At 33.2% G+C, this 137,570-nt stretch overlaps 1 protein-coding gene and 1 long non-coding RNA gene across 2 annotated transcripts; both read left to right on the plus strand.

Annotated features, from left to right (window-relative positions):
• Positions 1–15,701: 15,701 nt before the first annotated feature.
• Positions 15,702–109,054, plus strand: LOC114332571 (uncharacterized). Its single transcript, XM_028282392.2, has 18 exons — positions 15,702–15,793; positions 23,508–23,708; positions 27,367–27,537; positions 31,008–31,361; positions 31,545–31,716; positions 34,894–35,120; positions 40,218–40,496; positions 40,622–40,876; positions 42,519–42,739; positions 55,069–55,307; positions 56,606–57,004; positions 79,438–79,639; positions 79,754–79,981; positions 82,390–82,551; positions 93,609–93,914; positions 101,699–101,936; positions 103,683–103,865; positions 108,749–109,054. The coding sequence occupies exons 1-18, from the start codon at positions 15,772–15,774 to the stop codon at positions 108,841–108,843; spliced, it is 3,954 nt and encodes a 1,317-aa protein (XP_028138193.1). The 5' UTR covers positions 15,702–15,771; the 3' UTR covers positions 108,844–109,054.
• Positions 109,055–117,063: 8,009 nt separating this feature from the next.
• Positions 117,064–121,022, plus strand: LOC126882261 (uncharacterized). The gene is made up of 2 exons (XR_007697247.1): positions 117,064–119,084; positions 120,410–121,022. It is a non-coding gene; the product is annotated as an uncharacterized LOC126882261 (long non-coding RNA).
• The last annotated feature ends 16,548 nt before the right edge of the window (positions 121,023–137,570 follow it).

Genomic DNA, 137,570 nt, shown 5'->3' on the forward strand with positions numbered 1-137,570 from the left:
TGAAAAACATAATAAGAGAAGCCAAAAAATAAATGAAGAAAAGACAAAGTATATGATAATGGCACAGATCCAAAAAGAAAAAGGAAATTACATCATAGTACAAATTAATAGATGGAGAAAAAACATACTCACTCAAAAGAGTCTCAAAGAAATTAATTACATGGGAGCCAAACTAGATGAAAGTTGTCATGAGGACGGGGAGATAAAGGCAAGAATAGCTAAAGGAAATAAAAAGTATGAAGCATTACATTAATGAAATCCAAATACCTATCAAGAAAAACGAAAATCAGAATTTATAAGACTGTTATTAGACCTATAGTGATATACGCATGCAAAACATGGGTGCTGAAAAAGTCAGAAACATACCTTTTAGAAAGATGGGAGAGAAAATTGAAAAGAGCAATATATGGAGGTGTGGATATAGAAGGTCAGTGGAGCTTTCCTATACCATGAATTAACTACTAAAAGTATGTAAAATCAATATAAATGCACTTATTATACATTTGTTTCATATCTTCCGGTCGCGCAACGTAATACAAAATGAGTAAAATTAGTAGTTTTTGCAAATTTTCAAAGTTTGACTGATTAGTACAATTTAATCTACGACTTTTAGAGATGCTATAGTTTAATTCAATTACAATAATACATTTAAAATCCAAGCATCTAAGATACATTTTGATATCTAAGTGGAATTAGGTCGCGCAGCTTCGTCAAAAACAGCAGACTACCGAGAGGCGAGGCGAAAGTGACGAATGTCAGCGAAGCTCGCGCAGCCCCAAATAGAGATACATGTGGGAAGACCTTTACAATGGAGTAATTGTCTTCTCCATTACAACGCACTGCCATTACGCCACCTTTTCCAACACTTAGATGGAAATACAACAGGCACTATATAGGATATCCGGACCGATTGGAAAGTCCCTATCTGATTGTGAAAGACTACCAGTTGTTGTTGATTTTAATCGTTGGCATCGCTGAGCGGTGCAATAATGTGGTTCTAATATAGCCCTCTCTTGAACTGTGTCCACACACTTTACTTGAAGCTACGGTCACTAGCTTAACGCATCTTTCAACTGCCTGTGTATGGCATGGCAAAGTATCTATACTCATAACAGGCTTGAAGTCATTGCTCACATACTGTTTTATCTCTTCATTAGTCACTGTTCTTAGCAGTAGAGGGGAGTCAGTGTACTGGTGTTCCATTTGATAATTTCGTAATACTATTTAGCTTCAAAGTTTAAGTTGGGTGGTTTAAAGATTCTGATAGAGTCACTTTCAGATATTGCTTGCTTTTCCTTCATGATACGCCTAAAGCCCAGCTCTCGGATATGGTTTCTGTCATCAGTTATCATAGCCAAATGTAAATTTTCAGAATGGGTAAAGTAAGCATTCCGTTGTAAAACGGGATCAACAACTTAAAGAAGCTCTTCTGGTAAATACCTTGAATATTCAATGATTTTGTAATCATGTCTAGGCCCATCTGTGAATTTGTGGTTTATTTCTGTGGCAAACCACATAGGCATATTATAACATTTGAGAATGAATGTGGCAATCTCTCTCAGATTTTAAGAAGGGTTGGACACACTGATGTAGAAACGCAAAACTCATTTTGTTTGCAGTAGTAAGCCATCTTGAATGTGACGTTGGGATAGGATCACGTACCCACTACAAAGTCTTCTGAACAATGTCCTGACTTGATGACTTAAAAGTTGACAAGCTAAAGAATACGCTTGTCAACTTTTGGAATCTCACAATCAATAGGATTAAAATCAATAAGTGGTAGTCTTTCACAATCAGGTAGGGCCTTTCCAATTGGTCCGGAATATCCTATTGGGCCTGTTGTATTTTCATCTAAGTGTTGAAAAAGGTGGTGGAATGGCAGTTAGTTGTAATGGAGAGGACAAATACTCCATTGTAGAGGTATTCCCACATGTATCTTTAGTTGTGGCAGCGCGCGCTTCGCTGGCATTCGTCACTTTCGCCTTGTCTCTCGGTAGTCTGCTGTCTTTGACGAAGCTACGCGATCGAATTCCACTTGAATATCAAAATTTATCTTATATGCTTGGATTTTAAATATATTATTGTAATTAAATTAAACTATACCATCTCTAAAAGTCGTATGATTAAATTGTACCAAACAGTCAAACTTTGAAATTTTGCAAAAACTACTAATTTTACTCATTTTGTATTATGTTGCGCGACCGGAAGATATGAAACAAATGTATAATAAGTGCATTTATATTGATTTTACATCCTTTTAGTAGTTAATTCATGGTATAGGAACGCAATTAAAACCATCTGGCCTGTTAAAAAAATATATGAAAAATTCAGGTTTTTCAAAAATTTTTGCTAACCTCGATGGCATTGCGCGACCGGAAGACAAATTAATAAAACAATAATAATTAGTGCTTTTTTCAAGTCTATACCAATGGCAACGTTTGCGCACTATAGCGATCTGAAATAAAAAAAAAGTTTTTTTCGAACCTCCCTAGCCTACAAGGCCTTTTGAGGTTAATAAATATTATAATAATAAATATAATACAGATAAAATGAGTTCAAAATCTTTTTAATAAAAAAGTTCATTATAACCCTGTATATAATCGAAAGACATTAACATACATGATATGAATTCTTGAACTCGCCAAGGTAACGGAATTTCTTCTAGTCGGTCAGCAAATTAAACAAACACGCCATAAAAGTGAATTCCACTTTCTGTTTGCGGTGTCCGACTGAGACGATGCACGTTTGATTATTAACGGTAAGGCTACACTTTCAGAAACTTCCGTATACAAGGTGTCTCAAATACAACCTAGAAGAAGGTGACATACTGCCCATGATTTTATCTATATCGAGAATTAATATTTGACGAAGTAGTATTAAATTTTTTATGTCTCATTCCATCCATATATTATTTGTTTCTTCTGTCTTTTTGGGTCCCGTACTGACTAGAGCATTTTCTTCCGAACGAACCAAACGAATCGAACGAAATAGCAGTGTTCGCGTTGTACAACCCGAATGTATTCAGAGTAAGTTCGGGATTAGTTTCCAATGCGCAGGCGTCAACGTAAACTTATCCTGGACATGTTCAGGATTTTTCGCTCCGCGAACAATTTTCCGATTCGTAATGTAATGACGGGTTGCATACATTAAGGTTAGAGAAGGAAGTCTTTTCTTGTCCCTTTCTTATTTCGAAATCAATGTCAACAAAAAATGCAAATGCAACAAATTTGTATTTCAACAAAGAGAAAGAGAATAACAGCAACAGGCAAAGGATTAACTTTCTATTCAATGCCTTTCTTAGAAGTTAGAAATTTGATTAGCGCCTTTATTATTTCGACAATATAATTTGGTATTTCCACGCCGAAATCCGGCTTAAATTTTTGTAGAGAGTAAAAGATTGTTGAGTTACTTGGAAATTGCATCTTGATATTTAAATATAAAAATTACCTTTAACTTCCTTGGGGTTTTGCAGGAATCATTTTCAATTTTGATATATTGAATTTGATAGGTTGTGGCATTATGTTGTGGTTTATTACACCACAAAAATAATGAAATATAACAAGACACAAGAAATAGTTTCAGAATAAGTTTGATGTATTTTTTATGATTCATTATTCAATAAGAAACTAATTTAACTCATGAATTAAACTGAAAAATAAACCACAAGAATATGTAGGTACTTATAAGCTCATCTAGATAGAAGAAATTAAGTAAAAACAGAGTACAATTTCTTGTAATACTACCGTAATAGATAATTATCGAATATCGAATGAAAAGTAATAAGATAATAATACTAGAAAAGGTACCTTCTTCGTTATAAACATACTAAATGGAAAACATTGACAAAAACAACTAAAAAAACTTTTATATAAAAAATATTAAAATTTGTTTCAAGAATATTGAAATGATACAACACTTTACATAACTTAAAAACTTTAAAAACCAGAATCTACATCTACAAGTTGTTTAACAAAACAATATTTTAGGTTAAGAATTTAAGAATTGGACGGAGTAAAAACAGAGTAATTGTCAGAATGTCAAGAAATTCCTCCCAAATGTTTTGTGTGCCTGTGCGAACTTAAAATCCGAAACAAAATCCTCGAACGTCGAGAGCGTATCCCGGACACGTTCAGGATCTTTTTTCTGTACTGCGCGAACACCGAATTAAAAATCCGGAGGGTGTTCAGAGGGAAAAATTCGAACTCCGCGAACGCTCAATTTTGTAATGCGCAGGCCCTCTCCCTCTGAGTACATTCAGGATGTCCAGAGCGAACAAAGCTAATGATCAGGTTATTAGAAGTGCTCGTTCTATAGGGCTTTTCATTCACAGTCATTTGTTTCGAGCTTCTGTCATGTGTCACATAATATTAATATATCTACGTCCTATGTATTTGGCATATACGGCATATACCAATGATACAAACCAAAGACGTATGACGTAGATATACACATGACAGAAGCTTGAAACAAATGACAATCGATGAAAAGCCCTATTTAGTCGCCGCGTTTCCATGTTCTGATCATTTTATTTCAGTGTTCGTCGTTCGTCCGACCATGGAAGCAGAGAATCTAGTTGTAGATGCTGGAGCTTCTTTTCTTATTAAATTTATTACAAATAAATAGAAAGAAATTAAAAAAAAAAACAACAAAAAGACATTGGATAAGGAGATTGTTTCTAAGTCGTAACAAAACAACTCTGTTGGGACGTATGGACTGTTTTTATTTTAAAAATTTCACTCGAATGTCTGCAGAAGATTTTGAAAAATAATATGTCTAGTAGGTCCTACAATTATTGCAAAAACAGATACAACGTTTTAAAATGCTAGGTCTCTTCAAGATCGCTTACTTTGCGGTGTTTAGCGACAGAAGACTCATATTATGTCATATACGAGTTAACAATATTTTATTTAAAATTTCTAAACAACGTATTGGTGTCATTGTTACAGGAAACATGTTAAAAGCTGGAATTCAATAACTGAGGGATGAAATAAAGATAAAGTTATTGTTCTGTGCCCGTCGATTTGGTACTTTTTTACATTTTCTTTTCGGAAACTGGCAAGCAAACTATCAATCTTTTCCTCTGCTTTTTCAAAAGTGTACATCCTACTTCTTCAGATATCAATATCCATGTATCATTTTTTTTATTTTATTATTCATGTAAATCAATCAGATCTAAAAATTTTCTTTGTTCCATTCCATTTTTTTAATTGCGGAACGGATCAGTCCTTTTTTGATAAAATATTTGCGCGAACAGGACGAATACACTAAACGCGCGTACCCTGGGAACATAAACGAACAAATGCTCGCTTTTGATCTTCTCACGGTTACCTTCTCCCAAAATTATTAGCTCGTTCGGTTCGGCAGAATTTTGCTCGCAAACACGTACTGACTAGATGTAATTTGTTACAGTGCGTTCTGCTGGTTCGGTTCGTCCTGAAAAAAAAAATGCTCAAGTCAGTACGTACCTTTACAGATCTTATTTTTCTTTAGGTGCCGTCTCTAGAGATGTTGACGATGATTTCTGCAAATTCGTGTCAATTCTGTGCTTTTCTTATTAGGGTTTGCAGGTCTAGTCCTGTCCAATCATTGATGATACGCAGCCATGTTATTTTTGTCGTCTGTCAGAACCACGCTTTCTCTCTATTTTTCCTTCTTTTATTAGTTGAAGGAAGTTATATCTCTCGTGTCTGAAGTCTGAATATATGTCCAAGATAAGATGTTTTCAGTTTTTTAAGTTATACTTCTTTAGGCACGAGGGTGAATTTTTACATTCCCTGGCGCATGCGCACACCGACAGTATAGTATTAGTCGCTACATTCTTTAAGTTATGTAGCGCAAATAAGGTGTGCATGAAAAGAATATATTATTATTATTAGTGTTTTTAGTAAATATATTTATTATAATTTTTATGTCTGTGGATTTGTCTTCCTCCTAATAAGTATTATTGAAAATGTTTATTTTCAATTAATGTATCTGTCACCTTGATTGTAATTATGTCCGAGAAATGATCGACTGAATACAAAAACGCTGGTAGCTGATCGGTAGAGCATTCGCCTAGGGATCGAAAGGTTCAAATCCGGACAAAGTCATATCCTTTTTTTAAATGTTTGGTATTATTTTTGTTCTTTCTAAAATTAGTTTAATATTTAAATACAATGATAAAAAAAAACTGTTTAAAGTAGATAGGTATATTGATTTCGTTGAAATCATAATATAAAGTTAGATTATATTATAATAGAAGTGTAACTTCTTACGTGCGTACAAAGTACACACACATTATTTTTTTAATAAGTTCTACAAGTTCACGATCTCTAAAACATGCGTTTTTTCTTAATCTAAGATATCTTTCAAACAGTTACGGCCTTGTCATTACTAGTATACTAAGTATACCCAATTAAGCATTTAACCAAGCGGTAGCAGGTAGAATGTGTTTTACTCGAGTAAAGCCCAAAATTTGAACTATTTAAATTATATTTCGGACTTATATACGCTCTGAGCTTCGCTGGTGTCGCTCCTAGCGGTTACTAATTCAACTTTCACCGGTAATTTTTAAATTTATTATTTAATTGTTATCGCTTAATATTTACAACGCAACAAAGTAATTACATTGTAATCGATTTTTTTAAGATTTTGCTAATCATTTTGACGTTCTATTGATAAAATATGAATTTCTTACTTCGGATACTTTCACAATTATCGTGTACATGGCGCTAAGATTGATAGATTAATTTATAATTACATATTACGGAACATTAAAAAAACTTAAATTCAGTATTTAAAACGTAAGTATATTTAAGTTAAAAATATATACCACAGCTTTGACCAACTAATATTTTTTATAATTAATGTTTTTAATTTTAATTTTAAATTAATCATTTTGACATTTATGTCAAATTTCCGGTAAAGGTTTACAGACTTGTCACTACTAGCGCTCGCGAATTTGTAAATATCCCCTCTACGTACGAGCTCACAGCGTATAGGATTTTACCGATCCCTCGCAAGTACTTCGAACTTTATCCGGCTAATCCTAGAATTACCCGTTTACCTAACTTTACCCGTAACATATAAATATATCATTTTATCATGCGGTATCGTTGAGTTATTGCTTGGTGAAAAATTGTTTCATTTTTAGAAATAAACAGATTTCTACACTCACCGGCACAAAATTCCGCCACCTAAAATTTTTGATTAAGTTTGACAATATATAACTTTATTATTTGTACTCCGATTTTCAAGATTCTTGCATCAGTTTGTAGGTACATGAATATTGATGTCGTCTGTTATTATTTCGGTAACAATTTTTTTTTTGCTTAGATGGCATTATACGAGGGTGAATGGAAGCGTTGTAATTTCTCCTAACTTTAAGAAATTCTGTAGAAAAATTGGAGAACTGATTTTGTTTCATACTCCTTTTGTATTATCCTGGAGGTATCACTAACATTTTGTTTTTTAAATTATCCGAATATCCCTTTTCTTGCAAGAGCTGTAAATAAAACCACTGCTTTGGAGGTTTATTGTATTAAAAATATCAAACGCACTAAAATTAACAAAACAAAACAAAAGTAACAGCAAAACAAAACAATTCAATAGCGGGTATGTCCACCTCTTGCAGCAACGACTGATCACAATCTGTTTGGCATCGAATAAAGATGTATTATACTTGCCTGGGGAATGAACCGATATTCCTCTACCAGAGCCATAACTGTACCAAATTTTCTGGAGGCCTAGGATGACGGCGAATAGCTTTTTTTTTTAATTCATCCCATAAATGCTCAATAGGATTGAGATCTGGGCTGCATGCTGGCCATTCTAATCTTATCAATCCAACCTCTATTTTATGAGTCAATCAGTGTTTTTATTTACAAAAAATGGTACAGCTCTTACAAGAAAAGAGATATTCGGATTATTCAAAAAACAAAATTTTAGTGATGCCTCCAGGATAATATGACAGGACGATGAAACAAAATCAGCTCTTCCATTTTTCCACAGGATTTTTAAAGTTAACAGAAAATACCACCCTTCCATTCACCCCTGTATAATGCAATGCAAGCAAAACTTTTTTGTTACCGGAATAATACCAAACGATATCAATACATGTACCTACAAATTGGTGCAAGAATCTTGAAAATCGGAGCTCAAATAATTAAGTTATAAATTGTCAAACTTAATCAAAAATTTTGGGTGGCGGAATTTTGTGCCGGTGAGTGTATATAAGTATGTAGTTTCTTAATATGGTCACTTAATCTCATGTGAGGTCCTCCCTTTCTCTTGTATTAATATGACCGATATCTTATTAGAAAATGTTTAAACCCAGCAAAAATAATAAGATTAGTAAAAATGACACTTAGAAAAACCATTTCTGCTGTGAAATACAATGGTATAATCTCAGAATGGTAAATCCAAGTACATGGAAATTGCGAGGAAAAAAGAAATGAACAGCATGGGACAATTTAAGTTAGAGGTGGAGGATGAATCTAAGGTAGAAATTGAGAGGGTGGACGAATATATGTATTTGGGTAAACTTATCGATCAAACATGTAAGGAAGAAACAGAAATTCAGTTAAGACTCACCAAGACTAATAGATGCGCTGTATCTATGAACAAAATAATTAGGGCTAAAGAAATATCGCGTAATACAAAAATAAGAGTACATATACAAAACGATTATTAGACCCACAATGCTATACGGATCCGAGACGTGGTGTATATTAAAACCATACAGAATAGATTGGAAGCCTGGGAAAGAAAGATACTTTGCAGAATATTTGGCAGAAAAGTAGTTGAAGACAAACGAACGAAGAAGTGTATCAACTGTGTGCTAACCCGCCGATTTCAAAAATAGTGAGAAAACGCAGACTAGAACGGCTCGGTTATCTAGAAAGAGTGCAGGAGGACAGACAAGTCAAGAATATTGATAAAAAAGATCAAGGCAGGTTTTGTTTATATTTGATTCAGAGTTGGACCACCATTTCCATATAGCTATTTCAGCATCCTTATGCCTCATCAGTGAAGCTCAGAAGTCTCAACTCTGAAGGAAATACAAACAATTCTGCCAATTTAAGGCAAACCATCGCAATGCAATGAACCCACCTCTGAGACGCAATTTAGCGACATCTCTCGTATTACGAGGAAAACAACGAAAAGCCCCAGATACAAAGTTTACTACCTTTTAAACAATTAGAATAATTGAAATAAAAATATAATAAACAATATTTTAAATCTAAGACTTTTCGTTAATAAACTGCTTTCTGGCTACATCCCGTATCTCCGGATTTTACAATATATAATCACAAGAGACGACGAATTTCGTCGTCTCTTGTGATTTGTAAAATCCGGAGATACGGATGCAGCCAGAAAGCAGTTTATTAACGAAAAGTCTTAGATTTAAAATATTGTTTATTATATTTTTATTTCAATTATTCTAATTGTTTAAAAGGTAGTAAACTTTGTATCTGGGGCTTTTCGTTGTTTTCAAGAATATTGGTTGGAGAGCACCTGAGGGCAAAAAAAGAGGGAAGACCAAGAAAGAAATCGAGAGATTCAGTAATGGAAGACGTCAGTGAGTTGGGAATCAGATATTGGAATCTAACAGCAAAGAACAGAAAACGATGGAAATTATCCATCCAGCAATGGCCCTAAAAGGTCCGTTAACGCTACACATACATACATACATGCATTTTTTAATAAAAGAATCATTTTTTCCTGCAAAGTGCCTATAGAACTGCGAACTTATCGTACTGCCCGCGTATATTCTCCATAACATCAAAAGACAAAGAAGTAATAAATTCTTTCTTTCCTTCTCCCCTTCCTTATACCCTTTCAGGTGTCGGATTTGAGTTTAGTTTAGCTACATATTCACCCTTCTCTTCCATTCTCTTCTGTCTTGTGTTATTAGTTTCATTTCTTGTAGCGTTTTCTGTTTAATTTTTCCTGCTTTTACTATTTGCTGTATCCATTTTTTCCTCGGTCTGCCATTTTTCTTTTTTGTAATATTCCTTGTTTCGTGAATTTTCCTTGTTCGTCAACTAGGTTTCATTCCCATTAGATGTTAATACCAGTTTAATTGTCTCTTTATTATTTTATTCATTGTCGGTTCCTGTTTAGTTATCCCTCTTATTGCCTAATTTCTTATTTTATCCCATTTGGTCTTTCCGGCTACAGCTCGTAGATGTCTCATCTCAATTGCATTTATCCTACTATTATGCTTTTTCTGTAAAGTCCAATTTTCGCTCGTATACAGTATCGTCGGTATCACAATCGTATTATATATTTTAATTTTTATTTCGTGGGATAATTCTTTTTTCCTCAGAACTGGCGCTAGTGCGTAGTACAGTTTGTTTGATTTTTTAGTTCTGTTTGTTATTTCGAGTTCTATTTTCCCATCATTGGTAATTATACTTCTAAGATATATGCGGTAACTATTTCCAGTTGAGCATTTTTGCCTTTTATATTTACTTAATTTTTTTTCCTTTTCGCCGATGACCATTATTTTACTTTTCTCCATGTTTATTTCCATTTTCAATTTCTCTATTTCTTCTGTACATAATATGTTTATAAGTTTTTGCATTTTTGTCACGGAATCTGCTATAAGGACTATGTCATCCGCATACAATAAAGCTATTTTTATTGGCTGTAATCTTTGGTATCCTATTATTGTCTGTATTTGGTTCGTTCTTTCTCCAGTATTTCTAGTCAATTTATGCATGACTATTATGAATAGTTGCGGACTAAGACTGTCTCCTTGTTTGATACCTCTTTCCCAATTGAATTCTTCAGATCTTTCTCCCGCTATCTGTACACATTCTTTTACTACTCTGTATATACTTTCAATTATTTTTATCAGTGTAATTGGTACTTTCATGTTCTGCAAGCATTTCCATATAATTTTTCTTTCTATAGAGTCGAATGCTACCCTTAGATCTATGAATGCTAGAATGAGCTTTCCCCCCGAGTCAATACTTCTTTCGATTATATTTCTAATGATGTAAATGTTATCGTTTTCTGTCTTTCTGGTCTTACGAAGTAATAAATTCAATTGTTAATATTATCAATCTTCTGACAGATCCTAATAATTATTCAAATTCTTTGCATGATGATATAGTTCTCAAAATCTTTTCGTTTTATTTGCTTCGCCGTGTATAATCTTCACCCATTTCACTACAACAGTAAACCGCGACTCATACGAGAGTGAACAATTTCTTCGTTATCTCTTCTCCTAGTTAAAGAAGTCTGTCAAGTTCAAGACCGAGAGAAGACGGCATTACTATCAACGTCACAAACTTTTTAATTATCACTTTTTTTCATTTCATCTTCAGTTACATCAAATCTCCCCGAAGAAGTGGATTCGATATTTTTTGTTAAAATATGTGTTTTAGCATGACGAAGTTGACGTTCTACATAATGTTGAAACTGTGTGGTTCTGTTTAGTGATTTGTTTCTGTGATATTTGTGATTATTAAACATTAAATTTTATAAAGTTTTGTGATATAAAATAAGGTAAGATATATTTTTTACTTTGCGTCCCTGTATGCAAATTATTTTGTTGTTATTAAAATGTTTACTTTAAACATTTTGGAGTAAAAAAATTTGGACATTTAGTCACCTAGTTATTCAGTTGGCAGGGTAACCAGCTATCATTGCACGTTTTTGTTGAGCCACAAATTCTGTATATCGTAGCTTGGATGGAAGTCCTTCCAATAGCCCAATAAATGACCGTTTTGGAGTGTAAATTTCAGGGGCAACTCCGAATTGCATGAAAATTTGGATTTAGGTTCTACTTCCCCTCCACTTCAAAGTTGAATTTGTGCCGTTGGTTGCTTTTACCTGGGTTGTGACAGGCACCCCTTCTCGCGTGAAGGGGGTGAAAAACGCGTGTCTAAAATAAGCCCGGAAATGGATAAACTGACAAATTATAAGCAACTTTCGTTCTATACAGTTTTTTACGTAAGTCAATACTTTTCGAGTTATTCGCGATTGAAAATGTTGATTTTTCGACAAAAAAACTACGTTTTTATACGGTTTTTCGCAAATAACTCAAAAAGCAAATATTTTAACGAAAAAAATATTCCTATCAAAACTGTAGCTTATAAAAAAACGAAAAAAATGTTGTATCAGTAAAGTCTTTAAATTGAGTAAAAGCAAAGTTGTAGCTCATGGTAAATACGTTCTTATTCGTCTAATTCCAAATCAAATAATTCAACGCGAAATCACCGAAAAATTAAGCACTTTTCGGGAAAAGCTTACTTTACATTTGTTTTTTACAAAAGTTTCTCGCATAAAAAAATAACCGAGTTACACTGAAAAAAAAAGTTGGCCCCTCTTTTTGGTAAAAAAATCGTGAAAACCTCCCTCCCCGAAAATCACCCTAAATAAAATTAATCGTTACCGCTTTACCATTTATTTTAACTGTATGTGTATTGTTTATATGATCTATAAGTTTGATTGGTTTAAAGTGCATATTTTTAAAAAAATTTGGTTTTATAGTAAAAAAAATTTTTCTAAAAATGTTTGAAAAATTTACTTTTTTCAAAATAACTTGGAAAGTATTAGTGATAAGAAAAATCTTAAAGAGTAAAGAAATGTAGGTTTTGCTATTATAAATTTGATAGTTTTATTTTGTTTTTCCGTGAGACAAGAGTTGGTTAAGATATGGCTGTTCAAAATTTTCATACACTCGTGATTATAGTGACCCGTTCAAGCTTTTTCAACTATAACCCTTTCAAAAATAAGCACTTTAAACCGGCGAGACTGACAGATCATATTAAAAATAGATAAGTAAGTAAATTAATTGTAAAGCGGTAGCGATTAATTTCATTTGGGGAGCTAAACACGGGGAGATTTTCATGATTTGTTTACCAAAAAAAGAGGGCCAATGCTAGAAACTTTTGTAAACAATTAAAATAAAGCATGCCATAAACACTTTAAAAAAGTTCGACAGGGTTTTTCCCGAAAAGTGCTTAATTTTTCGGTGATTTCACCTTGAAATATTCGATTTGAAATTAGACGATTAAGAACGTAATTTCATGAGCTACAACTTTGTTTTTACTTGATTGATAGACTTTACTGATACACCATTTTTTTCGGTTTTTTATAAGCTACACTTTTGCTTGGGGTATCTTTTTCGATTAAATATTTACTTTTTGAGTTATTTGCGAAAAACCGTCTGAAAACATAGTTTTTTTTGTCGAAAAATACACATTTTTAATCGCAAATAACTCGAAAAGTATTGACTTACGTAAAAAACATTATAGATCAGAAAATGGTTAAAATCAGTCAATTTATCCATTTCCGGTCTTATCTTGAACTTCCGGTCTTATCTTGTTTTTTTCACCACCTAGAAGGGGTGACTGTCACCCCCCCAAGTAAAAGCAACCAACGGCACAATTTCAACTTTGAAGTGGAGGGTAAGTAGAACCTAAATCCAAATTTTCATGCAATTCGGAGTTGCCCCTGAAAATTACACGGTATCGCCGTATTACCCGTTCATTTACTGGGCTACAAGTAATCTGAGTAGATCACCAAAGAATTTTGCATTCGAATGACTGCTCTTGACTTACAAAAATAGCCCTTTAGTTATGATTTATGTTCTATACAGAAGACAAGGAATCATCTATTTTTCTGTTATTTTGTCGATTGTATAACATGCCATAATATGACAGTAGATGACAAAGAGAGAATAGTTTTTGTTGTTTCCCAATCTCCCTACCTAATCATAGCTGCTATTTCTCAAGATGATCAGAGCCTTCAATATAGCCACTTTGGCCAATAGCCATTTTGGCAACAACAATCGCCATTATTAAAGTATTAACGAAACAAAAAACCTGAAAGCTTTGAGAAAACTTTCCGATAGAAACCCTTCCTTCTTCCATTCCCATAATGAACAAACAAATGACAACAACGCAGCATTGGTCTATTTCTTATGTATACTCAGAGCTGCGTCTATTTGTATTTTTGAAAATAACACCAATTTGATCTTGGATGTATTACCGGGGACACTAAAGTATATAAAGTAAAGAATACAGAACTTTTGCCTACTATGTACTAAGTTTTTGGAATGTTCAGCTACATTAGCTATTCAGCTGAATTAAATCACTTTAATCAAAGAGGCAAATTATTGTCAGCCTTGTTCTGTATTGTGAATGTGTTGTCCAAAAAGCTAAAACCCTTTCACTCGCGATTTTTCTGCTCTGCGTTTAATTTTTGCAGACCGGTGGGGACACCGGTCCTTCCAGCATATTTCATCACTGTATCTAAACATCTCAGCTTTGGTCTCCTCATTTTCTGATACCCACCGGTTGTGCGTTTGTGATTCTTTTTATCATATTTGATTCTAGTTCACCGAATTGATAATATCACCGAATAAAACAAAAAGTATGGTAATCTCTAAAGATCCAATAAGATGCAAGCTGAAAGTGGACAGCAAAATAATCCAGCAGAAAAGAAGTATCAGCTACCTGGGAGTGCTAATGCACAGTTATGGAGGCACAGAAACGGAAGTTGCCCAACAAGTAAACAAAGCCAACAGCACAGCAGGATGTCTTAAACACACTATCTGGCGCAACACACATCTACGGACAGAAACAAAGGCCAAGATCTATAGGACAGTAGCTAGGAACGTAACTCATAAATATTGGCAATGCCATTTTTAAGTCTTCTACTTTAAAATGTATAATATTTATATGTCTGAATTGCCGATATAAATGAGTCAGGATTAAATAAATTATTAGAAGAATTTTTTACTACACAACAACATTTTTGTTTAATTCATAAATATTTTTTGCATTTTGACAACGGCATCCGATTTGGACGTCGAAACGTTAATAAAATCATTTTTGTTTTAGTAAAATTGTGGCTTATTTCCCATCAAAACTAGTTAACACATTCGCGGACACGCTGTCATTTTATACACGTATTCTTATGGAGTAAATGACTTCATATGCAGTCATGACCGCGAATGTGTTAATTGATTTTCAAGGTAAAGGTTCAGTAGATAGGTATTTTGATAGGCCATAGCAGAACATGTTTGAGAGTATGATATTATATCTTTTATTACACCTGATATGTTTTTGCAGTCGAGCCCTGTAAGTTACATGATGTTTCTAATAGTTTTGAAGTTTTGGCCATTGTTAATGAGATCTACATCAAGGTTTCTGCTTTCACGACTCCAAGTGGTCTCGACGCGCGACGTATTAAATTTTTTAATTGCAATTTTTGCAAGCCTCTCATCGTCCATTCTACTGATATGGTCTCACCACTCTCTGCGTCTCTGTTTAGCCCATCTTACGATATCCTGAACAGTAAATTGTTCCCCTTATAAATTCATTCCTTTTTCGGTCGCTAAGTGTGTAACTAGCAACTGATCTAAGCGTTTATGCGTCAATTGATATGGAAAGGATTCAATCTTGTCTCACTCCTCACACTACTCTTCGCTCTAGATTGCACATCGTTAAACGACGTCTTTCTCAAGAAATCATTACTTTACAGAAATTAACTCCCCAAAAGGATATATGCAAATGAAGAATACTACTCAGTCTTTTGCACGTATACACTGAGTAACAATCGGTACCTATGAGGTAATAAGATAAAAAATTTCACTCTTTGCAGTAGACACTTAGCAATTCTTAATATATCAATGGGTCACGTATCAATTTTTGACTGGAGGGGTTGAACGAAAGTGCCTATCATGCGATATACATACCAAATGTATTTGGGATGTTACAATTTTAAATTCATAATACTAGCATTATTGATTGTGGTGAGTGTCCAGAAACGATGGGTGTGATACAAGGAATTGGTATGTTTGAATGAGTTTTTACTAGAAATGTAGTTACTATATCAAGAAGTTATATAAATCTGTGAGGGGTGCTACGGTATTTACTATTATTAAATGGATTTACAGATAGTAAGTTCCTACTTACAGTAGTCATATGAGGATCTGCCCTCTGGACAAGCAACCCACGTGTTCTGTGGGGAGTCCTGTGTTGCCTGATGTTAAATCTAGGATTATTTTAAACAGGGCCGCGTTTAGGTCAATTGACGCCCTAGGCAATTCTCTAGTAGCCGCCCTTCAAACATGTACCATTTTTGCGAAAAAAAAAATGGCAGAAATTTTTATTAAATAAGAATACACTAAAAATGGATTTAAACTACGATGTTTATATACCTATAACAGAAAAAATTGTCATTCCAGTTCGATCACATCAGAGGCTTCTTAAAAAAAAAGAATTTTCAAAAAAAAATTTTTTTCTTGACGAAATCGACAAATTATTAACACTTTCTTGCGTCATAATTGATAGGAAATTATTTTTAATTCTTGACATTTTCGAAAATTACATTTCAGCGGACACGTTGGCAACTGGGATGCACAAATAAAAAAATAACGTGCAAAGAATGTCAAAATTAGGGAAAATATCTTTCAATCCACTTAGTGCAGTCACTGAAGGTTTTCACCTCCGATTTCGTTGAACCTCCATTGATTTTCATAAAAATTGGTGAGTAGTTAGAGAATACCTCAAGGAACAAATGTGACATGATGCCAACTTGCGCTTTTACCGTGGTGGTGGATGCCACCCGTTCTCGTGGGTGATTTTTTTTTAAATAATACCATAAATCGATAGAGAGACAAATTCTAAGCAAAATTTGTTAAATTTTTTATAATAAATTAAAAATTTTTTGAGTTATTAAAGATCAAACATTTTATTTTTTCGTAAAAAAATGCATGTTTTAAAGCTGTGTTTCACGTATAACTAAAAAACTATAGGCTTTTACAAAAAAGTTATGTATTAAAGTTATGTTATGTATTATGTATTAACAAAATTAAAGATAATAAAAAGCTGAATACACTCCTCACTTAAAGAACTAAACTAATGTTAATTCAAAGTGAGTTATGGGTAATTGAATGTATATTTTTTTCGACGAGTACTCAAATCTAAGCATTCAAACTTAAATAACGGGAAAACGATGCATTTTATAAAATATACTTTTAAAAAGTACTTTGGAGTGCCTATCAAATGAGCTCCAGTAGAAGTTAATAGCATGACAATTAAGCAAGTTATGATGAAAATAGGAGAATCCTTTAGAACATTTTAGGAAAAAGTGAAAAATATAACATACGGCATTTCTACAAAAATTAAAATCTATAATAGAATCTCCTTAGATTTTCTTTATATTAGCATAAGTAATGATTTCAACAATTTTGACCGGTTTAGAATGCCTATTTTTGAAAAAAGGATATAATTTAAAAAAATAAGAATTTTTAAAATTATCTTAATTTTCAGTTTTTTTTTATAATAACTCCAAAAATACTCAATATACTTAAAAAGTGATATATGTATAACCAAATTTTAGTTTATTCTGTATTAAATATTTTACCGTTTTACTATTTCTGTAGGGTAAAAAATAACCGAGATAGAAACGTTTAAAGCTTAAATTTTGCTGCGAGAACCATGTAACCGGGGCCATTTACTCTTTTATTTTTTTTAAGCAAGGGGTTTAAAAGTTTAAATTCAACGTTGTTTGATATCCATTAAAATTTACTTTCAAATGGTTTGTAGGCAAACCTGATATCTTAAAAATTAACGGAGGTATTAAAGTTATTTTTTTGGAAAACTTTTTAAAAGATAAATTTTGAAAAATATTTGGTGCATAAATTTTAATGCTATCAACTTGTTCGGTGGCTCATTTGATAGATATTTCTAAGTACTTTGACAAATGTTTAATAAGGTTATGTTATAAAATGCATCATTTTCCCGTTATTTAAGCTTGAATACATAGATTTGGGTACTCACCGAAAAAAATATACATTCAATTACCTATAACTCACTTTTAGTTAACATTAAAAAAGGTTTTTCCAGTAAGGAGTTTATTTCGTTTTTTATTAGCTTCAATTTTGGTAATAATAACTTTTTTGTAAAATCTTTTAGTTTTTGAGTTATTTATGAAAAATCTGTTAAAAACGCATTTTTCTCACAAAAAATAAAATCTTTGATCTTTAATAACTCAAAAAGTTTTGATTTAATCGGTTAAAACATGCATTTTTCTCGCACCATGTTACCTTTGTTCCTTGAGATATCCTCTAACCACTCGCCAATTTTCATGCAAATCGATGGAGGTTCAACGAAATCGGAGGTAATACCTCATATCCACCTTCAGTGACTGCACTAATTCTTCTTTAAATATTAAGATATGTCAATTGGTGATTTTATTGTGGTATCCAAATGACCCTTTAAGTGAATGCATTTATGTAAGAATGATGTATCTTGGTCGTGTTTATTTTGTATCAGATTTTCAGCTTCTTTAATAATTTCTTCATCGCGTAATTTTGACAAATCTGTTAATAACACGAAAACGTTGATAAATAAGTCGATAAGATTTCAGACGTCTATTCAGTACGATTATAATATATAGAATGTGTGGATTTTCATCTCATCACTAGCTGAAAAGTTTTGTTCATCATCGGCCCCCTCGCCAAATTGAATTTTTCTTTTTCTCTTTCTTATTTCTTTATATGTTTTATTTGGACACAATTTTTTGGCTTCCTTGCGGTAAAGTAATTTGAAAATACTCTTTAATGACAGAACCCAGATCCATAATTTTTATATACATATATACAAATATTTTTGTACAGTATTTTTGCCGCCCTCTCATAATGTGCCGCCCTAGGCAACTGCCTATATTGCCTAATGGATAAAGCAGCCCTGAACATCACAGTCAATTTAATATAAACATGTTAACTTTATAATTGTACAAACAACATTTAAAGGGTTTTCACCCCTATATTTTGGTGTCTCAAGAATGGACATAACTGTTGACAGCACTGATGATGAACTTTTTAGTTCGAAAGTGTTCTGCGATACAGCCCTTTAAGTAATATTTAAATAAAATATACCTTTAATAAAGGATAAACAATTTTTTGTAACTAATGGTATACAGTCGACTACAGCATTTTGTTTCCTTGTGAAATATTAAATTGCGTTTCTGTACAACTTTACAGGTAGTTTATTACAAACTTTTCTTCATTAGGACTCGATCCAATTATCCTGTTCATACAAATGTCTTCTGGCTTCTCCGATTTCAAGATTCGAGGGTCGTCTTGATCTTCATTTTTTCTTCGTTATTTGGTTATTCAGGTATACATTTTCTGTGGAAGCTGATTTTCATCTAGCCTTCTGATATACCCATCCACCCCTTTTTCTGAATATACAGGGTGTTTGGTAAAGAATGGGCCATAGCTTAACCTCAGGTTCCTGAGGTTAAAATAGACCGATTTAAGCTAACTTACCTTGGTACAAAGTTTATAATAACCGAGATAAAGGGTGTCAAAGTTAAACTTTTTTTTATTTATTATTGAATATTTCCAGACAGGTATAAGATAACAACATGAAATTTGGTATGTGGGGTTTTTTTGGGTCGAGAAAACTAAATTCCCTACCAAAAATTATGTATTGCCCAGAGGGCACCACATACGCCTTTCAGCAATCATTTATTACGTTCATTTTTTTTTTATCCCTCACTCTGTATAATTTTGATATTAAAATTTTTATTCTCCTATTAGTTTTACTTAAGACCTACTTAAGGCTATGGGTACATAATTCGCAAATATTTTACGGCTATCCCTACCTTTTCTGTCTTTACATGGCAAATTACGTGTAGTAAAATTCACACTGGTATGGATATGTACATATTACTAGAATGTCATTCTACTTGACAATGTCATAACTAGCTTAAAGAGATGGCTTTTGAATGTTCTTGGATAACTGATATTTTTTGTATAATTGCAAATTATTAATTCAGTTAATAAATGTGATAATTTTTTCACTAGCTATGTATTCAGGGATTGTAATAATTTATATGTACCTCCATCAAAAACTAATACTCCATCGAGAAAAGAGGAAAAGTGTTAAAGTGATTTTTTAATAATATATTGTTACTATGGAACGCTTACAATTTTGAACATCTTTACCAACAAAATACTTGGATCACAGAATATATCTTGATGTATTCTCTGCTTCTATCTTCCATAAATAATACACAATAAATAACTTTTTATAAAGTTCACCTCTTAAATCAATTATTTATCAAATACACATGGGCCGGTTGTTCGAACGTTAATCAAAAATGATCATTATCAAATATTTAATTACTGTCACAACTGTCAATGTCAACTTTGATTTTGTTGCTGAAAACATAATTATTGAGTACAATTATGAAATTAGTTAATCAATTATGTTAATAATTGTAATGTTAATTAATTAACTAATCGCATAATTATAATCAATAATTATGTTTTCAGCAACAAAATCAAAGTTATTATTAAATCAACAACTAAAAATATTCCTGATTCATGTCAAATAAATATTTAAAATTGTCACTGATTGTCAGTGTCTGACTGACAATATTCTATTCGACTACATAAGTGCGTTGTATGACAAAGATAGATTTGGAAAAATTACCACGGACATTGTGTTCATTTTTTTCGAATCCTGAAAAAACCAATAAATATTTTTGAAAAATCTAAACGCAGAATGAAAGACTAAATTATTACCGAGGGCCGAAAGTCCCTTAGAATAAATAAAAAGTTTATTTTGAATGAGATATTTGAAATTAAAAATAACACTACATTTTCTCTTAGTTTTTCACCCCTGTAACTTATTAAAATAAACATTATAGAAGTTCTCAGGGACTTTCAGCCCTCGCTAATAACGTAATCTTTCATTCTGCGTTTAAATTTTTTAAAAATACTTATTAGTTTTCTCAGGATTCGAAAAAAATGAATCCCCATTTGAATAGCATGGCAGCCGAAAAAACGTACCGATCCTCTTAAAATAGGTATACTTTTTTCATCTCCGTAAACTCAACCGTTTTCGAGATAAACGCATTTTAAATCTGCGATACACCATCATTTTTAGCATAATATCATTGTAGTTACACCCGAAAAATAACCCGAAAAAAAACCATAATAATTGAGCCAGTTCTCAAATTTATGTCATTGCATCGCAAATTCCATTTGAAGAAATTTGCGAAACATTTTTGGATAATTTTATGGTTTTAATTTATTTTTCGGGTGTAACTACAATGATATTATGCTAAAAATGATGGTGTATCGCAGATTTAAAATGCGTTGATCTCGAAAACGGTTGAGTTTAGTGAGATGAAAGAAGTTACCTTTTTTAAGTAAAACTAATAGGAGAATAAAAATTTTAATGTCAAAATTATACAGAGTGAGGGATAAAAAAAATTGAACGTAATAAATGAGTGCTGAAAGGCGTATGTGGCGCCCTCTGGGCAATGTATAATTTTTGGTAGGAAATTTAGTTTTCTCGACCCAAAAAATCCCCACATACCAAATTTCATGTTGTTATCTCATACATATCAGGAAATATTCAATAATAAATAAAAAAAAAGTTTAACTTTGACACCCTGTATCTCGGTTATTATAAACTTTGTACTAAGGTAAGTTAGCTTAAGTCGGCCTATTTTAACCTCAGGAACCTGAGGTTAAGTTATGGCCCATTCTTTACCAAACACCCTGTATATTACAGTTCACATCTTTCGATATTATAACTTGATCATCAAATTAATAAAGATACTAATCTTTCGATATTATAACTTGATCATCAAATTAATAAAGATACTACACCTTCGGCAATCTCGATGCTCCATAGAGTTTTATATTTCTGTTTTTAAGGCTTCCCAAATTCAACTACACTAAACTCAAATAAGACATGCAGTGCATGTAAACAAAGATTACAGTTGTTAAAGGTATTCAAAACGTATCTACTCGTTCCATAGTGACAGTATATTATTAACATCACGTTATCACTTTGTCTCTTTTCTCGATTACTAGATTTTATTGTATAGTATATAAATTACTGTAGTCACCGAATACATAGTTAGTGAAAAAATAATCCTATTAATTAAATAATTGAATAATTTACGCGATTATACAAGTAACTGTTATTCAAAAATATTCAAAACCTGAACGGAAGTAGCCATCTCTTCATCTCATCATGTTGCAGATGACGACGTCGCTGTCAACTAATGTTTACATCCAGTGCATGTCTCAAGCAAATAAACTGTAATGTTGAAGAAATTTAGCAGTTTGCTGAAGATTCTTATTAACAACTGTAAACTTTGTTGATATTATATTGTTCATAACTGTGATATGTGTTTTAGTTAGTATCTTTTGTCATTTTTAAACCTTTGGTCGTTTCATGATTGCAACACTGACTTTCTTTCGAAGGTAGGTGGGGTCTAACTAACAGGATTCCATTCTTTTGATTACTCAAATTATTCTTCTATTTATTCTTTTAGTCTCGAGACGAGGTCTCGAGGTTTTTCGTGTGGAGAAAACGTCCACAAAATTAACCCAACAAGGCATGTTAACGATTCACGGATATAATAATCATTTTTGTTTCCACTCTTAAATATCCATATTTTTGAATATATAGGTCATTACTGGTTTTATATATTATCACTTTACTTCTCATGCTTATATCCTTTTTCCTCCAAATGTCCCGTAGATCTCATTGCTGCTCTATTAATCTGTACTTTGATACCCTCCTTGAAGTTGCTGCTACTGGTAATGTTCACTCCTAGATATTTACAGTTCATAACTTACAATACGTTGGTTGTTTGCCAGTAGTTTACATGGTTCTCTCTCTCTCTCTCTCTCTCTCTCTCTCTCTCTCTCCCTCTCCCTCTCCCTCTCTCTCCCTCTCTCTCTCTCTCCGTCTCTCTCTCTCTATCTCTCTCTCTCTCTCTTACTCTCTCTTAGGTTCTCTGCTAATCGTGAGTGACAGCGTCTTCTCGATAGATATAACCGTTTCAAATTTTTGTACCTGTATAGTAATCGTTGGTTTTGATACCTGTATATAAATACGTCATCAGTATAGCAGCATATTAATTTCTTTTTTTCATATTCTGTAACTACTTCCTTGTGATTTCATCAAGAGATTGACATTCTCAAACTCACAGGGCTCGAATAAGTAGAGGAGACCACATAGAAGAGGGATTGATGATATGGAAGAAGACCTTCAGATTCTAAGTGTCAGAAGATGAACGGAAGTTGCTCGGGAATCGACGGGAACAGCGACTTCTCTGCGAATAGGCCAAGATCCACAAAGGATTGTCGAGTCAATTAAGATGATGGTTAATTGTCGAATAGTTTCCAGTGTATCATATTCAACTTATGTATTAACACATTTTAACGTTGATGCCCTGATAAATAAAATAAGTTTCTGCTGATAAATAAGATCCATCGGAAATCAGGAATTTTATGATGGAAGATATCCAAGAATCTGAGGATTTGGCTGGAATACCCTGGTGTTTGATCGGCCTATGGGGAAGCAGTAAGTACGGCAAGTAATAGTGGCTTGCGGCTCGGTGATATTCCTTCATAGATCCCTACCGAAAGGGCGTTGACACCTAATATACTGGTGAATATACGTTTAACACTTATATTTAATTTTCGTAGTGGCACTTATATTCTAATACCTAATATTTTTTAGTCATGAGTGCGATAGCAGCTCCACTGTATGGACTAGGAGCTGAAGCCGTTTCCAGCTTAGCAGTTTTTCTACCTACCCTAGTAGCAGCTTTAGCTTACTTTCAGTACGAACAGCTCGATCCTGAAAGCAGACCCATCGATGTACCGACAGAGGAATTGCTAGATACGTATGATTTCATAGTGGTTGGAGCAGGATCTGCAGGTAAACATTTAGCTACTATAATCATGACCACACTTGCAATTTACCACCAGAATATTTTTTTATTAATTTATAACACAGATTGCCATCGATTGTTGGTACTCTTTTATACCATAACAATACTTATAGTATAAAAAATAATACATGACATGAGATTATGTATTCATATTACTTTTAGCCCGATCAAAGAACAATCTGACCTCCAAAAAAATAAAAGAAGGATGAAAATTTGGCAATAGGTAGTTGAAATTGTCTATTATTACATAAGGAGAAGTTTACAATTCTACTTCCCCTCTTACAAAAATGGGGGGTGAACCCAATTCTCGGTGGTGAAAAAATATACATTCAAAATAAGTCCGGAATTGGATAAAATGACTAATTCTAAGCAACTTTTGTTCTATATAGAGTTTTTGAACTAAATCAATAATTTTTGAGTTATTTGCGAGTAAATATTTTCATTTTCAACAAAAAAAAAACGTGTTTTTGGACGGTTTTTCGCAGATAACTCAAAAAGTAAGTATTTTACCGAAACAAATATTCCTAGCAAAAGTATAGCTTATAAAAAAGTAAAAGAAAATGATGCCTGCACGAAGTCTGTAAACCCACTAGAAGCAAAGTTGTAGCTAATGAAAAGTAGGTTCTTATTCGTCAAATTCCAAATCAAATATTTCAAAGTGGAAAAACGGAACCATTTTCGAGAAAAACTTATTACAACTTTTTTAAAGTGTTTAAAAAAAGGTTTATTTTTGTTTTTCAAAAAAAACTTCTAACATTAAAAATAAGTGAGTTACGCTCAAAATATTGTTGGTTTCTTTTATTTTTTTGGTAAAAATAATTAAGAAAATCACCTCTTAATTAGCATTCCAAATAAAATTAATCATTACCGCTTCATAAGTTAGTTTGCTTATGTATTTTTTATATTATCTGTAAGTTTTATCGGTTCAAAGTGCTTATTTTTTAAAAGGCTGTAGTTAAAATGGCTTGAACGAGTCACTAATCACGAATGTATGCAAATTTTGAACAGCCATAGCATACCCAATTTTCGTCTAACAGGAAAACAAAAAAAAACCAAAATATTCAGAAAAGCAAAACGTACATTTTATTACTGTTTGAGATGTTTGGTATTACTAATGATTTTTAAGTTATTTTGAAAAACAAATGGAATTTTTTCAAAAATAAAAAAACATTTTATTTTAAAACCAAATTTTTTCAAAACTCAGCACTTTGAACCAATGAAACTTATAGATAATATAAACAATACATAAGTAAAATGACTTGTGAAGCGGTAACGATTAATTTTATTTGAGATGCTAATTAGGGGGTGATTTTCGCGATTCTTTTTACCAAAAAATGAAAGGGACCAACAATATTTTAAATTTTTTTATTTATTATTTTATTTATTATATTACAACTTTAAAAAAAGTTGTAATTAATTTTCTCCGAAAAGTGCTCCGTTTTTTGGTTATTTCACGTTGAAATATTCAATTTGGAATTTGACGAATAATAACCTACTTTTCATTAGCTACAACTCTACTTCTACTGAGTCTACAGACTTCATGCATACACCATTTTTTTACCTCTTTGTAAGCTATATTTTTGTTAAGAATATTTTTTTCGATAAAATACTTACTTTTTGAATTATTTCCGAAAACCGATTCCAAAACATGTTTTTTTTTTTTGTTAAATATGAACATATTCATTCTCAAACAACTCGAAAAGTATTGACTTTCTGAAAAAACTCTATAGAACAAATATTGAATAGAATTAGTCATTTCATCCAATTGCAGACTTATTTTGAATGTATATTTTTTAACTCCAGAGAAGGGGGTTTACCCCCAATTTTTGTAATATGGAGGGGATGTAGAATTGTAAACTTTTTCTTATATAATAAAAGACAATTTCATCTACCTATTGCCAAATTTTCATCCTTTCTTTATTTGTTTTTGAGGTTTTCGTAAAGTTTTATGTTCTTTGATCGGGCTATTTGTATTGCCCTGTATTCTATTCGCATTCATGTCACTATTCGCAAACTCAACGAGAAAGACCTTCACTGGTGTTTTATATAGATGGATGAGTACTACAACAGAACCTTCAACAGAAGTCTTCTTCTTAAGGTTCCATCTTCTATTGAAGATTGGATATCAACATGGCAATTTGCCTTCTATTATCAAACGTAGCAGACTTGAACGAAGACCTCTTACCATATGACCGAAATATTCAAGCTTCCGCCTCTTTATTGTCTGTATAATTTCTTCCCTCTTATTAACTTCAATATTGCTAATTTTGTCTACCCATGATATCCGTAGCATTCTTCGATAACACCGACGCTCAAAAGCTTCCAATTTCTTAATATGTAATTGCTTCAATGTCCAGATCTCAGATCCGTAGAGCAAAGTTGTAAAAACGTAGCAGCGCAACAACCTTATCATTAGATCCATTCTTAGGTCTCTATTTATGTACGGCTTTTAATCAGGAGTACGAAGGGTAAGGAGGGAACGATATTTGAAGATAAACTCGTTTACACAAGTGACAAAATATTGATACCAACACTTACACAGCTAAAAAAACATTGTTTAAACATTGTTAACTGCAAATAAAAAAGTTCATAAATAGAAAATAATCTTGGAAGAATTTAAGGAAAAAGCAAAAATATATTGATTTCCAATAGAAGAACAGACTCCCAGATTATTCCTAAAAAAACACACACAAGATATTCTTCGTTAAGAAAGAAGCATCTGAAATTCTCTAAAATAATCAAGAAGCCGGAATGGGACGTTTCATCGCCGCCGTTTCGATGCCGCCGGTTCATCGCCAGTCCATTTCATCGCCGTCATATCTCGCATTTCCTAGAATTCCTAATTAATACTAAAAATAAATAATAATTGTAACTGTCGAAAATTCGGAAATATATCAGATGGCGATTAATTGACTGGCGATGAATCGGCCGGCATCGGCATCGAACTGGCGGCATCGAAACGGCGGCGATGAAACGTCCTAGACCCTCAAGAAGCATAGAGATATTGTAAAAAATCAAGAAACCCCAGTACATGATTCAAGCTGCCATATTTGGGAAATTCTGAAGCAGACAATTATTGACAACTAGCAAAATGCTGAAAACAGCCGAGATGAAAAATCGATGGTAAGACACTATGGGATAGTGCTAGAAGTGCAGATATACGACGGATATGCAAATGCAAGGTAGATAACATTAATAACTGGGTAAAAAACAGAAGAGTAGAATGAAACGACCACATAAGCCGAATGACAACAAATAGAGTAGTAAGGACGGCGATAGACGGACGGTTTCCCAATAGGAAGAAGATCAGTGGGAAGAACAAGAAAACGATGGAATGACAACTTACTGGAGGCACATTGAAAAACAGACAGTCATGTCTACACAAAAATAAGAAGACGAAGAGGACAATTGAGAACTCACCAATTAAATGCAGATACAATTTTCAATATGAGCCTACCAACATTCAAAAGTTGCTGAAAGATATATGACTAGAGTAGTACTCTACTATCATTACTGAAAATTTATGGGAAAAGGGTTAAAAAAGATATAACACTATACTTTATTTCTAACACAAACTTATATTTATATTTTTATATTATTTTTTAAAGTACTATCTCTGTTTTATTCATTATCAAAATATTTTAGGTGCAGTGGTAGCCAACAGACTGAGCGAGATAGACAGATGGAAAGTTCTACTATTGGAAGCTGGTGGAGATGAAACCGAGATATCAGACGTACCACTAATGGCTGGATACTTGCAGTTGTCTGCATTGGACTGGAAGTACAAAAGTGAACCTCAAGGACAAGCTTGTTTAGGTATAGATTTTGGTTATTAAAGGATTTGGTCGTTTGAAGAAGACGGTGGTTGGTATAATTACTTTTTTGTTAAATGTGATTTTATTTTTTATGTAAATAATGCTTTATCCATTCATCTAATGTCACTACAGCACAAGTCGGCCCTTGGCCTCTTTCATTCGGCTTCTCCAAAAATCTCAATCTATTGCTGTTCATTTTCACGAACGTGTTTTTAGGAGGTTTTTGGCACCCTCATCTACTTTATCCTCTCATCCCTTTTTTGATGGTTCAGGTCTTTTTCCTTGAATTCTCGCATTAAGTAATTTTCTGGTGATTCTGTTTCCATGCATAGGGACCCCGTGTCCTGACCACCCGTAATCGCTTCAGCCTAGTGCATTGCCCTAGTGTTGGTGCTCTATATTGTTATTCTTCATGTATTGGTATTATTCTTCAATGTGTCTAATTCGCCAGTTATTATTTTCACTGATTGGGTCCAGTACCCTACGTAATATTTTTCTTTCAAACATGTCATTGGTAGATTTCTGTGTTACGACCCCTGTTTCTACTATTCGCTCCGTGCGTCTCCCCTCTATTTACAGTCACGTGACACGCTGTCAGATTTGTAAGGACGTTTTAGCATTAAGTCTTATGGGATTATTTTGTTAAACTTGAATATTTTATTGTGTAGTGATAATAACCGAATACAAATTGTTATAATTCATTAGTTATTATTTTATAGTGTCATTTATAGTTCAACAAAAATATTTTTTGTCGTTTAAAGATTTATTGACATAATCTACGAGAGTGAGGTTATATTACATACCGTATCCGTATTTTTTGGGAGTCAATTAGGATTTATCAGAGCTAAAAAGTGTATGTAATATGTATAAAACTTATAAAAACGTAAATAATATTATTATATCATATGTGTATATTGCCATATCCTTTGTATATATGAAAAAAATTTAACCTCACTTTATTCTTCTAACAGCATTAATTAATTTTATTCTTTAATCTAATTTTTTTTTGGGACGAGGAAAACAAAGGTATTTCACATCACCATATATTTTTACAGTGAACAACACAACAAATAGCGTGATGTGGCATTTTTTTTTAAATATCCCATTTAAACATACAGTAAATCGTCCTTACTAGCTTTTCAAGCAACCGCCACCATGAGCAGGTCGGTCGATTTTGCTTTGACAGTTTTAACGCTCGGAGCGAATACCCTCTACTGTACTAAGCCACCGTATGCCACCATATTTATGCAGAACGAATAATATGAAAATACCAGACTGGGACAAATACCAGGTTGCAAAGACAAAATGACGATGATGATGACGACTGCTGTTTCACATACATTTATTACTATGGGCCTGGCTATTTTGTTATAGACATGAAGTTTTCTTTTCCTACAATAATAATACCAACTTGGGTTAATATAAGGCCTTCTAAATCAGAAGCCAAACAATAAATAAACTAATAAAGTTGTGCAACCTAACAATGCAATATTTGTGATGTTGGGTCATGTAAAAAAATAGCGCACAGTGGTCCCAAATGCAGAAATTGTGGTCATGAGGTAAAAAAGTGTCTATCTAGGGATTTTCATGTTTACAGTTGTTTTCTGATATTATCGTAGAGTCGTAATACGTGGATATAAGGATAAGTCCAGATGCATTCTTATTCATAGCTCAGGGACAAGTGAGCCATGTGTTATGGGACATTATTTTGGACGGCAGTGAAAGTGAAGCAGAACGCGTATACTTACTGAAAACGCTGTAAAACGTTCTGTAGTTTATCAATTTTATAGCTGTGAAGCAGATTCTTCTTTTTCAAATATGTATTAATGTAAGATATAAGTTGACTTAAAATTTGATAACAACAAATGCATACAATTTGTTATTAAACAAACAGTAAAAATATACTTGAAATAATCAAAATTTTGTAAAGATTCATTCAAAAGTACAGAGTTCTGCAACAAACGTTTAGTATGTCCAAAATGTACAGTAAGAAGATACAGAATTACATTGGTTTAAAACCCTTTCCACTCAGATGATCTCATTTGGGATCATGGCAATATGGCATTGATTTATTTGACACTTGCATTGAGATTTATTTGACACTACATTGATTTATTTGGCGCTGTATTGATTTATTTGACAGTTCTATCAGTAAGTGTTTGTCAGAAATGAATGTGATATGTACTTCGAAACCCAAAAATAATTTGGGCTGGAAAGGGTTAGCTGCCTTTAACTGCCTTTGCATTGCTGGTAGTTGTTTGAATACAAAAGTGTGAAATGACGCATACTAGACGATTATGGCGGTTGTTGAGTATGTCTTGGGCGTTGTACATGTTGTATTCTTCAAAAAGAAGTTGTATGTGTAAAATTAGCAAAAGTCCCTTATATGTAAAATAAAATTTCAAAAATATTCGTTTAAAATAAAATTTTAGAATTTCTTTCCGCCATTTTGGTTTTCAAAAAAATAATAAGATTTGCAATCATTTGCTTCAGATTTGCGATTTTAAATAACCAAATTTGGGGACAAATATTGCGTTTTGATTGATATTTTCAATTGCTTTGGATCAATTAAAGTGCACGAACAATATATAGGTCTGGATCCCGCGTATGAAAAAAAAGTTGATTAATAGCAAGCTGAAAATTTGTTAATAGCTTAAGGGTGTCTAGTCGGACAAACTTTGATATATGGGTACACTGGAACAGGGGCAGTTTTAATTGTGGAACAGGTTAAAAATTTGGAACGGTCACACTATGAAAATGGCACATTTATTTTGTCCGACAGAACAGACTTAAACTCTCCGAACAGAGATTAAACTCTCATGCAAAAATCAGACTGCTATTTATCACCTGTCATCATTCCTGGCATTTGACATATTCTACATGTTCCACTCATTAAAACGCCCATTTGGTGATAAATAGCAGTCTGATTTTTGCATGAGAGTTTAATCTCTGTTCGAAGAGTTTAAGTCTGTTCTGTCGGAAAAAATACATGTGCCGTTTTCGTGGTCTGACCGTTCCAAATTTATAACCTGTTCCACAACTAAAACTTCCCCTGTTCCAGTGTTCCCATATATCAAAGTTTGTCTGACTAGACACCCTTAAGCTATTAACAAATTTTCAGCTTGCTATTAATCAACTTTTTTTTCATACGAGGGATCCACACCTAATAGATACGCATTTAATGGTTCATGACCACGTTTTATCCATTTGTTACCACAGTGCAGTGTAACAATTTCAACCCTACGAATGAAACTTCATTATTTAGGTAATTTGACTCGTTTTTCTTTTATTTTGATCTAAGTCAACAAATAATAATGCTTGTTAACGTTAGCTTCGACTACTCTACTCGTATATAAGTACGTCTAACGATTTCATAAAAAGTACTCTCTATTTTAACGACTACGGTATTTATTTTTAATTTTGAGACTAGAGATTCAATAATACATTTTAATATTGATTCTTGATTTTTAGCTATGAATAATGGACGGTGTAACTGGCCTCGAGGAAAAGTAATTGGTGGTTCTTCAGTACTAAACTACATGTTGTATCTACGGGGAAACAAAAAAGACTACGACATCTGGGAATCTATGGGTAATCCCGGTTGGAGCCACTCCGACGCTTTGTACTATTTTAAGAAATCCGAAGACAATCAAAATCCCTATTTGGCTAAAACTCCCTATCACGCCACTGGAGGGTACCTTACAGTTTCAGAGCCCCCGTATCGTACTCCTTTAGTAGCGGCTTTTGTTGAAGGTGGAAAACAGCTGGGGTATGAAAATAGGGATATCAATGGGGAGTTTCAGACAGGATTTATGATGGCACAAGGTAAAGTAGACAAATATTCTTCTTCTTTTTAATGTGCCTATCGGTGACAAGTGTTGGCGATAATCATGGCAATCTATATCTTATCTGCAGCAGCCCGGAAAAACTGCACAGATGTTGTGTTGAACCAGGTTCTGAAATCCTTTAACCACGATGCATGATGAATTTAGTTAACTTTACTTTAAGGTACTGTAAGAAGAGGTTCGAGATGTTCCACGGGAAAAGCCTTCTTGAGACCTGTAAGACTAAGACCTAACTTACACGTAGCTATGGGATCCCATGTCACGCGAGTTCTGATAGATCCAAAAACAAAAATCAGTTACGGAGTGGAGTTTTATAGGGATAATAAACTGTACAGGTACTAATAAACGATTAGGTACAAGTCGACAGAAATATATAAAACCGCCAAGGTCAGGCCGATCAAAAAATTTAGTTAAACGACGTTGTCAGATCAATATTTTTTTAAAGTTTTCGGTTTTTTATTTGTTACCTGTTTTACAAAAAAAATTCCTTCTGCTTCCTCCTGTGTAAATTTTAAAACATTGTGTACAATTTCACGTGTCCTGTTTTGCATGGCACTTCTACTCTGGCATGTATTAATTCTTAAATGAATAACTATTCTACGATTTTATCTGGCAATGTCGAAAAACCACTGATTTCGTGAACAGTGCATTTTAAGTGTATGTTTTGTCGGCTGTATGCAATAGTAGCTTAACTCAAAAATTGACAAAATTGAGTTAACATCACCAGAGGGCTAGAAAAGCCTTATTTATGACCTGCAAAACTGGCACAATATTAATAGCAAAAATGTCCGCCAGACGTCACTAGTGCCACTATGACATGTTGTCGGTTGAGATAGATTGTTTCTTGCAGTACTGACCCTTTTTAGTTGTGCAGTGAAAGTCGAACACTAGGGATATCAAGTTTCTGTGTAATACCGGCACTTTTGAGTGTTGCGCCACTATAGCAGACAATTTTAGATATTTTCAAACTGTATCAGTGAGAATTTTAAAGTTGTATCACATTAAATAAAAGGATTAATTCGAGTAGTTAAGAAAAAATAGCCCTGGAAGATGCTTATAATAACCATCATAAGGAGAAAAATTTAAGCCGGGAGCTAAAAACACTTGACAAAGATAATGTAACCAACTTACAAAAACTTGCTTGTTTTGACCTACAAGCTACTCCACCGACACCAAAAGGAGACGTTTCCGCTTTCTATTATAAATCTAAGCTGTCAACATATCATTTCTCCATTATGTGAACTTCAGAAAAAGGGACTGGGAAATGTACACAGCTATGTTTGGCACGAAGGAGAAGGTATTAAAGGTGCCATAGAAATTGGTTCGTGCCTGCTGATGTATTTGGAACAAAAATCTCTAAAAATTGCTTCTGACGATTTGAAATTCATATTTTACTCAGGCAATTATAGTGGTGGTCAAGGAAAATACAAATACCTAATTTGAGTATATCAGTACGCTGTAACTCATTTCAAAATTTCTTCTATAACTCATCGCTATTTAGTTGTCGGCCATATTCAAAGGAGGTTGACAGCTGCCACTCTTTGATAGAAAGAAATATCACGAAAGCTTTAAAAGGAGAGCCTATTTATCTACCGACTCACTACGCTATGCTAATCCGAACTGCTCGTTGCAAGCCAGGGTTGTTAACAACGCAACTGAATATTTCCGTAGAGGGCGCTTCAAAAATCCGTAGAAATCCGTAGTGCAGAAATCTGACAGAAAATGACACTTGGCAGACCAAAAAAAGAAGAAGAATGACAATCGACAGACAAAAAGAAGAAGAATAGTGCTTGATAGACCAAAAAAAGAAGAAGAATGATACTTGACAGACCAAAAAAAAGAATAATGACACTTTATAGACCAAAGAAGAAGAAGAATTGCACTTGACAGACCAAAAAAGAAGAAGAATGGTACTTGTTAGACCAAAAAAGAAGAAGAATGACACCTTAAGAGTAAAAAAATCCTCATTTTAGCTTCTTGATGGCTGCAGCTGAAAAATCCGTAGAAATGTGGTCGATATCTGAAAATCCGAAATAATTTCGAAAATCCGTAGATCTACGGAAAAATCCGTAGAGTTAACAACCCTGTTGCAAGCAACCATTCGAAGTACACGAACTAAGTCATAATGATTTTTGTGACCTGAAAAAGTTAAATATTAAAACAGCGACAATTTTCAATGAAGATGTACAAGGAAATACTTTTCATTTCAACGTTATTTGTGAAATTCAGGTAAAAAAAAGCTCTGGTACTCACTTCTATTTTAAAACTTAATTTAATTGATACCACTAAGAAAAAAACAAGAAACAAAGAAATGGTTTAGAAAGCATGGATATTATAGCACTAGAAAAGGCTTACACTGGCAGCCTGCCAATAACTGAAAAGAAGAAAACAGGCATTATTAGCCTTTGTGAAGACAGGAGTGTTCCACCAATTCACGCTGATTTCTACCGGCAGTTAAAGCATTGTTAATCATGACTTTTCCTATTACATATGAATATATCCTTTTTTATTTCGTTCTTCTTATAGTTGTTAATAAACAGATTTTTTCATTCAAGTAACTTGTAGTATTCTTTATTGAACCTTTATTTCAATTGATATGAATAACAAAAACAATGCCAGTTTTGTATTTGCCTTAATTAGTCTTGAAGGGCAAAATATTGATGTGCAATAGTGGCACAACTCAAAATAAGGGTTGAATTTAAGAGGTCTGTGTTACAATTCATTAAAGGCTATCCTACCTAACCCTCTCCCAAATACACCAAAATTTATTTTTTTCAAAAATCCCAATCCATGTAGGATTGGGATCCTACGAACAAGACAAAATCCAACAAACAAGACGAAATTATTGACATTCAAACTTTAAACGCCTGTTTTGGCAAATTACCAGTTTTTGTGTTGTGCCACTATTGCATACAGCCGACGGTTTACTCTTTGCACCAACGCGTTCAACTGAAATCCGCTCTCCTTGATTTGCCACTTCGCTGTTTCAGATATTTCTGTACAATTATGAACTCTTTTATATTTTGCATTGAAATTAAATTCTTAGGTAATAATGAATTTAGAAAACTCATGAACCACGAAGTAAGAGAACTTCTGAAAAGAGAAGATATCGTCAGATTTATCAAGGCACGGAGACTTAGATGGATGGGACATATAGAAAGGCCCAAAACTAAATGGGAGAACCAGATAGTCGAGGATCTTAAGAAGAAGGGAGTCAGAGAATGAGTAACCATCAACAAAAACAGGAACGAATGGAGACAAATTGTAGAAGATACCAAGTCACACAACCAATTGTAAAACCAAAATGTTAATGCGGATTGATTCACCACGACAAACCAATCGGAAGCCCAAAGAGGGCGGCAATCACTCCGCTAGGAGTGTAGATGCCATGATGATGATTAAATTGGTATAATTACAGTTTTCTTCGTTTGGCTATTATTTCCAATATTTGCTTTTTTGCGCTTTGTATATAGTTTTTTACACCAATTGTTGTACCATTATGTATTTTTTAGAATACGAGTGAATAAAGAGGTTATACTGTCTGCCGGAGCAGTCAATTCTCCACATTTATTGATGTTGTCTGGAGTAGGACCGAAAAGCGAATTGGACAAATTCAAAATTCCTGTTATACAAGATCTAAAGGTGGGCCACAATTTGCAAGACCACATTGGTCTTGGAGGATTAACGTTTTTGATTAATAAACCGGAGTCTATTACGTTGGATCGCGTTTATGCTGTAGGTAAGAATATGAAAAAAATATATCATCATCATCCCTCAACCTGTTGGATATAGGTCTCCTCCATATTCTTCCTTTGTTCCCTATCTTGTGCCTTCTGTATCAAATTTCCCACTGTGTTTCACAAGTCATCCATCCATCTGTTTGGTTGTCTACCTCGGTTTCTTTTATCTTCTCTAGGGCTCCACTGTATGATTCTTTTGGTCCACCTATTATCACTTAAACTTTCTACATGTCCAGCCCATATCAATTTGGCTTGAGCAATTTTTTTATGACATCTGTCACTTTATTCCTCTCTCTCACTATTTTATTTAGTACCATATCTCTTCTTGTTATTCCAAAAATTGCTCTTTCCGTTTTTCTTTGGGTAATTCTTAATTTATTTGCAGAATGTTTAGGTTTAAGTTATGGTTTCGAAACCATATTCCATATGTTATTACGGCAGTATGCATTGGTTGTAAACTTTTTTCTTCAAGAAAATCGGTAGCGCTCCTTTTAGAATATCGCATCTTGCCAAATGCTGCCCATCCCAAGCCTATGCGACGCGGGATCTCACACGTTCGATTGTTTTTTCCTATTCTAATTTCATGCTCTATGATATAGCTAAAAACCTGATGTACTTCGTGCCCATCTACTCTCATAACATCACTTTGAACTAAATTGGTCATGTATTTTGTTTTTTGAAAGGACTACTGGTTCTATTGCCTTAGTTCTTCCATCATTTTGTGAGCTTCATTTAAACTCTCGGCTATAATGACAACGTCATCTGCAAAGCACAAGTAGCTCAAATATTTACCATCAATATTTATTCCCCTTTTAGCCCAATCTAGTATGCATATGCCAGAGCTGCAGTAAATGTAGGGGGGACGGTGTCGCTCCGTCTAAATTCTTCAATTCTATATTTATCGGTAAAGTCATGGAGTAGCAGATCCTGTTGCGTTGTTGTATAATAATGATATGTTTTATCAACTTTGTATGTATAGTTACCTAGATACAAAGCCGAATAGACTAGATAGTGTAGTCTATTCGGCTTTGTTCCAATGCTCTTCATACCACCGGTAATTCATCGGCATCAAAAGCTTTTTTGAAGTCGATGAAAATCAACGTGAGTGGTTTATTATATTCAACACATTTTTCAAAACTTAATCTTTTAAGTGCTTGTAGGTGGTCATTTCTTCCATAACCTATCCTAAACCTCAGCTTGCTTCTTAGGCTGACAGAAATCTAATTTTCGTTCTAAGCTTTTGTGATGATTTTGGTAAACCATTTGCACAGATGTGACAACAGACTTATTGGTCTATAATTGTCTAGGTCTGATATATCTCCTTATTTTGTGTAGTAGGATAGTAAAATTGCATTGTTCCATTTTGTAGGGACTATACCTTGGTTTAGACATAGGTTAAATAGTTCAGTTACTGCTTCCAGCCGTTTCTTTCCTCCCACTTTAACAGCTTCTATTACTATTTGTTTGTCTTCCGGAGCCTTGTTGTTTTTTATTTCCCTTAGGGTTCGTTTCACTACTTCTATTGTTATGTTAGAAAGAAATTCGGAACCTTAATTCATTACTCTGCGATCGCTAATTTGTGTTTTGTCTTCTTCTGTTAACTGGTTTTTGTTATATAATTCTTCATAGAAACTTTTTGTTATGTCTAGTGTTCTCTCTCTGTTTCTTGTTATGTTACCTTCCTTGCCTTTGAATTTAACAATTTCCCTTTTACCACCACAATGCTTTCTTCTGAGTATTTTCATATCTCTATTTTCCTCAATAACCTTTTGTTTTCTCTCAAAGTGGTCTTTCTGATCTGATCTCTTGGTTTTTCTTTCTCTAATGAGCTTTCTGGTGTTTTCGCGCAGTTTCTCTTCTTTTCCGGCTGGTCTAGCACAGTACTGTTTTTGTGCAGTCATTAACATTTCTCTGATTGCAGTATTTACGGTTTCAACATATATCGAAAGAGGATAGTTTAGGGCCCGATTTATAGCTTTCACATATTTTTTTGTGTTTTCTTGTGTTCTCCATTTGATCATTTCTCTTCTCTTTATGAATCTTATTAATTCATTTTTTAAGTTTAGCTGTATTGTAGCTCTCAAAAAAATATGTAACTAAAAAAAATTTCCTTAAAGGCATTTTAATTTTATTTTCTGGCGTGTTTTTAAGATGTTGTTGTGTTGTGTACTAAAGGCTGTATTATGTCTAATAGGAGGAACTTTGATAGTCGGCTGCAAGAAGAACCCATGCTGCTGCAAATTGGTCTGAGGCTTACATTTTCTTTGTGGATTTTTGGGACTGCGTATACGTGTTGTGTCCTGCTGTAGTATAACGTTAGTGTTCTTCTTTGACAGTATGTCACGTGTACCTTAAATTTGAGAAGTGTTTTATTTTATAGAGCTTGCTAACCAGGCTCTATAATATGTCTGTTTCCTTGATTACAACAAGCTATTTGACAAAGTTCGATATAACAGCCTTTTACAACTCTAATATGTGCTCAGAAAATATAGTTTAATATGCCTTCAAAGAAACATCAATTGAAATTAAGGTCAACGGAGGACCTATAAAGAATGTCAGATATGCAGAGGATAATCTAATAATCGCATGGTCGGTTGAAGAATCACCGGTTCTAATGAATAAGATTGTAGATACCCCACATCTTCTTCGTCTTCCCACATTTCGCTTTCCTCGGATTTTGCCTTGCATAATAAGTTGTAATAATGAGTATTTTTGCCCTCTCATCACATGTCCCAAGTACTCAAGTTTTCGTCTTTTGATAGTTAGTATTATTTCCGGTTGATTTCCTATCCTTCTAGTTACTTCCACGTTCGACATTCTTTGAATCCATGATATTCGTAGGATTCTTCTGTAACACCAAAATTCAAAGGCGGCCAACTTATTCAAATGGACTTATTTCAACGTCCACGCTTCCAAGCCATAAAGAAGAGTAGAGAACACGTAACATCGAAGCATCCTTAGGCGTAGTTCTAACCTTATATCCCGACAACAAAGAAACTTTTTAAGTTTAATGAATGATGCACGTGCTATTTCAATACGTGTCTTAATTTCTTTGGTTTGGTCTATATTTGATGTTATCCATGTTCCTAAGTATTTGTAGTTATCCACACTCTCAATCACAGTATCTTCAATAGTTAATTGGATGTTTACGTGTGCTGATTTAGTTATGATCATGCATTTATTTTTCTTTAAATTCATCTTCAGTCCGTACTCATGACACAGTTCATTAAGGCGTTGCATTACGTTCTGTAAATCATTGTTGTTATCTGTTATTATTACTGTATCGTCTGCAAAACGTAAGTTGTTCAAAACTTCTCCATTGATAGATATACCTTCTATTGAATCTGAGAGCGCTTCTTGAAATACCGCTTCACTGTAGACATTAAAAAGTAGTGGAGACAGCACGCAACCCTGACGGACTCCTCTCTGTATTTTGATATCTTGGGTGTCCTGGTTGTCAACTTTAACCTTGGCAGTTTGATTCCAATATATATTAGATATAATGTTCATGTCACGACTGTCAATATTTTTGCTCTTTAATATATCTACAAACTTTTTATGTTGAACTTTATCAAATGCCTTTTCAAAGTCTACAAAACATAAGTACATATCCTGATTTATGTCCATGCATCTCTGGGCCAGCACATTCAAGCCGAACAAAGCATCTCGTGTGCTCATACCATTTCTAAAGCCAAATTGTGTGTCACTGATTTCATATTCGAGAGTTTTAACAATTCTACTGTGTATTATTTTCAAAAATGTTTTAAGTGTGTGACTCATTAAAGATATTGTTCTGTGATCCGAGCAGGTTGTTGCACTTGACTTTTTGGGAATTGCTACAAAGGTCGATTTCAGCCATTGTCTGGGGATTGTGGCAGTCTGATATATTAGATTAAAGAGTTCAACCATTACATCAATACCATCTTCATCAATAAGTTTTAATAATTCGATGGGCACATCATCTGGTCCAGTAGCTTTACCCTCTTTCGTGTTTTTAATGGCATAGATGACTTCATCTCTTAATATTGGTGGTCCGGTATCCTCTGTGATTTCCAATGACAGTTCTCCTCTTTCCTCATTAAAGAGTTGTTGGATGTAATTGGTCCATTGACACAATCTCTCCTTCACGTCAGTAATAATATCCCCTTTATCATTATTCGGGTATTCGTTCTTGTGCTTTTTCTAGAATCTGTCATTTCTTTGATTTTTTTGTGTAAACACAAACACAACACTGTCATACTTTTTATCCAGGTCTTCTATTTCTTTGCATTGTTTAAATAGCAAAATTTAAATAGCAAAAGAACGAAATGCATGACCATGCAAAGACGATTATATGCAAGAAATAAAATCAAGAATAGGAAAAGCTTAATCAATGTTTAATAATATGAAAAAAGTACTTTGCAGCAATGCTCTTAGCCTGCAACTCAAAGTAGAAATACTGAGGTGTTATTGTAGGGAATGGAAACACGAACGCTAAAAATGGACATTAGCAACAGAATACTTAGAGGACAATCTTAACAAAAATAAGCTGCGTAGATAAGGATACGAACAACGACGTTTTGAAAGAAAAAAAGGTGAAGGAGGTTTTGAGTATAATTAAAATAAAACAATTGTAATATCTTAACCATATTATTAGATAAGAGAGAAATAGAGAGATATGTGTTGCTTCAGATAATTTATAGAGAAAGATACTGAACGGAAGAAGCATAGGAAAACAACGTATATCCTGGTTAAATAATATGAAAGAATGATAAAACTGTAACTTCACTGAACTGTTTAGAGCAACGGTATTAAAAGTGAAGACAGCCATAATGACAGTGTTGGTTGATAATTCAAACCTTTGAAATTTTCGTTACTGATATCTCTTTGTTTTATGTCTCAAGATTATTAAAGTCCATAACATGCGAGTCTTTTCTTTCTATATGAATCCTCAGAATATAGAATCCTTTCTATATCAAAATTCCTCAGGCTTCTCTCCAGAAGCATTGATTTTTTGCAATTGACCAGACTATTTTGTTTTACCAGACTATTTTTTGTATTTATTTCCCACACTTTTTAGACATCTTCCTATATTAATATTTTGTCCTCGTTTTTAGGTCCGGTCATGCAGTATGCCATCTTTGGAGGAGGACCTTTAACTATCATGGGCGGAGTAGAAGGTCTGGCATTCGTGAATACCAAATACGCCAACGCTTCAGAGGATTTTCCAGACATCGAATTCCATTTTTGTTCCGGAGGTAGCCACTCTGATAAAGGAGCTCAAATAAAAAAGGCTCATGGTTTGTCAGACGCTTTTTATGATCGAGTATTCAAGCCTATTCATGACAAAGATTCTTGGTCCGTTATACCTATGTTGTTGCGGCCAAAAAGTAAAGGTAAACAATTTTGTTGAAACAAGTGTTAAAACAATTTCGGTCACGTCAATTGTTGAAACAATTGACGTGAGCGAAAACATCTCATCTTCCTCAAAGCTAAACAAATATTTTAAATGTTTTTTTAGGTTTTATTAAGATTCGCAGCCAAAATCCATTCGACGCACCTTTGATATACCCGAACTATTTTATGGAAGACGATGATATGAAGACTTTAGTAGAAGGGGTGAAAATAGCTGTAGCTCTTAGTCGGACTCCTGCGTTTCAGTCATACGAAAGTCGATTAGTTGAGTTCCCAGACTGCGCTCATATTGCCAAATATTCTGATAAATATTGGGAGTGTATGATAAGATTGTATTCCGTTACGATATATCATCCTGTTGGTAAGTGAATATAAAAAAAAATCACCGAATAAAGCCGGACTTACGTTAGGACGGGGCGTGTACGACACGGACCGTGGAACAATAGACGACGCACGTCCCCGTTGTCATCCCGTCACGTTGTACTATAAACTAGCTAATGTCTTTCATATCACACGATTCTTCAACATGACCCGTAAGACAGTCGTGCTGTCCACGTCCCGTTCTGAGATACATCAGCCTAAAGCCTTGGTTTCCTCGAAAGCGGCACCGACAAACTGCGACCGTAACACTGCGATGAATGACGTCATAAAAAACTGTACCACGCAAAATAATAGGAGTGGTTTCCAAGGATGCGTTGGAAGCCACCGCTTGCTGAGTTGACACATTTCATTGCCGCAGTGAAAAACCTTGAATTTTTCGCCGTAATCTGACGTCATTCATCGCAGTGTTATGGTCGCAGTTTGACGGTGCCGCTTTCGAGGAAACCCAGGCTTAACTGACAGAGAAATATTCAACAATTATATTTCTCTGAAAATAATAAAATAAGCATAATTTGCCTTAACCATTATGTTTATAAATATGCGAGATGTTTATATGATTGGAATAAAAAATTACATTTTATAACTGATGTTTGACGTTTCCACTTCGGAAATCATTTTCACAAAAATATTTTAAAATAACCTTTTAACCTGTTATTAATTATAACCAAGTTGTTTTGCGGTTATTGTTTTTCAAATTGAGGGATGAATTGCTTTGCCTCGATTTTGCGGCTTTATCGAAATGCCTCCCACTTTTTCAGGTAAATATTTTCATACATGAAATGCCTCCCAGGTACAATCGAAATCTCTCCGTTTCGTTAATTATTTAGAATTTAGGCTGATATTTTGTCTATTTAATCTCTGTATCATGACACAATGTTGCCAAATCATAATTTAAATAGATCACTATCTATCTATTTTGATTTTTTTAGTTTTTAATGCAGTGTACATAAAATATATTAACATTAATATTTCACAGTAAGACATATTTCTTTTTAGAAAAGAAAGTTGTTACCCGACATTGGGCTGAGCACTCTTCATCCTTACAAAGAACCACAAACCCATGCGAAAGTTTTCATTCCAAGTATAATAATTCTTCTTTCTACTGCCCTCATCCTAACATTAATAATTTTATTGATATAATTTAACAATTTCAAATAAATACCAACATTAAAATGTCTGTTTCGACACCAAAAAAAAAAATTGTTACGGAAAGTACAGCAAAAATAAATTTTCTTACAAATGAAAAAAAATTAGAATTATGAGAAAGTAAAATAAATAGATTAGAATTTGTCAAAGTAGTATCATATAAATTTAGGAAAAATATTTTGTAATTTTATATTTCTATAACACATTTTGTAATATTTTCCAAATAAGTTTTTAAACGCTTTTATTTAGTTCAATAGTTTGTTTAAACTCTAAGCAACATTAATAAAATTCTTTAATCGATTTAGAATTAAAGAATTCTAAATAAATTATTTAATCTTCTTTGGACTCAAAATAAAACACTTGTTACAACTCATTATGGTCTGTTCCCATTGTATAAATATTCAGTAATTTCTAGAGGTGCATCCTACTCAAGTTTTCTTCGAATTATCTATTTTTAATGTTGTTTTTGTTTACAGGAACTTGTAAAATGGGTCCATACTGGGACCAAGAAGCAGTAGTCGATCCCCAACTTAGAGTATATGGAGTTAAAGGTCTTAGAGTCATCGACGCTTCCATTATGCCGACTATGGTTAGCGGTAACACGAATGCTCCAGTTATTATGATCGGAGAGAAAGGATCTGATCTGATTAAAGAGTTCTGGATGAAGATGGCGAAATACGGAAGGAATTTATATGGGGCTTAGGCTTTTTGCTACTGGGTGGTATAGTCAGTTACCTCACCAGCGTATATGTGTTTATGTACATATTTATTTATATTAATTTATTCCAAAGAATTTATTTATTATTAGTTTTATTGAACAAGTAAAAATAGCGTTCAAATTAAATAGTGTAGTTTTTTTTCTTTCTAGATCAGAATAGTAAATAAGTTATAAATTATATTTGCAATTTTTTCCTTCCATAAACAGAGACCAGAAAGTTACGAGTATATAAAACAATTACTAAAAAGGTAAAGTGCAAAAGGTAGGTGATTACATAATAATTCTTGTTGTTCTTCTTCTTCTTTTTATTAGATCTTAGATCTGATATTGTCCAATATTAAGGCTGTAGTAGTAATTTGTAACATATTTGGAATATAATCAAAAACATACTTAATCACTGGTACCCAGTACATTAAAAGACAAAAACAATGGGCTACTAGAAAAAGTAGATGACAGATCATATAATAACTTTTATAAAAGATATAAAATGTCTCTTTAAAATAAAAATTGCTTCTTTTTACGCAAGGAATCCTAATCTGCAATAAAAAATGGGGGTTCCTATTTAATATTTCAAAGTTACCCCCAACCCCACCTCAAGGGATGGAGTGTGGGGTCGTATTTAGTGTCACTCGATAGATTTTTGAAAAATATTGAACACGTATTTTTCAGTTTTTTGATCCGATGTTCATTTCGCTAAATATTCGACCGTCCCGCTACTTTTGGGATTTCTTGTATATTTATATGCCCTACTCATTTCAATAGATAAATGAAATCAAAGTGTTGTCACGGCAATGTAAAGGTAAGACATACGTATCCATACGTTGGTGCTCCGAGCTCCGTGTAGCTGCTCAAATAGACACGTTGTTGGTGCTCGCCGCTCACCCTCTTCGATTCAACCGGTTTGCGGTTTAATATGTAGTGGGGGGCACCTTTGAGTTCACTCACATCTTGAGCAGGTGGTTATTTTATTAGTCGAGTTCACTCCCGACACTATTCGAATTCACTCCCGAGCGATTTTACAATAAAAGGATGATTAAAGGATATTATTTTTCTGAAATTTAAACATTGTTGCCAAATAGTACTTTTATTCATAAAAATAACTACTATATAGAAATAAATTATAAAAATAACTACTATATATTTTAATAACCTTCAACCTACATCTTTCTATTTATTCTTAAATAACAACAGAACACTAAAAAACGCAATTTCATATATAATATGTTAGCTTTCGAATACTTAAAAGAAGTATTTGAATCTATAAGCAGTCAACAGTTTTTCTCAAAAGTTATAACAGTAGATTTTGAGGCTTTATACATAAAGCAATTCGAAAAGTTTTTTCAGACACTGAACTTAAGGTATGCCTGTTTCACCTGGGTCAAAGTTGGTACAGAAAAATTCAAAAGTTGGGACTGTCCAACGAATATCAGTTAAAAAACAGTGCAGAAACAGATATAACTAAATAAGTTACTTATATATTTGGTTTACCATTTCTCAAAGCAGAGGACGTTGGGGATTGCTTTGCCATAGATCTTGTTACAATTCAATCACAAGATGAAAGAGTGGTTAAGTTTAGTGACTATTGCATGTGAGTATTTTCACTCTCGCAATAATGCTTCATTTTACAATACACATCCAAATTTTAACCAGTTTATTCATGTTCTTTGAGATTTTCAATTAGATACTTATATCAAACTTTAAAGTATATATACCGTTGTGAAAGTATACGATAGAAAAGTGATATTGAAAAAAAAACTTTATGTGGATAAAGAAAGAACTACAAAATAATATCAAATATGTTGTAAAAAAAGTAAGCGGGGCAATTATAGCAAATTAATCTTTACGTTAACACCCTTAATGACATTATAATACAAGCCATAGAAGAAAGCCAGAAGATACACTGCCAAAAGACATCACATAACAAAAGAGTAAGCCCCCAAACACAAGCATTAATGGAAGAGTGGAGAAAAATGCAAAGTAATAGAAATAAAGAACACCACGAACTTAGAGAGATAAGTAAAAGAATACAAAAATCTATTAGGACGGACAACTGAAAATATAAAAACGAACAAATTCAACAAACAGTTGAAGATAACAAGAGCCTCAAAGTTCTAAGAAGAAAATTAACAAATGGCAAAAAAGAAATAACCAAATTAAAGGATAGAGATGGAAATAGCATCATCAACAGAGATGAATTATTAAGGGTAGTAGAAGATTTCTATACAGAACTGTACAACAGCCAACAAAACCATGATGAGTCACTAGAAGATTCAGGAAAAAGGTTAGTCAACCAAGGATCGGAAATGATGCCTGATATATCAACAGACGAAATCAGGAACGCATTGGGAAAAATGAAAAGAAATAAAGCTCCGGGAGAAGACAATATCGTTATAGAAGCCGTAAAGATTGGAGGAGACAGACTTTTAAACAACATAAAGGAATTGTTCAACTTATTCCTGCACCAAAGTGAAACACCTACAAGATGGCACAGTGCACTTACCATCTTATTACACAAAAAGGGCGATCAAACAGACCTCGAAAATTACCGGCCCATAAGCCTATTAGACCACCTCTACAAGTTATTCACAAGAATAATAACAAATAGACTGGAAACAAAATTGGATTTTTACCAACCTAGAGAACAGGCGGGTTTTAGGAAAAACTTTGGCACTAACGACCACCTACACTGCATAAACGGAATTATAGAAAAATCTATCGAATACAACCGACCATTGGTCCTGGCTTTCGTAGACTTTCGCAAAGCATTTGATACGATTGAGATTAACAGCATAATGAGACCATTGGAGGAAAGTCGTATAGATTATCGGTACTCCAAACTGATAGCGACCATATACAATAATGCAACCATGGCCGTCCGACTACATAAAGATACCAAATCTATAAAAATCAAAAGAGGAATTAGACAGGGAGATACGTTATCTCCCAAACTCTTTACGGCAGTCCTTGAACATGCTTTCAAACAAATGGAGTGGGACGCCAAAGGAATAAATGTCGACGGTGAAAGGCTCTCCCACCTACGATTCGCAGACGACATAGTTCTTATAACAGACAACTTAAAAGAGATTAGAACTATGCTTACTGAGTTAGATGCCGCCTGTAAAAAAGTTGGTTTAAACGTAAATTTTGGAAAGACACAATACATGACAAACCTGGTACCAAGCGAAAATCCAAAAGTCGACGTCAACGAAATAGCATTGGTCAATAAATATAAATACTTAGGGCATGAAATCCAAATTGACAGGGACAATCAAACTGCTGAATTACAGAGAAGGATTACCTTAGCATGGGCCGCATATGGAGCTCTATCAGACATCTTCAAGAGCAACTTGCCAAATTATTTGAAAAGGAAGACGTTCAACCAATGTGTGCTTCCAGTCATGACTTACGGCGCTGAAACATTATCGTTAACCCAGGCCACAGCAACGAAACTTAGAGTGGCCCAAAGAAGAATGGAACGGTCACTACTTGGACTGACTCTCAGAGACAGGGTCAGAAACGAAGAAATCAGAAGAAGGACAGGCGTCACAGATGTTATAGAGCGAGTAGCATGACTGAAGTGGAATTGGGCGGGCCATGTAGCCAGAATGAAGGACGGGAGGTGGACCCAAAAAATTACAGTGTGGAGACCAAGAGAAGACAGAAGAAGTAGAGGTAGACCACCTACACGATGGACAGACGACGTCAAAAGGATTGCTGGGAATTGGTTGCAGAAAGCCAAAGACCGACAAAATTGGAAGAAATTAGGGGAGGCCTATGTTCAACTTTGGATGCAGAAGGATGGATGATGATGAATCTTTACTCTAATGTATGTATTCAATGAAACTTAGCGACCAAATATTAACAAAAGCATAACAATGAAACTTTCCTTGTTTCCTTGAATTATCACAAAGTTGCATTTTAAAAAATCATCCCAATTAGATGTATGTAGATCTACAAGAACGCTCAATAAGAAATATACTTTTAAACGAATTATTTGTCAACAGTATCCAGATTTTAAGGTATAAAAAGCGGCGTCCTCATTGAGTCGACGTTGCCGATCGACTGTGTTGATCGACACTCTCGACTGAGTGTGTACGCGGCAATCGACTTTGTCGATCGACAAAAGATGTCGATCGACGTGTCGACTGGTTTTCCATGCTCTGTCGGTAAAATCAAAGGGTAGTCGAGTCGAATCCGAAGTGTGGTCGTGCATTCGACCTTCGACATTTAAAAAGACAGTAAAAATAATTCAGCGTGCGGCGTAGTCTGCCTCATCTAAAGTCTCGTGTTTTGTACTTGCCGGCAAAATGGAATGGGAAAAAGAAAAAGTGATTGCATTTATTGAAGCTTACAAATTAAAAACAAATCTATGGAACACTAGAAGCAAATATTATAAAGACCGAAACATGAGACACGATGCTTTGATGGAAACTGCCAGTGAATTTAATATAGAAAAGCAGGTGGTAGAACAAAAAATAAAAAAAAAATTTAAAGCCAGTTAGCAAGAGAAATAAAAAAACAAAGGATGGCAATAAATCTGGCAGTGGCACGGAGGATGTGTACAAAAGTAAATGGTTTGCTTATGAAAGTTTAAGATTTTTACGTGACAAAAATAAGACCAGGTCTACAATTGGTGTCTTGCTTACAAATTTTTGGCCCGATTTTTTGCAACAAATATTCAAATTCACTTTCCGACATTCGAAAAAAATTTCTGAAATCTTCGTTACATCTGTATGTAAGGTTCAATATATCGATATCATCCTTTTTCAAATCTTCCTTCAGATTACTACCGCTATACCAATTTCTACTCTGAAGACTTTTAATTTTCTACTTTTACGCGATGATTTACGTTTTGTAGTTGTGATAATAACAAATGCAGCACAAACAATAATGGCGCCATCTTCGTCATACATTTTCGTTTCGACTGTCGACAAATATTCTGCCTATCTGGTGTGGACATCGAAGCTTTTTCGATTTGTCGGTCGACAGTGTCGATAGACAAAGTCGATCGACAATGTCAACTCAATGAGGACGCCGCTTAATAATTACTTATACAAATCACGGCTTAAAATCGCCTGGGAGTGAATTAAATCATTACCTTTTACGGAATCAGGTAATATTCATATTTTGGGAGTGAACTCAACTCGTCCCGTAGTGGGAACATCCATAAACTACGTCGTTGAAAAGGGAGAGGGGGTCTTTGCTTATTACGACGGTATACGATAGGGGGAAGGGGGCCATGAGTGCACATCCGACGTCGTTTGATGTTCACGAATATAAAAAATATACCCTATGGTAGGATCAAAAAGAATTAAAATTTTAGGTTAAAAATCAAAATTTAGTAGGTACAGTAGGAAAAATGAAAGAATACCCATGAACGAACATATAAAACACGCTGTATTTTCCTGTCACCGTGTCACAAAAAAAATTGGCCAGCGCAAGTACATGTAATAATTATTGTTACATGTACTTGCACTGGACAAGTTTCTTTGTGACACGGTGACAGGAAAATACAGCGTGTTTTATATGTTCGTTCATGGGTATTCTTTCATTTTTCCGACTGTATATTACTTTTATCGCATACTTTTCATTTCGTTTTTATCACTCACGGCCTTAATAATATTGCTAGCAGTTTTGTACAGAATAACAAACAATAAAACATTGTTCTATGTATTTAAACAAACGCTTCTATACAGAACAACGTTTGGAAGCAATAAATATTAAACTGTTCATTTATTTACTGAATACTCTATGTGAAACAATTATTCTACAAGAATGAATAGAAATAAAATATTCTATTTTATTTAGTTAGCACATTGTATTTATACTGAATAAAAGAAATGGTACTGAAATCAAAACAAAATAAGTATCAAGATTTATATGATGCAGTTAAGAAAGCATAGGAACTCTGATAAAAGTATTGTCTTTTGTCCCAATAAAGCTAATTAGTTGTGCAGTGCATTGAGAGAAAAAAGTACGCGGATATTAATGAGCTACATAGTAATACTGATTTGGATACATTCGTAAATAAACTTTGATAGCTAACTTTAAAAAATACAGAAATAACATGGAATTTAAAAAAAAATCACTAAAAAGAGGGGGGGGGGGGTGTCATGAGTTGCAATTGCGACGTCGGTCGGAGGGGGGGTCAACTGTAAACGACGGAAGGGGGGAGGGTATTAAAAAGTTCAAAAATTTTACGACGTAGTTTATGGATCTTCCTAGGGGAGTGCATGCCGTATCCATTTAACCAGCTACACCGAGCGCGGAGCCCCAACGTATGGATACATACCTTTACATACCGGCTTTTATCTTGTTCCGAGATGTGCAGTAAGTTCCAAACGCATATAACAAACTTTTAAATTTTGCATTCAATCTTGAGTGTTGGTTGTTTAAAAAAAAATCTTTTAACCTTTTAATCAGTAATTTCTTAAGAAGTTTGGATAATGCAGGCAATTATGAAATTGCCTTGAATTATTTTCAAAAATCAGATTCATAGCTACCTAATATAAACAAAGGACATTATTTTAAATTTATGTTTCAGATATCGAGATTTACGTTAAAAAAATAGCGTGGCAACACTGCCTTCGCGGTTGATATGAATTATTATCATTCCATTATTTACCTTCTAACATGAAAGACAAACTTTTTTGCTTTTAATAATTTAAATTCATCTTTAAGTGATGTGATAATATCACTACAAAGTTTCTAAATATAAAAAAAGACAACATAGTTAATAAAAATATGTAGAACTTAAAGCGTCGTAACAAAATTGTTTTAAAGTTTGTCGTATAAACCGTACATACGTTAAATTTCATGTTTCAGATCTCAAGATTTATGTTAAAAAATAGCATGGCAACAGTGCCTTCAACGTTCATGTGAATCATTCCATTATATTTATACCTCCTAACATGAAAGACAAACTTTTTTGTTTTGAATAATTTAAATTCGTCTTAAAGGGATGTGATACCATCACTATAATGTTTCTAAATTTAAATAAAGACACCACAGTTAGTAAAAAAACAATTTAGAACGTCGTAACAAAATTAATTTCGACTTTGTCTTATAAACCGTCGACACGATTGTTGATTTGTTACGTACATATACAAATAGTTTTACGTCATATACCGGGGAGGTACTGAGGTTCTCGGGATACATCCAGTCTCAGATTGAGTCTTAATTTACCTGACCACGGCATCCAATCTTGCAAATGTAATTTCCACCTGCAGGGCCCAATGTGATCTCCCTTTTTGTTTTTTTTTTGGCATCCAATCTTGCAAATGTAATTTCCACCTGCAAGGCCCAATGTGATCTCCCTTTTTAGCGCGATTATTTCATTCATAGGAGATTCTGACCAATAGAAAGCTACAGAAATCTGAATTAAATCGATAATTTTTGATAACTGCCCGTCGTTAAGTATATTAAGTCAGATGCCCTTCGTTGCTACGAAAAAATACATTCAGTGACATTAATGACAATTAGGGCCGGTTGTTCGAACGCTAATCAAAAATGATCATTATCAAATATTTAATTACTGTCACCAATTGTCAATGTCACCTTTGTTTGGGTTGCTGAAAACATAATTATGGATTACAATTATGAAATTAGTTAATCAATTATGTTAATAGTTGTTATGTTAATTGATTAACTAATCTCATAATTATAATCAATTATGTTTTCAGCAACCCAACCAAAGTTGACATTGACAGTTGTGACAGTAATTAAATATTTGATAGTGATCATTGTTGATTAGCGTTCGAACAACCGGCCCTTAATGTTTTAAAAATTTTAAAAGTGATGACTTTCAACTGTCAAATTAATATTTATAACAAATGTTTGTTTAATTGTACTAATTTGTACTTACATAAATAAATTACAATAAAATTTTGGTTTTGAACAGTTTTATTCATGAAATAATCGCAACAAATTGCACTCGAACTCTAAATTAATATAGAATTTTAGAGCTCTTGTGCAATTACTACTGATAATTCGATGAAATAAAATTATTTTGACATAATATTTAAAAGTCAGATCAGCAGACAATTACAATGGTTTTAAATCGTCGTTATGGAAACCAATCTCGTCGTCGTGGTAACCCATTATATTGAAAGTTTGGTTTTGACAACCTTGTCAAAGAATTAATTTGTGTATTTTCACTTCTAAATATAAATTTGATATATGGGCCATTCCACGAACATACGCCTGTTTTGGATTACTTCGACAACGAATATTTTAGTGTGCAACATAAGAAGTACGAAAGTAAATGGCGCTAATATTTATTCCAATAAACAACAATGTAATTTGCAACTTACTTTCATTCTTCTTATTTTGCACAGTAAAATATTCGTTGTCGAAGTAATCCAAAACACGCGTATGGCGTGGAATAGGGTATAACTCTATTTTTTGTGGCTTTTTTCCGAACGTACGGCCCTAGAAAAAATATTGTTCCTAACTCATGCGGAAAGTGTCTTCCCCACACTCGACTGCTTGCCGAACTCCGCTATCGCGTCGTTCGGGTCAACGGCAGTCTCGTGCGTGAAAGTATCACTTTCCGCACTAGTTAGGAAAATAACTATTATCTACTCTATGTCATATTATGTATAAGTTTTTAGTTTGTGAAAACAGTCATTATAGATAGCAGTGCGTGAAGGGTTTAAAGTGTGCGTGAAGTAACAATGTATTTTAAATGGGGTTTACTTTTTCGCACACTTTCAGTGGGTTTTTTGGCACACTTTCATATAATCAAATATCCTAGAAACAATTTAAAAATATGGGTTACTTTATTAAGAAAAATAATTTAAAGCTTTATGTAACTTTATATTTATTAATCCTAAAATTAACGGGTAAAATTACTAGTAGTATATATTATGTATTAAATTGGGTATATATTATGTATATGTATTAAATTATAGGCATAAGATATATATTAAATAAAATTCAATCTAATCTAATCTATCTAATCTAAAATAAAATAGCGCCTCCTAGCTGGCATATTATTACTTATTAGACTGTTTCGAAATTATAACTATTACATTGACGACAAAGAGCTGTTTTCAACGAGACCAAGTTTGCAAAAATCTATTTAGCAGAACCGGACTTACAGCCATTTTTTCATAACAAGGTTCCCACTCACCCCCACCTCTTATTTGCAAAGGTAGACTTAAACTTGTGAAATCAAATAGGCCCAGAATTTTATGAAGAATGCGATGATCTAATTTTCAGTGCCCTTTCATAAGGCAAATTTTGTAAAATTTTTATTTTTAAATTTTTTATATTCAGTTACGCCCTCTAGCGGTGGACTTACAATTATTAAAATAATTTCCAGGCTTTTCCCGTGGCAACTTTTGTTATACATTTTTTTCCGCAAAGCTGTACTATAAACGGTTTCTGAGATATGGCCGAGAGCCATTCTTATTGGGACACCCCATAGGCGTAACCAGGGGGTTTTGGGGGTTATAACCCCCCCCATTGGGATGTACTTTGAGCTCTATACTCTTAACACCATAGCCCTCAGAGACCTTCCAGTAGTTGTAACCCCCCATTTCAGGTAGTTGTAACCCCCCTTAGGATCATCCTGGTTACGCCTATGGGACACCCGGTACACTGCGGATGATAGATGAATAGTGAAAGTGTAGATTGAAAAGGTCAGCAATTTACATTTTCACTGACGGAATTCATTTCACAGTCTTTTCAAAATGGCGAATAGTCCTGGCATGGAGTTAATAAGTAAAGCATTACTAGAAGAATGTCGAAGATTAGAAAAAAATAAGGGAGTTTGCCTCTTTCAGCCACAATAAACGAGGAGTATAAACAGCGCTTTCTACTCCACTCTTTTCTGACTTCCTAATTTTTGCTAACTCAACAATAATAGCGAGTGTGGATAGTTTTTATTTTTGATTTTATGTCACCTATATTTAATCCAGATAAATGTAGCTGTTTTAGTAGGGACCGGTTTGCATTTTCACAAAAAATATTTATTTTATGGTAGTCCTCAGATGTAATATTCCACAGGCACTCATGATTACGATATATTTCTAGAAATATAGGGGAACATAAGTAACAATGAGACACTTTTTTTTTGGAGCTTAGTATTTTAGAAACTAAGCTAAATATTATTTATTTTTTGAGTTTTACATGATGGTATAAGTATTTACAAATAATTTTGAATAGAATATAATGCAAAAAATGATAAATAATGTAAATACAGAAAATATTCTATCAAAATGTCATTTGTCTCATTGTTACCCATAGCGGAGGTACAATGAGACACTATTTGAAAAGTACAATTTTTTATGCAAAACATTAGAAAAATAATGAAAAAATATATCAAATGTTTAATTATTTATTATAAAACACCAGCATGAGCTAAAACTAATAATAATATAAGAAAAACGTAGATAAACATTCATTTTACTGAATATTAGAACTGAGCAAAACGTGATCCAATAATAATAAAATAAAAAAAACATTAATTTTTCTGCCTTTCGGAAATAAATAAACTAAACCTTATTGTAATATAAGAAAAAAATAAACATTAATTTTGCTGAATATTTAAATTGGACTTAATTTCAAATGAATAAAAAGCGTTTTGTTATGCCATAGTTAACAGGACATGGCAAAATCATTTTTATGTCTTTTTGGCAGCGTTGTAAGCCAAACTAAATGGCTTAAAGACTTTTAAAACCAGAGGTTGCAACTTGTTCGTTGAATGTGGAGGAAAAGTTATAATAGTAATTCAATTCTCTTGCCAATGTCTAAAACTTTCAAGTTATTTTCCTTAGCTACTCTTCTGATGCTGGATCCAGCATCTACACCTGTACGCAATTGTTCCTTTGTCGAATTTCCTAGGAGGATTTCGCGTCATTTTTTTTCAAAAATTAATTTAAAATCAAGATATAAAATAATTTACATTATGGGATACAATGCGACATGTCTCATTGTTACCCAACAAGCAATGTCTCATTGTTACCCAAACGACCTTTACAACAAAAAAAATTAATTTCAACCTAACCTTTAATCGATTCAATGAAAAAATATCTCCAATTATCAAACAATAAGGCCCTGCATATTATCCATTCGCCAAAAAATGAAAGAAAACAGGTTTTTCGTTTAAAATTCAAAAATACCTACCTTTAACAAAAAAAGAATTGGTCAAATATTAACACTCACTGCCGGTCGGAACGAAACTAAACATGTGGGATGCCTACAAATAGAAACCTTGTGGTCCTTACATAAAAGCTAAAGCGCGCATGCCAAAATTTTGACAAAAAAGTCGCATAGGTAGCCAGAAATACAGGTGTCTCATTGTTCCCCGTGTCTCATTGTTACCCATGTTCCCCATGCATAATATGAACATATTATGTTCATCTTTCCACTGAAAAGTCATTTTACGTAGGTATCAAAATATAAATTTATGACAAAAATACCGAAAAAAACAAGTTTACACTTTACACTAGTGGTTCATTGTGGAAGAATCATCCAACCATTTCATCAAAAGTAGGAACACCTTCTACTTTGTTCACTGTTTACTTTGGATGTGCATCTTGGATGAAATGTAGATGAAGAGTATGTTTATACCTTTCATTGCAGATAAATCATCCACAGTGTACATTTAAAAAGAATAGTCTAAATTCGCCTTTAGGATTTCCAGGCCAAAGTAACTTGACCTCCAGCTGCAATCATCAATCTCTTTTGTTATTCCATCGTCTCCAGGAAATTTGCCATTTTTCATTTGTTTTAAGGCATTTACAATTTCCTCCTTAGTAATTTCTGGCAGTGTTTCAGATCCTACATTTAGTATTCTTCGTTCCATATCATGGGTTTCGGGTTTTGCTACGCTGGACGAGTATAATTCTGTATATCAATCTTCAACAATGTTTATTATCTGATTTTTGTTGTTTATAAGGTTCCATTTTTATTCTTTATTTGGTGTATTTGTTGTCGGCCTTTGCTATTTAGAGTTTTAACACTTTCATGGATACTCTTGTTTTCCTCTATAATATTTTCGATTTTTTCGGTATTGTTGTCCCTGATGTCTTATATATTTAGTTCGAGTATAATTTGCTCTGTGATCTGAAATTTAAAGTTATTGCTAAAATAATTTAAAGATAACATTTTTCTAGTTATCGTATTATGTTGAGTATGCAACAAAGTATTATCTGTTAGAAACCAATAAACAAAAAATTAAAGAAAATAAATGAGATTACTATTTTCAATCCACAGTAATCACAAAGAAAGTCTTACAATATAACTCAGTTAATACGATAAGACAAAAAACTTCTTTGAAGAATACCTAGTAATAATACAATAAAAAAACAAAAATGTCGAGCATAACACAGATGAATTTGTTTTCTATGACTAGAATGGCTCTCACCCTTGGTCCAGGTTTAGGTTTTATTCTGTATCTTCATAGTCTTACCATCAACTTAAGACCGGACATTTTGGATACAGAGCATAGAGTCAGGGATGTTCCTTTGTTTCAAATAAAAGAAACTTATGATTTTGTGATAGTCGGTGGAGGAAGTGCTGGGACAGTTTTAGCGAACAGGTAAGTCCGTCCATTTAATTGTTTTATTAAATTTTTCTTCATTCTTAACAATTAGATATATTAAAAACTAAACTTGTTCACTCTGTGGAGTTACAACCATTCGTGGGTTCTCCGTTGCTCTCTGTCTTGAGCAATATCCATCCAATTCTCCACGCCTATAACTTAAAGATTTCCTGCTATATTATTTTGCGACTACATTTTTTCCGAAAAAAACAAGTTCGCTGGCCACAGTCTAACCCTGCAGACTCTATCTGTATAGATATGTACAACGCTTTTCCTACGTGTTTTAAGCACTCAGTGGGTATATGTAGGTAGGATATTGGTCTTCTATTTCAGCTGTATGTAGTTCTACGTTTGATTTATTTCTGCTAGATTGGTCGTTTATCGTTTAACAGTTGATACAAGTATTCCTTCCAGGTTTTTATTATTTCCTTGTCATCAGTGATAAGCTCCCCGCTGTCGTTTTGAAGTTTCAAGTTCTTGCTTGGTACCCGGCCTTGGTCTCTGAAACTCCTTTAAATTGTCTTGCTTGTTTGTTCTTCCTTTTTTTTTCTATATCTCTGATTATTTTTTCCTGATACTCCTTTTCTTTTCTTCTCATTAGTTTTTTCTTCTTCTTAAGTGCCATCTCCGCGACGAAGATTGGCAATCATCATGGCTATTTTGACCTTAGAGACAGCTGCTCTGAACAGTTGCCTTGAGCTACAACCAGACCATTCTCTCAGGTTACTCAACCAGGAAACGCATCTCCTTCCTACGCTTCTCCTATTAGTTTCTTAGAGAACGTTAACATACCAAACGTTTTCTGTTAAATACAACTGAGTTAGCTTTCACCTTTCTCTTTGTGAAGACAGAGAAATCGACTCAACCACCCACATGCTCGTGGAATAGTCATATGATGCTTTGAGGTATCCTTCTAAATTTCATCCATCGCCAGGATTTAATATACAACACGTCAATGTAAGACTTTTAGTCGATATTTTAAGGGTTTTTTGCGATCAGAGCTTGCTTAGAACACTGATGATGCTCTCTTTAGAGCGAAAACGTTCTGTTTTTTAATGTAGCCCTTTATTGGGGTCTTCAAATAAATATACCTTTTACACAGAAGATTTTTTTCTTCAATTTTTGTAATTAATGGTATACAGCCAGCTACAGGAAATTTTTTCCTTATAGATTTTGATTTTATTAAAATTTGGAAGAATTACCTCTTTTTAGAATCAGTTAATACATTTGTCCTCCCTCCACAACAACCATCTTATTACATAGCCTACAACCTGTTACTGTAAATCTATTTTCAGATTAAGTGAAAACCCGAACTGGAACATTCTCCTTCTTGAAGCTGGTCCTGACGAGGTAAGCATTACAGACATGCCTCTAATGTTCCCGGTTCTACAGCTATCACCACTCGACTGGGCATATAGGACAGAACCAGGAACCAAATATTGCTTGGGATTTACAGAAGAAAGATGTAATTGGCCGAGAGGGAGAGTTCTGGGTGGGAGTTCTGTATTAAATGCCATGATGTACGTACGAGGAAATAGAAAAGATTATGACAGGTATAGAGATCTAGGCAATCCAGGTTGGGGTTATGATGATGTTTTACCCTATTTCAAAAAATCCGAAGACATGCGAATTCCAGAACTAAGGGATGACAAATATCATGGAAAAGATGGATATCTAACAGTAGAATACTACAGGTGAGTTGGATTAGAGATTGTATTATTGATAAACTATACTAAAATCACAATAAAGCAGGGGCGGCCCGTCGGGGTAGGCAAGGTAGGCGCCGCCTACCCTCTTCAAATGTAGTACAATAATATAAATTATTAATATAAATTACTTATTTCAAAATTGTAATTTATAAATTTTGACACAATACCTACAATAAAATAGCAAAAATTATCCAAATTATTTGTAAAAATATCCAAAAAATTTTCTCCGTAGTTATAATTATTTTACGCTCCTTGTAGTATCAGTAGTACTGTGTAAGATTCTATAATATTCTTCCTGGGTCAGGCACTTGAAAACGTAGCCTGAAATAGAACGACGCCAACACCGAATTCACGTGCGATCTCTCTCTGTTTACGCGAGCAGGCCTGCTGCAGGTCTCGCGTATTCTACGATTTTGAAAGGGCGCATAGGCACAGAGTCTTACAGCCGGACCTCCAAAATTTTATCAGTTGCTTCTCTTGTGTCTTGTGAAACTGTTTTAAATAATTTTGTTTTTTGATTTTGGCTGTTATTAGTAGGTTAAGTATTAAATAAAACTAGGTAGGACAAATTAAATTTGTTTATGAAAACTGAATAATAACAGGTAAATTTGAGATCGGTCTATTGAAGGGCATTTTAATTTTATATTAATTTAGTAATAATTCACTAACGACAAATAAATCTGTGAATAGTTATTTGTCAGTCGTCCATTATATTTTATAGATATAGATAGAAGTGTTATTAGAATTTATAGATAATTAAAAATTTAAAGCGAGGTTAATTGTTAACTTATCAATTTATTCGAAGAATAAATTATTATTTGATACAAAAATAAAATAAGTAATATTTGACGTTGTTGAAACATAGGTGTGTTAGTTTTATTGGTGGAAAAACTTTAGTCATCGAATATGAATATTTTAAACGATGTAATATGCAGTTTGATCGAGACGCCTTATTCAAGGCGCCAAAATCAAGTAAGGTCAGAAATTATTTCAATGGGCCGGCCTTTACCAAATTTAACAATTTTATCCACAGATAAGACAAAAGACAATCGACCATTTTCGAGATCATTTAAAACAATATGGTATGAAAATCATAAATGGTTAAGCGGAAGTTATTTTAAAAATTCACTTTTCTGTTGGCCTTGCCTGTTGCTCTCAAATTTGAAGCAAAATGTTTGGGTGAGTCAGGGATATTCAGATTTGAAAAATTTATCAGCTAGTGTAAAAAACATGAATCTTCGAAAGAACATTTAAACAATTGCTTAGGTTTAAAACGGTTAAAAAAAATAAACTATTGACAGTGCTTTAGCTGGACAAATTTCTCTATCTAATAAGATATATAATAAAGAAGTTGAAAAAGATTGAAGAAGTTGAAGAAATTGATGTTACAATTCTGTTAGTAAAACAAGAACCTGCATTTCGCGGTCGTGATGAGAGCCATAATTCTTCAAACATGGGTAATTTTAAAGAAATTTTTAATTTAGTAGTTAAACGCGATCAGGAAATCCAGGATCATGTTAAAAAATAGAACCAGAACAAAAAAAGAATCCAGGTTCACGGGTTTGTCAAAAACAATACAAAATGATTTAATAGTTGCCTTGCCGATTACGTAAAAAATGAAATTTCAACAGAAATTACTGAAAGTCAATTTTTTTCTATACTAGCGGACGATACTACTGATATAACCGAAAAATCACAATGTACTTTAACAATCCGTTTTGTTAAAAAAGTTGGTCAGGTAACAGAAAGATTTTTAGGGTTTTTTGATGTTAGCGAGAATAGATCTGCAGACGCTCTATATAGTTTAATTTCAAACGTGCTTGAGCCATATGATTACAAAAATAAATAAATTGCTCAATTTTACGATGGTGCAAGTGTAATGGCTGGCTCTTTAAAAAGATTACAATCAAAAATTAAAGTAGATGCTCCAAAAGCAATTTTTACACATTGTTGCGCTCATAGATTACATTTAGTATTGCAAGACGGCTCAAAATGTATTACAAATTGTAGGATATTTTTTGTCGCCTACCCGAAGTATATGTGTAGCCTACCCGCATACTGAGGTCGCGAGCCGCCACTGCAATAAAGATGCACTAGAAATAAACAAACGAAGACACGTTGAATGTTACGAGGAGCACTCCCGAATCACGATTTAAAATGTATTTAATTTTGTACATCATGATTTGGGATTTACAATACAAATACAATACATATATACATTCTAAATCATAATTTGGGAGTGTTCCTCCTATGTATAGATAGTGCTCCTATAGATATTATAATATATACCTCGTATACGACTAGAAAAATACATTTGAATTTTAGGGTTTAGTTAGACTACATAGAGCTTTTTCCTAAAATGAATTAAAATTTGTATTGTGTTATTATATGCTGTAAATAATTTTAATGAGACGTAAATACTATTTTATTATCTTTTATTCAAAGGTTAACACCCGATTTCATAATAAAGTCCATAACTTCATTATGAAACCGAGCGTAAATCATATTCATAAAGTGTGCACTTCTGTTAGGCAATTTACTTTACAAGTTGTTGTATAGTTTGTTGCAATGGTATTGTGTATATCATCTATATTCCGGATTCTATTTTTGTTTTGCATTGTTGCCAGGTGAGGTATAATTTCATCATAAACGCTGACAGAATTTTTCACATACAATAAAAAATGATTTAAAAATCTTAGGGAATTACCTGGAAGAATAAACACAAACCTTTGTAGCGCTGACGAATAAAATCGAAATGATCATGAATTCCATGCCACATTTCGCTAAATGAACATGGGATCGAAAAAATGAAAAATACGTTTTCAATATTTTTCAAAATTCTATCAAATGACACCAAACACGACCACCCAATCCAGCCCCTAGAGGTGGGGTGGGAGGGTAACTTTAAAATATTGAATAGGAACCCCCATTTTTTATTGCAGATTAGGATTCCTTACGTAAACATAAGCAACTTTTATTCGAGACATTTTTCGAATTGTGGATAGATGGAATTAAAATCGGAAAAAAACGATTAAGTGATACCCTAGGCCTTACGTGTAAGTGGGTAAATGAGTAGCGGCTTCGATTTTAAATCTAAGCACACTAATACAGTGCGCTGGAATAAGTGTTACACCCCATATTAACTTATTTATTTTTAGCACATAAGCAAAACGCTAGGACAGGTCGATTTTTAAAATAATCATAGTATATTATAGCATCAATGTTTCGAACTGATTTGTTTGATTTTTCTAAATGGGAAAGTACATCATGTGACACCTCATTTAAAAGCTTTTGAAATACTGATTACAAAAATGTATATAACACTTTAAGCCAATTTGATAGCGTAGGCGCAAAATTTCGGTCGAATTATTTTTAAACGCATTTGTTGTTTTCGAATCCTGAGAAAACTGATAATATTTTTGAAAAATTGGAACGCAGAATTAAAGATTACATTATTACGGAGGGCTGAAAGTCCCTTAGAATAAACAAAAAGTTTCTTTTGAATGATATATTTGAAATTAAAAATAAGACTAAATTTTCTCTTTTTTTTCACTCCTGTGACTTATTAAAATATACATTATAGAATTTCTCAGGGACTTTCGACCCTCGATAATACTGTAATATTTTATTCTGCGTTTAAATTTTTCAAAAATACTTATTAGTTTTCTCAGTATTCGAAAAAAATGAATGCATTTAAAAAGAATTCGGCCGAAATCTGGCACCTACGCTTTCAAAAAGGATTAAACTACTATACATTTTTGTAATCAGTATTTCAAAAGCTTTTAAATGAGGTATCACATGATATACTTTCCCATTTAAAAAAATCAAAGTTATGCCTCTTACCTGAAGAGGGATAGCGTAAAGTTCGAAACATTGATGCTATAATATACTATGATTATTTTAAAAATCGACCTGTCCGAGCGTTCTGCTTATGTACTAAAAATAAAGAAGTTAATAAGGGGGGTAACACTTATTCCATAGCACTGTATAAGCGGGTTCGATCCCCAATGCAAGTTTGTCATGGAAAGGAGCGGCGGGTGTAAAAAGGATATACAGACGAGAATAACAAAGGCTCAACACGCATTCAACGCTTTAAATAGAATTTGGCAAACAAACGAAATATCGGAAACAACAAAAATTAAAATCTTAAAAGACGGGTTGACATTACTAGTGAACAACGAACGTGGCTCACGCTTACGTATTTTGCCCGTGCTATTTTAGATATTTTATTATCTATTTTCAAACTCGAGCAGTACATTTGTATATATGCATTGCATAAATATGCTAAAGATAAAAGACAACCTTTTTTATTTTCAATAATTTAAATTCATCTTTAAGGGATGTGATGATAACACTATAATGTTTCTAAATTTAAATAAAGACACAACAGTTAATAAAAAATAGAATTTAGAACGTCGCGTAACAAAATTATAAAGTTTGTTCGTCGACATGTTAAATTTCATGTTCCAGAACTCAGATTTACGATACAAAAATGGCGTGGCAACACTGCGTTCAAGGTTGATCATTTCATTCCTTTCAACATGAAAGACAATCTTTTTTGTTTTTAATATTTTAAATTCACCTTTAAGGGATGTGATGACATCACTATAATGTTTCTAAATTTAAATAAAGACACCACAGTTAGTAAAAAAACAATTTAGAACGTCGTAACAAAATTGATTTAGACTTTGTCTTATAAACCGTCGACACGATTGTTGATTTGTTACGTACATATACCAATAGTCTTACGTCACGTATCGGGGAGGTACTGAGGTTCTCGGGATACATACAGTTTCAGATTGAGTCTTAATTTAACTGACAATGTCATACAATGTTGCAAGATAATGTAATTTCCACCTGCAGGGCCCACTGTGATCTCCCTTTTTGTGTTTTTTATTAAGTTTAATTATAAAAGATTTTAGGTTATAAAACGATTACAACCTTGTACCTTTATTATGTATTATGTATGTTCTCCCTTTTTGTTTTTTATTAAGTTAAATTGAAATAAGCCTCGTGTACTCTACAGAATCTACCGGCAAAATAAGCCGAACACTTTAAAAATGGGACATGTTTGATGTCTCGAATTTCCTAAACCAGTGGTCCCATTTGAGTGATTCTTTTAGTATGTTATAGCCTTATTATTTAAGAATATCGTTGTAATAACATTGTTGCTAGACAGGTAAATGTCATTTTATACCGGGTGTATGTATCAATCATATTGTGTTTTTTTCTTAAAGTTCGGAACACCCTGTGGAATATTCTAGCATATATAAAATATTGAAATTAAAACACAATTATAGCCTTAGGCTTTCTTAACATTTTCTTTTTTGATTCATTTGCTTATGTTGGAAAATAAAAAAGTTATGTGCTCTAACAACTAGCCATGTTTTTCATCAATAAATCCTCATAGTCGGGGAGGAAAGTATGCTAAATTTGCAGTTAATCGAGCGTTATGGGGACCTATTGGATTGTGAAGAGTGGGTGCTAAAACCAAAAAAAGTATAGTTCTTCCTTAAATAAGCCGGTGTGTGTATTAAAGTGCTAATTTCTCATAGCCTAGTTTAGGATTGTTTATTAAACTAAGCAGAAAATGAGGAGTTATTGATGGAAAACATGGCTAGTTGTTAACGCACATAACTTTTTTTATTATCCAACATAAGCAAACAGTGAGAAACCTTGTACCCTGTAAATGTACCTCTACCATAACATAGGTTCTTAATACAGGGGAGTTCGTTAAGGGGGGTCCGAAAAAAATCTATCCTCAGAAAAATTTGAAATCGTCAGATTAAGATACGGTAAGTTAAGAACATGCAAAATGTGTATATTTTAAAAATCTGACGATTTGAGCGGGGCCTAAGAAAATGGGCGAGTTACAAAGTTTCACAAAAAAGCGAATATTTCGCGAAATGAACGTCAGATCGAAAAACTAAAAAATACGTGTTCAATATTTTTCAAAAGTCTATCGAATTATACCAAAAACGAACCCCCACGGAAAGGGGTGAGGGGTAAATTAAAAATTTTAAATACGAACCCTGAGATATTTCGCGAAATGAACATCAGATCGAAAAACTGCAAAATACACGTATTCAATATTTTTGAAAAATCTATCGAATGGCACCAAACACGATCCCCCGCGGATGTGGGGTGGGGGATTTAATTTAAATAGGAGCCCCCAATTTTTATTGCAGATTTGGATTCTTTACGTAAAAATAAGCAACTTTTATTTAAAACATTTTTTTGAATTATGGATAGATAGCGCTATAATCGAAAAAAAAACGATTGTTTCAAATGGAAAATTATATTAAAAAATGAAAAGTCCCCCCACTTTATGGAAAACTTAACTTAACCTTTTTCTGGTTTTAGCACATACTCTTCGCAGTCCAATAGGTCCCCATAACGCTCGAGTAACTGCAAATTTAGCATACCTTCCTCCACTATTATCAGGATTTATTGATGAAAAACATGGATAGTTGTTAAAGCACATAACGTTTTTATTATCCCACGTAAGTAAATGAATCAAAAATGAAAATGTTAAGAACGCCTAAGTATACAATCGAGTTTTAATTTTAATATTTTACATATGCTAGAATATTCCACAGGGTGTTCCAAACTTTAAGAAAAAAACACAGTATGATTGGAACACCCAGTATAAAATGATATTTACCTGTCTAGCAACAATATTATTACAACTATATTCTTAAATAACAAGGCTATAATATACTAAAAGAATCACTCAAATCGGACTACTGGTTTAGAAAATTCGAGACATCAAACATGTCCCATTTTTAAGGTGTTCGGCTAATTTTGCCGGTGTGTGTATTTATAAAAAAAAATCAATGGGAAAATCCCAGTAGCTGGCTGTATACCATAATTAAAAAATCATACAGAAGTAAAAACTTCGTTTGTACAATGGTATAAAAATAGTTATTTATGAAACAGTTCGTGAAGTATGCTTTTTGCGAACGCACGCGATATTTAGAGCACGAGCGACAACGGAGCGAGTGCTATACATCGCGTAAGTTCGCAAAAAGTACTTCACGCACAGTTTCATACAATATTTTATCTACGATAAACAAATAAAAAAACTGTAACTCTTTTCCACTGGAATTCATTTATATTCTACAATTTTTAAAACTTTGACATTTAAAAATTCTAACTACTTTCAAACCACGAAACTGTCAAAACTTTTGTTGTAATTTATTGCTCATATTGTCATCACCATAACAACGCGAAAGTTACGGATATTTGATTATATGAAAGTGTGTATTTGATTATATGTAAAATTTAAAATTTAAAATACATTGTTACTTCACGCACACTTTAAACCCTTCCCGCACTGCTATCTATAATGACAGTTTTCACAAACTAAACATTTATACATAAAATGACATAGAGTAGATAAAGTTTATTCTTCTTCTTCTTCTTATGCAATCCACTAATGGATGTTCGCGATCACGTTTGACCATTTTTCTCTATCCCTTGCAGTATGTATTAGGTCTCCTATGTTTTTTAGTCCTGTCCATTGTTTGACATTACGGAGCCATGACATTTTCTTCCTGCCCACTCCCCTTCTTCCTTCGATCTTTCCTTCAATTAAGGTTTGCAGAAACTGATATCTTTCATTTCTAATTATCAGTGGCGACGCGTGACTTTTTCTAAAGTGTTACCAAAACCAGACGCAAAAATTTTTATTTAAAAAATGAAGATAAGACTAAATGTATATATAGCTTCAATAATATCATTTTGTATATCACTTGAAACTCTCGAAAAAACAGTTGATGTTTCTAGGTGTTGGCAAAATTTTTGATCTTTTTTGACAATTAATGTTAACAATTCGGTAAAATAGAGTATCAAAGAACATACGGTATCTATTATAAGTGTGCTAAGGATATACCTATCTATATTCTTTAACAAACTCATTATGTTTAGCAATATTTGCTTTAAAAGCTTGGTTAAGAGAACTTTCGATTCTTGTTTTGCCAAACTGAAACAAATTGGGTATACATCTTACATGTAGGTAACGGAGAAATTTCATGTCTCTTTTTTAAAACTTTAAAACTATTTAAATCGTGAACCTGGTCTACCCATTTTTCTGTAGAAACCAGAAGACATGGTCAACAATACAGTCTATTTCACTTACAACCACATAACCATGGACTTTCACTGTACCAACTAAATTGAAAATATCGAACTACTTTTATTGATTCCTTTTTTAAATTGTTTAAAATAGGTCTTTCATTTTCAATAATCTCATTTTTTTTTCTTCAATCAGAATTACTTTTCAAGTAGTTGATCCATTACGCAGCGACACTCATCCATGGTGAACTGCACGCACACTTTTTATAGGTACTGTAACCAAATTTAAAACTGGTAACAGCCCTACTGATATACACAGCGCGCTTACGCCCGTCGCTCCTTCAAAATTTTCAGACACTAGCCGGTCCCGAGCCGACCGAGCGACAGCGAGATAACCATTCATTGTATGCAGTATAACCATTCACAAATGAGACTGGTAACAGAATATAATAAAGTGCAACTGAGTCACATAAAGTCGCCAATATTTTCGTGTGTCTACGAGTAGTTGGCTATTTACTGAATTAGGTACTATTAACACATAATATAATAATATATTTCTATTGGTAAAAATATAGATAAATGGAATTATTCATCATCATAAAACATAAAATATTTATTTGCAAGATTTTTAACTGTTACCAATGGTAACAGTGGTTACATGGACGCTTCGCCAGTGCTAATTATGTGTCCCAGGTATGCCGTTTTTCTCTGTTTAATTGTGCACATCAGTTGTCGTTATGTACCAATTCTTCTCAGGATTTCTTCATTTGTTATTCTTGCGGTCCAGGGAACTTTAAGGATTCGTCGATAGATCCACATCTCAAATGCCTCTAGCTTATTCATTGTGTTTATTTTTAAAGTCCATCCTTCCATGCCATATAGGAGCACCGACCATATATAGCATTTTGTGAATCTTAATCTTAGGTTTACGTCAAAGTCAGAGTTCGTAAAGACGTTTCTGAATTTCATGAATGCACTTCTGGCTCTTTCTATCCGACATTTAATTTCCATATCCGACATCCAGTCTTCACATAGCCAGGTTCCCAGGTACTTAAACTTTCTTACGCGCTCTACATCTTGGTTGTTATATGCTAGTCTTGCATTTTGATGTTGACATAATTGACGGATGATTATAAGGAACTTCGTCTTTTTTATGTTGATGCTAAGTCCCATGTTCTCGCTATGCTCTCCAATTTTATTAAGAAGGTTTTGGAGGTCTTCTATATTGTCTGCTGTTAAGACCGAATCATCCGCATATCGTATATTTTTGACCCAGATACCATTCACTTTGATGCCGCTTTCGCATTCCTCAAGAGCTTCCTGGAAGATACTTTCTGAATATAGATTGAACAGTAGTGGGGAGAGAATGCATGCCTGTCTTACACCTCTGAGAATTTTTTGAGCTTGCGTTGTTTCATTATCCACCTTGACGACAGCTGTTTGATTCCAGTAAAGAGCCTCTATGCAACGAATGTCTTTTTGATCTATGTCGAGTTGTTTTAGTATATGTACGAGTTTATGATGTTGTACTCGATCGAAGGCTTTTTCATAATCTATAAAGCACATCATTACATCTTTCCTTTGATCGTAGCATTTCTGAGCTAGCACTCGGGTTGCAACTATGCTTCCCTGGTACCCAGGCCTTTTCGAAATCCAAATTGTGAGCAACCAATAACCTTATCGCATTTTGTGGAGATTCTGTAGTGAAGAACTTTGAGGAATATTTTTAAAGAATGGCTCATCAGACTTATCAGTCGGTGCTCTTGACACTTTGTTGCGTTGTTCTTCTTTGGCAAAGGGGTAAAGGTAGATACAAGCCATTGGACAGGGAATTTTCCTTTTTTATAGATTTGGTTGAAAAATCTTTGGAGTATCGTAATTCCCTCTTTATCTAACAATCTGAGTAACTCAACAGGAATTTTATCAGGTCCAACTGCTTTCTCGTCTTTCGAGGTATTTATTGCTCTAGTAATTTCTTCGATTGTGATCTCGGGACCAGATAGGTTGTTAATATCTATCACTTGTTCCTGAACGACTTCTATCTCAAGCCTCTCGTCTGCAAAGAGATTTTTGATGTATTTTTCCCATATGAGTTTCCTCTCTCTATCATCTTGTGCCATTTTTCCTTGTTCATTTTCTAAGTTAGAAAATTTCTTTTTTCTGTATATTCCAGCTACCTCCTTTAGTTTCTTATGTAGGTTGTGGTCATCAAGTTGTTTTTGTAACTGTTTCATTTCCTCACACTGTTTCTTTAGCCACTTATTTTTTGCCGTTCTTATCTCTCTTCTTATGCGTTGTTGTTGTTCTCGATATTTGTCTCGGTTCCCTTGGTTTTTATGTTTTCTTCTTTCTTCGAACATTGCCAGGATTTCGTCAGTCATCCAACTTTTCTTTTGTATTTTTTGTTTATAACCTAATTCTTTTTTAACTGTATCCGTCATTATTTCCTCTATGGCTCTCCATGTGTTATCCAAATTAACTTCTCTTTCTAGTTCTACTTTTGTATTCTTTGTTAGTTCTTTGTTTAATTTCATACTTAATTCTCTTCTGGTATTCTCATCTTTAAGTTTAGCATAGTCTATTGTTGGTTCTGGTTTAGGTCTCCTCATATTAGTGATTTTTATTTTTATTTCTGCTAAGAGAAGGACATGGTCTGATGGAACATCGGCGCCAGGGTATGTACAAGTTCTAGTTATTGATGATCCAAATCTTTTGTTAGCCATTATGTAATTGATCTGGTTTCGAACTATACTCTCGGGGCGGTCCGCTGGGGCTTTCCATGTATATAAGCGTCTAGGTGGTAGCTTGAACCAGGTGTTAGATATTTTTAAATCTTCCTCTTGGCAAAATTGATATAGTCGTTCGCCTCGGTCATTTCTCTCTCCCAGGCCGTACGGGCCTATTAAATCGTCGTCTCTACCTCTCCCTATCTTGGCATTAAAGTCGCCCATTATGAGGTTTACTTCATGTCTCTTCACGTTACTAAGCAGTTGTTTAAGTTCTGCGTAGAACATTTCTATATCTTCTTCTGTTGAGTCCGATGTTGGGGCATAAACCTGAATTATGTTGATATTGACTGGACTGGCTTTCAGTTTGAGTAAGGCCATACAGTCTGAGAGTGGGAAGAACTGTATTACCGATGCAGATAATTTGCTCGTGATTATTATACCTACTCCCTTTCTGTGGTTTTTATCCTGGTTTCCAGAATAGTACATAACTGCCCCTTCGACAGCACACCTTCCTACATCTGGCCACCATGTTTCTGCTATCCCCAAGACATCTATCTTCAATCTCTTTACTTCTTGGATTACGTTAGTCAGCTTCCCAGCTTCATACAAACTTTGCACGTTCCATGTTCCGATCTTCATTTTACTTCGTAAGTTCAATTGGGTTAGGCTTTTATCATTTAACTGCGTTCCCCCCGGAGATCCGATTGGGGAACTGTTTATAACTCCGGAAATTTTATAATTAAATGACGTCATTGTGATTCTCTTGGGATAATAAGTAATGAAGGTGGTATCCCGTTGCCTTCCTTCATGCCATTTCTTGGCTTGAGTTTCGGCCGCCCACTCTGGGTCAGACGCCGTTTGTAACCGCCCACTTTGGGTACAGACGTTACAGTTTCACCATATCTGGTTACCTTCACTTAGTTTAGCCTGCAGACCAATGCAGTTGCCCGGGGTGTGGCACGTGGAGCCATAAGTGAGAGTTAGGTGTCTTGCGAGGACCAGTTATCCTGTTGTCCTGTCTATAACACTCGATGTGGTCGTTCCGATAAAAGGTACTACCTCTGCAACACAACCCTACACCCCAGATAAAGTTTATTAAAAAAAAGTCATCCAAAAGGATTCGCAAAACGTTTTCGATCTAAATCAGATCATCTTCAGTGCGTTCTGTTTAGTACATGAAACTAGCCACCTTATGAAATTGGTAACATCGAGAAATATGGTTTACATGATACTTATATAATATTTATAGCGACTCCAAGTCGATGTTAAAAGATTGAATGTGTTAGGAGTGCTCAAAGGGCAACATGGTTCCCCACCCGATAAAAACTTGTGGTTCTTGCCAGTTCAATGGACACAGACCAATAATATTTATACGTCAGTTTAGACACTTGGTAACATTAAAAATGATAATTTACATATTGCAAGCCTCGAAAATGTATATTTTCGCATTATAACTCACTTATTATCGCTTATAACTCGAAAACTGTTAACTTCTGAGAATAATGATAAGATACCTTTTTTATTTAGAATGACCCAGAAAACCTAAAAAAAGTTTTCTGCAGCAAAATAGCAAATTGTTCAAATAGAGTGCGCCGCACCGGCAAAAAAGTTGGATGGACACGCATAATTAGCAATTAAATAACAACGGTCTAAATTGAAGTTAGACCTGATTACTCCTCAGAATCTCGAAAATTAAACAACAATTTAAGTACTTAGCAACCTCAAAAATACTAATGTTTCTATTCTCATACCTACTATAATATATCAATTATGATGTCACTACCTGTATCATAATTAAAGACTGGATTATATGCAAAATGCATATGCATATATATGCTGCATATTTCTCATGTTTTTCATAAATGCATATGCCTTGCATATTTGGAGATTTAAGAGCATATAAATGCATATTTTGATGGGAATTTACTCTACCCCATTTAAAAATAAGGTATATATTAGTAACATCAACATCCATTAAAATAAAATGTGAAAGTAAATATTTTGCTGTTAAGCTCCTTTGTTGTTGTACCCATAAACATAATGGGCGTTATTTATAGCTGCAGGTATCATTATCCGGATATTTAAGATTTATAGACTTCTCAGAATTTACAAATTACCTAAGTAAATACCGATTATATTTTGAATAACATTACAAATATTACCTGTACTTTCTGCTGGTGTCGGCCAACTATGAATTATTCTGGGAAAACCAACCAAAACGAAATTTTAAGCATTTTAAGGGTAGGATAGATTATTTTATTTTATGAATGGTTAGTCTTAAATCAATCGCCGATTATTCAACTTTTGTGATTGCAAGTTATTGACTATACTGTGTAAAAAAATCATTTTATTATTATTGTGAAAATGCCTAAAGTAGCAAGGGAAAAATCAAGTCTTCTCAGAAGTTGGATTGGAAGTAACAATCATCTAAAAGTTATCGACAGTGAAAGTATGTTTTGCACCATTTGTGATAAAAAGGTAAGTTCTCCACTTCAATAGATTTTTAAACTTATCAAACTTCTTTGCACATCTATGTGTCTGTCTATTCTAAAATGACAAACCGTCCCATTTCTTCAAAAACTGTTTTTTAAAGTTCGCAACGGTTTGGCTTATACAGAGCGAGGTGTTGAGAGTGGCCCACCCTGTATACTACGGTACACTGACTGTACTTTATTGTTTGACGATTTCAATTTCACTTTGAGAAATAAAAAAAAATTGGGGGAGGTTTAAAAAGTTTGATCATTTTAATGTAGGTATCTATTTACGAAAACATCTAAAACATCATTATCATTATATTCCAGATTCCATGTCAAAAGAAATTCCAAGTAGTTCAACACATAAAAACTTCACTTCACCAAACTAAGCTATCAAAAAATGATAATAAACCTCGCCAGCAGATTCTACAGAACAGTTTGCAGATTCAGAATACGTCAGTTGGGCAAGAAACCTTTGCAAAGGATTTATGCCATTTTTTTTTGAACTGCAATATCCCTCTGCACAAGTTAGAACATAAATCGTGTCAAAACTTTTTAAAAACTTATTGCAAGATTAAAGATAAACCAGCTCAAATACCAAGTTCTTCAACTCTTCGGAAAAAATATGTCAGTGCATGTTACAAAGATGTGATGACGAGTATTAAAAATCAGTTAAAAGCCGAATATCTTTGGATTTCCGTCGACGAAACAACGGATACAAAGGGTCGACAAATTGCGAATCTAATTGTTGGAGTTCTTAACGACTCTGGCGATTTTAAAAACTCATACTTAATTAGTGTAAAATGTTTGGAAAAAACAAACTATGCTACAATAGCTAGATTTGTTAACGAATCCCTAACAAATTTTTTTTTACCTGATCAAGTACCATTTGAAAAAATATTATTAATGCTTAGTGATGCCGCCTCATATATGATGAAAGCTGCATCCAATCTTAAAATCTTTTTCCCTAATTTAATTCACTGTACATGTTTGGCGCACGGCCTAAACAGAGTTGCAGAGAAAGTTAGAATTGAATTTCCCAATGTAAACACCTTAATAAATAATGTAAAAAAAGTATTTCTGAAAGCACCACTACGTGTACAGGTATATAGGGAGATGCTTCCCGATATTCCTTTACCACCAGAACCAGTATTAACCAGATGGGGAACTTGGCTTAAAAGTGCTATATTTTTATCTGAACACTACGACGACATCAAAAGCGTTATTTCAAGTTTTGATCCGACTTGTACCGCTATTGATAACTGTCAAAATATTTTTAAAGAAAAGTCTATTAAAAATCAATTGTTGTATATAAAATCGAATTTCGATATCATTGAAAGTTCAATTACAAAATTAGAGGCTCAAAATTTATGTCTTCACAATAGTATGTCTATTGTTGATTCGGTTAAACAGAAAATAACAAATCTGAATGGGGAAATTGGAGTAAAAATTAAAGATAAACTTGATGACGTTTTAAACAAAAATGAGGGTTTCACTTTATTGCGTTCAATAAATAATATAATCAATTTTGGAAACTTCGATGAAAATATTAATATGGATCCGTCTCTAATAGCAAAGTTTAAATATGCCCCAATTACATCTTGTGACGTTGAGAGATCTTTTTCTGCCTATAAACAAATATTAACAGATAGAAGACATAATATTAGTTTAGAAAATATGAATCAATATATGATTATTTATTGTAACAATAAAAATATGTAAATTTGTTTTATTGTACTCTTTTTATAATATTAGTTTAGAAAATATGAATCAATATTGTAACAATAAAAATATGTACATTTATTTTATTGTACTCTTATTTATCTTGTGGTCAAAATAAAATATTTTGCCGTTTTATTTGTCACAAAACCTGAAGTTAAAAAAATATATTAAGAAATAATAATACAATTTGGTTTAAATTCAAACCTATTTATTTATTTTTATTATTTTTTATTTATTTATGTATTTAACGTAAACCATAAAATTATTCATATAAAAATAAGTGCATATATAAATGCATATTTGCATGTTAATTGTGCATATTCAGCTTGTTTTAAAATGCATATTGCATGCATATTTTAGACATTTTTTAGTGCATATTTTCCAGTCTCTAATCATAATGAACTTCATTATGATACAGATTTTCATTAAGATACAGATTTTTAACCAATAGAATCACGATATGGCATTCGCGATAAAGGTGGTACACGCTCAGTGACCAATGGCGAGTCAAATACATACGCTTTGACAGTTCTCAATATGTAAACACACCGTCAAACTGACAAACTACTGAATTTATTTGTGTTACAAAATTAATAAATTTTGAATTTATTTTTGGTTGTGAATGATCATAGAAAAAATAGTGTTTACAACTTGCATTTAATTATCATTATGAAGCTCGTACACTATACGAAACTCGCCGCATACGGCTCGTTTCGTAACCCTCATACTCGCTTTATAATGACTATCATTAAATGTTCGTTGCATAATATACTGCTAAATATGAGTTTTTAAGCCTCGAAAATGCGCATTTTCGCATTTTTTAGATTTTAATCGCCTATAACTCGAAAACTGTCAATTTTTGAGAAAAATGACGAGATATTTTTCTTATTTAGAATGATCCAAAAATCCTAAAAAAAAATATTTTCCGGGACAAAAAAAGTGACTTTTTGTGTTTGTATAAAAAAATTGTTTAAACAATTTCTGCCCAAAAATTTCGACCGGCACCCTTCAGATTTCTTTAACCCTCCGGTGTCCACACTGCCGTACTCCGTGCCGCGTTTTAAAGTTTTAAATTATTTTTACCAATATTCTTTCGTACACACCATTACTATTTAGAATATGTGTGAGTGACTATCTTTAGAATACTACCTGCGGCTACTGCATTTTCTGAAGTGTTTTATCCGTTTGATATTGAACTTTGAAGAGTTCAATAATTTTTTTTTGGAAATTCAAAATGAGAAAAAAATTCTGTGCAATGTGTGTTTATAAGACTAATGCAATTATTTTGTATTTAGGTATTTTACTTTTGGGATGTTTGTGAAAATTTTTTTTGTAGTAAACGTTTTCTTTGTTCAGATTATATTGTAAGACTGACTATTCGTTTTTTTTTATTTTGTGCCTGAGTCGTTACATTATCTTAAAGTCATACAATAAAATGTTAAAAATAACGCTATTCTGTTGTTATTATAACAAATTTTTGACATTTTTTAACATCTAATGCTGTTTTTATATGTGCAACATTAGGTACCTACCGCAATGTGTTCACTCATGTAACTTTATGACGGCTCGTCCACATGAGGGCGGTTTGCCAACGTCGACGTCGCGGTTTACCTAAAAAACCCAACCGCCGCGGTTCAAGTTAACATAGAAACTGTGGCGACACGCTTCAATTACTATTTTGCTAATTTTAATTTTTAATAACTTTTCTCTCAAAACGAAATAATACGTCTCATTTAAAATTCACATTTCTTTAGGCTCTTAATATCTATACAAAACCAAATGTTAATGACCTGTTCAGTTTATACATGGGGAACAAAAATTCCACATTTAATAAATTACCGTATCAGACCAGCTAGCCTCTTTATGCCAATAAATCACTTTTTAAATGCATTCGAACCGTCAACTTCCCCACATGTGTCAACATTAATGTTTTTAGTTCAGTCTTTTACAAGCCACGGTCCGTAACATACCTACCCTCTTCGAGAAATAGGAACGCCTTTTTTACCGAAATAAATAAATATATTGTTGACAGTTTGTTGTTTTACATTTATTTTAATTTTATTTGTTTCCGTGGACAATAAGGTTATTACACGCAACTCAACCACACCACGGAACAAAACAAATGCAACCGCTTAACATCGTACACATGCAACCGCGAGTTTACCAGCGTTTAAACTGGTAAATCGCGGCGTAACCGCCTGCATTTGTACGAACCCTAAGGCTACGGCTCCACGGGCGAGAAATTGACGCTAGCAGTAGCAGTAAAATGAACTTAAGGTTCCGCGGAACGGGAATAGCCGAACTGAACCGACTACGCACAAGTCCTGTAGTCGGTACAGTTCGGCTATTTCCATTCCGTTCCGCGGAACCTTAAGTTCATTTTACTGCTACTGCTAGCGTCAATTTCTCGCCCGTGGAGCCGTAGCCTTAGATGTGGCTACCGGAGAGTTAAAGGGACCATTTTTGAATGGGAATCCGCAAAGAAACCGAATGGGAAATTGTTTCAGACGGGAGCGGTACAAGCACATGGACTAACCACAGTTAATAAAAATAGAATTTGGAACATAATAACAAAATTATTTTAAAGTTTGTCATATAAACCGTGGACAAGTGAAATTTCATGTTTCAAATCTCGCGATTTACATTTCAAAAATGGCGTGGCAACACTGCCTTCAAGGTTGAAGTGAATCATTGCTTTCAACATGAAAGACAATCTATTTTGTTTTTAATAATTTAAATTCATCTTTAAGGGATGTGATAACATCACTATAATGTTTCTAAATTTAAATAAAGACACCACAGTTAGTAAAAATCGAATTTAGAACGTCCGAACAAAATTGTTTAAAAGTTTGTCTTATAAACCCTCTACACGTTCGTTGATTTGTTACGTACATATACCAATACTCTTACGTCATGTGTCGGGGAGGTACTGAGGTTCTCGGGATACATCCATTTACAGATTTAAATGACGACGTCATACAATGTTGCACAATAATGATTGTAATTTCCACCTGCAGGGCCCACTGTGATCTCCCTTTTTGTTTTTTTTTATTAAGTTTATCGATAAAAAATTTTCGGTTATAAAACGATTACAACCTTATACCTTTGTCGTGTATGTTCTCCCTTTTTCTTTTTTATTAAGTTTAATGATAAAATATTTGGTTTTAAAACGATTGATTACCCTTGTTGTGAATGTAGGAGAGAGTTGGACAAAACGGGATACCATTCTTGTTTAGTTTTACTACGGAAAATAATATGTTAAAAAAATCATCACCTTAATTTTTGGAGCTGTAATATTTATTAAAGCACACAAATAGTTATTTTCCTAACTAGTGCGGAAAGTGATACTTTCACGCACGAGACTGCCGTTGACCCGAACGACGCGATAGCGGAATTCGGTCAAGCAGTCGAGTGCGGGGAAGACACTTTCCGCATGAGTTAGGAACAATATTTTTTCTAGGGCCGTACGTTTGGAAAAAAGCCACAAAAAATAGAGTTATATCAATTTTTATTTAGAAGTGAAAATAATACACAAATTAATTCTTTGACAAGGTTGTCAAAATTTACTCTCACGCACGCCGTGCGGGAAAGTGCAACTTTCGGAAACGAAATGCGTGCGTGAAAGTGGCTCTTTAAGCACGGCCGTAGAAAAAACATATTTTTAGCTATTTTTAATGACTAGAAAATCGTAAAAAAATATTTATTAAAGTCCTGCATATCCCGTTTTAACATACCATCGTTGGATATAACGGGATATGTTTATAATATTTAGATTTTTGTATAAAATTAACCAAAAAGTACAATAACTAAGTAGACATAAAACTGCAAAGCAAAATTTACTCTTGAAAGAATAATATCTTCAGTAGTCAGAGACTTAAAAATAGGCTTTTTTAGATTTTATTGCAAAATGGAAAATAAGACCTTTTTATTTAGGTCTAAGATACGTATATCAGACAGGGATGTGCTATGTCACCGACACTCTTCAATGCCTACACCAAACCAATTTTTGAGGAAGCGTTAAATAATCGTCGCGGATGTGTTAAAATCCGTGGTGAATCATTAATAACATCAAGCAGATGACATCGTCATAATGGCAGAGAGTCTGGAAGACCTTCAAACCCTGTTGAACGTTGTACACAACGAATGTATGCAAAGGACAAATGGGAACAAAAATGAAGAAAATTGCTCCATGGGAAGCCGAGAAAATATATTGTTTTACGTATACCGATTTTGAACTTTGAGATTCTATTTTCTTCAATATAATTTTGTTTGGAATTTTGGTATTTTTGGTATTTCTCACTCGTAATACCGATAGTTTTTCTGATTATAATGTATCTTATCGGTCTCTTGAAGATATGAAAATTTGTGTGTAAAATGACGACCGAAATAAAGTAATGGTTCGAAAATTACCATCCTATTGTTTATAATTTCGCCGCACATGCCGTCAAGTTTGACCAGTTGTATCTCCGGAACAACTCATCGCAATTAAACTTTTTTTTCTTTTAGAAGAAGCGTCCTGCCGCGTTCTTTCTAATACCGTTTTGGTGATTTAATTTAATTTAATAGTTGCCAAGATATTATATTTGTTTGTAAGCCTAAAAAAATTATTTATAATTTTAAAATATTCCTGAGGCCGCTGTAAAGTACGTTAGATAGGTACTGTGTCTTTTTATACAAAAATTATAGTTATTCTGATGTATCATAAATATTGTGGTTATTATTGCGGCCGTAAATTGTCAATTAACAATTTAATTGTTGCTAAAATGTTCATTCAAATTCCATCGGCTTCTGGAATTAGAATCTACATTAAAAGAGCTTTTATGTCACCAAGTTATTTAATTATTGATAAATATTATTTACCTAAAATTTTAGTTCAAAACTAAAAATTTTGTTGGAAAAACCCGCATTTTCCGAGGAAAATTTTCGTCGAAGTAAATCGGGAGAAACATTTCTCTATGCAGAATTTAATGATGGTGAATCTTTATTTGGGTGTTTTTGGTGTACAGTTAAAATATTTGGAGTTATAGAGCAATAATTGAAAAAACACGATTTGGGGGCGCCATTTTGTTTATAAAAAATAGCACACTAACTGCGAACTTTGCATACCTATATTAATATACACACACCCAAACTTATATTGAATCAAACCAATACAGAAGTAAAAACTTCGAGATGTATTCTGGTATAAAATCGTTTATTTAAAACTATAAAATGTCATGGATTGCAGAACGTTTTCGTTCTAAACAGAACATCTTCAGTGCATCCTGCCGAGTATAAGTCGATGTTAATAGATAAAGTGGAACACATGCTAAAAGGGTGCCATGGTTCCCTGCTCGAAGATGCTAGATACTTGCCAATTCAATGGGCACCTTGAATTGGCAAGTACCTAGCATCTTCGAGCAGGGAACCATGGCACCCTTTTAGCATGTGTTCCACTTTATCTATTAACATCGACTTGTAGTCATAACTTTTTAATATATTACATTATGTAAACCATATACGATGATGTTAACACTATTTACAGTGTGCTAGTTTCAAAATACTCGGCAGGATGCACTGAAGATGTTCTGTTTAGAACGAAAACGTTCTGCAATCCATGACATTTTATAGTTTTAAATAAACGATTTTATACCAGAATACATCTCGAAGTTTTTACTTCTGTATTGGTTTTTTAAACTATGGTATACAGCCAACTATTGGGATTTTCCCATTGATTTTTTATATTGAATCATCTGATATTTCTCACTATTTCGTGCGAATTTAAAAAAACGAACACACGAAGTCAAATAGTATTTATTTTAAAGCAATTTAATAACAAATACATAACAATTAAATAAAACAATAAAGTATTTAACAAACAAATTGAAAGTAGTTGTTTTAAAGTCAATAGCATACAAAATTTCAATGTAAAACGAATAATGTTTTTATTTATTTTTTTCTTGTATTTTGTGGTAGCCAGTGTTATCACCTCTAGTCCTTATGCAAGCTTCAGTTTGCGTGGGCACGCTCCTAATTAAATTATCAACATTTTGTTGTGGTAGGTTGCTCCATCCTTTAAGAGCAGCTTGTACTAGCCGTGCGGTGTTTTGCGGATTATCCCGACGAGTTCTAATTTTTCTTTTAAGCATATCCCACAAATACTCTATAGGATTAAGCTCGGGTGAGCAAGCAGGCCACTCCAAACAAGGGATACCGTAGTCACTCTAATGGTATGTAGAGGTCCATTATCATGCAATAAAATTAAATTTTATCCTGTTGCACCTCTCCAGAGCCTGACTACAGGTTATCAACATATCTGTGGGCAGTTAAATTCGATTGGATGAAAATTAAAGGAGTTTTTTTACGGATCACAATTCCTCTCCAGAACATTACACTTCCCCTTGTATATTTGTGAACAGATCTGACAGTTTTCGTTCTTGCTTGTCTTCCTCGACCTTTAAGTACGCGATTTCGTGGGCCATTTGATTTTACACAAATCCTGACTTTTTTTTGAAAATAGCACATTTTGTCAATTCCCAATGTTCCAGTTTTGGTGGTGAAGACACCAATTTAGGCGATCAATCTTGTGCTGCCTGGATAACTCGCGAACCCATAACTGTCTCCTGCCGTATACTTCTTGGTACGAACTCTCCTTCTTATCGTTTCAACTGAAACAGTTACACCTGTAGCTTCCAAAAGCTGCCTTTGGAGCTGCAGGTGAGAAATGGTTGGGTGTCTTCCAGCTGATTGGACAATTAAACGATCGTGGAGAGCCGTTATTACTTTTAGCGACTTTCCCTTGCTTCATTTTTTGAGCTTTCCTAGTTCCTGTTACCTAGCTTAGATTTTGGACAGAACGCCCTGTATTACGCCTAGCTCTACAGCTATGTCCCTCTGAGAACATTGCTTTCTCCACAAGACCAATAATTAATCTTTCCTCGTTGTAAGTTCTATAACCCCACATGAGGCATATTTTCGTTTTTGGACGCAAAAGTTAGTTTATTTATTTTCGTTCAATTTGCGACTCAAACAAATAACCTATACCGTACCGAGCTGTACTATCCGATTGTCTTATAATTTGTTTATTTTCAATAAAAACCTTAATTCTTCGCAACAATAACAAGTTTTTTCAAAAGAAATAAATATAACTTTGAAATACATGGTGATTCTATATAAGTTTGGGTGTGTGTATACAATCATAAGATTAGATTCTAGCAATAAAATTGCTAGTAAATAACTTTTTCTTGTATTTTGCTAATTTGTCCAGAGTATACGAAAAGGAACAACGAATCTGCGTCGTTATGGCAGGCCCGGCCCTAAGGATTTTGGCGCCCTGAGCTTCGATGCGATTTTCACGCATCTATTATCAAATTTTTTTATCAATTTTTTATTTTACAATCCTTCGAATTACTGTACCATTAACTATTGGACATTTCAGGTACCACTCCAAACTCGTAGACTGGTTTTTTGAAGCTGTTCGAGAAATGGGCTATCAAATTCGAGACGTGAATGGTGAACACCAGACAGGATTTACGCTGACACACGGTACTTTGAGAAATGGCTTAAGATGTAGTACTGCCAAAGGATTTATCAGACCTATTGCCAAAAGACCAAACCTTCATGTCAGCCTTCATTCAATGGTGGGTATCCTTATATTAAGTATAAGAAATTTCTGTTAGCGATAAACCAATCGAAACAAGTTTCTATACCAAAATCTTACCAATATAGCTTACAATATGTCCCCTCTTTTGCAGGTTCACAAGGTTTTAATAAAAGAAGAAACAAAACAAGCTTATGGAGTAGAGTTCGTCAAATTTGGCACGAGGCGTGTAGTCCACGCTGATAGAGAAGTTATATTAAGCGCAGGCTCTCTTGGGTCTCCTCAGATGTTGATGCTGGGTGGAATCGGACCAGAAGAACATTTAAATGATATGGGTATCAAAGTTATCAAAAATTCGCCTGGAGTTGGTCGAAATTTGCAGGTAATTATAATATACTGCAGAATTACTAATATCAAAATTATGTTAAAAAAAATTTCTGTACGTTAGAAGTCTGTAGATATTAACGAGTAGTTGAAACTAAAAAAATTTCAAAAATAGATTTCTACGCATACAAATTATAATGTACCTATTTCTGACTCACCTGCATGTTGAAATAAGAAACGGACAATTAATTACCTGAAAAATAAAAAAATATGTAAGTATATTATGTTCAATTGATATACAGTGCTGGAATTGCAAGAAATGAATTTATAATATGTGGATACACCTAAGAATTATATAAGGACTATGGACTAATATAACCACATATTTCTAAATGTTCCATTATTTGACTAATTTTCGTACGTGAATAGAATGTCGTAAAATGTGCCCTCCGCCTATCCTTAAGAGCTTTCAAGAGCCTCTCATACGGGTTCTCTTCAAATTTATACCTTTTAGATTCCCTGGTAGTGGTATGTACCGGGTGTCCCAATAAGAATGGCTCTCGGCCATATCTCAGTAACCGTTTATAGTACAGCTTTGAGAAAAAAATATTTATAACAGAAGTTGCCTCGGGAAAAGCCTGGAAATTATTTTCATAATTGTAGGTCCACCGCTAGAGGGAGTAATTGAATATCAAAAACTAAAAAATCAAAATTTTACAAAATTTACCTAATGAAAGGGCACTGGTATTCTTCATAAAATTCTGCCCATATTTGATTTCACAAGTTTAAGACTTTTGCAAATAAGAGGTGGAGGTGAGTGAGAACCTTCTTATGAAAAAATGGCTGTAAGTCCGGTTCTGCTAAATCAAATTTTGCATACTTGGTCTTGTTGAAAACAGCTCTTTTTCGTCAATGTAAGAGTCTTATTTTCGAAATAGACCAATAAGTAATATGCCAGCTAGTAGGCGTTATTTAATTATTTTCGGAAATCTAGTTTTCTTTGGAGAATATTAAATACAAGTATGCATTTTTAATCCTGTATTACAAAATTAGACCAAATTAGCAAGATAATACCGAAAACCGCATATCGATACCTTTTTTCTATCTCGAGATATCTTAAGAAACGTGTAAATTTTAAACAACTGTTAATGTCACCGGTAAACGTAGTTAAGGAAAAGTAGTGTGCTATGGAAAAAAACAAATAAACATTTTCCAGATGTAAATGTATATAATTAATTAAAACAACAATAAGACAAACAACACTTTAAAATATAAAAGAAATAAAAGCAACTACTTACTTAGTGACGACCTAAATGTTCAAATTGTTGCCCATCATTTTCGATGCAAGCACTTACTCTTTCAAGAGTAGATTGAACAGCAGTCTCAATTTCTGCTTTGTCAATGCTTTGAATGGCGTTTCGTATTATCTAGATTCTAGATCATGTTTTCTCGAGTAGTGGGCCTAGCGGCAAAAACAAGGTTTTTACTCCATCCCCATAAATAAAAGTCTAAAACAGTTAAATATGTTGCTATTCAATCTACTCTTGAAAGAATAAATGCTTGCATCGAAAATGATGGGCAACAATTTGAACATTTAGGCAGTCACTAAGTCTAAGTAAGTAGTTGCTTTTATTTCTTTGTTATATTTTATAGTGTTGTTTGTCTTATTGTTGTTTTAATTAATTATATACGTTTACATCTGGAAAATGTTTATTTGTTTTTTCCATAGCATACTAGTTTTCCTTAACCTCGTTTACCGGTGACAATAACACTTATGTTTAAAATTTACACATGTCTTAAGATATCTCGAGATAGAAAAAAGGTATCGACATTCGGTTTTCGGTATTATGTTGCTAATTTTGTCTAATTTTGTAATACAGGATTAAAAATGCATTCTTGTATTTAATATTTTCAAAAGAAAACTAGATTTCTGAAAATAATTAAATAACGCGTCCTAGCTTGCATATTACTTATTACGCTATTTCAAAAATAAGACACTTGCCTTGACGAAAAAGAGCTGTTTTCAACAAGACCAAGTATGCAAAATTTGATTTAGCAGAACCGGACTTACAGCCATTTTTTCATAAGAAGGTTCCCACTCACCCCCACCTCTTATTTGCAAAGGTAGACTTAAACATGTGAAATCTAATATGCGCAGAATTTTATGAAGAATACGATGATTGGATTTCCAGTGCCCTTTCATTAGTTAAATTTTGTAAAATTTTGATTTTTTAATTTTTGATATTCAATTACGCCCTCTAGCGGTGGTCCTACAATTATGAAAATATGTAGCTGTAAAAAGCTGTACTATAAACGATTCCTGAGATATGACCGAGAGTCATTCTTATTGAGACACCCGGTACACTTAGATACTAGGACGTTGGTTGGGAACCTCTATTTTAATAGTAATTTAAAAATATTTGGTAAAGTTTACCTTTTCTTCTTATAACAGTTTATTTTATATAGGACCACATCTCTGTAGGTGGAGTTACTTATCTTTTTGATAGACCAAAAGAATTTGCAAACACACCGATGAGTTTTCATCTTCAAACGATCTTTTCAACAGAAACTGTCAACGAGTTTGCAACAGAGGAGCAAGGGCCGATGTATTGGTTACCAGTATGTGAGGTATAGTATTCTGTTACATATAAGTTTGACTACAGTTTTATAATCATAACTAAAGTTCTCAATAACATTTTATTTTCAAGTACAAAACATTTTTAATCATAATTTTGATTATTTCCAGAAAATTTTGTATTTAGAAAAACGTACGTACAATGCCACAATAAAGTAACTTCAGAACTACATATATATTTAATTTTATATTCTCGAAACAATACAGCTACAATACAAGCAATAATTATTATTTTCATATCGAAATACTAATCAAAATTTACATAAAACTAGAGAATTTATTGAAAATACTCCTTTACGTCTGAACACGAATCAAATATTTCCTGATGATCATTTTAAACGGATGGAATATTGTATGGAGAAATCCAATGAAAATAATATCTAATTTTTTGAAGAATATTTTGTTTAGAGACGAATCCTCCTTCACAATGCAATGGCAAGATAATCCACCTTTGGTTTCATTTAGAAAATATGGAATTGAGTGTATTTGTGCGTACGCAGTATCTACAAAAGTTGAATGCTTGGTAATTTTGAGAAATCGTATTATTGGTTCCGGGTCTATGAATATGTTTTCTTTTACCCCGGGTAGGTTACTAGCCTCACCCGAGAACCTTCCTCCTTTATCCGGGCTTTGAACCGGCAACGTGAACGCTGAGCTACTCAATTCACCCAGCGCCCCCGAGATATCACAGGAAAATCATTATAGGACAGACAACGAAGCACAGACCTCTGGCAAAGTTGTAATATAGAGAACATAAATGACTGGTAGTTGAAAGACTGATAAGTTTATACACACATGAATGAATAAAGGAAATGAACATGTAGTATGTCAAAGTGTGTAAATATTTATTTCTTAAGTTTTGTTTTATTTTTTATTTTTTTTAAGAGCGCTTTCGACATAAACGTCATCATCGAAGCTAATGCTAAAATAAAAAAAGAGATCTTATAAGAAAAAGAAGTACAAAACTCTTTTTTTACTTACGTCAAATAGTAAAAAAGTACCGCCACATTGAGGTGTAATCATGTGCCTCTTATGAATATAAATGTGATTTTTGATTGCAAATGCTAACTTCTTTATCCTCCGTACAACACCAAACAGTAAAAAACAGAAAAAACGGCCACATACACGTTGCACAAACACATAAAAACTTTTTTCATGGTATGGGTGTAGGTATCACCCATCCATTCTTGGCCTAGTACTCCAGTCAACTTACGCATCCGAGGCTACAAAAATTACCATCAAGCTGAAAATTAGCAGGATTATTCAAAATACCATCATAAATGAAATCTAAAAAGTCCTCATAAATCCGACCCGTGCTAAAAATTTTACGCGGGGTCAAAGGTCACCAAATATGGTTTTTAGCAATTTTCAGCGAAACGGTAAGTTTTATCGTAAAATTAGTTCTAACGAAAAATGTAGACTAGATAATTATCTATAAAAAATGCCTCATTACTTTTTTTCCTGAGAGCCACCGTTTTTGAGATATAACGATTCAAAAAGTGGTAATCGTCATAATATGCGCACACGTTTCCACACCACCTTTGAGGTAGTGTACTTAACGCGTTTTTTTAACGTGGTTTCCCCAGTAGGCCTATTCCACGGATCTGTTATGATTCTGTTTAATTTAAAGCTATTTAATAATTGATATTGACAAGGGTTAAAAATGATAAAAGTTCTATAAAGCGGTATAAATTAAAAAAAAAGGGAAATTTATCAAACTGGTTCATAATTTTCTAATACTTCTGCTTCCCTTGTTCTTCTTCTCATTGTTCTTCTTCCTCTTCTCCATCTTCTAGTTCTTCTTCTTCTTTTTCATCTTGTTCTTCTTCTTCTTCTTCTTCTTCTTCTTCTTCTTGTTCATCCTGGGTGCAAGTAAATAGGGATGTTCACTAATTTTTAAATATAGTTAAATTCAATAGATTACAAGGTATATAAAAACGTAACAATCATAAAACTGTTTAAAAATGTATATTTTTTAAGATAAATGAGTTCATAATGTTGATTTTCTTGGAGGCTAGAAAAACGGTACCCTGCAGCGAGGCTACGGTCTGTGACGTCAGCAGTCGTAACGTCTTTGATCGACGACCAGTTTTGTATACTTATTTACTCAGTGTATTTGAATGTGCGCAGTTTTTTACGTATTTAGTTATTAAAAATAAAGCCAAATAAGTGGTGTTTTGTTCCTGGGTGTGTAAATACATCAAAAAACAGTTCTGACAAGATTTTTATTACCGTTCCAGCCAATTTAAAACAGAAAAAGAAATGGTTTTGTTGCAGCTAGAACTTAAAATAACTAACTTAAAGAACTAACTTAATAAAATAAACATTATAGAAGTTTTTCAGAGACTTTCGGCCCTTGGTAATAATGTAATTGTTCTTCCTGCATTTACATTTTTCAAAAATACTTATTAGTTTTCTCAGGATTCGAAAAAAATGAATGAATTTAAATAGCATTGGACCAAGATTTGGCACCTACCCCATTAAAGAGTAAATGAAAAAGTTTCGGGACCTCAAATTTGTATTCCTTAAACTGGGATATTCCTAAAAACGGGATTCTAATAATACATACAGTAAAAGTAAACCTTGAAATAACTACATGTGGAGGTAGGTATGACTTTATATTATATTAAAATCATTAATAATTTAGTGAAAAGATTGGTTGAAATGAAAATGTATAATACCCAAGTTCAAAAATATTTTTTACCTTGGAACAGTTGTCAACTCGAAATACGAAACAACCGAAATAAGATCTAGAGTTGAAAAGAACATAGCAACATAATTTAACAACATGCATGAGAAATATTTTCACCCATTGCGACATAATATCTCTCCCATTAAAAATGCGGCGGCTAAAATGTTATTATTTCCGGTCTTGCTATATGGCTCAGAGGCCTGGACAATAATGGAAACATTAATGAAAAAGCTAGAGGCATTCGAGATGTGGGTGTACCCATGTATCCTCAAAATTCCTGGGCGACCCATACCAACGTACAGGTATTGCGTCGAATGGGAAAACAAAAAGAAATCTCTTTTACAATTAAGAAACGAAATCTTAAATATTTCGGTCATATCATGAGGCATGATAAATATCGTATACTAAAACTGATAACGCAAGGTAAAATAGAGAGCAAACGCGGACCCGGAAGAAAAGACACTCATGACTTAAAAACTTACGCCAATGATTTGGACAAAAATCGATCGAGTTTTTCAGAAACGCCTCAAATGAAATTAAAATTGCCATGATGATAGCCAACGTCCACAACGGACAAGGCACATGAAGAAGAATAAAAATATTTTTAATACACCTAACCAAGGTAAAGTAATAACCAGCCAGTGTATGTATACAATATGCATGCGTACAATGCATGCATACAACTTTCTCTATTTTTTTTTGTGGAGTATTAAGCATGTATTTTTTCAGCTTAAAGAAGACATAGAAAATTATATGGAATATACACTCAGTAAAGCTGTGGTAGATTGATTTTTTTACAAGATGCCAATAAATCATACACCATTGTTACATCTACACTACAGTCGGTAGTTTATACGAATCGGCTTTCTGAAAACCTTCTTCCATTTTATTTGTTTATTTTTGTAAAACCCAAAATATGTCCTTACAAACAGTCTATCCACTTTAAACTAAACAAATTCACTATAAAACTCCACGTTAACCCTGATAAAACAAGAAGAGAACAAAATAAAATGACCTGAAACGTCAAACAGGTAAACAGTAACACTATGAGAATGGCGCGCGCTTGGGGTATGCAACTAGTGACGTCAGGCCAATAGAGAAGCGTTCTTGAAATTTAAAATAATGCTAGATTTCTAATAAAGATTTTTTATAGAAAGGCTTTTTCAATTTTGTTGAAATTTTGGACAATTATTCCTAGGGTGTTTCTTAATCGTTTTACATGTTTGAAATGACTTTTTAATTTTTTGTGAACATCCCTATTGTCCCAATAATGACACATCGCATGGCTCCTCGATAGAATCAAATGAATCCTCAATTGTTGGTGATTCAACATTGGAGCACGACCGGTTTTGACAATTAGTGCATGCTACCGAACAAAACAGTCCAACTTTTTTGCAACCACATTTAGCGCTACATCCCTTTTTACAGTTGCAAAAAATTGTGTTGAGGAGTTTTTCCGGCTCAGGGGGGAGTAAAGTTTGAATTGGTTCTAATGAACTGTCGACTAATTTCCATCCTCAGTCTTTTGGATCTAGCTGATAACCAAGCCACACTTGAACTTGATAATATACCCGACAAAGATGTTGATGAGTAGCCGCTGAGGTTGGAGGAAGACAAGATAACTGCACTTGTTTTTTGTTTCGAGTACTTTTAAAAAAACATGCATATCGAAACTTATCTAAGCACGTAGTTTTCTTAGGCGCTCCATGCATAGAGAGAAGAAAGCTAATTCCGTTGGAAATAACTTCTTGTGGAGTTGAATTAGTTTTTCTAAAAACTTCAGCACATTCAAGTAAATCTTGTTTTTCAAACATTTTAAAAACAGTCGTTTAACCCCTCCTGAAAAATGCAGATGTCGTATCACAGCCAGTTATTGCGTGTAAAAATAGTATATTATGATTTTGACATTTTGCGAAAGCAGATAAACTTTTCGATGAATATATTTCCGATTGGTTTTGAGCTTTTCCCGGTTTAAAAAAAAAGATAGTTTTTTCGATTGGAGTTCTACCAGTGAGTAATACGAGCAAGTCTACATCTTCACCTACAACAATAGTTGTATTTGTTATAATCTTATATTATTATGTGTAATATAAGTTAAGTTGACCGATAGAATATTATATTTACTTGTATTACAGCGTCAGCGACGTTTATACCTGGTGTACTAACTAATACATATATTATGACGATTAGAAGTCTTTCAACTCTTTGAATCGTTGTATCTCAAAAACAGTGGCTCTTAGGAAAAAAACTATTAAGATATTTTTTATAGATAATTATCTAACCTACATTTTTTGTTGGAACTAATTTTACGACAAAACTTGCCGTTTCGCTGAAAATCGCTAAAAACCATATTTGGTGACCTTTGACCCCGCGTAAAATTTTTAGCAGGGGTCGGATTTATGAGGACTTTTTAGATTTCATTTTTGATGCTATTTTGAACAATCCTGCCAATTTTCAGCTTGATGGTAATTATTGTAGGCTCACTCCTATTTTTGAGTCTAACTAGACCCGTCTATAGTAGAGACAGCTGACTGACAAAGTCGGATATTCAAATCTGCTTTTATCTGTTCTGCGTTGACGTTTGGCAGCTGACATTAAAATATGAATATTTTTAACATATTGAAAGGAAAATTGAAAATTTTTACAATGAAATTGATAAGGAAATGTATCTTAGATGTTTGTACTAATCAACTAATAAATTAATTGATAACATGGTTGATTTTAAGAGTAATTGGCCCAACATACATATACACCGTGTTAGATTAAAAAATAAAAACAGAAAGTAATGAGAAAGATCAATTTTAATTGTGAGTTCTTAAATTCAATATTCCAGAAGATTATTGAAATTATAGATTGAGATAATATTATTGTTATTTATCATCTTTTTGTCAATTATGTAAGTCATTGAAATGACCTTGACTGGGTGTATGGATATTTTATTAAGTTGAACCCCTAATGTTTATAGTAGAAATATTAAATGATTTTATTAATTGCTACGATGTTAAAATTAGTATATTTAGTTTCTACTGTTGTAAGACATTGCTAACAAATTAATAGGATAGTGTTCAAGTGTTCAGTGGAATTCAATTCTTAACAAAATAGTTTCGAACACTTTTGTTGTTGGGTGTTTTATTTCTAAAGCTCTCATTACTTGTTGATAGAAGTATATTATGTAAATATCTGTAATACAACAATGTATAATGTATATGTTATAGTCAAAGCCCGAATTTCAGGCACTCCTAGGTTTGACTAGGCAATCCTCAGGTCTGACTAACGGTCTTAGTCAAAGCCCGAAATAAATTACAGTTTCGGCCTTTGACTAGTCAAACCTAGGAGAGACCAAGTTGGTCAGGCAAAGGTCGAAATTTAATTTTATGAAATCGGGGTTTGACTAGTCAAACCCCGATCAGCTATTAAAATGTCGTAATTTGTTAGATAAGGTTTAATAAAACGTAATTTTTTAATTTTAATGTACAGTTACGATCACTGAATAGTTTACACCTTAATTTTTATATTGTAATACTGTAAAATTGCAGTGTCGTACGGATCTGATAAATGTCAAAGTCAAAAAATATCAAAAAATCAATACTTTTCAAAAATTTCGCGTGTTGAAAAATAAAATAAAACTATATCAAACTCCTCCAAGAATCTTCTTTGTATGCTTTCCATTTTGTTAATTTTTTTATTTAGCTTAATGCCTCGACAACTAATGGACCTTGGTATTTTTGTTAAATTTTATAAAATATATTTATATTATTTTGATTTTTTAATTTTAATCAACCTATTCTAGGTACACCACTGCTAACGTCACTTTGACGTAAAAGGTGCGTTTAAACGAGGTAAAATTTAAAAAAATCGGCTCCTAGATACGTAAGCCTGTAAACTATTCAATGATCGTAACTGTACATATATTATTTTTATAATAAACTATTCTAAATGGGAAATAAGCCACAATTTAACTAAAAAAATGATTTTACTAATTTAGTAATACATATTTTGTATTTTGACATCGACATTCGGTTTGGGCGTCGAAACGTTAATAAAATCATTTTTTTAGTTAAATTGTGGCTTATTTTTCCCAATTAGAATAGTTTATTACAAAAATGCCATAAGGAAATAGCTTTAGAACAATATTATTTTTATATTATCGTAATTAAAATAAAAAATTAGTGATTTTTCGCACATGTTGAGGCATTATGGCATTTATGCCTGGTTGCACCAACAAATCTTAAGCTCCAGCTTAGCTCAGTTCAGCTTATAGATAGGACCCCTTTAAGTCTCACTTACGTTGCACCATAATTTTTGATTCTTTAAAATGCAATCCGCGTGGCAATCAATCCATTGTAGCCAACTGAAAATTGATCTAAGAGTCAATGGTGCAACCCAATGTTTCGTAAGCTGAGTTTAAGGCACGTCTTAGCTTAAGATCTGTTAGTGCAACCAGGCATTAGAGTTGCACAATATGTTAGACCTTATACACTTACATAATTTTGATGAACATTTTTTATTGCAGTAGCATTTTATAAAACTTTGTCCTCCAAATTTAGAATCTTTTGTACTAATTTCTCTTAGAGGCAGCTTAACGTCTGGAACATCTTCGAAACTAAGAAAATTCTCTTTGCATTCTCTTATTTGATTTCTTGAAAAAAAAATGTGTTTATTGTTTCGTATTTCGGACTGTCAATAAACCGTCAATAATTGTTTTTCGTCAGGAAATTTTTTTTCACTTAATTGTTTCATAGCATTAGCCTGGGCATGAAGACCTTCAATCGCCTCTCCTTTATTTATTTTAATTTTTTCTGTCTGTGCACAACGCATGCATGTAACTTTTCTTTCAAAAACTTCATAGTATGCACCAAGTGTGCTGTCAGCGCACACAACATGTACCACCTGATTACAAATTATGCACGTACATGCATCAGAGCTCTCTTTTTGGCAAATACCACAAACCACATCTGAAGAAGTAATGTGAACTGTGAAAGAAGATATTGCAATCGGAGGAAAACTAAGGATCACCATAATACTAACGAAGTCCCTGGACCAAGAGGAAGAAAATTGTCAAACAATTCAGCCGTAACATTCAATGCCATAACGTCTCAACATGTGAGAATAAGCACTCATTTTTTTTATTTTAGTTACAAGATAAAAATGTTAAACATTAAAATTAAAAAATGACGTTTTATTAAACTTAATCTAACGAATTACGACATTTTAATAGCTGATCGGGGTTTGACTAGTCAAACCCCTATTTCATAAAATTAAATTTCGACCTTTGCCTGACCAACTTAGTCTCTCCTAGGTTTGACTAGTCAAAGGCCGAAACTGTAACTTTATTTCGGGCTTTGACTAAGACCGTCAGTCAGACCTGAGGATTGCCTAGTCAAACCTAGGAGTGCCTGAAATTCGGGCTTTGACTATAACATATATATATATATATATATATATATATATATATATATATATATATATATATATATAATATATATATATATATATATATATATATATAAATCTGGCCAATAGTCACATGTTTTCCTTATTTAAAGTTATAAAATTAAATGTTAAATGTAAATACAATAGTTTTTATATATATTAAAGATTGCATGAGGTTACTACTCCACTGTCTCCCACAGATACTTGAATAAATGTTTATAATTACAATTCAAATTGATCTGAGTATTAACACAAAAATCAGGATTAGACTTCATCTCTCTTGAAATCTCCAGGTCCTCCAACAAATTCATTAATCTATAATTTTTAGATGGAATGTTATGCAAAATTTGGATGTCTTTAGTGGGAGAGAATGCATGATTGGTAGATTTAACATGATAGCCAAAGCTTGATTTTTCTGGAGTTCTGACATGCTCCTTGATTCTTTGAGAAAGGGTTCTCATTGTCCTTCCTACATAGGTGGTACTACACTCACCACATGATAGTTTGTATATGCCACTCTTATTTAATTTATCTATTTTGTCTTTGGTTTTACTAAACAGTGATTTGATGGAATTTTTAGTTTTAAATGTAATTTTGAGGTTCTCAACTTTATTTGATATTACACTTGAAAGTTTATCTGAAATTGGTCCCAAATAAGAAATAGATCTGTAAATATAGTTTTTGGTATTGTGTTCATCTGTGTTAAAGGCTTGATTTAATTTTATTTTGAGCAATTTCTTTCTTATAATGTTGTCTATTATCAAAGGAGAGTAACCATTGTTGACTGCTAACTGTTTTAGTATAGAAACCTCATTATTGTAGTTGTCTTTAGACATAGGGATGTTCAACAGTCTATGTATATAACAGTGAAAAGCTGACATTTTTTGTTGGTATGGATGATTAGATGAATTTGGGATAATTTGGTCAGTTTGTGTAGGTTTTCGGAAGATTGAGAATTCCAGTTTAGAAGGTGTCTTTTCAATAGTCAGATCTAGAAAGTTAATACTATTGTTGATTTCAGTCTCTAGAGTAAATTTGATAGATGGGTGTAGACCATTGATCAGAGATAAGATGTGATTGGGTGTGTTGGTGGGACCTTCAATGAAGGCTAAAATGTCATCTACATATCTGTACCAAAGAATAATTTCAGGACGTGATTGAACGAACTTAGTTTCAAGTGAATCTAGGAAAAGATCAGCTAACAAAGGGGAGAGTGGAGTTCCCATGGCTAACCCTTCTGGTTGTCTGTATAGTTTGTTGTTAAATACAAAAGAGTGTTGAGACAGGCAAAATTGTAGCAGATATTTGATGTGAAGGATTTTTTGAGGATCTATGTTGTTACATAGTAATAAATCACTAATAATGGGTATGGTTTCTTGTCTTGGAACATTGTAAAGAGATTTGTCACATCGAAGAAATAAATTATTGACACACTTTGACATACTACATTTTCATTTCCTTTATAAATGACTGGACACTGAAAAGAAAAAAGAATAGTACAGCCATATAAGCAGAATGGGAGAAGGAAGACTGGTAAAGATAGCACGAGACAGATCACCACATGGCCGAAGGAGTATAGGAAGGGCAAGGAAGAGATGGAGTGATAACCTGGATATCTGATGAGGAGGCATCCGAAGATGGAACAGGCGCGAGCCTATTAAGGAAGCAGGAAGAAGAAGAAGTATTATTGGTTCATTTTTCATCAAAGGAAATCTAAACGCTGTCAATTATCTTAAATTACTGCGAGCGAAATCAAATTTAAAATGCCTGTACTTCAACATCTTTAGCTGGGTACACACACATACAGGGTGATTGATTAGTGAGGTAAAGCTCAATAGATCCGCTATAGCAATAGATAGCAATAAAAGTTAATAACAAAAATTTTAGCCACCTTTGAGCTTCATATTACAAAATTAGTTAGAATGTTACAGGTTGTTCGATAACACAGTGGCAGACCAAACTTATGTTTTTTTAAATGGAACACCCTATATTTTATTTTAAATTCGAAATCCTGTTAACTTCTCCATCACAAAAATAAAAAGTTTTGTTATGTTATACAGGGTATTTAAAACGTTATAACCAATTTTGTATGAAAATCGTAACAAATTTAACTGCCTGTATAAATAAAAATAAGCACAACAGCAATGGTTTATTAATGCCATATATTTTTATTTATTGTCAAAATTTTCAAGAGTGATTGGATTGAATTTTAAATGGAACACCCTGTATTTTATATCACTATTGAAAAGTACCGTTACCGTACTTTAATTTTCAAATAACATTCCCTATGTCTAAATTTATTAGTTTTCGAGATATTTTCAGTTTTCAATGGACCATTAGCGTTGCCACCTTAATCACCAGAATTTAATAAACTGGACTGATTTTTTTGGGGTTACGTTAATAATGAAGTTTATGAAATACCTTCAACAACAAGGGACGGGATGAAAAATAGAATACAAAGTGTATTTCGATGTGTTAATTTACAAATACTTCGTAGAGTAAATAGCTCATTCAATGATCGTTTTTAGGCGTGCATAAATGTGTTAGGAGGTAATTTTGAACACCTTATGTAATTAAATATTAAAAATATGTAGCTTCTAATTTTTTCAAACATGTTTTTTGTGCAAAATGTATTACATACTCATAAATTATTTTTCGTTCTTTATTTGTTACATTTACATCCAAAAGTAGTGTTTTATTGTCTTCACAAAATGTTGTATTTTTTGCTAAAGCTAAGCGCCGCGCGCCGGTAGAGAGAGAGAGAGTAGCGCCCGAACTGCTCCGCGTTACGCTATTTTTCGGACCTGGCCTAATATTTGTGTTATTAAATCTATGTTTATACCTCACAGATTACTACTTAAACGGCAAATTTCCAAATCATTCTAAATCACAAATACAAATGCATAATTTCAATTTTGTTACCAGGTGATGGGTTTCATCAACACAAAATACCAAGATAAAAAAGAAGACTGGCCTGACATACAATTTTTCTTTGGATCTTTCGCAGATAGCTCGGATGGTGGTTTGTTCGGAAGAAGAGCCGTTGGTATGAAGCAAGATGTATTTACTGCCCTTTATGAAGACATAATATACAAAGAAGCTTTTAGCATATATATTTTACTTATGAGACCGAAAAGTAGGGGAAGGATTATGTTGAGAGATAAAGATCCTGAATCACACGTTCTGATTTATCCGAACTATTTTGAAGATCCTCACGATCTTAAAGTTATAGTAAGTATAAAATATGTTGTTAATTAAAGACCGAAAATTTGGCACTAAATATTTCATATTCATTTAAAGTAAAAAAAAGTGTATAAAAAGATTAGCCAAGTCAAACTATTATTATCAGTTAAATATTGTGTTTATATGGGGTTAGGATTAACCACAGTTGTTTGTAATTGAAGAAAATGCAGGCGGTTAAGATTATATTCCACTTCCTTCTGATATTGTGAAGACTTATCCCGCCTGTATTCTCTGTGGTTGTTGTGGATTGTATTATTGACGATTCTATGTAGTACGTAAGAAATACGAGTAACACTTAACAAACTTTTATTTGTACTTATCGGTAACAGGTACACTTGGTTTTTACAAATATGTTGATACACTATTTTATTTTCAGAATCGCTGGGACAGTCCTTTGATCTTTTAAGTGAATACTGGAGTGTTAGAGATCGATACAAATTAGTGGCACATACAGTCCGTCTAATTTACTCACCGTTGCACGTCATTATCTACGTTAGAGATCTAAGTTGACATTGTTACCCAATTACAAAAAATTCTTGAATTCATTTTAAATCAAATACATCACACAATTTTTGCGGAAGTGGATTATACAGCAAAACAAATTAATATTCAATGTAAATAAATAAAAACTTTAGAAATAGAAAACAAGAATTAAGTTATAATCTTACGTTAAAGTAAATAATAAAAACAGTAAATATAATAAATCAAATACTTATAGTAAAGAATATAAACAAATATGAAGTGTCATCACCGCAACTGTCAAATAAATGTTACCAATTTATGCCAAAATATCACCATTTATACAAATTAAATGAAACATATTGTGTATTTCTTTAAGTTAAGATTAATAGAAATCTTTAAATATTATTTCTACGCGTATATAATAAAATATGTCTAGTGGCTGTAATGCCAGTGTACTCGTCAAAGCGATTCTAAAAAAGAACACACCTACCGCCTAAATATTTCGTGTTGGTATCACGTGACGTCACGGGCTATGACGCATATAACGTGTAACGGTAAGTAAATTAGATGGAGTATACACACGGTTATTAGACTTTATTACGGTTGCCTTGACCGACGGTGGTGGGGAGACTTATATTTTTGGTTTTACGTCACACGAGTACACATTCCCATATTTTTAAATGATTTTCGATCATTGAATGTGTGTTATTGTGTATATATGTGTATTATTTGTGTTATTATGAAATAATAAGACATAAATATAAATAATAATGTCTCAGAACCGTGGAGTATACACATGTATAGCGAGAGAGATTGTTCAATAACAGATTTTGTTAATAATTGATTAGCAACGTAGAACGAGGTCTATGACGTCAATAAATGCTGACGTCACATAAAAATCTATAAAACACGAAGAAAGATTTTATTTCACAAATACTTTGAAATTTACAGGGTTGGAAACAAAATCAGTTTACAACCAGTAATGACAATAACATTTTTACCCAAAAAAGATTTGACGTTTTGATTTCCACTCCGGAAATCGTTTTCAAAAAGATTGTTATGACCAAAAAGGCCAATAGGGTATAGGCAACATCCATGCTTTGGCTGAAAAGCTGTGTGTTTCTGCATTATTTATATGTGTTTATGCACATAAAAATAATGCACAAAAGTATTGTGCTGTGTATTGTGTGTTGCATATGTATTGCGTGTGATTGAAGATGTGTGTTTCACACAGTGGCGGCTGGTCAGGGTCGGCAGTGCCGACCCACACATTTATGGACACATGGACACATATCCATCCATTATGGACATTTATGGAAGACTAAATTTTATTCATTGTTTTCAAAATAATTCGATCGATCCCATACGTTAAGTGATCCCTGTGCGCTGTGCGTAAGAGACTTTTCAAAAATGATCCTAAAGCCATGCACCTGATTGCGATTGTGTGTTTTCGGCAAGCCGTCCCCAGATTGAAGATTTGCTTGTAATAAGAAGCTATGGAATATTAGCCGATAGGCAACCAATTATACATTTCCCGTATTTATTTGAATGGCAAGTACGGCAGAAACCAATCTGCCGACCGGTGATCTGCAAACGGTAGCAAGGCACGTATTTAAGCGTGCCCGGGATTAAATTATGAAATACGTAAGTAGGAAAGTAGGTGAGAGAAAGATGCCATAGTTAGAAAAGTTTTTGACCGAAGAGGGCCGATAGGACAACGAGCAAGAGGAAGACCGAGACTTAGGTACCAAGACAACATAGAAACTGATTTGAAATCTATTGGAATTAGAGCATGGAGAAGAGTTGCCAGAGACAGGGGCGAATGGAGGATTGTTCTGAAGAAGGCTTTGGCTCATAAAGAGCTGTAACGCCACTGATGATGATGATGAATTATTGATATTGTAATTTTTTTAAGTTGTTAGGAATTACCATTTAGGGGACAGGATGAATCGGAGGATTCGTTACATCAAGTTAATTATAGAGAACAAATAAAATTGTTTAACAAATTTTCTAATTGACTTTCTGACTAGAAGACATTTAGCGGCGTATCTAAAACAGCACAGAATGAAAGAATCAATTAGTAGTTACATTTTGATGCTTTTCGGTAGAAGTAGACGAAACTACTGATAGAGGTAGCATGTCATTCACATGTATCAATTGTTCTTCGATACGCGTTACGTATAATATTTTTTATGAGAGGTTTTTAGGTTTTCAGACGTGAGTGGAAGCTATAAGACAGAATATATTTTTCGTACTTCCGGGCCTAAAGTGACAACTTCACTCCCTTGTGACAGGTACTAAAGTGTCACATTTAATCCCTCCGGGATTAAATATTGACGAAACTCCCGGAACGATTAAATCACAAACAAACGAATTTAAGGGATATTTTATTGAAAAATATAATTAATTAGAATGGTAATTAACGTTAATATTCAAATTAATATTGTGACAGTTCGTCATATTGACCAGTCTTTCAGCGCATTTTCAGTAGGTTGTCTCACATTTTTTAAGCGGCACCACTTTTTAAAAGCATCGTACTGCTGCTCGTATAGTTTTCTAGATTTCGGTGGTAACAATTCTTCACCTACTTCGGCTGCTCTTTTATCAATATCAGATACACCTTCTTCACTCATGATACCAATAATTATCAATAACAATGTTTCTTTACAATGACACTAGTAATGACAATGTTTCTAAATTATAACTGTCACAACGCAATGTTACTATGGTAACTTATTTTAAAGACAGTTTATTAAATGAGTTGAAGAGAGAAAAAACTGATTGAAATTATTGAAATAATTAATAAAATCATACCGGAAGTACGAAAAGTATCGTATATACCTTGCGACTGAAGTACATTTAATCCTTCAGGTAAATTATGGCCCTCCCTGCGGTCGGGCCATAAACTTTACCTTCAGGATTAAATGTACTACTTCAGTCCCGCGGTATATAATGTACTATTTGGTGTTTTAAAGAACATATTAAAATTTTTTGATATTAAAAATAAATTGGTAAGGCAAACTTATGACGGCGCTGACTTGATGTCCGGTGAATTGTATGGTCTCCAGGCAAAAGTTAAAACTATTGCACCAGGCAAAACTATTATTTACTCACTGTTATAAGTCATTGACCTCTTTGACGATTCAAAATTTAAAAGTTATGCCAAAAAATTTTCACAATATCTATTAGACAAGTTTATTAAAAATTATCCATCATTCTTTAATCAAATAAAATAAGAAAATGGATTAACAGGTTTATATGCTGATCCAAATATTTTCGGAAGGTGGAATAAGTTACAAAATATGTATAATTTTATATACTGCAATTCATTAGATACAACAAACTGTTCCCGAAATTAATAAATTATTCTGCTCAAATGTGGGCAAATTCTGCCTCAAATGAACGGGATTTCTCTTGTCTCAAAAGAGTAAAACGTATTGTCGAAACACCATGAATCAAGAGAGAATGTAAAACTTGTCTTAAATTTCAAATGTCAATAGAAAAAAACTTTTAAAATCTCTCCAAAGCAATAATAAATTTTACAATGACGTTATAACCCATTTTGCTACTTCGAAACAACATAGACTAAATAGACTTAATTTATAAACAGGTTTAGGTTCTAAATTTATAGAAAAGAACAAAAAAAAAAAGAAAACAAAAAAAAAACAAAAACCAAAAATCTCCTATGAAATTGAAGCCTTTTAATTAGATGGCATACCTATCTGAGCTGAGGAGACAAAACCTTGCCGACCCTGTCCCTAAAGCCACGAGCCGCCACTGGTTTCACATTTTCTCATCCGATATTGTTGGTACATTCTTGTTGTTTACTTCTTGTTTAAGTATTGGTAAACAAAGCCTGCTGAATTCTGCTGATGGGTTTACTATATAGTCCAGGACGCATCTGTTTTGAGATGGACGTTGAGAGGTGACTAAAATTTTTTGCAGAAACTGCTTGAAAATAAATCAAATAATAATATTTAAGTTATCCTTCCTCTCAAAAAGGTCCGGAACTTTGTTTAAATAATCAAAATGTCAAAAATTGAAGGAAAAATTCGATTTTTTTCTTCGTTTTTTGATTATAACTTTAAAAGTATTCATTTCCGAAAAAAGTTGTACTGACATAAAAGTTGCGTAATTAAATTTCCTACAATATAGAATTGGTTAAAAATTTAAGAAATAAGTAGTCACCCTAGTTGCAAAATAGCAATAATTGCGAAAAAACCATACAAAAACAAGTATTCGCATTTTACGTTTTTCAACTATTTATGCTACACTTAGGACTTTCATATTTCACCCAGAAAAACTTTATGATACAGTAAAACAATACTGTAAATTTGATTAAGATCGGTTCAACAGATTTTGCAATCCAGCTTTCGCTAAAAAAATTCATACTTTCAAAATGTTACAGGACTGAAAATAAAGCAGATAGCAAGTTTAATTTTTTTTGCTTATAGAAGTGTACTGTACCTTTCATTTGCAATTTTCAAAATTAAAATCGATTAATTACCACGGCGTCAGAAAATTTTTGAAATAAACAATAATTTTTGGTGCTACGCGCAGGACAGCGGTGTTCGATACACACAAGTTGATTTCCACCAAAATTTCTTCCAATCTTTATCTAATATATTATTTTCTTACTCTATATTTTGTTGTATTTTAATATTTTAATTCCACAAAAATAAAACTAATTTTATTATTGTTTATGAAATATTGTTTAAACAATTGCATATGTTTAAAAATAATAAACTTTTATTGTTTAAGTTAAAATATATGAACAAAGAAAGTTTTTGCTAATAAAAGTGTTATTTCAAAGGATAGAGTATGTGTTTTTATTTTGCAATAAACAAATTTATTTATTTATATCGAAATGTAATAAAAATTAAAATGTATCAATCATTATCAAAGGTCATTGGAATGCCCAATCAGAGCAAACTATCCGCTGTCCTGCGCGTAGCACCAATAATTAATGTTTATTTAAAAAAATTCCAGATGCCGTGGTGTTAATCGATTTTAATTTTGCAAAATTGCAAATAAAAGTACAGTACATTTCTATATGCAAAAAAATTATCGACCTGCTATCTGCTATATTTTCAGTCCTGTAACATTTTGAAAAAATGAATTTTTTTTACGAAAGCTGGATTGCAAAATTTATTTTGCAAAATCTATTAAACCGATCTAAATGAAATTTACAGTATTGTTTTACTGTGTCATAAAGTTTTTCAGGATGAAATATGAAGGTCCTAAGTGTAGAATAAATGGTTGAAAAACGTAAAATGCGAATACTTGTTTTTGTATGTTTTTTTCACAATTATTGCGATTTTGCAACAAGGGTGATTATTTTTTTAATTTTTAACCAATTCTATATTGTAGGAAATTTAATTACGCAACTTTTATGTCAGAACAACTTTTCTCGGAAATGAATACTTTTAAAGTTATAATCAAAAAACCAAGAAAAAAATCGAATTTTTCCTTAATTTTTTGACATTTTGATTATTTAAACGTTCCGGACTTTTTTGAGAGGGAGGATAACTCAAATATTATTATTTGATTTATTTTCAAACAATTTCTGCAAAAAAATTTGAGTCACCTCTCAACATCCAAATGTACTAATATTTTTACAGATGCGCCCTGGTCTAACACATTTTTCTTCATTTAGTAGGATAAGGGCTGCTGCTTTGATTTTTCGCTTTGCATGCCTGTTTCCTTGTTGCAATTCACAGGGTATTTTCTAAATTCAGTTGTTTGACCTCTCTTGTTGCTGCGTTTAATTTTGGAAAGGATAGATCCGAGTATGTTGGTTGTTTTGAATGTAGCTGTAATGTTGTACTTATTTCCGATCCTTTTTAATTTTTCTAATAAGCCCTTTACTTAATAATATGGTATTGTTGTCATCCCCGAGTCCCTTCTTGTGGGTATTGCTAGACTGCTTGTAGTGCTGTGTAGTTTCTTTTTTTTTAAATGTTGAATGGGTTGCATGTGAGAGTTCATTTTGAATGAAGTAAAAGACAGACGTACTCTCAATCATGTTTGAGAGTAAGTCTGTCTTTTACTTTTACTTCATTTCTTTCTTTTATTTGGTGGAATAGCTTGTTTATTAAGAGGAAAGGAACATTTTGACGCCTGTCAAAGTTTTCAATGTATTTTAAATGTAATCATTTTTTTCGAATCCTGAGAAAACTAATAAGTATTTTTGAAAAATTTAAACGCAGAATGAAAGAATACTTTATTACCGAGGGCCGAAAGTCCCTTAGAATGAATAAAAAGTTTCTTTTGAATGAGATAAATGAAATTAAAAATCACACTACATTTTTTTCTTAGTTTTTCATCCCTGTAATTTATTAAAATAAACGTTATAGAAGTTTTAAGGGACTTTCGGCCCTCGGTAAGAACGTAATCTTTCATTCTGCGTTTAAATTTTTTAAAAATACTTATTAGTTTTCTCAGGATTCGAAAAAAATAAATCCCCATTTGAATAGCATTGCAGCCGAAAATACGTACCCATCCTCTTAATGATATCGGGTAGTCATTTTTTGTTAAGGTGATACAGTAGCGATCAACAGGTAGCCAAAACGCGTTCCAAGATTGCGGCTGTAATTTTGAATATTTTTTCGAGATATTTGGCACACGTATTCGTAATATAATAAAGAATGGCGGTACAGAGCCCAATTTGAAAAATATATTAATATGTGGAAATTACTCTGTAATTAAATACAATATTAAAAAAACGAGCCTGTACTGCCATTAAGAAGAACAAAAAATACACTTTCTTCAAATAAACTTTTTTATCCGATGCCTAGATTTTGTGTCATTTTGGAACTACTAATGAAATAAAAAATTTTAGTAGTTCCAAAATGACACAAAATCTAGACATCGGATAAAAAAGTTGATTTGAAGAAAGTGTATTTTTTTGTTCTTCTTAATGGCGGTACAGGCTCGTTTTTTTAATATTGTATTTAATTACAGAGTAATTTCCACATATTAATATATTTTTCAAATTGGGCTCTGTACCGCTATTCTTTATTATATTACGAATACGTGTGCCAAATATCTCGAAAAAATATTCAAAATTACAGCCGCAATCTTGGAACGCGTTTTCGCTACTTGTTGATCGCTACTGTTTCCTCTTAATTAGGGACCGTTCAAGTATTACGTAACACAGATTGGGGGGGGGGGGGGTTAAAAATCTTCAAAAATCGCGTTACATAATACTTGAACGCTCCCTTAGCAGGTTTTTTGTTTTTTTGTTCCTGAAAGGCATTTAGTAATATAGATCTGGAAGAATATCTAAACGTTGGATTCATCTTTTTCAGGTAGAAGGAGCTAAAATTGCACACAAAATAACACAATCGAGAGCTTTGCAAAAACTAAACGCCACATTCAATCCTCACAAGATCCCTGGATGTAAAGATTTCGAATTTTTGTCAGATGAATACTGGGCTTGCCAGGCTCAACAACTTACTTTAACCATATACCATCCCACAGGAACTGTAAAGATGGGACCAGACGAAGATCCTATGGCTGTTGTGGATTCCAGATTAAAAGTTAAAGGTTATGTATTACTTCTTATATCTATACGACCCCTAACAAGTATATATTGGGACGCATTAAAATATATAACAAATTCAGGTTTTTGACTGTTAATAATTATTACTTTTTAATATTAGTACGTTCTTTGACGGTAAAATATTGCAAAACCTAAATATTTGAAAGAACCGGTTATACTGACATGAAATTTGTCAAAGAAGAAAAGTGATATTGTGCCGATGTGTGCTTTTGCCAAAGGGGTGAGTTTCACCCCTTATCGGGGGTGAAAAAATATATGTTTAAAATAAGTCCGGAAATAACTCACTAATTTTAAGCAACTTTTTTTCTATAGAATTTTTTCGCTAAGTTAATACTTAATAAAGCACTTTTTGGGGAAAACTCATTAAAACTTTTTTTAAAGTGTTTAAAAAAGCTTTATTTTAATTTTTGTTTTTTAAAGTTTCCAGCGATAAAAGCAAGGAAATGACACTCAAAATAAAGTTATTCCCTTTTTTTTTGGTAAAAAAATCGTGAAAATCACCCCCTAATTAGCATCCCAAATGAAATTAATCGTTACCACTTACAACAAGTTGCTTTACTCGTGTATGTATTGTTTATATGATCTGTAAGTTTCATCGGTCCAAAGTGCTTATTTTTGAAGGGACTGTGGTGAGTGTATGCAAATTTTGAAGAGCCATATCTTAACCAATTTTTGTCTTACAGAAAAACAAAAAAAAACTAAATTATTCAGAAAACAATACGTATATTTTTTGCTGTTTGTTGTTTTTGCTATCACTAACAAACTTAAGTTATTTTGAAAAAAAAAAAAACATTTTTTTTCAAAATAAAAAAAAATTACGTTAAAACCAAATTTTTAAAAAAATAAGCCCTTTGAACCGATAAAACTTACAGATCATATACATAAATAATACATAAGTAAAGTAACTTCTGAAGCGGTACGATTAATTTTATTTAAGATGCTAATTACGGGGTGATTTTCCCGAGTTTTTTAACAAAAAAAAAGGATCAACTTTATCTTGAGTAACCTGCATACTGAGATGCTAAAAACTAAAAAAAAAACAAAAATAAATATTTTTTAAACACTTTAAAAAAAGTTGTAATGAGTTTTTCCCAAAAAGTGCATCATTTTTTGGTTATTTCACGTTGAAATATTCCCCTTGAAATTTGACGGATATGAACCTATTTTTCATTAGCTACAATTTTGCTTCTATTGGTTCTAGAGATTTCGTACAACACCGTTTTTTTCACTTTTTTAGAAGCTATATTTTTGTAAAAATATTTTTTTCGATAAAATACTTATTTTTTGAGTTATTTGCAAAAAAAAACCGACTAAAAACGTGTTTTTTTTGTTGTAAAATAAACATACATATTTACTCGCAAATAACTCGAAAACTATTAACTTATTACAAAAATGCTATAGAACAAAAGTTGCTTAGAATTAGTCAGTTTATCCATTTCCGGGTGCACCTATGCATTGCATAAATACAAATGTACTACTCGAGTTTGAAAATAGATAATAAAACATCTAACAATAGCACGGGCAAAATAGGTAAGCGTGAGCCACGTTCGTTATTCACTAGTAATGTCAACCCGCCTTTATAGATAAAAGTGTCAACAGGTCTTTTAAATGCTTACTACGAGAAACCAAAAATATTTGGACATGTTCTATATTATAAGGGCATTTTGTTCTATAAAGCTTAAAAAAATTAATAAAAACTTCAATTTAGTTGACCATTTATATTTTTACAGGTATATCGAATTTAAGAGTGGTAGATTGTTCCATATTTCCCTACATTCCAAGTGGTAATACAAATGCTCCAACGATAATGGTGGCTGAGAAAGCAGCAGATATGATTAAAGAAGACTGGGGATTTTCAGATAGCGAAGATTCGGAAGAGGGCTTTGTAGTTGTAGAAAATACTCTTGATGGTGGTAAGCATTAAAGTTTACATAAGTACCACAGCATAATAAAAAAAAAATACCACAGAAAAAACTACTATTTATTCTCCAATGTTTTATTTGTGGTGTTTTATTTACAGGTGGGCGTGACAAGACATCTCGTAATGGAAAATTCGTACCGGCGACAGAACGTAACTATACATATTCGTAACGGTACAATTCGTCACGTCAAAATTCTGTTACGTGAATTATTCTGTTTCTTTTGAAAACATAGAAACTAACTTTTATTGCAGTTACAATTGAAATTACGTTTATCAATTTAACGAACCAGCATCAGGATAAACATTTTTGACACATTTCATATTTCGTGGAGAAATACATTTTTAAAATTATGTCTTAAAATACGTACAGTGAGGACTTTTGAGTTGGAATACATTTCTTTTCTCGAGAATGGGCGACTCTGGAGATAAATCCCGAGACAGGTCGATTTTTATTTTTAAATTACAATTTTTTGGCATATATATATCATACTAGTGACGTCATCCATCGGGCGTGATGACATAATCGATGTTTTTTTAATGAAAATAGGGGTCGTGTGATAGCTCATTCGAAAGGTTATTCAATGTTCTATTTACTAATATAAACACTAACATAATTATTTATAGGTACAGGGTGCCTAATTTTTTTTGAATTAAATCAATTGAGGCAAAAAGAAGAATGTAAATAATTTATTTAATTCGAAATACATTTTACTGTTGTTTGAAAACAGGAAAAATTGTTTATTTAATAAATAAATATTGTTTTTCGCTGAAATTCAATATTAAACTGCCACCCACCTGCCTCATAGTAGTTTGAACATTTAATTTAAGCGAAAAGCAATGTTTATTTTTCCAATTAACATTTTTTCTGTTTTCTGACAGCAGTAAAATGTATTTTGCATTAAATAACTTATATACATACATTCTTCTATTTGTCTCAATTAATTTAATTAAAAAAATTTTTTTGGGCACCCTGTATAAATAATTATGTCAATGTTTATATTAGTGAAGAGAGAATTAAATAACCTTTCGAATGAGCTATCACACGACTCCTATTCTCATTTAAAAAAATCATCGATTACGTCATCCCGCCCAGATGGATGACGTCACTAGTATGATAAATGCCAAACAATTATAATTTAAAAATAAAAATCGACCTGTAAAATGAATTTATTCCAACTCAAACGTCCTCACGGTATAACTGTGTACATTGTATTAATGGTAGGGGAGTCCAAGCGGGGATTGTTGCAGTTACTCGAGCGCGTCAGATTATCACATAGGGAGAAACCTTGTACCTGTAAATGTACCTCTACCATAAATTGGCTCTTAATACAGGAGTTCGTTAAGGGGGGGGGGAGGTCGAAAAAAAAATCTATCCTTACTTAAGGAAATGGGTGAGTGTCACAAAGTTTCACAAGAAAAAAGCGAATATTTCGCGAAATGAACGACAGATCGAAAAACTAAAAAATACGTGCTCAATATTTTTCAAAAATCTATCGAATGATACCAAACACGACTCCCCGCAGAGATGGGTGAGGGGTAAATTTAAAATTTTAAATACGAACCCAGCGATATTTTGCGAAATGAATATCAGATCGAAAACTGAAAAATACACTTATTCAATATCTTTAAAAAAACCTATCGAATGGCACTAAACACGACCTCCCATGAAGGTGGGGTGGGGTCCCCATTTTTATTGCACATTTGGATTCCTTACGTAAAAATAAGTACATAACTTTTATTCGAAAATTTTTTTCGAATTATGGATAGATGGCGCTGTAATCGAAAAAAACGATTGTTGGAAATGGAAAATAAATTAAAACATGGAAAGTCCCCATTAAAATGGAAAACTTTACCTAACTATTTTTTGGTTTTAGGACCTACTCTTGACAATCCAACAGGTCCCCATAACGCTCGAGTGACTGCACATTTAGCATACTTTCCTCCCCTACTATAATTATTATAGTAAACACAATATTATTAAATTGATTTTATTTGTTTCATTATTTATCACATTCAGTTTTACTACAGTAGAGTGTCGATTATCCGAACGTCGATCAACCGAACGACCGGTTATCCGAACTCCCTGCGCCCCGCACTCGAGTACTGAGCAAACGTTAGTAATTAACGCTTAAAATATCTTCAATTTTCTTCAATTTTGTATCCAAAGATATGTTGTTGCAAAGACTGCACTTTTTTGTTTAATTGCTATTTGTCATTATCAAGGTATAAACAAATATAGTTATATAAATATGGTTTTCATTCACTTGTGGATAAATATGACTTGTATAAATACAACTAGTTACTAGTAACAGAAATGGACTTCTGGAGAAGAGCAGCAGGCAAATCAAGAAGAGATCGGATACCGAACGAGAGAATACGAGAAATGATGGGAGTAACACATACAATACTTGATGACATAAAAACAAAACAATTGGTATGGTACGGCCATGTACAGAGAATGCCAGATGACAGGATCCCTAAACAGATTTTGGCATGGACACCACAAGGGAGAAGAAAAAGAGGAAGGCCGAGAAGAAGCTGGAGGGAGGGAATTGAAAAAGAACTAGAGGAAAGAGAAATCCCTCCAGGTCTATGGTTAAACAGAGAAGAATGGCGGTTAGGAGTCGGAAGGCGTCGGAGAACGCTGTAAACCGATAGTAGTAGTAGTATAAATACAACTCCTTATTAGAACATAATGACAAATGAGTTGTCGAATGAAAGCTTATAACCCAAAGATGGTATTAAAGGTTAGATATTTGACCTCGGACTTTTGTTCCAGAGTTACAATTAAAAGTACTGCTTTAAACTAGCCGAAATAGTACAAGCGATATATTATTTGACGCGCCTTAGCAGGACGAGAACAAATGTGTACTTCCGGTTTTATATCATTTTCGGTTAAAAAGTTTTAAAATTTTAAAATGGATACTGTTAATAAGACCATCAGATTGGCCAGGAGTCAGAAACAGCAATTCCTTCAACACGACAATATTGAGTATATTAATATGTGTGTAAAACATTGGTAGGGTCTGAGGGATACTATTAAGTCTGTCGTTAAATTTAAGTTTCTCAGTGGTAATTTGGGTTAGAGAAAAATTGCTTATAGCCCGATCAGGTAACACAAAATTTTACGAAAACCTCCAAAAAAATAAAGGAAGGATGAAAATTTGGAAATAGGTAGTTGAAATTGTCTAATATTATAAGAAAAATTTACAATTCTACATCCCCTCCATTTTAAAAAAATTGGGAAATACGGGGTGAAAAATATTTTCTGGTGAGTGAAAAAATATACGTTCAAAATAGGCCCGGAATTGGATAAAATGACTAATTCTAAGCAACTTTTGTTCTATATAGCTTATAAAAAATTTAAAAAAATGGTGTACGCGTGAGGTCTGCGCACCCAGTATAAGTAGAGTTGTAGCTAATGAAAAGTAGGTTCTTCTTCGTAAATTCCAAATCGAATATTTCAATGTGAAATAAACAAAAAACAGAGCACTTTTCGGGAAAAATTCATTAAACTTTTTAAAGTGTTTAAAAAAGGTTTATTTTCGTTTTTTAAAAAAATTTCTAACAATAAAAATAAGTGAGTTACGCTCAAAATATTGTTGGTCCCTTTTATTTTTTGGTACAAAAATCGCGGAAATCACCCCCGAATTAGCTTCCCAAATAAAATTAATCGTAACCTCTTCACAAGTTACTTTACTTATGTATTGTTTATATTATCTATAAGTTTCATTGGGTTAAAGTGCTCAGTTTTGAAAAAAATTGGGTTTAAAATAAAACACTTTTTTTAATTTTGAAAAAAAAAATGGAATTGTTCATGGAATTAACTTAAAAATTATTAGTAATACCAAAAATCTTAAAGAGTAATAAAATGTACGTTTTGCTTTGCTGAATATTTTTCCTTTTTTGTTTTCTTGTTATATGAAATTGATTATGCTATGGCTGTTCAAAATTTGCCTAAACTCGTGATTAGTTACTCGTTCAAGCCATTTTAACTACAGCTTTTTCAAAAATAAGCACTTTGAACCGATGAAACTTACAGACCATATAAATAATACATAAGCAAAGTAACTTGTGAAGTGCTAATGATAAAATTTATTTGTGATGCTAATTAGGGGGTGATGTTGGCGATTTTTTTACCAAAAAATAAAAGGGACCAACAATATTTTGAGCGTAACTCACTTACTTTTAATGTTACAAGTTTTTTTAAAAAACAAAAATAATCCTTTTTTTAAACACTTTAAAAAAGTTGAAATGAATTTCCCCGAAAAGTGCTCCGTTTTTGGGTTATTTCACATTGAAATATTCGATTTGAAATTTTATGAAGAAGAACCTAATTTTCATTAGCTACAACCCTGCTTTTACTGGGTCTACAGACCTCAAGCATACACTGTTTTTTTCAGTTTTTTATAAGCTATATTTTTGCTAAGAATATTTTTTTCGCTAAAATACTTACTTTTTGAGTTATCTCCGAAAAACCGTCCAAAAACATGTTTTTTTCTGTTAAAAATGAACATATTCACTTGCAAATAACTCGAAAAGTATTAACTTACGGAAAAAAACTCTATAGAACAAAAGTTGCTTAGAACTAGTGATTTTATCCAATTCCGGACTTATTTTAAATGTATATTTTTCACCTTCGAGAGGGAGGTACCCCTCTATTTTTGAAAAATGGAGGGGATGTAGAATTTTAAACTTTTTCTTATATAATAATAAACAATTTCAACTACCTATTCCTAAATTTTCATCCTTCCTTTTTTTTTTTGAGTCAGATTGTTCTTTGATCGGGCTATTATTGGTCAATGCAGATCAGACAGAAATGTTAATATAGATCTTAGTAGGTACGTGTTATTAATAAATGTTATTTTTTTTTAGAGAGAAGTAGGTCTGCAGGAAAAAAGCCAGCTAAAACGAAGTTGGAACCTGTTCTACAAAAAACTCCTGCCATCAAAGACGCTGACTATTGGTGATGCCCATATTCTGTTTTGAAACAACTTTTAAATAAATTTTATAACAACTTTGACTATGTAGAATACGTCTGGCGCCAGATCGGTCTATGGTGGAGCAGTATGGCAAGAGATAAGGAATTTCTGCTTGTATGATACTTCACCATAGATCCCTATTGGTAGTCTAGGTGCCAGAGGGGCCACCGTGTCCTTTTCAATTCTGATGGACAAACTCAACGGTTTCTTATGGATTTTTGGCTGCTGATTACGAATTTTGAAGGTGGATTTCGAGCCGAGTGGTCAAAAAATTGTTATAAACAATTTAATTGTTTATAAATTGTTTATAAGGCTCTGGCTCATAAACTAAAAGAGATAAAAAAGAATGTTTCAAATAAAATTTGTTCATTATTGAAAAACGAAGAAAAAAACGTTTACTAAACTTAAATCCAACAATTATAACTCAAGATATTGTAAAATTAGTGCACGATCCAAATTGCAAAATAAGTATTTTTCGAAAGTTTATCGATCGTAACTCGCTCGAATTTATACTTTAATTAACAATAATGATAGAAGAACTCAAAAGGAATAATTTGAGCTTAAGAAAATGTTCGTAAGTTTATTTTTGGTCAAGATATCGATATTTTAATGGCGCACTATGAGGCGCAACATCGGCTTACAGTCAAGTATTTTCGACGCTTTATCGATCGTAACTCGGCTTCTAAGCATGCACATGACCCAATATGTGATATCCATATAAAAATGGATCGAGTTGTTTTGCAGCATCATCAAACGAGCATTTATGTTGTGGCGGCATACACACAATTGACGTGCCTTGATGATGCTGCAAAAGAACTAGATCCACTCTATATGGATACTATCCACTATCCACTGGATATCTATATGATATAGATTATATCTATACCATATAGATAATTAGACTCTGAAGCCCCAGAAAGTTTTAGTTTTACTGCGTACAAGAACAGACTTAGTACCACCATGTAACTGTAAAAATTGCTCTAAGAATTTATGCACATGTAAAAATGCTGAGATTCCCTCTATCTCCCGATTCAGATGCATGAAACAAAAAGTTTGTAAAAATAGTACCTATTAATAAATAATATCAACTTACTTTTTAGTTCTATTTCTGAAATATTAGTTTTTAATGTTTTTTTCTCATTTAGTACAAAAAATAGAAGACAAAGTACAGTAAAGCGTCGATTATCCGAACGTCGATCAACCGAACGACTGGTTATCCGAACTCCCGACTCCCGCGCCCCACACTCGAGTACCAAGCAAGCGTTAGTAGTTAACGCTTAAAATATCTTTAATTTTCTTCAATTGTGTATCCAAAAATATGTTGTTGCAAAGACTGCACTTTTTTGTTTAATTGCTATTTGTCATTATCAAGATATAAATAAATATGTAGGTATGTAAATATGGCTTTTATTCACTTGTGGATAAATATGTATGACTATATCATTATAGTTCGATTATCCGAACAAATCGGCTTTCCGAACACCCATGTCCCCCAATTAGTTCGGATAATCGACGCTCTACTGTAAATAGAATGAAATGTGATACGAGGATACAGTATGATGATTTAATTATAAGAATTATTATAGAATAAAATTCTATTACGATCTTCAAAAATGAAAAATGAAGATAACGTATATATACATAGAAATTATAATTTGCATTGAGAAGTTAACGCGTGAACCTTTACGCGGTGAGCCGATCTTGCGCCTCAGAGCGCACTATTAAAATATCGATATCTTGGCCAAAAATAAACTAACAAACATTTTCGTAAGCTCAAAGTGTTCCTTTTGAGTTCTTCTATCATTATTGTTAATTAAAGTATAAATGTTTATAGCTTAAATTTGCTTGAAACCCTTATAAACAAATGAATGTAAAATTTTTTTAAGAAAATTATTACTTCAAATGGGTATAACTTTAAAACAAATGACGATCAAGTAATTTACCAAACTTTGTTTGGAACCCTACTAATGAAGCTTTAAAATGAAACCTTCTAAGGTTCATTTGCATGCGTAGAAGCCGAGTTACGATCGATAAAGCTTCGAAAAATACTTATTTTGTAATTTGCAATTAGCATTGTGCACTAATTTTACAATATCTTGAGTTCTAATTGTTAGATTTAAGTTTAGTAAACGTTTTTTTCTTCGTTTTTTATTAACGAACAAATCTGGTTTGAAACATTCTTTTTTATCCCTTTTAGTTTATGAGCCAGAGCCTTATAAACAATTTATAAACAATTAAATTGTTTATAACAATTTTTTGACCACTCGGATCGAAATCCACCCTCGAAATTCGTAATCAGGAGCCAAAAATCTATAAGAAACCGTTGAGTTTGTCCATCAGAATTGAAAAGGACACGGTGACCTCTATTTGGCGCCTAGACTATGGGGCGTGACGCCTAATTAACCGGTGTACAGTAAGAGCCACGCTACTAGATTTATATAGGTAGGTAAAAAAATACCTGTTGCTAAAAAATTGCTATGCCTATGGGCTAATCCGGACCGTTCTCAGATGTGACTTTCCTCCCTGTCATGTTCTTCTTCTTCTTTTGGTGCCTATTCGTTTAGAATATTGGCGATCATTCTGACTATAATTATTTTATTAATTGATGCTTTAAATAGAGTAGTTGTTGTTGTGGAGAACCATTTCCTCAGGTTCTTTAACCATGCTATTCTTTTCTTCCAATTCCTCGCTCTCCGAATACTTTCTCTAGACAACATTTCTAAAACTAACTTGAAAAGCAATTGTTTCCTTTCTTTACAAAAAGATCTTATCAAATTTAATAACAACATTAATAACATTCAAATCACATGTTTTAAACAACTCAATTTGATTAGACAAATATCTTTCAAATTGAATAGTAATAACGTTATCGTAACTAAAGCTGACAAAGGTAAATGCCTCATTACCATGCATCACAGTGATTATGTTCAGATAACTGAAGAGTTCTTAAGAAATAAGAACTTTGACGTTCTAGACAGAAATCCTCTAAATAAACTAATCACTAACCTAAGAACTACCTTATCTAAACATAAAGATTTCCTACAATTACATAAAATGAAAGAAAAAACCTTCATTTTGTCAAATCCTCAAATACCTAGACGATATGATTTACCAAAAATTCATAAACCAAATGTTCCTATGAGACCAGTGGTTAATTTTTACAACCCACCAGTTGTTACATTGTCTAAATTCATTAAGGTGATACAGTAGCGATCAACAGGTAGCAAAAACGCGTTCCAAGATTGCGGCTGTAATTTTGAATATTTTTTCGAGATATTTGGCACACGTATTAGTAATATAATAAAAAATGGCGGTACAGAGGCCAATTTGAAAAATATATTAATATGTGGAAATTACTCTGTAATTAAATACAATATTAAAAAACGAGCCTGTACCGCCATTAAGAAGAACAAAAAAATACACTTTCTTCAAATAAACTTTTTATCCGATGCCTAGATTTTGTGTCATTTTGGAACTACTAAAATTTTTTATTTCATTAGTAGTTCCAAAATGACACAAAATCTAGGCATCGGATAAAAAAGTTTATTTGAAGGAAGTGTATTTTTTTGTTCTTCTTAATGGCGGTACAGGCTCGTTTTTTTAATATTGTATTTAATTACAGAGTAATTTCCACATATTAATATATTTTTCAAATTGGCCTCTGTACCGCAATTCTTTATTATATTACGAATACGTGTGCCAAATATCTCGAAAAAATATTCAAAATTACAGCCGCAATCTTGGAACGCGTTTTCGCTACCTGTTGATCGCTACTGTTTCCTCTTAATTCCATTTTACAATCTACAATATCTTTACAACTCACTTATTCTGTCAAAAATTCTACTAATCTAGTAAATAAATTGTCAGTTTTAAATTTACCTCGAGACTTCTTTCTCGAGACTAGTTTCTTTTGCTGTAAGTAATTTGTTTACGAATGTACCTAATAGAGATGAAACCATTCCTATAGTGGAGAATTTACTTATTAACAGTAATATTAATAGAGTTAAAATTTCTCACATATTGGGTTTACTTAAATTTTGTTTATCACAAGATTTCTTTTCTTTTAACAACATTGTTTATAGACAAGCACAAGGCTTGGCAATGGGCAATCCTTTATCACCCTTGCTAGCAGATTTATTTCTGAATAACGTCGAGATTAACATCTTTGACAATAATTCTTTGAATCAAAACTCATTTCAAAAAATCTTATATTGGTTTAGATATGTGGATGATGTGTTGGCTATTGTAGATGGCAATTCCTCAGATGCATAAAATATTCTAGTTTCGCTCAACAATTTACATCCAGCTATAAAATTCACTCTAGAAACCGAGTCTAACAAGTCTAATAATTTTCTAGACCTAACATTACCTAGAATGGACAACAAATTAAGTTTTTCAGTCTTTAGAAAACCTACTCAGACTGACCATACTATCCTTAGATCTTCTAACCATCCTTTTCAACAGAAGATGGCTTCTTTTTATTGCTATATCCATCGGTTACTTAGCTTACGATTATCATATACAAATTTCAAGTCAGAATTAGATATTATCAAACAACTTGCATATAGTAATAGTTACTCCCCTACTTTGGTTGATAACATACTCAACAAATTAAGGAATAAAAGGAATATATCCCTAGCTTACAATTCTGCCCTTAACGATTCCAATGCAGCAGTTATGTATAGATCAATATCATACATATAGGTTATTGATTATGTACTATAGAAAGGAACTACAACGTTAACGTGGTTTTATTATTTCATATGGTCAATGGACATCTAAATATGAAAAAACCGCGGAGTGCTACCATTTAAAGGGGTGCGTTTTTGAGAAATGGGTGAATTAGTCCCTGGGCACAGGTTACATTAGGGTGAGTTCTATGCACTTTTGGTACAAACACGTCTACATAAAAATTGTTCCTGGTTAAATTTCCTATCTAAATATCACTTTTTAAAGTCAATGATACTTTTTTTTACAAAAATATATTCAAAAGAAAAAGCACAAAGAAACCCAAAAGAAAGAAATTTTGTTTTTTGTCACATAACTTTTGTCCACGGGGATATAGGTATAGACATTGCTTCACAGAAAAAAACTTACATATTTTCTCTTTAAAATGATGTTTGGTAGAGGTCATTAATATTTACAGTTTTCGAAATATGATTTTTCAAAGTTCGACAATCACAGCAATTTTGGGCAATTTTCCTTGTTATTTCGCAAATATTGTTCTGTAACTTTTTTCTACGTAACTTTAGGTATATGCAATGGTACATGTAAGAGGAATAGAAATCAATTACCTTTAAAATGGTCTACTGTATAATGTTGTACGACTTCTTTTGAAGAGGTTATCTTTTTCAAGACTTTATACTTTTAACGAGTTTTTATATTTTTTACGATTATTTTTTAAATTTCCCATTATAACTTTTTTTTCTATATGGTATATATTATATAATAAAAAAGAAAGCTTATTCTATTTACTTTAAAATGGTGTATTGTAAAAAATTCTAGGGTTATTTTTGAATAAGATATGCTTTTTCAAATTGTAATAAGTACTTGCAACGATTTTTGATTTTAGGATTATTTTTTAAATTCCTCATTATAACTTTTTTATGTGATTGTGTGTTATGATTGAATCTTATTTTTTATAGATAATACTTTGGATCCACTTGACTCGGCCAGGCAAACTTCAAAATATGGATTAATTCCAATATTTACTGTCAAAGCTCCTGCACCACAAGCTTTGCTAGAAAAAATAGCATGTAAATGTAGCAAAGGATGTACAAAAACTGCGGTTGTAGGAAGATAGGAATTAGTTGTTCAATATTCTGCAAAGGGTGCATGTGCATGGGTACTAATTGTGGGAACTCTAAGATAACTGGGGTGTCAGAAGAAGATATTGAAGCTAATGCTAACGAAGAGATGGACTTTGATTTTGAAAATTTTTTAAATGTCAACGTTTAAATAATTTTAACTACAGTGATATTTTTTAAGACTAATGTTTATGTAATTTTTGTAAAAGAAATAATTTTAAATAATACAGGTAAAAAAATATTAAAGAATCACTCGGTTTCCATTATGTATTTAAATATAGATGATACACCATTTTAAAGAACAGAAAGTAAGCCCTCTTTTTTGCGCAATATATAGATAATAGTATATTCATGTACAAGAAAAAAAAAAGTTATAATGAGAAATTTAAAAAATAATCGTAAAAAATGTAAAAAATAATATTTTTTTATATGAGGTATTATATAATATAATATAATATATTATATAATAATTTTATTTTATTTTTATATTATATTATAAAAAATCGTTAAAAGTATAAAACCTTGAAAAACCATAATCTCTTTAAAAAAGTCGTACAACGTTATACAGTAGACCAATTTAAAGGTAATTGATTTGTATTCCTATTACGTGTACCATTGCATATACCTAAAATTACGTAGAAAAAAGTTACAGAACAATATTTGCGAAATAACAAGGAAAATTGCCCAAAATTGCTGTGAGTAGCGAACTTTGAAAAATCATATTTCGAAAACTGTAAATCCTAAAATGACCTCTACCAAACATAATTTTAAAGAGAAAATGTGTAAGCTTTTTTTTCTGTGAAGCAATGTCTATACCTATATCCCCGTGGACAAAAGTTATGGGACAAAAAACAAAATTTCTTTCTTTTGGGTTTCTTTGTGCTTTTTCTTTTGAATATATTTTTGTAAAAAAAGTATCTATGACTTTAAAAAGTTACATTTAGATAGGAAATTTAACCAGGAACAACTTTTATGTAGACGTATTTGTACCAAAAGTGCATAGAACTCAACCTAATGTAATCTGTGCCCAGGGACTAATTCACCCATTTCTCAAAAACTCACCCCTTTAAATGGTAGCACTCCACGGTTTTTTCATATATAGATGTCCATTTACCATATCAAATAATAAAACCCCGTTAACGTTGTAGTTCCTTTTAGCTATCTTATTTTGAATATAATCAATAGCCTAATAGGTTATCCTTCAGATAATAGACAAAATCTTAAATAACATTCCTAACCTTAAACTTTCATTCAAATGTTAAAAAACATAATATCAAATATATTTTTCTCACACCAAAGATAAAATTAAAAAAACATCTAAAAGTGGCATATTTTATGATATTGTCCTGTGGAGACTGCCCTGTGACATATGTGGGTAGAACCATGCGACCTTTGGAAACACGTAATAAAGAACATTTGTCCCAGACTGATAAATCCAGTCTTGGTAATCATTTACATCTTTCTAAACATAACTTCAGTCTCCAAAGAGATAGTAGGATATAATACTATACCCAATAACAACTATACAAAAAGAAATTTAGTAGAAGACCTAGAAATTAGAGGAGACGTTAATTTGTCCAATTCGTTCCTCTATTTGCGCATGTGCAAGCAATGTCATATAAAGGAATCTTTTATTTTGACAATTGACATTAAATATTTTTGTAAATTTGTAAAAAATTATAAAAATAACTTTTAAAATGTGCTGAAATTCTGTATAAAATCTGCTGTTACCTGTAATGTAGATAAAAAGTAAAATAAATCATGGAAAAGAGTAAAACGTTGACTTTAATTAGTATTTTGTCATTTAAAGAACGGAACAACATAGAACATAACCGATAATAATCATCCTGCAATATAGAAGTACATTTAGAAATAAATACTCTATTTTAGGAGTTGTTAAATACTTGTGCATATTATGGGTATATAAAATGGGGAATTTATGGACAATGTATTGCTATCCAGTTCTCAACTACAGCAGTTGAAGTGCTTCCATTATAAATATTGCTTGTTATTGAAAGATTTGGTATTTTGAAGAGATTTTTCATATTGATATGTGAAATGAGATGCAATGCAAGAAATCTTTTGTTCAAAGAATATCAGCTTTACAAATATTGCAGTTGTTTAGAGAAAACATTGAAATACTGGCAACTGAGCCTGCGGTTATTTAATCGAACAAGCTGTGGCAGTACATTTTTAACCAGGAGAAAATCTAGTGCCAATATATGTGTGTGTGTGTGTTTGTTTGTTTTAAAATGTTGCCATTTAAGGCAAATACAGTAAAAATTCCGTTAACCGAAATGTCTTGACAGTTTAAATAATTTTGTCAATAAAAAGTAAATTAAACAGCAATAAAATTAAGGAAATTGAACATGTTTAGAGTGTTTTTTTAGGATTCTTCTATTTTCTTTTGTGTTTCCCTTCGGCAACGATGTTTTGTAGCTCTATCTCTCCAATACTATGTAATTTGATAAAAGGAGAATACAAAAAACAATGTTATTTTTAACCGAAATTCTTCTTATCCGAAACAGCCTCCCCCTCAATTATTTCGATTAACGGAGGTTTTACTGTAAATGACTAATGTTGATAATATATTATTTTTCTTGGATTGCAGTTTGTTAATAAATTTATAAATATGTACATACATGATATTGGTGTTTGATTTGAAATGATTTTAAGTAAGTATCATTTAAAGTATGTTATATCACATTCCGTTAAAAGAACTTCCACAACTAGCAAAAATGTATGATAAACAAATTGTTTTAAAGGATAAAAATAATAATAAAGGAATTAGCTGTATGGTGGGTTTTTTATAGTACATTTAAATAAACAAATGCTGACGGCATGCAAATGAAAGTGTAATTAATACTTTTGGTTCAAAACTTTATAGATTCTAATACATAAAGGATTAAAATTTAAAAAATAAATACTTAAACTTTTGTTTTATTGTATTAACCTCTTTATATTGTTAATACCATTTGGATTGCATATCAACCAAAGGATAACATGGAACAAACACCTCCAAATGAAATGCAGGCAGTTGGATCTCAAGTTCAGACAAATGTACTGGCTCCTTGGTAGGACATCCAAATTGTCATTAAATAACAAATTACTACTATACAAAGCCGTGTTGGTCACAACTTTGATTTTATATTATGTTTTTGTTCCTTAGTACCCATTGTTTACTGCTATTTGTTGAATGATGTACAATTCTATCTTGAAGTTATTTATGGCATGGGTATTTCTGTCTGTATGTAACATATTATGTAGACTGCCAATAGGATTTTTCAGCCCTTCTCATTTGTTTAGAACTTCTGTTCCTAATGTCGTATATTAATATTATACATGGATGATTATAAGAACTATCAACAAGCTCGAAACAAATGAGAAGCGTTGAAAAGTCCTATTTATGTTGTGTTAGGATGGGATGATGAAATGTGTCAGTATTTTGTATTAGATAAAAAAAATACCAAGTTGCCCGAATCATCATTGTAAATCAAAAACAGGTCTTTTGAGATATTAGACTTTGGCATCCATTTATCCAACGTTGTAATAGGCATCAGGAAAAGAACAAAAAGAAGAGAACAATACTTTGGGCAACTTGCTACTTTTTTTATCTAATACAAAATACTGACACAATTCATCATCCCATCCTAACTATTAGGGTGGCTATTAGAGCCACCTCAGAAAATTTTACTTTTGTTTAATAATGGTATGTAAATTTTTTCTTTATACGGTCCACGTTGCCTTTGAAACTTTAGAAATGGATGGTATGCTTATGCTTCTGTTGGAGTGATTTAGTGTTAAATAATAAAGTTTTTATTTCTACTATTTTCCTTGGTGAGATGTACCACTAGTGTAATGAACGTGCAATGTTTACTAAATTCCCAAAAAATTGTATAAGACTGTCAGAATATCACTGGAGAGCAATGGAAACTCTCAGAGTTTATTATAACTGTAAACACCAAGAATACAAAATAAGAGGCACACGAGTTGCAAGCTAGCTGGGCAGCACTGATAAACAAAGGCATCTGAGTCACGCATTACCACTATTGTCAGACTATTATTTATTGCATTCATTAAGTGCAACAAGACAGTCAAATGGAAACAAACGCATTAATATATTATACACTTCAATGATATACCCTTTCTCTAAAACATTGAATTTTACTACGTGGCTCTAATAATTTGATCACCCACTGTATGTTACATAGACTGACAGAAATATCCATATCATAAATAACTTCGAGATATAATTATAGAATTGTACGCATCATGCAACAAATATATATGTAGCAGTAAACAATGGGTACAAGGAACAAACAATTAACAGAATCGAAAATCAAAAACTGCATAAAAAAGCCTTGAAATTAGTCTTCCCATTATCATAGAAAAACCCAGTACCTATCTTCTTCTCTATCACAGGTAAGATATCAACAAATATGTAGCCAAACACATAAAAAGAAAGGAATAACGCCAGCTTTCAGAACTAACAACTTACAAATATTTTAAATAAATCTTGTGGGAAGATTGAAAACAAAAGTTTTGTTTATTGTTAGACATGAATTTCCAACCATCGAATCCGTTAATTCTTTTCATTACACTTTAAGCACACTACACTCTAAAATAAATTTTTCTACAACCACTACTCAAAGTGCACTTTTCTGCACGGTTTTATGTTAGCAAACTTGATATTTTCTCACAGTATAAGATATTTGACATTAGTGTGCAGAAAAGTGACGTTTCTGTGCCGCAAAGTGACGTTTCTGTGCCGCAAAGTTCTTTTCTGCACAGTTGACTACCTCATTCTGAGTAACGTTATATTCTGTTTACATCCGTGGACTACCGCATTCTGAGTAACGTTATATTCTGTTTACATCCGTGGTTAAACTTTAGACAAATATATAACCTATAAGACAATTATTATATTTAACTATAGCATAGAAACTAAATTATGGATGTTACAACTGTTTTATTTTACAATTTTATTCTTATTAAACATTTTATAATTATCAAATAACCAATAAGGATTTAGCAACCTGTGCAAGAGACGTCGAATGAAGTAGGTTTTGTGTATATCCGTGACTGCATAAATATGATGTCAATAATGTGTAATAATTGTTTAAATTTAAACAAATTAAGGCAGTGCATTAATTTTTTAACTGATTTCTGTGCAATTTATTTAGGTATAAGGAATTTAAATTGATTAGTAGGTATTAATTAAATACAGTTTAAAATTTATCACATAGGTACTATTATAATTAATCGTCGTTTGGAAATTGTGATTTTTATTTTTAGGAAAAACTGTGCTTGTAGAAAAAGTATAGTGTGAAACACGTGCAGAAAGGTAATTTCTCACTCGTTTGAATTGCGGCACTCGCTTGCGCTCGTACCGCAACTTTTCAAACTCGTGAGAAATTAGTACCTTTCTGCACTTGTTGCACAATATACTATTGTAGTAAAGTGTACAATCTGATAAAATAATATCGTCTTTTCCGTTGGCACCGGTCCATTTTAATTCGTATCTACTTATCCAATATATTTGAAAATATCATTTAACCTAACCTATTTTTTATAGTTTAGACTTGCCTTATCTTTTTCTCTAAAAGATATAAATAATTTAATTGAAATCTACACTAACATTTGTTTAAAAGCACATTTAGATATTATGAATACTTTGTTAAAGAAAGAATAATCTATAATAATGTTAAAATATACTACTTATTAAAGAAAGAATAATCTTTTTTTAGCCGTAATAGGTCCACTGCACATTATTTAAATTTTGGCACGAAATTCAATATGACATTGCCTGCACATGCGCAAATAAAGGAACGAATTGGACAAATTAACGTCTCCTGAAATTAGTAGGGAATTGAAAAGAAACCCTCAAAATGGTGTTAACACCCATATTCAATTAAATTGTAAATTTGATCCAATCTTTAAGAAGTTTCTTTAATAATTTTTAGTATTCAGCATGCCCAACAATTGCTAAAGTTTTTTGAACATTACTTTTTAATATACTTGAATTCTCTTTCATTGACTACAAATAAGTAAATATTTTAGATTTGGTTTAATTTAATAATAATATTGTTTTTTAAAGAAACGGCTATCGAATTTTGAACTTGTCAAATGGGACTTCTCCTTGGTTTGTTTTCATCTACCTCACTTCTATATTTAATCAAGAATTAACGGTTTTTGTCTTTAAAAATACTTTGATAATTTTAAGTTGATTGAATTTTAATTTGATAAGTGAAGGGTCCAGGACTGTAATAGCTCAATTTTCCTATTCATCTAGTAGGGTCGCGGTTACTGTATATGTAGATATATTTATATAAACGTTTTAATAAATCTTCTAAAAAGTCAGACCTTTTTCTAATCCAACAGAAAATTCTTACAGAGATTTTATTATCAACATTACGGAAACTAAATGGACGACAGTAGGAAAATGTATAAAGTCCCGGCTAACTCTTACTGAATGGTAAGTTTAGGTATGATCATTTTAGCAACAGATAACCCAGCTATTTTCAGAATTGAGACAAAACAATAGCATTCAACGCAGAATTGCACATTGTATTTGTGGACTTCCAAAAGGCCTATGATTGGGTCCCATTCAATGACCAGTGAAAAGCAATGGCAAATCAAGAAGTAGATAAAATAAATCATACATAAATGCAGACAAACCACTTTATAATGAATGTAGAATAAAAGCTTATTTAAACTTTATATAAATGAAGCAATAAAAAACTGGAACAAAAAATTTGAACAGATGAGAGTAAAAATTGACGACAACTACATCCAGAGCCTTTTGTTTGCCGATGGTCAAATAATTTTAGCACATGAAAAAGACGATATATCTACATTAGTACATTCTTTCACGGATTTTGCTGTCAATTTCAAAGAACCACTTGGATTGACATGAAATTTAGCATACCCATAGCTAACATGTCAAGACAGAACATAACAAGAAAAAAGTGATATTGTGCCGATGTGTACTTTTGCCCTGGGGGTAAGTTTCACCCCTTCTCGGGGGTGAAAAATATACGTCCAAAATAGGTCCAGAAATGGATAAACTGACTAATTTTAAGCAACTTTTCTTCTATAGAGTTTTTTCATTAAGTCAATACTTTTCGAGTTATTCGCGAGTGAATATATTCATTTTTCAACAAAATAACCACGTTTTTAAACGGTTTTTCGCAAATATCTCAAAAAGTAAGTATTCTATCGAAAAAAAAAAAACATTCTTATCAAAAATATAGCCTGTAAAAGTGAAAAAAATTATGTATGCATGAGGTCTCTAGACCTGGTAGAAGCAGAGTTACAGCTAATGAAAAATAGGTTCATATTCGCCAAATTTCAAATAGAATATTTCAACGTGAAATATCCAAAAAATGAAGCCCTTTTTGGAGAAAACTCATTACAACTTTTTTAAAGTCTTTTAAAAAAAGCTTTATTTCTGTTTTTATAAAAATAAGTTTCTAGCATCCAATGTAAGCATATTACGCCCAAACAGAAGTTGGTACCTTTTGCTTTGGCAAAAAAAATCAGGAAAATTACCCCCTAATTAGCAACTAAAATAAAATTAATCGTTACCGCTTCACAAGTTGCTTTACGTATGTTGTGTTTATATGATCTGTAAGTTTCATCGATTCAGAGTGCTTATTTTTGAAAAAATTTGGTTTTAAAATAATATTTTTTTAAATTTCTAATTTTGAAAAAAAATGCTTTTTTCTAAATAACTTAAAAATTATTCGAAATACCAAAAATATCAAACAGTAAAAAGAGTCGGATTTGCTTTTCTGAATATTTTTATTTTTCTGTTTTTCTGTAAGACAACAATTAGTTAAGATATGGCTGTTCAAAATGCGCATACACTCGTGATTAGTGACTCCTTCAAGCCCTTTCAACTACAGCCCTTTCAAAAATAAGACCTTTGAACCGAAGCAACTTACAGATCATATAAACAATACATAGGTACACGATTAAAGTAAGTTGTGAAGTGGTACCCATTAAGTTCATTTGAGATCACTTTTTTTTTACTTTTTAGCTATGTGACTGCCAAATTTCATGTCAATCCAAGCGATTCTTTAAAATTTAGAGATTTTGCAATATTTTACCGTTAAAGAACGTACTACATATAAAAAAGCTGGAATAAGAATTTGGGAGCTGGAGTTTGGAAATAATATGATAAAACACAATACATTGTTATTCAAAACACCGTAGAAGACCTGGAAATAAATAAAAACTCCGTAAAATAAAAAAAAAACTGAATATAAATACTTGGGAGTAAATTCAACAAACACCGGATCGAATGAAACAGATATAATAAATCAAAATAAAGAAAGGAAAGACAATAACCCGACAATTACACTCGATTTAAAGGAGCGGCAACATTACAGGCAAAACCAAACATCAAATATTTAAAACAATATATAGTTGAAACTGAATAACAGGGAAAATAAGAGTACTTTTGAAGTGTGTAAAAATTTAAATCCCAGCTGAGCGCTTTTGGCTTATAAGCCATCTTCGGAGCTATGGTCAATAATAATTATTTCAAAATACTACTATGAAAATGAAGAGAGATTATTATTGACCATAGCTCAGAAGATGGCTTTATAAGCCGAAAGTGCTCAGCTAGGATTTAAATTTTTTACACTCTTCAAAAGACCAACGCTCATATGGTATTCATTGATCTTGAGAAAGCATATGATAGAGTTCCTCGAGAGATTCTGTGGTGGGCACACAATAAAAAAGGATTGCCTGCCGAATATGTAAAGATTGTGACAGATATGTATGAGGGAGTAACGATTAGTGTTAGAACAGGTATGGTAGAGACTGATAAATTTCAGGTGAAAGTAGGATTGCACCAAGGCTCGGTGCTTAGTCCTTATTTATTTTCATTAGTTTTGGACCAGATAACAGCGAAACTACAGGGTAGTATTCCATGGTGCCTAATGTATGCTGATGATGTAGTGTTAATAGGAAATAGTGAAAGAGACTTAGAACAAAAACTAAAACAGTGGAGACAAGCTCTGGAGGAAAAAGGTTTAAAACTTAGTTGGACAAAAACAGAGTATTTGGAATGTTCATTTAAAGATGGAGTTACTACAAATAAAACAGTATCTTTGGATGGTGAAATGATTGTGAAAAGCAGTAGTTTTAAGTACCTAGGATCGGTATTACAGAGTAATGGAGAAATAGATGGAGATGCATGCAGTAAAATTAGGGCTGGATGGATGAAGTGGAAAGAAGCGAGTGGTGTGTTGTGTGACAGAAAAATTCCAATGAAGCTGAAGGGAAAATTCTATAAAACAGCCATAAGACCGGCTATGATGCACGGAACTGAATGTTGGGCAGTGAAAAAGAAAGAGGAACAACGAATGCATGTGGCGGAAATGAGAATGCTTAGATGGAAGAGTGGAGTGACAAAGAAGGATAAAATTAGAAATGCGTATATTAGGGGAAGTCTAGGTGTGGCACCAATTGATGCCAAAATGAGAGAGCATAGGTTAAGATGGTTTGGGAGCGTTCAAGTATTACGTAACGCAGTTTGGGGGGACGGGAGGTCTTGTAAAACGTTACGGCGCGTTACATGGGGGGGGGGGAGAGGGGTTCGAACAGCGCGTTACGTAACATTCTTTTTTAACTGAAATGAAAAAAAAACTACGGAATTTCTTTTATGTTTTACACAGACCCCTGAATTGTATTATGTTGCACCCTCACGCTCCGCTCATGTTCCGACAACAGGACAATAGTACCTATTCAAGTGAAAAATCTTAAAATTTGTAACACAGATGAAGCACAGTAACATCTGTTTGCAATAATTAGATGGAGCTCTCTCCACAACAAAAGATTAAAAGATACAGATGTTATTTAAGAGGTTGCAAAGGGAACTACATGTTCATAAATCATGTATTTTTTCTGAAATAGTTTGCTGCAGTAGGTATTCATTTAAGTTTTAAATACGCAAATTTTCAAATTATTTAAAAATGTCTTTAAATAAAAAGCATTAAATACAAAACCCACTATATTGATCTTAGTTTAGAAAATTGATAGATACAGGGATTTTAATTAAAATTAAAGATAATGGCCTATGCTAGACTTGAGTGAATCGCCCTGTATATTCAAATTTATGTTTAATTAGTCCATGGTTGAATTTAAAAGTTGACGTATCCTAGCGTTTTTATAAGTTTCTAAAATAATGACACATGACAACAATTTTATTCCATAAGTGGTTTCCATACATTATAATTTTAAATGATCACCCTGTATTATTCATAAAGACCATGAAATCAGATTGTTAAGCAGCTTTTAAAAATATAAAAATATACAGGGTGTTAAAAAATAAAGCTTATGGACTACGGTAGGCTTGCATGAATCACCCTGTACATTTAAATTTATGTTTAAAAAGCACACATTTTTATATATGAAAATCTACGGGTCTCAGCGTTTTTTAAAATTGATTAAAACAAGGACAGAAATAATTTTATTCCATAAGTGCCTTCTTATATATACAGGGTGTTTCAGAAAAAGGTAACATGATCTCCAAGATAGGTGAAAAACTGAAAAATAATTGGGGTTTGCTTGGTATAAAATTTTTGTAACAACATGCGTTTTCACGATACAGGGCGTTGAAGAACAAAAAGTTTTACACATTTTTTTCACTATTTTTCCGAAACTATTTTCCGAAACATCGTATATTATTTGTTATACAAAAATTTTTACTAAGCAAAATAAAATATTGAAATAATAAATATGTTATTTTATTTTAAGTTTTTATTAAAAAAGATAAAATAGAAGAATGCATGAGAAGAACAATACAGGATGAAGCCAAAAATGTATGTAAGGATGGGGCCAAGCAGGGAAAATGTAAATGTAAAATTAGTAATAAAAGATTATTATTCTAAGTTTTGGACATATTTCATGTCATGGGACATGAAATTACGATTGGCAGGGATAACCAGACACATGAACTAAAAAGAAGAATCGTTCTTGGGTGGGCAGCATTTGGAAAACTGAGAGAAACTTTTAAAAGTAAGTTGCCCACATGCCTAAAGAGAAAGGTGTTTGATCAGTGCGTCCTCCCAGTCTTGACGTACGGATAAGAAACACTTACCTAACCTAAAGTCTCGGCTACCAAACTAAGAGTAACGCAGAGAAGAATGGAGCAGTCAATGTTAGGAATAACTCTGCGAAACAAAATCAAAAACGAAAAAATCAGGAGAAGAACAAAGGTGACTGACGTCATCAAAAGGATAGCCAGGTTAAAGTGGAGATGGGCAGGACACATAGCCAAAATGACAGATGGGCGATGGACAAAAAGGTTATTGGAATGGAGGCCAAGAGAAGCGTCGGTTGACCGCCTACAAGATGGACAGACGACGTAAGAAAGCTAAATAAAAACTGGATGAGAGCGGCGCAGGATAGACGTGGTTGGAAACGAGGGGAGGAGGCCTATGTTCAGCAGTGGGCTTTTGAGGCTGGATGATGATTGTAAGTTTTTATTTTTACCTCAAATGCGATTAAAATAATAACAAAGTTCTTTTACCGGGCGCCGGTACTTTTCGCAACCTAGTTTTCCATTTAGGTTCAAATGGTCACTTGGGTGTTACGTAACGTTTAGGTAGGGGGAGGGGGTACATAAAAACGTTACGGTGCGTTACATGGGGGGAGGGGGGCTCAAAAATCTTCAAAGATTGCGTTACGTAATACTTGAACGCTCCCTTTGGTCATGTTCAACGTCGAGACGTTAATCACCCAATACGAAGAATAGCTAAAGTGCAGATTCCTGGAAGCAGTAGGAGAGGAAGACCAAAGAAGACCTGGGGGGAGACGATAAGGCAGGACATGTTGGTAAAGGGTATTAACATTGATATGACCCAAGATAGAATTGTGTGGAGAAATGCAATTAGGGAAGCCGACCCCGCATAGGGATAAGGCAAAGAGAATGATGATGATGAAAATAAAAAAAAATGAATATAGATGCTTGGGGGTAAACTTCAACAAACACCGGATCGAATGAAACGGATATAATAAATCAAAATAAAGAAAGGAAAGACAATAACCGGACAATTACACTCGATTTAAAGGAGCGGCAACATTACAGCCAAAACTAAACACCAAATCTTTAAAACAATAGCTGAAACTGAATAACAGGGAAAAGAAAAGTACTTTTGAAGTGTGTAAAAATTTTAAATCCCAGCTGAGCACTTTCCGCTTATAAAGCCATCTTCGGAGCTATGGTCAATAATTTCAAAATACTACTATGAAGAGAGATTATTGGCCATAGCTCCGAAAATGGCTTTATAAGCCGAAAGCGCTCAGATGGGATTTAAATTTTTACACTCTTCAAAAGTACTCTTCTTTTCCCTGTCATTCAGTTGTCATAAGTGTGTACAAAAACATATCAGTCTTTACAATTTCATTAGCGGAAAGCTATTCACTGAATGGCTCACAAACGTGGGTGGGAAATAAGAGAATGAAAAAAATAATAAATGCAATGGAAATAATGATTTGGCGAAGAAGCTGTAGATTAACACTAATGGACAAAGTTAGAAATGAACGAATTAGAAAACTAATGAACGTGAAGAAGACACTAAATGACGAAATAGCAAAAAAGAAAATTACTCTGCTTTCTTCTTAAAGTCCGTCTCCTATAGGAGGTTGGAAATCTTCACAGCTATTCTTATTTTACGTCGACGGAACTGCAGCCGAACCATTCCCTCAGATTTCTTAACCAATATATTCTGCGCCTACCGATACTTCTCTTACCCCTGATTTTACCCTGGATGATCAGTCTCAGCAGCGAGTATTTGTCACCTCTCATAACATGGCCAAAGTATTCAAGCTTTCTTCTTTTAACAGTAAGTACAACTTCACATCCTTTTCCGATCCGACGTAAAATTTCGGCATTCGTCACGTGGTCCACCCAAGATACACGTAGCATTCTACGGTAACACCACATCTCAACAGCTTCAATGTTTTTAATGCTGCCCATCTTCATGGTCAATGACTCAACTCCATATAATAAAGTGGAGAAGATATAACACCGCAGCATACGCACTCTCAGATCAAGATTTATGTTACGACTACAGAGAAATATTTTCATCTTGTTAAATGCTGATCTAGCTATTTCTATTCTTGCTCTTATTTCTTTTGTTTGATCGCCTGTATGATCCAGGCAAGCTCCAAGGTATTTATAGGAGGATACCCTTTCTATAACGGTGTTATTGACAACCAAATCATTCCTGGCGTGTGGATCTTTTGTTATTACCACCCATTTAGTTTTTCTGAGGTTTAATGTAAGTCCGTAGCTGTTGCAGTAGTGGTTAATGCGTTCCATCAGTCGTTGCAGATCTGCAAGATTGTCTGCTAATATCACTGTGTCGACAGCGTATCTCACATTATTGATTGTATTTCCGTTGATCATTACACCACAACTAACCTCCGACAGAGCTTCTTTAAATATGACTACACTATAAAAATTAAACAAAAGAGGAGACAGAATACACCCCTGTCTTACTCCTCTACATATTTTGATCTCCTCAGTCATTTCATCATCGATCTTGACTTGTGCTGTTTGATTCCAATACAAATTAGTTATTACTCTAATATCTTTTTCATGAATGTTCTTTTCGATTAGAAGTTGTCTCAGTCGGTCGTGTCGGACTCTATCGAAGGCCTTCTCAAAGTATATAAAGCAGGCGTATACATCATGATTGATATCCAAACACCGCTGAAATAGTACGCCCACACCAAAGAGCGCTTCCCTCGTACCAAGGTCGTTCCTGAAGCCCATTTGTGTTTCACTTATATCTTCTTCAAGTTTGCGGAAAATTCTATTATGAATGATTTTTAGAAAAACTTTAAGCATATGATGGGGAATACCTATTCCCCATCAGAATACTCTGCTATGGACATATACAAAAAATGGACGAGACAAGAATACTGCTAAGAACTTGGAATTGGAAACCAAATTGAAGGAGAAGGGGACGTGCTAGATTACAGTAGAACGGGCAAATAAAAACAGTAATGGAAAGAAGAGATTTCACAGACGAAGATAAAAACGTCAAGAATCCTTTTTTGAAGAAATGTATTAGGATGTTTGATCTCCATTCTTGTGGTATTCTGTTTTGTACTATTATTTTTCGGATAAATTTTAATAGTTGTTTGGTCAGTTCTGGTCCTCCGTACTTCAGGAGTTCCTTCGGTCTTCTCTCCCTCCTTCTGGCCTTCTTTAAATTAAATTTAAAGGAATTTTTTATTGCACACACTTTTTATTCAGTTGAAGAACTTCTTCACTTCTTAATGCTACTATTTTTGTTGTAAGTTTGTTTAGTGTGCTTGTTTATTTACCTAATTGACTAATTATATCCAGACTATGTTTGTCTAAAAGAAAATAAAGTATTTATTTATTTATAATATAATACAAATAAAAATTTTAATAAAAACAGATAAATCATTTACTATTTTTTTTTCGGTACCCGTCTCTTGTAAACATCGTACTTCAGCCCATTAGTTTTTTTTTCTTGCAATAAAAAAGCCGTTTAATCTTCATAAATCAACTTGAAATGGAAGATTTATGTTTTAGTTCAAATATTCATTTTTATATTTATCCGTCCATAAATGTGTCAGAAATCAAAGACTTAAATTGTCGCGCCCTTCCGCTAATAAATGATTTTGTGATTAGTTGTCTATCATATTTTTATTCTATCAAATAATAGACTAGGAGCCGATATAGGTGAAATTTGCTATTAATAATTTTAGGTACGATAACCCTATAAGTTAAATAGTAGAAACTAAAAGAAAACGTATAAACCCTGTGCCGTCACTTTTTAGTGGCACATGCGTCGACAGTGGCGCATCAAACTTTCCACTTATAAACGGGATGAATAAATTAAAAGGTACACTTCCTCCCTCCCAGAATTAAATTTTTTCAATTTTTTAGGTTTTATGTGATTAAAAATAAGACTCAAGCGTAATTTTAACCCATCATCCTTCCCACCCTTAAAAAATTTCATTTTTCGTTTTTATTTGTTTTAGGCGGGATGCAATCAATTTTCAAATTTCAAAAATTTCATAGGCATAGTTGAGGATTTTACAAAACATGTCTATTTTTTATAGATCCGTAGGTTGAGTGTCAACAACACAGAGACTTCATTGTGGCTGGCGATATAAACGCCAATACGATCATATGGGGGTCTCCTAGAAACGACAACAGAGGGGAGATGTGGAACGATTGGATACTTTCAGAAGAACTAGTAGTGCTCAATAATGGCAAACCGACGTTTGTTAGAGGCGAAACACGAAGTCATATTGATGTTACCCTTGCAAGTAGAAATTATGCCAGGAAGTTGATGGGTTGGGATGTGTTGGAGGACAACCTCTACTTGTACTTAGGTAATTACCATCCGTATTCATTTCAGATACGTCCATCTCGCAAACAAAAACAAGTAAAAATAAACAGCTGGCAGTGAGTCACGCGTCCCACGACCCAAGAAAACTGTACGCCGATGACAAACGTTCCCAAGTGAGACCTGCGAACGCAAGCACTGATCGTAGGTTGCGTTCAATTTGCGGTCCCTCGCTTATAAGCGTGCTTCACAAAACTGTCCACGCAGTTCGCCGGTGCAGGTTGTGTCTCGCTTAGGATCAATTTGCGCCGGGGCTAAGTTTAGGTTGGGCTGCATTCGGCAAAATAAGAGACGTATTTAAAACAAATATATACCAATCCATTTAAAAAGGAAATCTTTTAATCAGTGCTTTCTACCAGTCTTCACATACGTAGCAGAAACCTTAACTCTCACAAAAACATCAGCCGAAAAATTGAGGACACAACGAAAGATAAACACACATTCCACAACTAAAATTCCACAGCTAAAAGCTAAAGAAATTAAGAAACAAAGAAGTTCGTAGACGAACCGGAGTGAAAGATATTATAGAACATATTACAAGGCAAAAATGGAGATGGGCGGGACACGGTGCAAGAATAGGGCTTTTCATCGATTGTCATTTGTTTCGAGCTTATGTCATAAGTTGTATAATTCGTGTATAATATTAATATACACGGATTATATGAAATATGGCAGAAGCTGGAAACAAATGAGTGTTGTTGAAAAGCCCTATGAAATGCGACAGAAGTACAAAAAAATTGCTTGAGTGGAGACCACGGGCAGACAAACGAAGCCGAGGCAGACACCCAACGCGATGGACCGACCTCAAAAGAATTGTAACCAACTGGATAGAAGAGGCGCAGAACAGAAGAAGATAGAAATATCTGGAGGAGGCCCATGTTCAACAATGGACAAATCAGGGCTGATTGATGATGATGATTTTCAACTGATAATAGCAGGTGCATTCTTACATACAGTTGAGTCCACGAGTTTTTACCCGTGCGTCATTAATACCTGGCGAGATAAAACACATACTTTTTATCCAGCATCATTCTCTTCCACGCATGAAATTAATGACAAACCAGCTGCCGCCTGTTATTAAGTAAAAACACATGTTATTTTTATGAACGATCTAGACTCAGTGAATTGAAAAGAGATAGGTACAAAGAAAGACGATTGGGGATGTTTTCATATATTTTAAGTATAATTTCTGACGTTTTGGTTTGTTTACTTTTGTGGCTTTCAGTTTGTTGAATTGTTTGCTGTTATTTTGTCGAAATTTTGCATTTTGAAGTTTTTTGTAGTATACAAACAGTTGTTTTCACAACAAATTTTATATTGGAGTTAGAAATTTCATAATAAGTTTATGTTATGTACGATAAATAGGGCTTTTCATTCACAGTCATTTGTTTCGAACTTCTCGAAGCTCGAAACAAATGACAATCGATGAAAAGCCCTATGTTGACAATGTACAAAGCTAATCTCCTTGTTGACACAGTCAAGGGATCTTCTTCTTCTTGATGTGCCTATCCGTGACGAATGTTGGCGATCATCATGGCAATATTCACCTTATCTGCAACAACGCGGAAAAGTTGCACAGATGTTGTGTTGAACCAGGTTCTGAGGTTTTTTAACCAGGATGTTCTTCTGCTTCCTGGACCTCGCTTTCCAAATATTTTTCCTTGCAGGATGGCTTGTAGGAGGGCATATCTGGATTCATTTCGCATAATGTGTCCAAAGTATTCCAACTTTCGAGATTTGATGGTGGTTAGTATTTCTCGGTTCTTCCCCATTCTTCTAAGAACCTCCTCATTTGTGACCCTATCAGTCCATGGGATTTTAAGAATTCTCCGATATAGCCACATCTCAAATGCTTCCAACTTTCGGCACATATCCTCGTTCAAGGTCCATGATTCAACACCATAAAAAAGGACAGAGAAGACGTAACATCTCAGCATTCTTACTTTTATACAAAGAGAAAGGTTGCGGCTCTTGAAAAACGCCTCCATACGGTTGAAGATTGATCTGGCTTTTCCGATGCGCGCTCTTATTTCTTGGTTATTGGTCCATTCTTCATTTATTATGGTGCCGAGGTAGTTGTAGTGCCTCACTCTTTCTACAGGGGTTTGGTTGATATAGAGTTGACCTTCTGTCATCTTTTTCTTGCTGACGATCATAAGCTTTGTTTTCTTTACCTTTATATTGAGTCCGTATTGCTGACTGTAATACGTGATTTTGTCCATGAGTACTTGTAAGTCTTCTAGGTTGTCCGCAAATACTATGGTGTCATCTGCATACCTGATATTATTTAGCCGGTACCCGTTTAGTAGAATACCTTTTTCAGTTTCGTGCAAAGCTTCGATAAATATTCTTTCAGAGTAAAGATTGAAAATTAGGGGGGACAAAATGCAGCCTTGCCTCACTCCACGCATGATTTTGACATATTCGGTGAGTTCACCGTCAACTCTGAGGTTTGCAGTCTGATTCCAGTAAAGGTTTCTAATTATTTTCAGATCTTGGTTAGCAGATTCCTGCTTCTTTTAGTATTTGCATCATCTTGGCGTGTTGTACTCGATCAAACGCCTTCTCGTAATCAACCAGACATGCGTATACGTCGCAGTTTACGTCTCTGCATCTCTGGAATAAGACTTGTATTGAAAACAAAGCCTCTCTCTTACCAACAGCATTTATGAACCCGAACTGGTTGGGCGAAATTTGACTTTCACATAGCTTGTAAATTCTCCGGTATATTGTGATTGCACGCAGCGGTCAAATACCTCCTGGGGTACTCTACACTCTAATACCCGAAAGTTAGGTTTGGACAGAAGGGTTAGGTCTTCCTCATTTGAAAATTGTACTGTATAATATATAATATATATAATATATTAATTTTTTAATTAATTTTTTAAAATTAGCAAAATTTCCGTTCAAAACGAATAAGAAGTAAATAAAACTTAGACACCCTGTTGAGAACCCTGACCGCTGCGCGCAATTGCAATCTGCCCAAATTCTCGTATGGATTACCTTTAGGAACAATTTAGGAGATGACTCATCAGGCTTATCGTACGGTATTCTTCGCACTTTTTAGAGAGTTATCAAGTAACTCTATGAGAATACGGTAACGTTATAAATAACATGTAAAATATACAGTAAAATAGCGTTACCGTATTCTCCTAGGGTTACTTGATAACTCTCTTTTGGCTCAAGGGGTGCTTGTGTTTAATGTTCCGCCAAAGTGAATAAAATAACAAAAAGAAAATATGTTATTGAATTTTTTTATAAATTGTTTAATTATTCATTAATCAATGATAATAAAAGAATTCATTAAGCTTATTAATTATGCACCAAAATTCTAAAGCAAAACTTAAATTTGACATTCTATTTATTTGATAACAATGCAGAAGTTACTTCAGAGATCACGAAATTTTAACACTTCCATCTTTATATATTCTAGAAACGGTTTGTTTAATTCGTAAACACCTTCATGTCTTTCCATCAAGGCCCAATCATCTTTACTCCACCAGAAATTCAATCTTTGATATTTATTTACCGATTCCATCCACTGAGTTAGTAAAGAAATCTATATTATATTCCGCAAAGAAACTGTACAATCATCTTCCGTTACAACTTAAATCTGCAACATCTTTCCCAAAGTTCCGTAAAATGACAAAAGCCTATCTATCCAAAAGACCATATTATTCAATAGAAGAATTTCTTAATGAATAACTAAGAAAATTGGGTTCCATACGCAGTAGAATAAACTTGTCAGTTCCTTATGTTGTACCTATTTTATTTGTTGTATGTTCAATTTGCAATTTATAAATATTTTGCAATAAATTGTTTTTGTCTTGGCTTTTATATCTTATACTGTACATTATTGACGATTTATCTAATTTTAGTAAGTTGTAGTTGTTATTTGTTATTTATATTTTGTTTTTCTTTTGACTGTATGTAAGCTTTGTCCATAAAATTGTAAAAATTTTCAGTGACAATAAAGCATATTTCTATTCTATTCTATTCTATTCTTCTATAACATCAAATTTTATACCATAACCCGTGATCGGAATGATACCCACTTTCTGTCACTTGCTGTTGCGTTTAGTAAATTTCCGACTTGTTTCGTATGGTTCCCAACCTTCTAACAACTAAGTACCACCTGAAATATTTTGAAAATTTTGGCGTACCACCAAACACATTGGGGGGGGGGGGGCATGAAATGAAAGGAAGCCCCCAATCCTATTTTTTTTTAGAAATATCTAGAATATATACCTAAATTCTTCTCGGTGTATGACACAATGTGTACTTCGGCATTCAGGAGCAATTGTCTTTATTTTTGCTACTAGCCCTGACAATTTACCTGAAATTGAGTTCCTCTGTAGTGTTTGAGTCAAGTGGTTTGCAGAACAAAAAACTTCTTCATAAAAATCAAATCGTACAAATACGAGCCGTGCTATGTTTGTTATATCGGTGCTTTCGTCTACTTGAAGTGAAAAATATGTGCATTCTTGAAGTTTTAAACAAAGTTGTTCTTCAATATTGGAAGACATATCAGTAATTCGCCCTTTCATGGTGTTGTTTGATAATGATATTTTTTAAATTCCTTTGGCTGCCTTTTCTTCTAACGGTTTGGGCCATTTCCACAGCGGCCGGTAGTAAAAGGGTCTCACCTATTGTGTGAGGCTTTCCATCCTTTACAATTCTACATCTAGCAAGGTAGTATGCCTCTATTAAATTAGTATCATATTTAAAAAGCTAGTCATACATTTATTTTCTTTCTTAAAAAAAGTAGATTCTTTAAAAAAAAAATTGATCAGCTTACCAACCACATCAGAGTGCTTTGTGTGTTGGTGTCGTATCAGTATCATGCTTTGGTTCGAAAGCGTTTCGAAATAATCCACCCATTGAGGAATAGTATTGTCACTATTTTCTGTGCCACACTTCACTATAAAACCACACTGTAAGTAGCTTTCGTGGTATTTCCGATTGGTCTGCCGTTTAGGTTTTTTAACTCTATCCTTTGAAGTCCCAGGGTTGATTAAAAACTGCTTCATAGCTTAAAATGGAAGGACAACAACTGCTCTGGCACTTTCGCAGACAGAGACCCAGCGTAATCGCTTGTTTCACCCACGTGACGCGTACCACCTGAAATCTTCCCGCGTACCACCAGTGGTACGCTTACCACCGGTTGGGAACCCCTGCTATAAACGATGACGCTCGGGTAAAGACTCGTGGACTCAACTGTAGTTTAGGCATTAAGCACTGGATTTAGTAAAGAAAACTATTTAAAGCTGCTTCTATTTAAAAAAAAAACGTGAGATTAAGTATAACTTCAGTTGTTCGGATTAAGAAGAGAGAGACGAAGTTGTTTACTTGCTAGTTGAGGAGCTAAAGTGGAAGTGTGTTAGGGGAGTTAGGTTCATATAATTCGGGTGTAAAAAATTGACAGGCGCAGAATATAAGATACGATAGTTATTTAATTTACTTTAATTGAAAAATAGTATAATTGTTACTGTTCATTTATTGAACAAATTATTGCAAAAATGACAACTTTCTACACAGATTTAGTTAGCTAGCAAGAATATTACCCCTTTGCCAGTGACCAGTGAAATCAATAATTCCTTATCTGCATAATGTTGATAAGATTTGCATAAGGCCGGAACGTGTTACCTCAATAGTAAATTGGTAATATACAATAATGTTAAAATAAATTGGTAATATATAATAATAATTTAAATACAATCATCAATAATTAAATATTTGATGACGGCGCGCGTCGTCAAGCTCTAATTAATGCTGCCGAGAGAAATACTGATCATTAAAAAACATCTTTTCTTATATCTCCTGTTTTATATTCATTAAATAAATTAACGCAATTCATAAATATTGGCAATATCATTTTAAAGTCGTCTACTTTAAAATATATAATATATGTCTGAATTGTCAATATAAATGAGTCAGATAAAATTAAATCATTTCTTTACCAAACAACAAAAACAAAATTTGTTTAAAAAGGCCAAGTTTTCAATCTAATAGCACATAAAACTATAAAACAACACCAAAAAATGTTACTCGACATCCTACCAGATTAAAAACAATGGGAACCTTCTCTGGTAACACCTCCGAGGCTTCTACAATTTGCAAGCCATTACGGAGGCTGAGACTAAGGAAGATGAGGGAATTTTACAATTTATAATTCACGTCCGATCTGCTCAGCGCGGTAAAGTTCCAACGAGAATGGTTCCCTTCGTATTCCAATCAGAGTAAACATGTGAATGAAAAATGAATAACCATTTTCAATTTCGTTGCAACACGAAACTACAGCCGCATCAATATTCAAGTTCAATCAGAGAGTGCAGCAAGCACCTCTACCGGTTTCGAAACTTATTAGTCTCTCATCAGGAGGCACATATGCTGCTCTCTCTGACCCAACCAGGACAAACCCCGCCGTGCAGTTGCGGATTGCAACGAACGAAATGGCAGGGATGCCCTAGCGGCAACTTCTAGCAAAAGACTAAGTTTTCAATCTAATAGCACATAAAACAACACTCAAAAATGTTACTCTACATCCTACCAGATTGAAAACAATGGGAACCTTCTCTGGTAACACCTCCGAGGCTTCTACAATTAGCAAGCCATAACGGATGCTGAGATTAAGGGCTTGTTTATATGCAGGCGGTTTGCCAATGTCGACTGCGCGGTTTACCTGTTTTACTTGATCTCACCCTAATGCCGCCTTTGAAGTTTCACCCTAATACCAAGTAAAACAGGGGGAAAACAGGTAAACCGCGACGTCGACGTTGGCAAACCACCTGCATATAAACAAGCCCTAAGGAAGATGAGGGAATTTTACAATTTATAATTCACGTCCCATCTGCTCAGCGCGGTAAAGTTCCAACGAGAATGGTTCCCTTCGTACTCCAATCAGAGTAAACATATACCCTAGTTGGGTCAGAGAGAGCAGCATATGTGCCTCCTGATGAGAGGCTAATAAGTTTCGAAACCGGTAGAGGTGCTTGCTGCACTCTTTGATTGAACTGCAATGATAATGCGGCTGTAGTTTCGTGTTGCAACGAAATTGAAAATGGTTATTCGTTTTTAAAATTTGTTAATTTTATTCATGTTTATTTCAGCTATATTTACCTTTATTCCAGCTGTTTCATCCTCAAGATGATCTCCTCATTCTTCTTCATGTGCGATCTCTTCTAAGAAGGCCGGCAACCACCATTACAATTCGCACTTTCGATACTGCTGCTCTAAAGAGATCAGCAGAACTGCAGTTAAACTGAGCTCTCAGATTGTTGAACCATGAGATGTGTCTTCTTTAACTGCAACAAGTTATAACGCTCGCCCCTCATGACATGTTCCAGATATTGCAGTTTTCTAACTTTAATTGTATTTAAAACCTCTCTTTCTTTTCCCATTCATCTCAACAGCTTGACATTCATGACTCAATCCACTCTCCTCTAGGATCTCCCCAGGATCTCCTCCGAGAAGGCATCACAACGAGTTGGCGATAATACGC

The sequence above is a fragment of the Diabrotica virgifera genome, chromosome 3, assembly GCF_917563875.1.
Source record: "Diabrotica virgifera virgifera chromosome 3, PGI_DIABVI_V3a".
Lineage (NCBI taxonomy): Eukaryota > Metazoa > Arthropoda > Insecta > Coleoptera > Chrysomelidae > Diabrotica > Diabrotica virgifera.

What these genes read in the sequence shown, in the direction of transcription:
- LOC114332571 (XM_028282392.2), top strand. Translation starts at nt 15,772, where the DNA reads ATGGGTGTGATACAAGGAATTG. An exon ending in GGTTGGAGCAGGATCTGCAG is followed by an intron (nt 23,709 to 27,366) that starts GTAAACATTTAG and finishes AAAATATTTTAG; the next exon opens with GTGCAGTGGTAGCCAACAGA. An exon ending in TACGATATATCATCCTGTTG is followed by an intron (nt 40,877 to 42,518) that starts GTAAGTGAATAT and finishes TTTTGTTTACAG; the next exon opens with GAACTTGTAAAATGGGTCCA.